We start from the raw sequence: 144,179 nt of genomic DNA on the forward strand, positions 1-144,179 counted from the left end.
TGCTACGCCTCCCTCCATGAAGGCTACAGGAGAAAACTGTAAAGTGACCCTTGGGGTCAGAGGAGAGAGAAATTGTGACTGGGAGAATCAAAGAAAACTTCTGGAAAAGGTGGCATCTGAGGTAGGCCTTGCAGGATAGATTTGCTTTGATAGGGAAAGATAGAGGAGCACTGAAGTTCTTTTGGAGATAACTTTAAAGCTGCTCAGTAGACTTTGGAATTGAATGTCTTAGTGGATGGAAGAATCCAGATCCCTGAAATGAAACAGATGTGCAGAATGAAAGGGGGATGAAGTACAAGGGGGTTCTCTGGGCTTGGCTTGAGCTGTCCACAGTGCTTGCTGTTCCCTGGTGAGGCTGTGCCTTGTCCATAAGCCCTCTGAGCCCCCAGCTGCCTCCTAGCCTGGAGTGCACAGCCCTGGGGCTGTCGTGTGAGAGGTGGGGCTGGCTTGGGGCACTCACAGGACTTGGCCTGTCCCAGCTTTGAGAGCTGCCAAGGGCTCTATCACCTGACGTGCATCGTGTCCCTGCATTTTCCCTTTGACTGAGACACCAGGGAGATGCCACCAGAGGGAGTGGAGCTTTTATCTGGGACTGTTGGATGTGAGGGTAAACTTCCCAAGGACACTTTCCTAACTGTCCTTGCATCTTGGCCCTGAAAGGCCCCAAATGGAAAATACCCAAGTGAGAATTATCTGTGATCAGGGTCTCATAGCACTCTCTTGTTCACCATCAGCTATTGACTGCGAACCTTTAACAAAGAAACACAGCAAAACAAAAACCTGTAATATCACCCTTGAAAAAATCTCCAGGGGTCAGCTTCACAAATTGAGCTGGAAGGGATTTTAAAGAACATGTTTTCTCATCACACCATATTTCACATGGGAAAACCAAGAACAGTGTCACATGGTACTTTTGAGTCAGGGAGTTCATAAAACACAGATCTCCTGGCACAGAACTCTGCCCATGTCATGAACTCTTTAGCTTTTACTGGAATTACACGAGAGGAAACATCTTGTAGTTATTTAAAGTCTGGGTTTCAGGGTCAGACCAGCTCGGGTCACATGTTGGTGCCATGGAGTTCTGGTCAAGTTCTCTTTAAGCTTTGGCTTCTTTATCCTTGAAATGGTTGGAAGTCTGGGATCTGCTCTATTGGTGTTACAACAAGATCGAATGAGATAATGCACGGAAAGCCCCTAGTGCAGTCTGTATATAGTTACTCAGTAAAGCTCACCTGGGATTGTTAATGCAGATTATTAATTTTTTTTTGAATTGTGTGCCTTATCTCTCAAGAACTATTATGCAGCCTATAGAGTTTTAGAACCATGTTTTGCAGTAAGGAGTTCGTTGTTTGCTATGACTTTGTTCTACTTCATCTTTCCTTGCCAGACCCCAGCTGCCCAGGGCCTGCCCCTGGCCCCAGCCCCCCGCTCCAGTTGGTGGCTTTGCAGATGCTGGCAGAGCTCTACTTACTTTTCTCTAGCATTTATGAACCATCCTTCTCCCAACTGACTGATTGGTCAAGGTGTTTCTCAATCTCATCCTAGCCATGCCATCCCCTGAAAAAAAAATGTCTTCAAGCTACTTCTCCACTGACAATGATGCCATTTCTTGTGGCTCAGGACTGTTACAGATGATGACTCAATATTTATATACCTTTCTGTATTTCTATGAAGTTTGAGTGGAAGGGGTGCTTTGTGGACCCCAAAAGGCATCTTGGCCAGGATACATTGGCAGACCCAGGTCCTATGTGCAGGCATCAGTGGATGGTAGTTGGGTTCAAGTTGCTCACAATTCTGGCTGCCCCAGAAGCCCCAGTTCCTGCTCAGGACATCACGTCCTGCTCTGGCTCGTCCCAAAGCTCCAGATGGCCCTAGAGAACACATGGGCTGTCTCCCTCTGGGAGCACCTATGCTTTCACTCCTTGGCCAATCTGTTCTTTCATGACTGAAGCCAAGCTTTGAATTTTAACTACAATTATAATTAGATTCCTCTAAGAGAAAGGCCTCTTGAAACAAATCAGAGTTGGGATTTGGGTCCCCAGAGTTGTGCCTTTAGTTAAATTTCCTGTGTGGGGAAGACATGGTTTGGCTGAGAAGAGGAGACAGGATTAGATCATAAGTAAAAGTGGCATTTTTAGACTCCAATTCCTGATAACACTTGCATTTTTCCAAACCATAGAAGTCTTTGTTGCTGAAAAACCAAGTAGTGATAAGGTGCTGAGGAGGGTAACTGAAGGTCCTTCTTAACTGATCAATTTACTTACTCATGCTATAATTTTGAGTGAGTATCTTTCTCTGAGCAATAGGATGAAATGTGCCCTGGCCTGTCCCACCTCTTACCCCAACTTGGAGACCATGGGTGTCTCTCCAGGATCAGCAGTATGTCCAATGTGTTCACTGAGGCCCAGGACTCCTATAAGCAGGGTTGGAGGGAGAGAAGGAGGGAAGTTACAGACAAAACCCGAGAATAGGCAAAGAGAAAGTCCTGGTAGAGTTTACATCAAAGTCCCCAGTAAGATGGGCACTTTGAAGTCTAGAGTCCATACTTCTGATGGAGATGGAAGATCATCACTCCTTCTTGGGCCCTGGCCCTGCCTTTCACAGCTCCGTAAGAGACAGATGAAGAACTCTTCCTGACAGCGAGGTCTCCTGGCATCTTTCTGGAGCGTCATAGTATTCTAGTTCCTGTCCAGGGCAAGATGGAGCCTCCCTGAAGTCCCTGGGACACCACCAGGCCCTAACCTGGCCAGACTGCGTGTCTCCTGTCCTTCTGGATTTCCTGTTTGAGTGGTCCTCCCCATAACTCTCTATCTTTTCCCTTTTCTGTCCATAACCCTCTTCACTGACTCTCTGTTTCTCCCTTCATCTTTGATCTCTTTCTTTATTCTTCCCTCTCCTCCTGACCTTCATTACTTCCTTTTCTCCCTCACATGTCTTCCTTTAACATTTCTTTCTGGACTTCCCCTGTTCTTTCTCTTTCTTCCCATTTCTCCCTCTTTTTCTTTTTCATCCTCCTTCTCAGAATATCTCTTCTCTTCCTATCTAACCAATCTTCTCTTTGCTACTTTATCTCTTAGACTCTACGTTTCTGTCCCGTCTCTATGTATCTCTCTCTTTTCCTTCACTTTCCTAACTTTCTTTCTCTTTCCTTTTCTTGAAAACACCTTTACTATGAAATGTAAACATATGTTCAAAGAAGCCTAAACCATTAAGGTAAAGCTTAGTAAATAGTTATGAATTGGGCACCAGTGTAACTCCTACGAAGGCAAAACCAAAAACAAACAGATTATTACCTGGACCAGTAGCCACCAGTGTGGCCTCTCTGACCATGGGCTCCTGTCCTCGGAGTCTTACTTTTGTGACTATCATTGCCTTGATTTTCTTTACAACTGGACCGCCCATGTATGCTTTGTAAACAGTATAGTTTAGTTTTGCCTAGTTTTGAATGTTAAGTACGTGGAATCACACCATATATATTTTTCTGTGTCTTATACCTTTCACAAAGTATCATGTTTACAAGATTCATCCGTGTTCTGTTGTATTTCTTTCATTTTATTTAAAGTTTTTTTTTTCAAATTTATTCATGTGAGAGAGAGAAAGAGAGAGATAGAGAGAGTGAAAGAGAGCATGAGCTGGGGGGGGGGGATGGGTAGAAGGAGAAGCAGGCTCCCCACTGAGCAGGAAACCTAATGCGGGACTCCATCCCGGGACCCTGGGATCATGAGCTGAGCCGAAGACAGATGCTTAACCAACTGAGCCACTCAGGTGCCCAAGTTAATTAGTTTTCACTGCTGCCTAGCACTCATCTTATGCACGTGCTGACATTAATCCTATCTGTTGAACAACAAATTGTAGTTGTCAGAACACCTGTTTCGCCTTTAAAACTAAGAGCTGGATTTGCTGCCCCCTAGTGTCTTACTGTCACCATAACAACATCTTCAGTGGTATCTTTTCTTACTCTTTGTAATTGAAACAAAGGGCTCCAAAAAGCAGCTAGGGTTTCATCAGACCAGCTGCTCAAATTACACCTGGGGGGTGGGGAGACCACACGTCTCAGCTGCAAAGAGCTCTAAGGAGGGAGAAGTTTTTTTTTTTTTTTGTTATTGTTTTGTGATGTTTGTTTGTTTGTTTTTTAAAATATTTTATTTATTTATTTGACCGAGAGAGAGAGAGAGAGAGAGAGAGAGAGAGAGAGAGATCACAAGCAGGCAGAGGCAGGCAGAGAAGAGTGGAGGAAGCCAACTCCCTGCTGAGCAGAGAGCCTGATGGGGGGCCTGATCCCAGGACCCTGAGATCATGACCCGAACTGAAGGCAGAGGCTTAAACCACTGAGCCACCCAGGTGCCCCCCATCCTCTTTTTTTACCTGCACCAATGTGAGCTCTGACTTAAGGTTTGGGTCACGAGGACAGAAAGGAATTTGGTATGGATAGGTTTGTTAAGATAGGGTTGGAGGGGGTTTCAGAAGGCCCCAAAGAATGTTTTTTTGAAAGAATATCTTTTACAGTATTATTATTCAGACATCAAGTCCTCCTTGGAAAACAGGCTGGGGAAGTTGATTTCAATGGGTATTTTGTTCTTTTATTTATTCGATGTTTGCTGGGTCCCAGATTATTCTAGGCACTAGATTACAAAAAAGAAACAAATCCCATAAACAAATGATGAAATAACTATTGTAATATGCTGCCATTTAGGGAGAAGTACTAAAAAGAAGACGAGTGAATGGGAAATGGCTGTTGGCCGGGTGGGCCCATGGAAAGCCACTCGAAGCCAGTGACAGGCAAAGATGGGCATGAAGTACTAGAGCAAGCTCTGGGAAGGTCCAGTGGAAGAGCACAGGTAAAGGAAAGAGCAAGGGCGGTAGTGTTGGGGTGGGGAAGAGTTCAGTGTGTTTGAAGCACAGCGAGGAGGTCGGTATGATGAGAGCAGAGGAGAAAGATGGGAGATGGAGAGATAGGTAGGACAGGGTAGGTGTGATGAGAAAATAGGACTCTCCTCTGAGATGGATGGAAATCCAATGGAGAGTTTGAGTGATAGGATCTAACTTATATTTTGAAATGATCACTCTGGCTACTGGACCGAAAAACTGATGCTAAGGGGACAAAATAGAAGTAAGGTGGTAAAACAGAAAACTATTGCAAAAATTCCAGCCAGAAATGGAATAGCTTTGGACTGGGTGAAATGGAGAAGATTGTGAGAAGTGGTCATATTCAGGCTGTATTCTGATGACAGACCCCCCAGGGGATGTGGATGTGGAATGAAGGAAATAGGAGTCCAGGAGGAGTCCTGGTTTGGGCTTAGCTTGTAGCAGAGGGGTGGGGGTCAGAATAGTCAGGGGAGGGGCCCATCTCCAGGTCTGCTGGGAACATGAACTTTGAAATGTTTATCATACATCCAAGTGGGCGTGTCCAGTGGATAGTGGTACCTAAGTCTTGAAGTGAGATTGGGGTCGGAGGTATCTATGTGAGAGTCATCCTGGAAGAAATGGAACTGAACGAGAGATTGCACAAAGAGTGAGAGTAGAAGAGAAGGCTGAGGCCCAGGCTCTGGGACACTCATTGTTTAGACAGCTGGAAGAGGAGGTGGGGCCAGCAATGGAAACAGCAGAAATGGCCAGTGTGGTGGAAGGGAAGTGGGTTCAGCATCTCAGAAAACTATTTTTAAAACTAGTTAAAGGGGCGGCTGGGTGGCACAGTCAGTTAAGTATCCGACTCTTGGTTTCCGGCTCAGGTTGTCATCTCAGGATTGTGAGACTGAACTCACTGAGCTCCAAGCTCAGTGTGGAGTCTCTTGACATTCTCTCCTTCCTCTGCTCCTCTCACTAGTGCTCGCTTATGCATGCTGGTTCACTTTCTCAAATAAAGAAATCCTTAAAAAAAAAAAAGTTAAAGAAGGAAAGTGAATAAACTACCAAAAAATGCTATCAAGAAGCCAAGTAAAATGAGAATCGAGAATTCACCACGGGCTTCTCCAGATGACCTCGGCAAGAATGATCTTAGGGGTAATGCAATGGAAACTTGGTTGGGAAAGACAGCATTAAGAATGGGGAGGGGAGATGTAGAAATTGTGAGTAAAAATAATTAAAAAGTTTTCAAGAAATGCAATCCATGCTTATGGGAATTTGAGCTTACTAAAGATTAATTAATATTTTAGGGGGCTTCTGTGCTTTTGAATTTATATCTGCCAAGTGCTAAGGGTAGGTCCCCCCCCAAAATGTTTTAAAAATGCTTCTGTGGTTTGCTGAGAGGAAATCACTGAAAAGTTTTAAAGAAATCTGTTTTGCATCAAATGGGTAAAAGTTAAGTACAAACACAAAGCCCCCAAGATCATGCGCCATTAGAAGATGGAGTACTAACCAGTATCAACCAGAGTGCTGGCTTGGCTCAGAAGAGTATACCAATGGTTGCGATTTTGAGCACGATCTCCTTTTTAAAATACAAGTTTAATAACCTCACAAATTTGTTTCATCTTTTTACTCTTAATTTCTCTTTGACCACATTGTCTTGCCTATTGGATGTAACTTTTTTTGTTTCATTATTGAATTATTATTCCTAGAATCTGCTTTAATATGTTTTGGAATAAGGCTTAGCTGGCCAGTGTAGTTATTGAAATGTTTATAGATTTTCATCCAAATGGCCTTCAGAGGGGCGCCTGGTTCAGTCATTTATGTGTCACAGAAACCTCCTGAGTAATGTTTGACCAAATATTTAGATAGTTAGTTAACCATGAGGGGAAGTTAACTGTCACTTAAATAATTAACAAAAAATTAACTGTCACATTAAATAGATGCCGTTTTCTTTTTAGGTGTTGAAGTTGAGGATGACCAAACCGCATTTAGTTGATGCAAGGTTGTAACAGACAAGTGGCATCTGGAAATAATGAAGACTTTTTGCCCAATTCCCTGAATAAATACAACAGACTAGGGATTTCTAAGTGTGTAGCTCAATTATACATGTGTGGCTGTGTCTAAAATCTGATCAGAGTGAGGATGATCTGGGATCTCATGCAGGCACTGTGGCAGAGACTGCTCATTATCCCCTGGTAGTCTGTCTTCTGGTATACACTGTCCGGAGCCCTCAGGCAACTCTAGAGGATGGGAATGTTCTGGATGGATTCTATGGTGGAAGATATAGCAAAGTACTAAGCCCTCAGGGGCCGCAGCCTATCCATCCCAGCAGAATGTCCATGACAGGTGGATTCAGGACTGATAAGGGAAAAAGTGGACAAGGTAGGTGACATCATTGGGTCCAACTTAGGGGGTTGGAGTAGCTTTGTGCTACTCTTCTCCCTGGCCTTTTTCCTACTCCCTCTGGGAGCATCCCTGATTCGGATCCATGGGGAATACTGGTGAGGCTTTTTCATAGCTTGGGAGTTGGCAGAATATAGGATGTCCTTCAGCCCCTTCTTCTGCCTTGTACAGCCTTTCTCCCCCTCCTGACTCTTACTGCTTCTCGTGCCCTCTCTTTCCAGAACCGTCTTGGTTTCAGGCAGGGTGTTGTGTTTAGAGTCGGGGGGAACAGGGTCTGACTCCCAATTCTGCCTTGGAGTGGCTCTGTGACATTGGCTGGTCCCTTTACCTATTGGGACGCCAGTTTCCTCATCTAAGGAAACATCGAAGGAGTCAAAGGCATGGTGTGGGCATGGAGGTCATATTCAAGAAGTGAAGTGCTTGGATCTGGCTGCCTTCTCCAGCATCATCCTGACATAAACATATCATTGTTCCCACATTGTGCTGTAATTTTGAATGAAAACCATTGCTTTCTCTGCTGCAGTCTTTTTAGGCACAGCATGCTTCTCCAGATTTTTTCACCGTGGACTTTCGTTATACTCCTACTTCAGCCACCCTGAAGGGTGACTGTTTCTTCCCCCTGTCACTCAGGGTCCTTTGTAACTTTTAGATGTACCACTCAGCTTCTAATTCAGATCAGGCGATTCCAAACTTACCACCCAAGTTCTGTGAAAATGTGTCCATTTTGATTTGAATTCTGTAGTGACAGGGAGGATCTTAATTTTATTTTTAAAGAGAGACGATCTGGCTGGACAAGTTACTTGAGGTAAGGAGCATGTCCTACCTGCTTCAAACGGAGCTGAGTTTGGAAACCACTGTAACATTGCACGGAGCAGCTGAGCCCTTGTCCGGGGGGGTCCCTGATCAGGCAGTCCTCGCATATTCATTCAGAGGACATGCAGAGGACCAGGACAGGCTCTGCAAGGACTTCCTGGTGGGGAAGCACCCCTGGGTCCAGAGCATTTCTGAGCAAACGGAGGGGAAGGAGCAGGTACGTCTACAAGGCTTCTACACTGCCTGAGTACACTGTCTACACTGCCTGAGCTGTAAGTGTTTCTGAGGGGCAGAATCTCACAGAACTAAGAGAGAGCTCGATGGTGAGGTGCAGACCCGGGAGGTCAGTCACGGCCCCAGGGAAGCCTTCCTGGATTTGTTTTGAATGTGTTGTTGAGGACGATGCTTTTCAGGGCACCTCTCAGTGGCTCTCTAATGAAGACCCATAGGAGAGGTTTTGCTTAGGACTCGGCATGGGGAATGGTGCGGTACCTGAAAGTCTTGTTTGTTTTTGCTCTATAGACGTTGAGAACCTTCTCGCTACTCCTCTTTCCTTTTCCACGCTGGTGGCCACCAGCCCTGTGGCCACTCTGGGAACATGTGTGTAAGAGCACATGGGATTCATCTGTGCACAAACTCTAGTTCTAGATCCATCTGACTGAGTCTTTCTCTTATTTACTCTCTCCTTCTGTTTTCACTGATTTATTATGTTTACTATGAAATGGCTAATGTACTTAAAAGTGGAGAGAACAGTACAATAAGCCTCCATGTATCTATACCCCAGACTAAAGTTATCAAGATATTGCTACATTTGCTCATTGATTCCTTTTATTTTATTTATTTCTTGTTGTTGTTCATGGCTGGGGGATTTTGAAGCAAGTCCTAAATATCATGCTGTTTCACCCTTATATACTTCAGAGTGTGTCTCTAAAAAACTGGACAAGTTCTCCTTTTTTATTTATTGAGTTTTTAATTTTAATTCCAGTATAGTTAACATACAGTGTTATGTTAATATGAGGTATCTAGTGATTCAACAATCTAGTATTTCAACAGTTCTACACATTGCTCAGTGCTCATCATGAGCAGTGTACTCTTTAATCCCCATCACCTGTTTCACCCATCCCCCACCTACCTCCCCGTCTGGCTGGGCAAGCTCTTAAAAATCGACAATGATATTACCACACCTAAAAAAATTATTGATCATTCCTCAGAATTAGCTAAGTCAGTCTGTAATCAAAATTTCCATGTTATATTAAATATGTGTTTTTAGGGGCACCTGGGTGGCTCAGTCAGTTAAGCATCCGACTCTTGATTTTGGCTCAGGTCGTGATCTCAGCGTCCTGGGATCGAGTCCTGTGTCAAGCTCTGCACTGGTTGTGGAACTTGCTTAAGATTGTCTCTCTCCCCCTACCCTCTTCCCCTGACCCCGCTCACATGCTCACTCTCTCAAAAACCTAAAAATAAAAATAAGAAAATAAATAAATATGACTTTTTATAGTTTATTTGAGTCATCCAGTATCCAAAGAAGATCCACATATCACATTTGGTTGCAGATCTTAATTCTCTTTTAATTTACAATAGTCCCCACTCCTCTTATTTTTCCTTTGCCATTTATTTGTTTGGAAAAGAGAAGTGTGTCTCGTTTTTCATATTTTCAAATTTTCCACATTTTGGATTTTGCTGATAGTGTCCTTGTGGTGCTGTTTGAGATATGCCCTCTTACCCTGCATTTCTTCCTCTAAACTGTCTGGAAGCATGATCAGATTCAGGTTTAATTTTTTTGATGTAAGTATTTTACAGTTAGTGTTGTACAATTCCTATAGCATGACACCTGGATGCCCATAATCTCTTATTGCCTTTCTTTTCATGATTCATCCATTCTGTTCCTTCCTTCTTCGATAGGCAAGAACTTTCTTTGGTCATTTTTTATTTATCGTTGCAATTTTCACTACATGCAAATATTTATCTCTCATCCTTAGATCAAAGGCAGCAATCTCTATATGCAGTCTGCCCTTGTTTTTTTTTCTTTTTCTTTCCTGTTTTTAAAGTTAAGAGTATTTCCTGGAGATTACTGTGCTGCAGTTTATGAGATAATCCTTCCTTTGTTCAACATCCTCCATTGGGCAATGCTCCATTTTTTATTCATCTAGTATCTTACAAATAGGGATTTATGTTGTTTTCAACAAGCTACAAATGACATTGCAATACATAGTTTTTGTGTACTTCATTTTCAATTTTTGCCAGTATACTGAAGACATAGATTTCTAAACATGGATCTGTTGGGTCAAAGGGAAACGCATGTATTCTTTTGTCACATATTTTTGGCTATTTAAAAATACAGAATATAGGGGCGCCTGGGTGGCTCAGTGGGTTGGGCCGCTGCCTTCGGCTCAGTCATGATCTCAGGGTCCTGGGATCGAGCCCCGCATCGGGCTCTCTGCTCAGCAGGGAGCCTGCTTCCTCCTCTCTCTGCCTGCCTCTCTGCCTGCTTGTGATCTCTCTGTCAAATAAATAAATAAACTCTTTAAAAAAAAAAAGAAAAAAAAAGAAAAAGAAAAAGAAAAATACAGAATATATTGTTATATTTTGTGCATCTCTGAAAGCTACTTTAAACTCTTTCTAGACAGGGCATAAATTAATTTTTATTTTCATTATTTTAATAATGCTTTATAGAGCACTGAAAAAAATAAATTTATATATATATATATATATACATATATATATATATTTATAGACATATGACCCTGTTGTGAAAATTAATATTTTTTAAAAGATTTTATTTGTTTATTTGAGAGAGAGAGAAAGAGTGCATGAGTGGGGAGAGAGGCAGAGGAAGAGGGAGAAGGAGACTCTTCACTGAGCAGACCCTGGGTTCGTGACCTGAGCCAAAGGCAGACACTTAACCAATTGATTCACCCAGGAACTCCATGAAAGTTAATATTAATCAGGGGTTATCCATATATTTCTCTCTTGTCCCACGAAAGAGAACATCATCCTCGCCTCTCCCCCATGCTTTTCCCACCCTTTACACCCTGACCTTGTCACTGCCAGATCAGTTTCTAGCCTTTTGTAAGAATGGGTCAAGAAGGATTTTAGAGCAGAGACAAGCCTCCTAGAGAGAAAATGAGAGGGATGGGAGGTGAGCAAAATGAGGCCACAGTGTCTGGGGGTGGGCAATACGGTGGGAAGTAGAGGTAGCAGGTGAGGGGTGGCAAGTGCTAGAGGACATGGGAAGGGAAGTAGGGGGAAGGAACAGAAATGTGAGGAATGTGCTATAGCTTGTGGCTTTGATCACTTTTGTCCTCTTTGGGAAAACCAAGTGAATAAAATCTTCTCTAATTACTTATTTGGCTCGTGCAGTGTGCATCTGGAACCTAATGCCCTGTAAAGATGGACCCATGTGGACCATAGCATTGAGTCTTTGTGATACAAATACCTAAGGCATTTTCAGATAATACTGGATTGAGATTCAAGCTGGCTGTCAGTATGAAATCTGTTACTTGAATTAATATATGTGTACCAACTTCTGTAGAAATGGAAGCCCATCCACATACCCACCATGCAGGGATATCTTTTCCTGATTATAAGTAGACCTAAAGACAAGGCTGAGTCATGAGATGTCTACTTACATCCTAATGCTTGAATCAGGTCTTCTAGAATGAAACTGTACGAATCACTGGCAACATTTCCAAAAAAGAAGAAAAAACAGCAACAGAAGATAAAGCCTGACCCTACACACTGCAAATGCATTAGCTGTACGGAAGAGGCTGGGTTGTCAAAGCATTGGCGGCTGGGGCTGCCTTAGAAGGAGAAACTGAGGTCAGCTACCCAAGATCAGAGCACAGGGAGCCACTACGTCTGCCCCGCCCAGGACTCTTTGAGAGGGTTGCAGCCTTCTGGGCTTGGTCCCTGATGGCCTTGAGGGCCAACTGGAAACCCATTCCCCGAGGACAGTGCTTTGTAATCTTTTCCTCAGTCTGCCTCCCTCTGAATTCAGGATTCTTTCTCCCAGAGAGGATGTAGACTTTCATTTGTAGCAGTTTGGGGGAAGTCGCAGACCTGTTGCCACTTGTCTGCCTTCCTCTGGGAACTTGGGTCGAGTCTGCTTTCTCTCTGCCCAAAGCTAAGATCCGGATTATTGTGCTGATATTGGCATTTATCCCGAAGACAGTTCTCCCTTTTTCTACCTACCACTGGTTTCAGTTCAAGGTTTTAAAAGCAAATGTAAAGCTTCCATATGCAGTGGACCTGTGAGCATCACGGGTTTGAACTGTGTGGGTCCACTTATGCACAGATTTTTTTTTTCTAATAAATACACTACAGTCCTGTAAATGTATTTTCTCTTCATTATGGTTTTCTTCATAACATTTTCTTTTTTCCTCCTTACTTTGTTGTCAGGATACTGGATACATGTCACATACCAAATATGTGTTGAGTGTTCATGTTATTGGTAAGCCTTCCGATCAATAGTAGGCTGTTAGTAGTTAAGTTTTAGTGGAGTCAAAAGTTATATGAGGGGGCGCCTGGGTGGCTCAGTGGGTTGGAGACTCTGTCTTTGGCTCGGGTCGTGATCCCAGGGCCCTGGGATCAAGCCCCGCGTGGGGCTCTCTGCTCTGCAGGGAGCCTGCTTCCCCTTCTCTCTCTGCCTGCCTCTCTGCCTACTTGTGATCTCTCTCTGTCAAATAAACAAAATCTAAAAAAAAAAAAAAGTTATATGAGTTATATGTGTCCTGGAACACTGAAAAACTAAAATTAAATAAAAAAAAATTAAAACCACACACGCACACAAAGTTATATATGGATTTTTGACTATGCAGGCATCTATACCTGTAACCCCTGCACCGTTCAAGGGTCTACTGTGTTAATCTCATTCACCCTCACCAGTAGCCTGGAAGATAGGAGCCATTATTCCTCTCATCCCAACCCCAAATCAGTCAAATGAGAAAACAAGGCTTTGGAGGATACAAACTGCTCCAAAGTTACACTCCTCTTAAGTGGTGGGGCCTTGATTTCAACCTTGTCTTGGATTCCAAAGGGCATGCTCTTAACCACTGTGATCCCTGTGCGTCCTACCTAGAATGGACTGTGGCCCTGACCTTCTGATGGCCACTCTGCTGTTTCTCATTTCAATCTACCCTGCATGCTGCCAGCCAAAGGCCCCGTGTCAAATATGGCTGTCTATGATAGCATCAGTCTACCCATCCCTGATGTCCCACCTCCCTACTGCCTACCAGAATGTGCCAAAACATATGAAGGACACAACTGTCACAGCACTGGGAATTAAGGGAGATGATGCACACCATTTGCCAATGTCTGGGAAATTTACCATCACGTGAGATGTGGAGGGGCTTAAAATGACAAACTTTTCACTTCCACCAGTGAAACTACCTCAAAGTGAGTCATAATGCCAGAGGGCAGATTTGACACTCCTCTACCCAATTCCTCTCTCCAGGCCATGCAAACTTCCCATCTCTAAGTCACCACGTCCACCGCCATGGCAGTTTCCTAGGTGGGAGTAAAATAAAAGAAGAGTCTGTGCTAATTTCTTCCGGTACAAGATATAAAATCAGCCAGACAGAAAAATCAGAGCCTGGAGGCAGTGCTCTTGAGGGCTCGGTTTCCTGAGACAGCTCTGTCCTGCTCCTCTCTCCTACCCCTTGCCTTAGTTGTGCAACAGAAATAAAGGGTGGGGAGAATTAGTAAGTCAACAGGTTTGGGGAGTGAGAGGGTACTTAGGAAAGCCAGCAAGGGATGGGGTTCTGTGTGGTTTGGGAGAAAGAAAAAGAAAGAAAAAGGTTTTAGAGGAATAGCTGTTATTAAGTGGGAAGTGGATGGTGGCAAAGAAGTTTTGGATACTCTGTTTCATGTTACAAAATGTAATTCTCCATCTGGCTCCTCTTAGAAAGATGTCAATAAAAATGTAAAGTAAGTTCCAATGCCTTTTTCAACTGTGCTTCTTTTTACTGCGGCTCTGTTTAATGAATGATTGTAAGGTAGTCCAAATGCATCTTGTCTTCACAAGGAGGCCATGGAAAAAGTGAAGGATTCCTTCTTAGTCTGGGTGAGTCACTCCTGATGCATGTCTGCAGGATCATCTCCTCCATCCAGGGTGTGAGCTGAATGAGGGAAATCCAGGCCACCTGTCTACTGGAAAACATTGAACCTTCATGGATTTCTGTCAAATTTGAGCAAATAGGAAAATAAATCAAATTAAGGCAAAGGAAAATATAAGCCCAGTCCTAATGGATCTATAAAAACAAGCCACAAAAAATGACATTCTATAATATTCTATATTCTATATAATATTCTAAAGATATAAAATGAGCACAAATTTAGAAGAAGTTACAATAGCAATCAAAAGCCTGTTTTAGAAGAATCTGCTTTTTTCCTTTTCTCTCCAGCTCTTTCTTTCTTCTCGTGGCTCCTTGCCTCTCTCCTCAGGCCTTCACTATTCTACACACTCTCTCTCCTCTTTCTTCCCCTCCGATTGCCCTCCCTCCCTTTACATCTTACTCTCCCTATTTCCCCTTATCCTTTTCTGTTTAGGTAGCTCCTGCTGAGGGTGACATGATGGACATCTTTAAATCTTCCTCTTGTTCTCCATCCCGTGTCATGGAGGGACTGTTGGGGTCTGAAGTTCCAGATCCTATTAGTCTTGGGGCCTTTTTGGGTGGGGGGAAGCTCTTCCTGCAGCTCCTTTCCTTGCAGCATTTGACTTCATGTCTTACATCAGATTCCCTTGGATCTGTGTTTACTTGTTGAGGCTTGTTAAAGAAGGCGAGATGCACCAGGTGTGGGGCAGCAGTGACCCTGCGTAGAGTCTAAAGGTGCCTCAGATTGAGTTTCCTGGAAACAGGCTCAGAGAGAGAGAGTTGCATGCAGAGTTTACTGGGAAGTGCTCTTGGGAGTTATATCTATAGGGAGGCGAGGAAGGCAGGTTTGGATAGACAAGATACTGTCCTACCATATGATTGCAAATGAGGTTCAGCTGATCCTAAAGGGAGCTCAGGAACTGAGATAGCCTTTCAGAGTTGTCCCAAATCAGGCAAGGGGGCAGGACTTTGGATCCTTGAATCAGCCTGTCATTTGCCTTGGGGAGTCAACTGTGAAGGGCAATTCCCAGTGAACCATTAACATTTTTAATATTCCCAGCTGAGCAATGGGAGCATCAATAGAAAGCCGAGAATCTGAGGTGGGAATTTGGAATCATATCTGGGGATGGACATAATATGGGTGTTTTAGGAGCACCAGGGTGGCTCAGTCGGTTAAGTGTCTGACTCTTGATCTCAGCCCAGATCTTAGTCTCTTGAGTTCAAACCCCACACTGGGCTCTACACTTGGTGTGGTGCCTACTTAAAAAAAAAAAAATGGGTGTGTTAGAACCATTCACCCAATACACTCCATTCTCTAGGCACAGTGATGAATGAGACAGAGGGTCAGACATGGATTTGTTCTTCATGCAAGGTACAAAGTAATAATGACCAAAATAATGAGGGATCAAGAAAAAGATTGAGAAGGGAGACATCCTCAGAGGAAGATTTGGGAAGTCTCTCCCGGGGTGGGAGGAGGAGGGGTAGCTTAGAATTGAGTCTGGAAGAAACACCAGATTTGATAGGTAAATGTGAGGTATAGGATGGCAAGAAGGTAGACAGAGGGAGTCATTTTGAAGTACAGTTCGCCCTTGAACAATATTGGGGTTAAGGGTGCTGATCCCCTTGCCCAGTCAAAATTCATGTATAACTTTGACTCTCCCAAAACTTAATTACTAATAAACTACTGTTGACCAAAAGCATTACTGATAACATAGTCAATTAACACATATTTTGTATAAGTATTATATACTATTTCTTATAATAAACTAGAGAAAATGTTTTAATAAAATCATAAGGAAGGAAGAATACATTTATAGTATATTTTAACTTACCAAAAAAATTTGTGGGGTGCCTGGGTGGCTCATTCACTTAAGGGCCCAACTCTTGATTCTGGCTCAAGTTATGCTCTCAGGGTCCTGAGATGGAGCCCTGCATCAGGCTTGGCACTCATTGGGGAGTCTCCTCAGGATTCTCTTTCTCCTTCTCCCTCTGCCCCACCTTCCCCTCCCACTCAGTGTGCATGTGTGTGCTCTCTCTCCCTCAAATAAATAAAACTGTAAAAAAAATCTGCATGTAAATGGACCCATGCAGTTCGAATCCATGTTGACAAAAGTCAACTGCACTTTAGAGTCTGTGCTGGTCTTCAAGCCCCGGATTATTGTGCATAAAGAAGTGCTGCTTTCTCAAAGTAAGTATCTCTTAAAGACTTGGGATAAAGCATAGAAGGGATAGAATGGAGTGGAAAGGAACTCGAGGGGCCTTTCCCCAGAAATGTTTTCATGAATTAATCCTCAAAGATGGCAGAAAGCTACAGGTATGGAGGTGTTCCTTGGAGACCCCCTAACTTCAGCATCCTGTATTTAATGGAATTTTAGTCATGATGCCATTTCTGAGGCTTGAGCCTTGAGATGAGGTTGGGAAAGGTCCAAGGATTGTAATAGCTGCTGCCTTGAAGTGTCCAAACAGTGCCATGAAGTGGGTCGGTGGGCTGGGGTGGGGAGGTGGGGGTGTGTAGCACCGAGTTAATGTGGATCCAGAAGGCAAACCGAAGGTCACTGTGTGGATGAAACAGGAAACAGATGGCTCACCTCATAGAAACCATGAGTTTAATGAAAGACATTGCTTTGTCAAAATCAAGCAGGTCAGGAAGTAGTCAGTGACTGTAGGAGAAGGAATTTAAGCAGAAGCTGTAAATGCAGGCAAGGCTGGGGGAAGATTCTTTCTTTGGGATTCACAGGTGATCTGGATGATCTTCAAAGCCTATTTCAACTCTGAGATGATATAATAATGATGAACATTTATTCAACATTTACTATTACATGACTTAGTGGTTAAGAGAGCAGGCACTGCCATCAGACTGCCCAGGTTCAAATCCCTCCTTTACCACCAGCTGGCCAAGTGACCCCGGGCAAGTTGCTGAACCTTTTCAAGGTCTATTTGACTCACCCATAAAAAGCAGCAAAACAAAAGCCAACTTTATAAGGTTGGTGTGAGGATAAAATGTAAACCCTTAGGAAGGTGCTCTCTTGGCCTATTGTAGGGGCTCAGCAAATGCCAACAATCCTTTCAAATGCTGTGGTACAGAAATGTGGGTGGCTATAGAGAACCTAGGGATTCCCTGCCTGGGCTCCAGTAGAGGGAAGTAAGCATACGAAGCTGGGTAAGATGGTGCCCTATCAAGACAGGATAAAGTCATTTCCCCTGGAAGAGGCATCAGGAACAAAGGAAGAAGTGGGATTCCAGAGTCTATTCTGGGAGAAGAGAGGAAGCCTCAGTCAGGTGGGTTGAGAAGAGGTAAGGTGGTAGGAACTATGCTTGGTGACTTAGATTGAGACCAGATCATGCGGGACTTTGAGTGCCATGCTAAGCAATTAACGCAGTGGGGTGGCCTTAAAGTATGAAAGCAGAGGTGGGTTTCCACATTTATGCCTCTTTCTTTTGTCGGCCCTGCTGAGTTTACTTGGAGCCAGAAAAAACTTGAAAGACACATTGCCAGCAAAGATATAACCTAGAGCTGCCCGGATTCAGGGTGGTTATTTTATAGCTCTGGTCATTTAAAAAATTTGAGAAGGATTCTAGATAATTATCATTCCTTATTTATTTATTCAGAAAATCTTTAGTAAGGAAAAATTATAGGCATTGCAATTCCCCCTTCATTGGGAAAACAGAGACTTGCTCCTTGAATATGTTTCTGAGGCTCCAGGGGGTTATTATATCTTTACCATAGATATAGGTGTATCCATAATTGTGAGACTATTAGGGCAGAGAGGAAACTTACTGACATGTGTACAATTCTACCAACTTTAGGAACACAGAAATGTGAGACCAGAATGGCCGAGTCGCATAGCAAGTCGGTGAAAGAATGCAGACCTAACATTTCTCTTTCTTGTTCTACACAGTTCTTGCTAACACTATATAACGCCTTTCTACCAGGTGTGAAAGCTGTGTCCCTTCTGGTGGGGCTTGTCAGGCCTCTTGAGCAAGGGCATTGCTCCTGGAAACTAAGAAATCCGGAGTGGCTTCTGCCGCTGGTGTCCCAGACAGCCTGGAGGCAGAGAGACCTCACACCTGCCTTGCAGGGAGACCTCCCAGTGAGGTCACTTGATAAAGATAAGTTGGAATGTCATAGGGTTGTTTGTCTTGGTAGAAATATTATTTTATTAGAGAAAACATTCCGCTATACAGAAGCGTATATCACTCTGGCCTCTGCATAGCAAGCTCAAGTTCTAAATTAAACTTAAATTGTGCCAATGGGGATTGCATCAGCTGGTTACACACACACACACACACACACACACACACACACACACACAACTCTGGTGATTCTTACCTTCTGTGCTCTTGTTTTTCATCATAATGTTTATTGTAGCAACAACTGCAAAATACTAATAAAGAATTCATTCCTGGTATTGGGTGATATGTTTTGGCTCCAGGGCAAGGTTTATATGCTATTTTCAGCTCCACATGCTTTCTGAGATAGCTCCCAACACACCTCGGAGGCTGGTTAAGCCCATTGACTTCTCCAGGCATCAGTTGCCTTAATTCAGAGGCAAGAATACTGACTTGAAGGATAAAGTTTAATAAGCTTAAAAATCCTTTCCGGTGTTAACATTCAGGGGCTCTGATTTAATTTCTACCCTTCTTTCAGTCCAGTACAAAACTAGCACAGTGAGACCTCCCCAGAGCCCTTCAGCAGTGCAGCGGCCCCGAAGGAGACAAACCCTGACTTGGCTCTACCCACAGTGAGTATAAAACTCACTGGAACCATAAATGGCTATAGTCACAGGGGACTTCAGTGTTGCCATGGACTCCATTGAACAAATGGACAAACTGAGGCCAAGAGAAGTGACTTTTCCAAGGAAACAAAGCCAGCCAGGAGCAGAGCTGGGTTACACATTTCTATCTCCCTACTTCCAGTTCATCGCTCTTTCCATGGAACCTGGTGCCTGTCATCCAACGATCACAACTTCACAGGAATTGTGCACCCTCAGATGGCTCTGTGCACTATATTTTCTTTGGTATGATTTCAAGATGAATTTCTCTTTCAGCCTCAAAATATTTACACTGGGGATCAGGGGTCTGTGGGCACCTGCAGAGTGGCTCCTTCAATAGTAATAGGGAGATTTGCAAGTCAAATACACCTCACTCCTCTTCTGGAGTTGCGGCCTCAGGAGGGCCCAGGGAACCATTTACTGGAAGGATATGAATTCCAATTCTCGGAGTCTGGAATGGCTACATTGAGTGATGAAAGGGTAGAAAGACACATTTATTTAGGAAATATCTTGTTCTAGATTCCATGCTGGGCAAAGCTGATGAAAGCTGGGGCTTTGGTGATCTTCATATGGGCTCAAATCCCAGTTCCACTAATTATTAGCTGTTGAATTTTGTTATCTAACTGCTCTGCTTTAGCTTACATATCTGCAAAATGGAGCTGGGGCTGCTGTTACCTACCTATAGAGGTTGTTATTAGGATAAAATAAATTAATATGTATAATTAAAATAATAATAATCATACAATTACAATAATGCATAATTAATACACAATTAATATGTATAATTGTATATATAATATGTATACTATTATATATTATAATAATTACTATGTATAAAGCACTTCGGATACTGCCTGATACATAGTAAATGCTATATGGCAATTGCTGCTTCTATGCACGTTAAAAATATATTCACATAAAATACTAACAATGTTTTGCCAAAATGAAATGATACACATTAGATATATAGGAATAGCTACCCATGAGAATATGAGAGGATTACAAAAACAAATAAACAAGAACAAAAACCCAAGCAAGTGATTTCAGAGCCCTTGCTTTTAATCACTATAGATACTGCTTCCTTATCATCCCATTGTCAAGATGAATAAACTGAGGCTAAAATAAAGTAAAATGAAGGCACCAAGCATTCATGCAGAAGCAGGAGTACTTGGAAGATCATCTCTGGTAACAGATGGGAAATTTAGGCTTGCTTTTTTGTCTGTAAACTTCAGGATCAGCAGGCTGCCCACAAGTCAGTGTTTGAAAAGCTCACTCGGGTTCTTCTAGCTGCAGCAAGCTTCTGCAGGGACAGGGTCAAGAGATGTGGTTTCCTAGAATTCAGGGGGCATCGTCTCTGACACCTCGAGTGCGGGACCATGAGCTTCATCATGGTCCTATACAAATAGGTAGCAACAGTGAAATTATAAAAGACTGAAAACAAATCTTAGTACCTCAACATAGAGGATTAGCTAAATGTATTATGCCCAACCAGATTACAGAATATGGGCAGGCTGTAAAATGGAATAATATTAATTTCTTAGAAATATATTCATGATATATTATTGTTTAGAAGACAAATCACAGTGGGGTATGTATGTATGTGTATGTATATGTATTATATATGTATATATATGTGTGTATATACATATACACACATGTAGAGATAACTGGCAGTCAGGGTGTGTATATCATAATATTAACAGTGAACATGGTACTAGGAAGAGTAATACTTTTGCTTTATTTTATCTGTATTGTCCAGTTTTTCTAAATATGACTTCTTCTTTTTTTTTTTTTTTTAAAGATTTTATTTATTCATTTGACAGACAGAGATCACAAGTAGGCAAAGAGGCAGGCAGAGAGAGAGGAAGGGAAGCAGGCTGGGATCATGACCTGAGCCGAAGGCAGAGGCTTTAACCCACTGAGCCAGCCAGGTGCCTCTCTAAATATGACTTCTTTTTGAAGATTTTATTTACTTATTTGAGAGTGTAGAGAGAGGTAGCAAGAGAGAGCATGAGTGAGGGGAGGGGCAGAAGGAGAGGGAGAAGCAGGCTCTCCATTGAGCAGGGAGTCTGATGCAGGGCTCCATCCCAGGACTCTGGGATCATGACCTGAGCCCAGGGTGGACACTTGATTCACTGAGCCACCCAGGATCTCCAAACCTATATGACTTTCATAAAGGAAAAATAATTTATTAAAAAGTAGAAGAACAGGCACCTAGAATAAAGTCTGTTTTCCCCATGGATACTGGCCTCCTCTTCTATAATCATGTTGAAAATCATCGTTTCTGCTCCTGCCAGGCTGATGCAATGGCTCCCTTCTTTGTGCACAGGTGGTGCTCCCGTACAAGGCTGTCAAAGATATACATTCTGGGCTACAGATCCCATTGCATTATTGGGTACCTACCTCCTTACAACCACCTGGCATAGAGCCTGGTACATGGGTATATTTGAAGTGGATGATTTATTGAATTATTGTGGGCTCAGTAGCTTGGAATCAGATATGAGCTCTGCTACCCACTCACTCTGGGTTGGGCCAGACTCCTGACAGGGTCTGGCAATCCAACCTGACTAATCACTGGGGGGAGGGAAACTGAGGCAGGAGGCAGCTACCTGGGTTTGCAGAGGGAAAGGTTTAGCTGAGTTCACAAACATCCCTACCCCAAGCTGTCAAGGTGCGTGGGTGAGCAGGAGCCATGCTCCCAGGGGTGGGACATGCCCATGCCCCTTCTGGGATGTTGCTCCCTTCCACTGTGTTGTGAGGATCCCTCCACCTAGGAGCTTGTTCTTCAAAGGGTGCTGGGCCCAAAGTGGGCACAGTCAAGGACTCCCACCCCACCAGCCTGATTACAGGCTCTTTACTTGGAGGAAGGGAAACAGGCCCCACCCACCTCCTTTCCCATCCCTCTGGATTTGTCACCGTTCTGCACTCTTAACACCTGCCAATAAAGACTGTCTACACTAAAAAAATAAAAAACAAAACAAAAAAACAAAAAAATCAACAGGGACGCCTGGGTGGCTCAGTTGATGTATAAGCTAGATGAGTCCCAATCTCCTGATCCGTATAGTGACAATAATAGTCATGGGTCAAGAGACTTCCCGTAGGTTTTGTAAATGGCTTGGTGCCAGTCACAAATGGTGGGAGTGAAGAAAGTTTATAATTATTGCTGCATCTATTAACAGGTCCACATCTTCCCATCCCATGTCTCTTTGGCTCCCTAAGGCATCATGGTTACCATAGCAACCAGATGCTGATGATGCCTCCAGGGGCAGCAAGGTGAAGCCCAGCCAGCTCCCAGGTCCTCCCTCTGTGCGCCCTTCACAGGCCAGAGTGAGATGGTCTGAAGCTCCCTCAGCCTTTTCTCAAGCCCCCCACCTGTCTCAGGTCTCTTAGCCACAAACCCTGCCTTCACAGTCTCAGTGAAGGGCCCCGAAACACCGCTTTGGAGACGCCCTCCTCCCCACGCTCTGTCTCTTGGCGCCCTGCCTGGTTGCTGTGGAAACAGGTTCCACTGCGGACAAAGGAGGGAGCTGGGTCCTGCTTCCTCCTCGTCCTGTAGATGAGGATTTTTAGACCGTGGAGACTGCGCTGCCCTGCCCTGCACCTGCCTTCTCTCTCTGTGTTCTCGCTCAAGTGGAGCTTGCCCTCCCTCCCCACTGACGAGACCATGTGTAAAAGCGTGACCACAGGTGAATGGAAGAAGGTCTTCTATGAGAAGATGGAGGAGGCCAAGCCGGCCGACAGCTGGGACCTCATCATAGATCCCAACCTCAAGCACAACGTACTAGCCCCGGGCTGGAAGCAGTACTTGGAATTGCATGCCTCGGGCAGGTGAGTAGCCCAGTAAGTAGGTGCCCTGCCGGCAGCCCTGGGGCATCTTCTGAGAACAGACTGATAGGGAGGACCCAGGTACTTAGGATCAGTCTCACTGTTGGCCTGTGTAGACTGGGAAGCAGAGAAAGAGTCTCTACCTGGGAGGTGGGACCCCGGAGTTTGATTCCAGCTCTTCCACTGAACTCCTGTGTAACTTGCCCTCTCTGAATCGTAGTTTCAAAGAGGTGGGATATACTTATTAGCTGTAAACTCTGACATTTTACATCTTTTCAGATTTTAATAATGTAAAATGGTTGAAAACCAAGAAAAAGAGGCTCAAGGTCTCTAGGGATCGAGTTCTATGCTCTGGTCCTGGGACAGTTCGATTTCAATCTTTTTAATTCAGCCTGACTCAATATAAAATACTGAACACATGAAGTGGGCTAGAAACTGGCTCTACTATTAGCTCCACCACCCTTGAGTGATTCAGTTTCCTTCTTGGACCTCACCTTCCCCGTTTGCAAAAGGAGGGCTTAGTCTGGATCCTTGCCTTGCGGAGCATGGACCTGTAGCTTCAGCATCACCTAGAACTTGTGAAAGATGCAGAATCTCCAGGCCCATTCTAGACCTATTGAATCATTTCAACAAGGTCTCTCAGTGATTTGGGATGTACAATAATATCTGAGATGACTTTCCAGCACTCTTGTCCATGGGTCTGTTATGTAAAGACTTCCTTTGGGGACAGAAGATGGGGAGGCTCTGTGGTGCAGTGTGGGGGTCAGAAGCAAGGCCTTCCTTCCTTCCCTGGTACTGTGCATTCAAGTCAATTCAACATCTATTGGACACCAGTTTTGTGCTGGGTACTGGCTCTGAACTCTAGCTGTGTGTATGTGGATCATTTTCTAATTCTTTATGCCTGAGAGTGAAACAAAAGGTTAATCAGGTGACTTTGAAGATTCCTCCAGTTCTGACATTTTCCAATCCTAGTTTTATAGTCCAATCTCTGAGAGAGAAAATAGTCCCCAAAGGATGGAAGTAAAAGAGAAGACAATGAGAATATGAGACTCCTAACCTCTTGGAGGTTACCTGTCTTAGAGGGGTACCAAGAGCTGGACATTGCTGGCGGGGCCCAGGAGCTTCTTGGAGACCTGGAAGGTTTGTAGCATCTCCAACCTTGGTCAGTGACCTGTGATCACCAGCTGGCCTCAGTCACCTCGATCTGGGCTGAGACCGTCTCCAATTCTAGGCCTTGGGATGCATTAACCCAGGCACTGATTTGGAGTCTGAGAAGTAGTGATAGTGTCATTTTTCTCCTGATTCGGGTCTATCCTATTCACAGTCAGTATTAACAGGTAGAATGTGAGGTAGATTGCGCCTTTCCCAAATGTTCAGGTCATCCTGGCTAGGAGACTTCAAGGAGGTCTGAGCAGGAAGGACAAACCCCGTGCCCCGCGAACATTTTGCAGGTGAGGAAATATGCCCAGAGCCGAAGCCCCAATGGCAGGGCCTGAAGGCATTGGATTGGAGGAAGCTGAGGCCTGTGCAGAGCACAGGTGAGCAGGATGCCAGGTGCATCTTGACGAACCCGCTCTGGTCCTAAGGGCACCCTCGAAGGGACAGACTGGACGCCCCGGGAAAGCTAATGACGCCTGTAAACACACTGCCTTCTGGGGTCTGTTTCCACCATTTGGACTCTGTCCTCTCCTCTCACCTCAACCCCCCTCCCTGCAGGTTCCACTGCTCCTGGTGCTGGCATACCTGGCAGTCGCCCCACGTGGTCATCCTCTTCCACATGTACCTGGACCGCGCCCAGCGGGCGGGCTCAGTGCGCATGCGCGTCTTCAAGCAGCTGTGCTACGAGTGCGGAACCGCGCGGCTGGACGAGTCGAGCATGCTGGAGGAGAACATCGAGAGCCTGGTGGACAACCTCATCACCAGCCTGCGCGAGCAGTGCTACGGAGAGCGCGGCGGCCAGTACCGCATCCACGTGGCCAGCCGCCAGGACAACCGGCGGCACCGCGGCGAGTTCTGCGAGGCCTGCCAGGAGGGCATCGTGCACTGGAAGCCCAGCGAGAAGCTGCTGGAGGAGGAGGCGACCACCTACACCTTCTCCCGGGCGCCCAGCTCCACCAAGCCGCAGGCCGAGGAGGGTTCTGGCTGCAACTTCTGCTCCATCCCCTGGTGCTTGTTTTGGGCCACAGTTTTGCTGCTGATCATTTACCTGCAGTTCTCCTTCCGCAGCTCTGTCTGATTCCCCCATGGGCTCAGGGGCCCAAGGCCTGTGGGGGCCAGCCTGCTGGAGGGAGGGGCAAAGAGCGACCTGGGCTGGGAGTGGGGTTAAATTCTAGTGCTGGTGCCGCCGCTGACTCCATGGGGACCCTGGACAAATCGCTCGTCTTTGCCATCTATAAACGTAAGGTTTGGCCTGGATCGTTGGTTTTTCAAAGTGAAACCCAAGGCCCCAAAGTTCTGCATAGGTCCCCCAGGGACTTTTGGATTTGGAAGTTAGGCTGAGGGAGTAGATTTCCCATCCTGGTCAAACTGCTCATTCCCAGCTCCTATTTCCTCCTCTTGCCTTAATCAGAACAGATCTGTCTTGGAGTTTCGTTTAAGAGTTGTGGATGAAAATAGGTTTAACTGCTTTAAAAGAAAAAAAAAAAAAGCTTGAAAATGACAGGACTTGGTGATCTCAAAAGGCCTTTCTGTAGTGATGAGCTCGTTCTTGCTTTTCTGTTAATACCCTACTCTTCCCCCTTATTAGCTCCGACATCTGGGGCTGCGACATTAAATTAGCCTGTACCTAGTGTAGAAGCCTCATGAACAGCTCTGCCTCCATGCACACAGCAGAGGTTCCTTTTGAAGAAAGACAGGTGGGCACTAGGCTGTCCCTTTGCTGCCGGGTACCCAGGGTCCCTTGCTTCTGCTCCCCAGATCCCCCAGCTTCCCTCCACTCAGGGTGGATTCTGAGGCCTACCTGGGGCCGAGTCCCATAGAACTAGGCTTCCCACCTAATGTATATCAACTGACAGAGAACTTAGGGGGAGGTTTAGAAGGGAGAGTTATGTTAAATGCACAAAATCTCTACAAAGCCAATATACGACTCTCTGTTATAATGACGAATCTGCAGAGTTCAGGGACCCAGCCTGCCTGATTCTTAGCAGTTCTGATGGTCACAACGCAGGGGCAGGGGCCTGGCTTCCTGGGCTCCTTGCTGAAACCCTACTTGAGAGGCTTTCCCACATTGGCCATGCATCAGTCTTCTCACCAACCATCAGCTGTCCTCCTAGAACCACAGGGATGGGGTGTCGTTAGCAAGAGAGAGAGCATTAAAGATGGGAAGTGCTTTGCCCATAGAGAAGTGCATAGATATGTGGGAGAAACTTACATCACTTTCAAATGGCATGCGGTCTGGTTCGGGGTAGGAGGAAAGACTTTTTGATAGTAGGAGTATGGGTTGGGCATGGGGGGAAAGCAGAAGGCAGGAGGAGGGATACCACCTTGCACTTTCAAGGATCCTCATTCACCTCACCTCTGTTAATAACTTGACTTCTCCCACTTCCCTCCTCCTCCCTTTTTGACTCCTCCCCTTTTTAATGGAAAACTACCACCATCTGTAGTGGTGGAGGGGGGAGGGTCACATATACAAAGATGCGATACTTTAATAAAGACAGGATACCTTCAGTCAGGTTTAACAGTCATTAATGTGTGCTTGAGATTCACCACAGTGTCCCTGAAACACGTAATGGCCTGTTGGATTCCCCCTCCCATCTCCACTCCCCATCTCCCCTTTCTGGGGATCCCCCCATAAGGCTTTATCTAGCTCCAGTTTCAAGGTCGGGGCCGATCATGTCCATGCCCAGGAAGGATGCGGGCAGCTCTGGGTCAGTCATCTAGGGGACTCAGCCTGAGGCCAGTCTTACCTTTGCCCTTGTGAAATTCTAGTACCTGGCTGGTGATTCATTCAGTGGTCATCCCTTTATCTATCTCTTTATCCATATGTCCTGAACAACACCTTCTGTCTGGCAAGCCCTGATTTGGGTGCTGGGATCCAGTGGGCACTAAGTGGGCAGGCTCTGTCTCTCAGAGATCTTTGCTTATTGTAGAAATTCTCAGCCCTGGCTGAGATTTGGAAATGCTGGGGAGCTTTTGAAGAAATATCAGTGCCTACCTCTACCTCAGACCAAGAGAATCAGAATTTCTGGCATGAATTCTGGCAGAATTCATGGCAGAATTCTGGCAGAATTTCTGAGCATTTGAATTAGAATAAGACTTCTGGGTGACCCACCTGTGCTGCCTGGTCTAATCTTTCTCACTGAGGAACAGGCTTCCTTCTGCACCTAGTCTAACTGTAATGAGCCTGGAGGTCATCCTTGATGACCTGCCTTGGATTCTCTAGGGCTAGGACTCTGCTTCCCTCCTACTCCCTACTCCCTGTCCCGGGGACTCGACTCTCCCTCGGAACTCCCAGTTCCTTTTTGTTCCCCTGCTACAGTGGCTTTGTCCTGCTCTGAGAATCTCCATTATTGAGCTCTGTCACCCTTGCCAGATGCTTATCAAATTTTGATATAATTCTTTCCTATGGCTGTACTGCTCCCTGAAATGTGGCTTCAGTGTGTAAGTGACTTATCTTGTGTCCCTTTGCCAGCTAGTGGCAGAGCAAGGAGTCTGACCCTCACCTAGTTCTAGCTCAGACCTCTTTCTTAAAGCATGAAGCCTCTTCTTCTGCTGTAAGAAGGTGTCTACAATCTACGGAGGCCTCCTCTGTCTCCCGTATTTTTCTTATTCTTGCTGCAGCTGGGGTGGCTGTAGGTTTGCTCACTGTTCTGACCTTCATCTCAGCAGACATCTCTGGGACAGTTCTTCCTTTGCCCATATTGCCCCATGCCCCAAGATGAACTTGTTAGATGTGCTGTAGGCATTATAAGGAAACTTCTCGGAGACATTTTAGGATCCTAGCCCTCTCCCACTGGAGCTTTTGAGTGCAAGATATCTTGCTGTGCAAACCAGGAGCAGACCTACAGGCCCTGACTTGTGGTTCCAGAAGCTGAAATCCTCTGTGCGGGGTCAGTAGACATGCAGCCTTGATCACTTCCCTCAGACTCATTGGGACAGGGCCAGCCCCATGGGAAAATAATTCTTGGGGGTCAGGACAATTTTCTACATAGTGATCCATAGATCAGCAGAGCTACAAGACAGATTCCATCTAGGGCCTTTATGTCACAGGTAAGGAACAGAGGCCTAGAGAGAGTAAGAAACTTGACCAGCATTACATAGCACAGAGTAAAGGAAGGTGATGTAATTCAGGGTTAAGAAACCCCTGAGTCCTGGTTCTTATGAGCTCTATGGCCTTAGGCAAATTACTTAAACTCCTTGAGCCCCATTTTCCTTCTCATCAAAATGGGAATAATACTTGTGACTTATTGGGCTATGGTAAGAAACAAATGACGCACTGTTGGTAACATTGCCTGATAGAGAGCCTATGGCTGTCCTCTTCCTTATTCCCCTTTCCCTTTCAGCTGGGAGCCTCTCCTTTGAGTCCTGAGGGGCTCTTTTTCTCTGTGCTGCAGCTCTGTTGGTAAATATTTTAGGAGGAAAAAAAAAAAAAGATCGAGGGGGAAGGTAAGGGTTAAGTTCCCAGCCCATGGCTGAGACCTGGTTTGTGTTAATTTAATATGTGTAGAGTCATTTCTTTTCTTCCCCTCAAATTTATTTCAAAGCAGTGACTTAATTTTTCCAGTGGCATGGTAGCCGGCCACTCATCATTCTTCAAAGATAGCTATATAAAAATCACCCCAGGGTCACCTGGGTGGCTCAGTGGGTTAAGCCTCTGCCTTCGGCTCAGGTCATGATCTCAGGGTCCTGGATCAAACACTGCATCGGGTTCTCTGCTCAGGAGGGAGCCTGCTCCCACCCCGCCCTGCCTCTCTGCCTACTTGTGATCTCTCTCTCCCTCTGTCAAATAAATAAATAAAATCTTTTAAAAAATAAGTAAAAAATAAAAAATAAATAAAAATCACCCCAAACAGAAATACCAGTGATTTCTGGGTTCCATTTCCACTGGCTGAAATACCCCAGAAGGAATTCAGCTGGATTCCAAGTCCCATTCTGGTTCCCTATAGGACTCCCCACTAAGGAAATTCCTCTGGAATCATTTTTGGCCCTGTGTGGATACTGTCACATGCGTCAGGGAAATGAAATCTCCCTGCTGTGTGACTATCTTCTGACGAAGCTTGTGAGGGTGGGTGGGGGTGGGGGTTGTGCCTGGCATCTGAGCAACGTGGGTCCCAGCTCTGGGTTAGAGGTTATCCGGGCATCTTGGCAGCTGACATCGGGTGACTTCTCTTTTTCCTCTCCTGGGTCTCTGTTTCCTCATTTGTAAAGTAAAGAGTGACAACTGGGATTGGGTCTGGGTGTATTTTGAAGGTAGCTGAGAGGATTTGCTGATGTCTTAGACATGGGGTCTGAGAGAAAGAGGAGTCAAAGAGGGCCAAAGGTTTTTGGCCTGGGCAACCGGGAGAATAGAGCTACCACTTGCAGAGATGAGGAAGGCTGCGTGAGGAATAGATCTGGGGGCGATGTCACGAGCTGGGTTTTGGACGTGTGAAGGTCGAGATGCATCATAGACATTCTGTTAGATGACTTAATGCGAGGAATTAAATGTGAGAAATGTAAGGTGGCAGGGGAGTGTTCACGACTGCAGTTCAGAGGAAAGGCCCAAGCTAGAGATAAAATTGGAACGATCAGCATTGAGGTGTTATTAGATGACATGAGATTAGCTGAGGGGACTCAGGGAGTGAGGGTAGATAGAAAAGAGGCCATGGACTGAGCCTGGGGTTCTCCACATAGACCGGTGGAAAAGAAGGAGCAGCCCCCCAGGGGCTGTGGAAGCTGAGGCACAGAGAACATGACGTGTTTATGTTTCCAGAGCTGTGGAGCAGCAGAGCTTGGCCTGGAAGCTGGGTCTCCGGAGTCAGGGTTCAGAGCTCTTTCCGTGGCCCAAAGCACCTTCCCTGTCGTGGTGCCGGCTTACTCCCTGGCTGGAGTCCTGCCCCTCCCTCGTCCAGGAAATGTCACTTCATCAAGTCTGAGCAGGACGTGGATTTTTGTTTCTGTTTTTCTCAGTGTGTTTGAAGTATTTCATAATTTTAAAATGAGCTAAAATTAAAAGGCTTTGTGGGAGGCCTAGACCGCCAGTATGGATTTGGGCATTGGACACACAGACTCAGACCAAAGGGAGATGTTGTCGGAGTTGTTTAAACGAAGAATTCTGTTGTCTTGGATCCCGTTGACAGGCCTGGGCCATGAGTGAGCATTTCAATAGGCATGCATAAAATAAGCCAAGATAGTGTCAGGAAATGGGCAAAATGGAATAATGTCACAGGATAAACAGCTCTAGGGGAGAGGAAGATCTTCTCTTTCAAAATAGGTCAGCATCTTGGGCCTGGACCACATCTACTCTGTGCCTCCCAGATTCCCAGGGCTTGGTCTGTCTGCTTCTGGCCTATGGTAAGGAATGGGGTCTTAACCTGTAAATTTGCAGAGACTTCCCCTGGGACTAGCAGATGTTGGTGGGGTTATGTTTCCCCACCCATGCCGATCTGTTCATTCACCATGCTTCCCCTAGGTACCATCCGGGCTTGACATACCTTCCCTTGTCATAAAACTGTCTTGTCCTAATAGCCCATTCCTCAGAGGGGACTCCTTTGGAGTCTTTGTGATCTGCTTAGGTGTGGAAAGGGTCTGGGCTCTTTTTCCTGTCATCAGAAGCACATTGCTGGGAATTGAGCCTGGGTTTCTGCATCCAAATTTTTCTTAACTTTGTCAAAAAAAAAAAAAAAAAAAGCCAACATATACCAGATGCTGGAGACGGTTGCAGAAGCCCTTTGCAACCATGTTTGTGTCCTTCCCTCAAATTCAGGGAACTCCGGGGTTTCCTTTCTGGAGATAAGCATGGATGCCTGCAGCTCACAGAAAGATCAGGGGCCTGGAAAACCATTACCACCCTTGGGTTTGGGACTGTGCCCTGTTTCCTCTCTGCTTATCTGCTAATTCACCTCAAAGTGTTAACAGAAGCTAGGAGTCTCTTAACAGTGTCTCCTTGAGGCTCAGCCCTAGATTTCCAGGGCACTGAAAAGCAGATTTCTGCCCTCCCCACAGGCTTGCCCTCTTTCAGGGACAGCCGGTTTCTTGCCTGATGTCTGGAAGGCATGTTGACTCCCTTACCTTCACTGTCTTTTCCCGCAGTTTCTTTTCTGTGTTGAGGGGTCATTTGAAAGGTCAAGTCATCACGTCTCTCCTTGGTTCAAAAAACTCAATTGTCAAGTGAGCATCTAAGGCCTGCACTTCAGATCTTCCTGATGTTCTCTTTTCTCCCAATTTATCTGGCTCTCCAGGGACACAAGTCACTCAGTTTTCCCCAAACACCCACTGCTCTTTCATATCCTTGTTTTTGCATATGCTGTTTCCCTATGCCTAGAATGCTTTCCCCTTCTTCAGTTTACGATTGCAAAGTAAAAAAGATTATCCAAGAAAACACTCATGCAGAAACGTTGTAGTGATGCTTTTGTGGCCAAGAGTCACAGAAAGTTCTGGATTGTGTGCTAGAGGAGCAGGGTGCCTACCTCACCTCTGCTTCCCACCAGCTGTGTGGCCTAAGTCAAAGATCCAAGCTGGGGAAATAGAGGTTCCCAAAATTCTGCAGGGGTCACATATGGGCAGGATCACCTAGAAGTGTGATTCTCAAACTGGATGCACATTAGAGTTACCTGGGTAACTACTAATCCCACCTGTCAATGCTCAGGACTTACTTCACACTGGTTCCACCTGAATCTCTGAGGGAGGGGGACCCAGACTCTGGTATTTCTGGTGCCTCCTGCATGCAGCCTCCTTTGAGAACCACTGGTGTCAAACCAGTGGAGTAAGAGCTGGGACCCCAGAGTCCAAGAGAACTGGTTTCAAATCAGTGTCCCCATCTCCTGACAGAGAACTTGGGTCACATTTTTAAAATATAAACTTTTAATTTTCAAATAGTTTTATATTCACAGAAAATTTGTAAAGATGGTACAGAAAGTTCTCATAAAGCTTTCCCCAGTTTCCCCTATTATTAACATCTTACATTAGTGTGGTTCAATTGTCATAATTAATAAACCAGTGTCAAAGCATTCTTCTTCTTAAGATTTTATTTATTTATTTGACAGAGAGGAAGAACACACACAGGGGGAAGGGCAGAAGGAGAACCAGGCTCCCCTCTAAGCAAGGAGCCCTATGTGGGGCTCAATCCCCGGACCCTGAGATCATGACCTCTACCAAAGGCAGACACTCAACTGACTGAGCCACCCAGGTGTCCTGTCAATACATTCTTCTTAACAGAAGTCCATCATTATTTAGATTGCTTTCATTTTCACTTAAGATCCCTTCTCTGTTCTAGAGTGCCATCTAGGATCCCATGTCCCATTTAGTTGTCAAGTCTCCTTAGGCTCCATTTTAGTTCCCTAGAGCTGCCAGGACAAAGCATCCCAAGCTGGATGGCTCAAAACAACAGAAATCTAGTCTTTCATGGTTCTGGAAGCTAGAGGTCTGAACTCAAAGCACTGGCAGGGCCATGCTCCCTCTGAAACCTGGCAGGGGCGGAGGGCTGGGTGGGCGGGGTGGGCAGGGGGGATCCTTCCTGGACTATTCCCAGTGTGTGAGGTTGCTGGCAACACTTGGCCTTCCTTGGCTTAGTTGTAGGGCTTCCACCTGCCTCTGTCCTCACAAGGTGTTCTCCTTCCTGAGTCTGTGTCTCTGATTCTCATGTGCTCTTCTAGAAGGTCACCCGTCATATTGGGTGAACGGCCCACCATAATCCAGTATGACCTTGTCTTAACTAGTTATATCTGCAAGGACCCTATTTCCAAATAAGGTCACATTTGGAGGTCCTGAGGATGGGAACTTAACATCTTTCTCAAGGATACAATTCAGCCCATTATAGGTTTCTCTTGTGGGACAGCTTCTCCTACTTTTCTTAGCTTTGGTGACCTTAATAATTCTGAGGAGTATTGGTCAAGTATTTTGTAGACTATTCCTCAAATGGGGTTTTTCTGATGGTTTCTCCTGATTAGGCTAAGGTTACAATATGAAGGGAGGAAGAACACAGAGTTAGTGATATCTCCAGTATTGCATATCAAGGTCACATACTACAACATGACTTATCACTGTTGATACTAACTGTGACCACCTGGCTGGGGTAGTGTTTTTGTTAGGTTTCTCCACTCTAATGTTATTCTGTCACCCACTCCCCAATTTCCATACCATATACTTTGGAAGAAAGTCACCATTCGAAGCCCACCCTTAAGGGAGGGAGAGTCATGCTCCATCTCCTTTAGAGCAAATTATTTACGTGAATCATTTAGCATTCTCCATGGGAGATATATCTATTCTTCCCCATTTACTTATTTATTCAATAACTTACTCATATAAGTATGTACTCAAGAATATTCATTTTATACTTTGGGTTAATAATCCAATACTGTTTTCTTTTGTTGTGCTCAAATTGGCGTTGGCCATCGGAGCTCTTTCAGTTGGCTCCTTGTGTCCCTTTGGCATACCCCCATCACGGTGTGTGACTACCTTACTTTCTGGAACAAGATATTGCAGGCTCATCTTGTATATTTTCCACCCTACTCCTAGAATCAGTCATTTCTTTAATGTTCCTTTTATTGGAGAATGGTGTTAAAAACCAAAATCTGAACACAAGTTGTGCTTGTTGCTACTGGGATGTTACTGTTTTTTGGTTAGGCCACATTTTTAACCTCACTGTGTTCAATTTTCTCACCCTTAAATGGCAAGAATAATAGTACTCTGTAAGGAGAGATTAGAGAATTATATCAGAGTTTAGTGTGGTCTCAGACAGTAAATGTTCAGAAATGTTAGTGATTATTTCTCATAGAATTTTTTATATTTGAGCTACATTTAGTTTCCAAAGTTTTTTTTTGTCTGCTAATTCATCTGTTTCTACAAATCTCAGACAGAGGTAGGGCAAAGATTTTCCTGCCAGCTAATAGACAGAGAAATTAAGTGAACAACAGGGTCAACCTACTCTGCACTAGAACCTAAGTCTCTTGATTTCAAGGCCTGTTCTAGACCTAGATTTGCTATCATCTCTGTCACATGATTGGTATAGATTTCCCTTCCCTGATCTTACCTACCTTTGCTTGAAGGGCTACTTGTTGGTGGTGCTTCTTTGATTCCTACCGTCAGGGGACAAGATTAATTCATAGTAAAAGAAAAGTACATACTACACTCCAGAACAGGAGACCATAGACATAGTACCATATTTTCTGAACCAAACAATTAAACATATGATAAAAAAAAAGGAAACAAACATTTTGTTTTGATTTGTTTTGTTTTCTATTCTGGGTGTGGAGGAGAAATGGAATTTGGATGCTGAAAGATTAGCATCCTGGTATATTTGGTAATTGATAGGAACAACAGGACAAGGTATTTAATCAGAAGTGACCCCCCCAAACCTGACATGCTACAGTATTGACAGTACAATCTTCCCCTCATCTCTCTTCATGGTACAGTGATACTAATCAGATGCAGAGAATTGTTGATAAGTGAAAACACAACTTACCAGAATCATCAGTACATGAAAAATATAGAAGCCAAATGGAATGCTTTGGCTCAATGCAGATGTTTATTGGAACACATGTGTAGTTACTCATAAGAACAAGAGCTTCCATTGCTAATGAAATTGGCATGATCATTAGTGCTACCAACAGCATTCATGGACGGAATCACAGCTTGATATACAAGCTATATTTTAGGGAGGTGGATTTTTGCTGTCTAAGAGGTAGCACATTTTGAAGTTGGAATGGCTGCATTTGGAGGTAAGGAGTTTCTCATCTCTAGAGAAGATGGTCCTAATAGACATTCCAAGCCTCTGCTTCTATGGCTCTGTGAGAAGTTTGGGTTTCTTGAACCTTCACAGCAGTGCAGGGGCTGATGTAGCTAATAAATGCTTCCTGATCAAAGGTAAGCTGAAGCTCCACAGCCCATTTAGACATTTCCTCAGAATAAGGATAAAATTGTACACGGGGGAAATAACAAAAGGACCTGGGTACAACCAGAAGTCTGGATTTGTATATAATTCTTCAGGCTATTCAAGTCCCACAGTTGCCTGACCTTTAGGAGAAAGGCTATTTCAGACGTTGGTTCTGACCCCCGAATCAGAACAATGGCCCAGTAAATGTCATTTTTGTGAGAGCAGCTATCGTAATCTCAGGAAAGCCCGAGTGGATGTTTACTCGTGTGCTCCTTCCACCTGGAAGGCCTCCCTCTCTCTTGCCTGTGGAAATGGTCTCAAGGGTCAGAGCTAACATCATCTCTTCTCGGATGCCTTCCTGAAGTCCCTGTCCCAATGCCTCCATACCAGCGTGGCCATTCTTTTGCTGCCATGCTGCTCCCAAGGATAGCATTTAGCAGGGCTCATTCTTTTCATGGTAATCACCTGCACATGTGTCAGTCTTTCCTGTAGGAGCTCCTACATTTTGGTGTTCTCCATAGCAGTCAGCACAGCCTAGCTGATGGGGCCACCCAGGCAGTGCTGTGAAATGGGACAGTATGGGGTTTTGGAATGTCTTAGAACAACTCTAAAACTTTGCATTGTGATTCTTTGGTGTCTGAGACAAAGCTTCATCTTTCTTGACATGTATCTGATGAAGTTGGGTACCCATTGTCATCTTCCCTCTACAGTGCAGACAGCAGGGCACCAAGAGGTAAAGTGACTTGCTCATGGAACCAGAAGCAGCCTGTGAATTGCTGTCCCTGAGCATTCAGCCTAGGGCTTAGTGTCCATGAGTTCTCACCCCTCATTATCTTCTTCCAGCAAGAGATCCTGAATGACTCCACCAACTGCAGTGCCGCTAAGAATTGAAATCGCCCATGAAGATCAATTTTGATAGAACAGAAGACAGGAACTTGGAGCTTTTGATTCCTTGAAGGGCTTAAATCTCAGAGCTCTGGAAGGGATGAGGTCTCTGAAAGCTTCCTGAGAGAGGAGGTGGCTCTTGGAGGGGAGAGGCATTCTGCCTGGTAAACACTTATAACCTTGCAAGGCCAGGGCATGCATCGTGAGGGACAGAGGTGAGCAGTGGAATGGCTTCTTGGGGTCTGTTGTGGATATAAGGAGGAAGAGTGCAGGGGCCTGCGTCTAGCGCAGCAGGGCTGACCTTGTGCAGCTCAGGTTCCCAGGAAGGGAATGAACAGTTGTGCCTAGGAATAAGGAGTTTCCCTTGACTAGCACTTTGCTGGGCTATGTTCTTGGGAACGGGCACATGGCAGATGGGGTGGGGGTGGGGAGGGCATTATAGCAGATGCAGTATTGGGTCTGCATCAAAACCCTATTGAACCATAAGTTAATTTTTGCCTTTCGTTATTTCGGCTTTAAGTCATCTTATCAAGGAAAAATGTCTTCATTAGATCCTAGGCTGTCAAAGCTGGGAATGTCCTTTCAGACGAGGAGAAGGGGCTTCCATAGAGTCACACAAGAGCTGGGGGCTGAGCTAGTTCTAGAACCTGGCATCTGATTTCCCAGTCCACTGCTCTTGGTCGCTCCCTCATCCCCATCCTGCTTCTCTCAGGCACTCTCATGGCTTGGTGTCCAGCTCTCACATTCATAAATGCATGGCTATTGGACATGCTCTAGGACTAAGAATCTTGTCTCTTTCGCCTTTTTATGGGGGGCAGGGATCGGGACTGATAAAAGTGCATAGTAGCAAAGAAACATTTGGGGGCAGATGAAGGAGATGGTCAAGGTTGAGGGGAAAGTTGCATACTGATCAGCCCTAAAGAGCCAGTGGGATTTGTAAGAGAGCTTCATCTACCTGGTAAGCACAATGACCTCTTGCTAAGTCATGTTTACTGAGCACTTAGGTTATGTCTGCACTGTGCTAAGTGCTATGTAATTATTAATTAATTTTATCCTCATCAGACACTTATGAGGTAGGTAAGGTATGCCATTTCCATAATATCGAAGAAATAACGGATTCAGAGATAAAGTCACCTGCCCAGTGATGCAAAGCTGTGAGCGATAGTGTCTGGATTCAGCCTTGTGTTCTGATCACTCAGCTAGCTACTCAGCCTTTAGAAAGTGTGGAAAGCAGGCTGAGATGCCCCCTTTAGGAGCCCCTAAAGGGTGGGCTGAGGGGGTGAGGGGGAGGTGAGGGGGAGGGGCATCCTGTATCAGAGAATTATCCTGTGCTGCTGACTGACCACGGACAGGTGGTGTCAGGGATGAGGAACGGAATTCAATTCATCATCCTGGTGACTCTCTGGATCCAGTCCTTATTGTAGTAGATGTAGGAATATACTCCGTAGCGGTCCTTCTTTCCACAGTCGTCGCCCCAGGACACTGTTCCCACCAGATACCACTGTCCTCTCTCCTTATCCAGAGTCACCATGGGGCCTCCAGAGTCACCTGCACAGGCGTCCTTTCCCCCTAGATGAAAAGGAGATGCATGTTAAAGGGCTCCCCTACCTAGCCCCTTATCCAAAGGAGCCTCCTTTTCCCTACATCTGACTTGTAGTTCAGAAAATTGGACGCGAGGGGGCGCAATAGACCATGTGACTCAAACCTGGGCTGCGAGCGGTTCTGTCCCGCCCCTTCAGAGCTCAGAGATTTCAGAAAGTGAGGGCTGGTTCTGGACTCTTCTTTCCTAGGGGAAAACTTGGGCTTGGAGAAGGGAATGGCGGGAATTTTTTGGCGCTCCTTTCTCTGACACAGTGGAATCCCCCAGTGGATTTCTTCCTCTTTTGACCATACTCTTTCCTGTCCTCGGACTCCTCCATACAGTCACCCCTCTTCCATGGCTGGTGGTGCCCTGTTGTACGCCTTCTCTTGACTTACCTTCCTTCTCCCCAGCACAGATCATGTCCCTGGTCACTTTCTTCTTCAGAGGGGCATAGGCCTCCTGACATGTACGGTGGTCCACAATCGGGATTTCGATCTGGAACAGAAGGCCATGGTTGGTCCCTACCCCTTGGCTGAGGAGTCCCTCCTGCTCTGACACACCTAGAGCTGGCTCCTCTCTGTCCCCTTCCAGAATGAGCCTGGGTCTGCCTTAGACCTGGTCCCAGAAACTACCCTCTGGTGCAAGTAAAGGAACACTAAAGAGTCGGGAGATCCATGTTCTGCTACTGTCTCAGTCATGAACTTCCTGTGTGACCTTGAGCAGGTCTTTTGCCCTCTCTGGGACTCGGTTTTCTCATTTGTAGAATGGAAATAATATTTGCCTAGCGCATTCATTATTCCGAATATGAAAATGTATACACAACCTATGGTCTACTTTCCCCCCACCCCTATAATTATTGGATGTGGAACCTGAGACACAGAGTGCAATCCTGACCTGTGAGACCTCTGAGACGGCTTCCTTATCTGAAGAATGGAAGTCACCATATTTGACATACTCATCACATGGAATGGTACAGAGGAGATGAATGAGCAGATGCTTTGTAAACTACAAGCACTGTATAAATGTTCAGTACCATGGGGGTTACTGCCGCTCACCTTACAGCAGGTATTTACGTACTTTCTCCCCCACTACAGTATGATATATATATATATATTTACCTGAAGCAATAAACTGATACATAAAAGTAAAGTACTGTGATTAGTATTGCCCTTGGGGCTTTGGGGTAGATATTGGAGCAGAAGTCTGTGACAACATGAGGAAACACATGAGTCTCATTTACCCAAACCGAGAACAGCGTGGTTCACATGCCCCAAGATTATAGCTCCTGTTGACCCTCACCATTTAGGTCTCTCCTGGACCACAGCCTTCCCAGAGAGGTGGAGAGAGAATGTCAGGGCAGGGTGGTCATAAGCCCATATCCTCAGCGAACCACCAAGTGCCTGACTCACCTCTACTCACCGTTCAAGCATTGTTCAAGAGTTACTTCCTTTGGGAAGCACTTTTGGACCCCAAAGGCGAGGTTGGATTTCCCGTTATACATGCTGGAGCTTCCCGCACTCCTTCCTCATCACATTTATCATGTCGATGACTACTTTTTGTCCCTCTCACTTGACTATCAGCACAAGGAAGCTGGGGACTGGATGTGTTCTCTCCCACTCCTCTGCCCCGTCAGCATTCCTAGTAGCTAGCACAATGTCTGGTGCATGGGAGGCATCAAGTAAATGCCTGGGAATTAATGAAAGAAGGGATGAGTGGTTGTTGCAAATCCGAAAATTTAAACTATGTTACAATATCCTATGTTGAAGGATGCAGAAATTAGCTGTGGCAGTTATAAAACCCAGTCATGTCAGAATCAGGCAGGTCTTGGGGGGACATCTAGCATTGCCCCTAACTTTGCAGTTTGAGATACTACTAATGGTCTAGAGAGGCAAATGACTTGTTTCGGATCACCCAGCAAGTTGGTAGGAGCCAGTACTTGGAGCCAGAGCTCTCTCTTCCAGGGCACTATTCTTTTTTTTTTTTTCTAATTTTCACAACTTTTAATTACTACAATCTCTTTCATATAAAGCATTTATATCGAGTCTATAATCCCATCCAAATAATTCACCCTGTCTGCCAGTTAGCTACACCCTGTCCCTTGTGTGTAGTATTATCATCTTGTAGTGTCAAATACTGACTGAAATAAATGCGTGATGGAGAGTACTTGGGTGTAACCATGATGGTTATGAAGAGTTTTCTCTGAGGGGATTTTAATAAGATTGGACCGGGCACAAAAATGAAACATGTCATTTACAGAAACGCTCAGAAAGGAAAAAATAAGTACATATATTTAACAAAATATATATTTGTGCAAATAATACTTTGCCAGGGCACTATTCTTTTATGAAATGATATAAATGTGAACTTCTAAATGCAGCCATCAAGTTCATTATTCAAGGACTGCAGCTGTCAAGAGGCCAATCTTTAGCTCATTCTTGGTTACTCCGGTATGTGAATCCTTATGGTATACCGAGAGGTCATCTTTTGGGGTGTCTAAGCCCGCTCTTTTCTGGAAGAATTTCCATTACCTGAGCTTTTAATATGCTACAGAAACATTGAACAATATTTAGAGATTAGAGCCCTATGTAGAACAAACAGACCAAGGTCGTCAGGATTCAAAGTCCCGGTGAACTTTGGAGGTGAGTCTGGGCCCCTGGTGTCTCTCTCTCACCCACCCCTTGCCCAAGACTCTGAATCCTTGAGGGGCAACAAGGAGCAGGAGGGTCCAATGAGGGGCAGAGACATCACTCTCTATAGGACATAAGTTGAACTTCACCTCCATCAGGGTCTCTGGGAACCTTTGCAAGAACTGCTTTCCCCAGCCACTGACGATGACCACGTCCCCTGGAGGAAAGAAGACATGGTGAGAGAGGAGTGGCTGTCTGTGGGGTTTTCAGACAGCTGCCTCTTACAGCCCCATCATTCTCTGCCTGTGAAGGAAGGGCTGAATTTGTCCCATCAGAGAAAGGGAATGTGGTGGGGAGGAGGACTGCTGGTCTGGAGCTTACCTGAAACAAAGGTTTGGACTTTGATTTCTAGGAGTCATTAGCTGGTTGATTGGTTGTTCATTCCTTCCCATTCCCAGCCAGCACAGAACCTAGGCTCCACAGAGGCGGTCATCTCAGCTACCTGTTCACAGCTGTATCCCCATGCCTACTGTAGCACTAGCATGTAGTAGGTGCTCAATCAATGCTTGTGAGCAATGTAAGAGTTCAGCCTAGTCCACATTGTGCTGCGCTGCCTTTGGCAAGCCCCCACCCTCCCCTCCCCTGCTGAGCCCCAGCTTCCGCATCCATAAAACATAAAAAAAGGAAGAGGCTGGTCTTGGGATTCTCTGAAACCTCTCCCAACTCTGATGTCCTAGAAGTCTGTGAAGTTGACAGATGTTGGGACAGGTGGAAAAGCGTTGAGCGCTGACAGAACAATCATTTCTTCATTTGAAAAGGAGTAGAGCTTGGGGGGGGGGTTATGTGGGACAACCTGGCTTCCAGCCCCAGCTATGCTTTTTCCAAGCTGTGTTTTGGGTAAGTCACTTCACAGTGCTAGGACTCAGTCTTCTCATCTGGAAAATGGGACTACACTCCCTACCCCCCACAAGGTTTTTATAAGTAGTAAATACATTAATGAAAGTGTAGCCACTACCACTACATGGTAGGCACATGGCATTGGATAAATCAGACTCATACCTGTGCCTTTCTTGTTGGCTCAGTTCTATTCAGCCGGTTTTTGTCGCTTGGCTATGACACAGCAGCACTGAATTTAGAACAAGATGAAGAGGAAGCCGATATGTTTGAGTGTATTATTTCACTTCAGTATCACAGCCACCCTATGGGGTGTTATCCTCAGCACAGGGGTAAGGGGCTTGAGGTTCGGACCCTTCCTCGAGGTTACCCGATTGGGAACTGCTAGGACAGCGTTTTGAACCTGTAGAGGTGATCAAGCTATCGTCCCTCAGCTCCAGACTTACTCTTTACTCTGTTAGGTGGATGCTGCAGATGAGACTCTGGAGTGACAATTCTGCTTTGTCAAAGAGGGAGGTGACCCCCAAAATAGGGGGCGCTTCCTGGAAGGCTTGTGGTTCCTGTCTGCACTAGCCCCAGGACCTGGTCCCCGCTATTCCCCCAGTACATCAGCACCGGGCTTTGCCACGGGCTTCTGAGTCCCTTTTCCAAGCTTCTAGATTCTGGGACTCCATCCTCTCCCCTTTGTTCTGCAGCCTGAGGAGGGGTGGTTTTTTCCTGCTGGTACTACCTGCATTACGATAGCATCCCCCTTACCGCCCTAGTCCTCCAATGCCTTGGATTAAATTCTCCCTCTTGCAATGACTTGTCTGGTTTTGGTTTTCTCTTCTGGACCCTACGATCCAGTCCTTCAAGAACTGATCAAGCCTGCCTGTGTGCTACATGCTGCCTTGGATCTACTTCTGACTTAGCTGTTCAAGGGGAGGCTGCCGAGGGATCCCTCAGAGCCTCACCATGCTGGGGACCTGCCTGAGGAGGCAACTGCTACTCTGCAGGGGTGGGGTCAGGGGTGGGGCAGAGTACCTTCCTCCGGGGGGCCCTCTGGCAGACATATGGGCATCACAAAGTCGCTCAGCACTGGGCTCTCCAGCAGCTCCACCAAAGCCACGTCATTCTCGAATGTGCTGGGGTTGTACAGGGGATGGAGGAAGATGCGTTTGACCCCGAGATGCTGCTCGTTCTCATCCGACTGGCGCCTCCAGTGCTTGCCTGAGCAAGAGAAGGCACACGACGCATGTTCTCAGTCCCCTCTTGTACCAGCTGGACTGTTTTCAGCCTTAACCCTTTTGCTGCCCCTCATTCCCAGGCGTCCCACCCTACCTGCCCTTCCCCAAGTATTCACATGGGCTCCCACTTCTGTTTGTCTTCTTGAGCTGATCCCATTGCCTTAGAACACTCATTCTGATGCTTACTGCCACATGTTCAAACCATATCATCAACCTCAGTGCCTGGGTCACGTGTTCCCTCCTCCGGGAAGCCTCCCTGATTCTCCAGTTAGATTCGTTAGTTACAAGTCTTTTTCTTGTGAATTCCCATGGCGACTTCTCTCTTCCTCTCCTAAAGGACTTACTGCTTCCTATCTTATACTAGAGTTCTCTGTGCTCATATTTTATTCCTTTATTAGGTTGTAAGTTCCTTGAGGGTAGGGACTAGGTCTTAATTATATTATGTTCTTACATCCTGGAATAGTGTCTGTAGGCAAATACGTGCTGAACCAAACTGAATCAGCTAAGAAAGAGAAGTTAAGCTTGGATTGTCTGGGTTATGACTTCCTAGAAACCATGGATTCCTAGAGGCCTAAAGCGTCTTTAAAATGATCTAGACTGGCCTCTTTACTTCGCTATTATAAAAATGGAGGCCTCGACTTTAGTGACTTGCTCGTGGTCTTGCCACCTGAAAATCATAGCCTTGGGCTTGGACTCGGGTCCCTGGACTCCAATTCTAGCTTATTCTTCACTCCAGGTATCCTGCCCTGATAAGTAAGTGAATGGACACACCTTATGCCCAGAACCACTGTTGGCTTCAGGAGTTAGCCTGTCCCTCACTCACCCATGATGATTTTGAAGTCAGAAGGTCTGAGCAGGTCTGAGTCTTGTAGGGCTAGGTAATCTGGATCGAGTGACTGGTGGAGGCAATGAGCTGCAGTCACGACCCAGCTGGTGCCTGAGAACAGAATTGTATATGCATATACTGTGCACTGCCCCATCCTGCCCCGCCTCCACCATTGCTTCAGACCACTTCAGAACTCTTTTCCATTGGGTTTCAGAGCCGTAAATCAGACACTCGTATAACCCTAATCTGAAGATGAGGAGTTAAATCTGTGATTTCATCTGCCTATTCTAATCAAGAGGCCAAGACTGAACATCTTAAACTGGGTTTTAGGGCTGCCTTAAACCCATGGGCTTGGTGAGCACCAGACACCCCAAGGTGAGTCCACAGAAGACCCTGGGCTTACTGGCCAAACTCAGGCCTTGTGGCCCCTGGACCAACAGCACCAGCCTCATCTGGGAACTTCTTAGAGATGCAGACTCTCAGGTGGACCTAGATCTATTAAAATAGAATCTGCATTCAGTAGTAAAATCTGGGGATTTTAATAAGACCCGCAGGTAATTCCTATTCACATTAAAGTTGGAGAAACACTGATCTATCGTGGAGCTGTCCTCACCTGACTCCACTGTTGGGGAGGTGAGTGAGTGAAAGGTGAACCTGAGTCTGGGGGCTGTCTAGGTAGATGTGGATCCATCTGGGCCTTCTTCCTCTGGTGAGATCAGACCAGGAACTGGCCAGGGACTCTAGGTTGCTATCAGTTTTTCCTATGTCAGAATTGGAATGGACCTTTTATCATCAGGACCAAACTATGGCAGGAAGAGCCATCAGCCATCTCTTTCCTACCCTTGCTCCCACTCCCACCCATATTCGCTCCATAGCAAAATCCTGACGATCCTATTTCCTAATGCTTTTGAATCTGTCTTATTGCCATTTCTTGTCTCCTGTTCTTACTCTGAGGCTAATGACTTCTCTCCCCACGATTGCCACAGCCACCTCACTGAAATCCTGGCTTTAGGATTTACTCTCCTTTCAATCCGTATTGTCCCTGGAGAGAACATCCTTATAAATCTGCAGTAGCCTTCAGGATAGATCTAAATTCCTAAGTATGGCCTTCAGGGCCTTTGTAAATCTCCCTTCCCTGGCTTCTCCAGGGTGAATTTCCTGGTTCTCCCTAGTCCGAGAGCCATGGTACAACTTGACTTTGAGCTTCATCTGAGTGCATTGTAATCAGTGTTTGAGGGTCTGACTCCTTGACTTAGTCCTTCCCAGTGCCTGAGACTCACCAGGACTTCATAGGTGTTTGTTGACTGAAGAAGCAAGCTAGAATAGGAATACATATCTCCTAGCTCCACTTAAGGGCTCTTTCCACGACACTGTCTTTCTGGGTCTCACTATGAGTGTGGACTAGTGATTCCTAATCCAGAAATATTGGTCAGTCTCCAGGAAGAGGGTTGGGTTCTTTCACTTTCACCCTTCCCCCTAATCCTGGGTCCCCCACACTTCCCACATCTTCTTACCTAGAAGGGAGCCGCCACAGAAGGGTTGCTCATTTGGGTATGACAGCATGGCAATCCAGGGGGTGCTGCCTTTCTGGGCTGGGCGTCCATTGAAGATCCTGGCTATCAGCTTCCGGGAAAACTTGGGGACCCCACACACTGCAGCCAAAGGAAGGAGGGACAGATCACACTCTGGGCTTCATCTTACTCTTTGCCAGAGCTACCAGCTCAACACCCTCTGTTTTTATGTATTTGAGCAAGGAGCCTGATGCAGGACTCAATCCCAGGACCCTGGGGACATGACCTAAGCTGAAGGCAGACACTTAACTACAGACGCTTAACCGACTGAGCCACCTAGGCATCCCTCATCACCCTCTCTTAGGAACATATGTTATTTTTGTTTTCCTAGAATTCATTGCTCTTTTAAGTAACAGTGCCTCAGTTTTCCTCTGGGGTCCATTCTCCTTCCATTCTTAGTCCATATGTCTTGAGTTGAAATGATCTTACCTCTGATTCTAGAGGTAGGAAGGTGACTGACCTGATGAATTAAATCATCTCATGCTTTGGGGACGATTGCTCAGAGATGGGACTGTAACTCTGGCCAGCCCAATGAAAGTCTGCCTTGGGAATTTTGCTAACCATATTAAAAAGGAGAAGGCCCTTCCTGTTGAGGTTCTTAGGCTGCTGTCTATAAGCCAAGATTTGCCTATGATTACTTCATTGAGAGTCTTCTGAGAATGATGCTACTAATGGAAAAAAGTGGGTCTAGAAGATGAAGAGTAAAGCAAGAGGGAGATTGTATCCTGATATTTGCATTCCTTGATCTAACCATAACTGATGCCTCGTGATATGGACATTTTAGCTTTGTGAGCCTATAATTCTCTCTCTCTCTCCCTCCTTCCCACCTTCCTTCCTGTAAGCTGTTTGCATTGGATTTCTTTCTCATGAATGAAAGAATCCTGACTAATAAAGAATTTTCATGCTCTACCCACAGGGATCTCTTCCCAAAGAAGCCCTTCCTCAGGGCCTTGGGGGTTGAAGACCCCTCTAAGAGTCTTCCTGCTCCATATTGTTTCCACTGACTTGGATTTACAGACATAGATATACAACATCTTATGGCTAAACAGCCCTCTGAGACCATCTAGTCCATTCCTCTCATTGCAGAGCTAAGAAAACTGAGGCCCTAAGAAAGGAATTAACTTGCCAAAAGTTACTCTGTGAATTAGTGACAAGACTCATTCTAGGTCTTCTGAATTCTGAGCCTTTCCTACCCTGGCCAGCACCACTAACTTTTACCTATGTGACTTCCCAGAGCACTCATTCCCTGAGCCTGATCCAGGTCACCATCTGCCTTCTTTGTAGTTGTCACCAAGCTCCTGATAGGGCTGGGATGCATCTTCAGCATCTCCCAGTAGTTTCATTCTACATGTCCTTGGCCACTGCCCCAGCTAATATCCTGTCCCCATTCCCAGCAAAATCTCAGAATTCACTGGGTGGGAACTCCCCCAAGCATTCTTTCTCCATCTGTCCCCTCTGTAAACTTTTTTTCTCTTCAAAAGTAATTCTGGACTTTGGATCTCCTCACTTCCACACTATTGGGACCTGGCTTGGGGGATTCTCATCCCTCTGGCATCTTGAATCTCTCCTTTGCCTATGCCTCCAAAACATGGCCAAGTCTTCTTACCCTAAAACCATACTTCTGATTTCCTGGCTTCTCATTTGTTCCATAGTCTCTCCCTCTCCTCCTTTCCATAGCCAAGCTTCTAGAAAGAGGAGTTGACACTCAGTCTCTACATCCTTCCCTCTCCTTTGGAGGTGGATTTGGAAGAAGAAAGTGCCAGGCTCTGCACACTCTTGGGAATAAAGACATTTAACTGGACATTTAATAGATCCACAATCATAGATGGAGGTAGAATGGCTCTGGGTCCATACATGGGACTTCAACAGTGCTCTTTACATGTGTAGGAAGATACTGTTTGAAATTGCCTCTCATGTAGTCCTCATTTCCAGGATTCCCCTTGCCCTCTGTCTCCCTATTATTAAAGGTGGAGCACCCATTGTTTTAGGTGAGGCTGGCTACAACTTTGAGTTTTGAAGGAGCAAAGCAGAAACCAAAGTTGGAAGTGCAAATTTTCATTTGAAGAGTCAGGGATTGTGGTAAAAGATTTGTAGGTTTCAAGGAGCCAAAACCCAGAGGACTAAGCATACCATCATAAGGTTTTTACTCTAAGTCACAGAGAAAGGAAGATGTGAGGATAGTTTCCTGCCTTGGGAGAGAGATAAACCTAGCAGAAGTCTGGACACGGTGGGGGTGGGGGGAGGAGGGAGGGTGGGAGGAGAAAGAGAGAGAGAAGAAAGAAGGAGAAGGAGGGAGAGGAGGAGAAAAGGGAGGAGGAGAGGGAGAAGAAAGACGGAGGAGGAGGGGGAAGAGAAGGAAGAGGGTGAGGAGGATGGGGGGAAGAAAGAAGGAGGCAGAGGGGGAGGAGGAGGACAAGGAGGAGGAAGGGGAAAATGAGAAGAAGGAGGGAGAGCTGGAGACTTTAAACACAGCAGAGGGCCTGCTTCCTGAATCCTTTCAGTGTTGACAGTAGAGGCTGGATCCTTGTCCATTGGGAATGTCCTGCCTGTCCTCTAGAATGTCCTGTGGCATTGGCACTCTCGACTACTTTAACCCTCCACATGCTCCCTTCTTGGCTTCTGAAGCACTTCTCTTCCTGTGTTTCTGACCACTTTTTGGTCTCTTTCTTGAAGTTTCTCTTTTCTCCATGCCTTCCATTCTGGGGTCCCCTTGATCAGACCTTGGCCTGTTCTTCTGCACACTTGCGGTAGTTAATACCAGTCTCCTCCTGTCCCACCCTACTGCCTATCCTATAGCCTGATGGACTTCAGATTCATATCTCTGACCTGCTATGTCCTCTGAGTGGTTCCTTTCTTGCTATTCCTTCCTTACATCTCCAGCTGGGTTGCTCATGACCTTCTCCTCTCTGACATTCCAGATGCTTGTTAACACCCACATAGACCACATCTTGGTTGCCTCCATTTCCTTCAGCCCCCATGTTCAGTCAGTCCCTAAGCTGGTAAAACATCACTAGAAGAAGCAACGAGTAATCTGTTTCCTCCACACTATGTCACAGAGGGCTTTCCATGTAACCCATGGTACCTCAGTGTTTCAAATATGCCACAACATAAATATAAACATAAATATCTAGAAGAAAGGGAAAATCTGAAAGACAGTAGAACCCAAGACAGATAATCCTTAAGACCAGCTACATGTAAAATGTCAAGCACAATTTAGGATTCTTCTAGTTAACAGTGTAAAAAACATGATGTTTTCATTATGATACAAACCCAAAACAAAGGCAACCATGAGTGAATCCAAGGAGAAGCCTCACTAACAGGTTAGCTGTGCACCTGCCTCCCCATCCTCACATCTGCACCATTTCATAGGATTCCTATACACCAAGCCCCATTGAACGCACTACTTGGATGTTTTAAACTCCTGCACCCATATCTGCACCAGCTTAGCCTTGGTCTGGTGGGTTTTCACTGTCTCTTTCCAGAGTGCTTTCCACCACTTCCCTGTGATGCCCACCCTCAGGTCTGCCTATTCAGAGTTCCCTGCAGATGAGACCTTGCAATTTCTAACAAGCACTCCAGGTGATTCTGATATACTCCCACTAGGAGAATCACTGGTTACAGGACAGAGTGCAAACATAGTATGGCTTTTAAGATGCCTTCCACTCTCCCTGATTCCTCACTGCTCCTGCTCTACTCATGCAGGTTTCCCTGCTTGATCTTCATCCACTCGGGCCCTTCTCTACTGTCTCCTGCATTCTTTGCAGCATCTCCACAAAGCTCTCCAGATCCCCTTCAGTGATGCTCCCCCACCTTTAAGTGCCTAGAGAGCTGCAATCTCTAGTCCTCTTATGACACTTGATGGCTTTCACCCTTGTGAGACTTACATGCATGGGACCCTGTCTAGCATGCTAGTTTGGGCTCTTTGAAGTCAAAGGCTTAAACAGCAGGCACTTGAGTGAAGGCATGTATAGTTTAGAGGGACACATTCCAAAACTGACCCCATTCCTCATCACCCCTTCTTGGATGATGTCCAGATGACTAAAGTTGTACCTTTTCTGTAATGAGAGGGATAGGAGCTTAACGAGGGGCCAGTCTCTCTTCAAAAAGCCAAATAAACAAGCATGAACAATCATCAATACAAATGGCTAATAGACACATGAAAAAATGCTCATCATCATTGGCCATTCAAATCAAAATTCAAATCAAAACCACATTGAGATACCACCTTACACCAGTTGGAATGGCCAAAATTAACAAGACAGCAAGACAGGAAACAACAAGTGTTGGAGAGGATGTAGAGAAAAGGGAACCCTCTTACACTGTTGGTAGGAATGCAAGTTGGCGCAGCCACTTTGGAAAACAATGTGGAGATTCTTTAAGAAATTAAAAATAGAGCTACTCTGTGACCCTGCAATTGCACTACTGGGTATTTACCCCAAAGATACAGATGTAGTAAAAAGAAGGGCCATATGTACCCCAGTGTTCATAGCAGCAATGGCTACAATCACCAAACTGTGGAAAGAGCCAAGATGCCCTTCAACAGACGAATGGATAAAGAAGATATGATTCACATATGCAATGGTATATTATGCCTCCATCAGAAAGGATGAATACCCAACTTTTGTATCAATATGGATGGGTCTGGAAGAGATTATACTTAGTGAAATAAGTCAAGCAGAGGGAGTCAATTATCATATGGTTTTGCTTATTTGTGGAGCATAAGGAATAACACGGAGGACACAGGGGGATGGAGAGGAGAAGGGAGTTGGGGGAAATTGGAGGGGGAGACAAGCCATGAGAGACTGTGGACTCTGAGAAACAAACTGAGGGTTTTGGAGGGGAGGAGGTGGGGGGGATGGGTGAGCCTGGTGGTGGGTATTAAGGAGGGCATGTATTGCATGGAACACTGGGTGTGGTGCATAAACAATGAATCTTGGAACACTGAAAAAATAAAATTAAATTAAAAAAACAAACAATCATCAAACCCCGGAATGAAGGCTGTTGATTATCCACAGAGAGTTTATTTCCACTTCAGACCCCTGATAGGAGAAACAGAGTGCAGAGAAGCTTATGATATAAAATATACAAAATATAGCACCCTCTACATGTACTGTTCATAGACATAGGAGTGTGCTTTCATGAACCAATTGGAAAAATTGACACTTCACAATTGTTCTCTTGGAATCCCTCTCAGGACTTCTCTGGCTGCCTCTCTCTGATGGAGAATACCCCAGAAGAGCAAATTCTGGAGAGGAGGACCTTGTGAGGCTCAGAGGAGAGGCTGCTGGCAATCAGAAGACTGAAAGCTAGAGTTAGAAGGACCCTGAGGGGGATCTAATGTCTTCCTTTTACAGATGGGGAAACTGAGGCCCACAAAGGGAAAGTGATTTGTGAGAGGTTAGACAGCCAGTTAGGGGCAGAGCTGAGGCTAGAACTCAGCACTCTTGGCTGTCCTTTCATGGGCAAGTCTCATCTTCCCTTGTCTGGCTCCTGGAAACCCAAGGAGTGGATCTTTCTGAATGTCCATGCCAGGTGGGTTCTCTGAAGAGCTCAGACTGCAGGCACACTGGGCAGTCTGGTGGGATCAGGTTACTCCTAATGTCCTGAGCTCACTCTTTGTTCCATTTTCCTGCCCAGAAGCACAGCGGGGCATGTTTGTCTTCTCTTTATCTAGACAATCCAGTTGAGTCTCTGTGCCTGGGGCTGGGGCTCAGGTGGCCTTTTCAGATGATACACATCAGAGCTGGAAGTTTGCTTCATGCTTGTCTGGAGTGGCAGGTGTAGACACCTGTGTTGTCAGCTGGTATTGGAGAGTGATTTATGAGTCTAAATGATGTGTTCAGAATTGGCGATAGGAAGTTATCAGAGATGGGGAACCTCCCACTGATAGTCTCTTGCCCCTAGTCACCACAAACTTTTCCAGCTTTCTCTTTGTCCTTTAATAGAGAGAGTTCCTTTAATAGAGAACACAGGGATAAGGCTTGGACTATAAGAAGCTTTGGGGAGAAAAATCCAAGGAACAAAAGTACTCCAAGACATCACACTAGGAGACGGGGCCTTGGAGGTCTCATCCCTATCTCCTGAAGCCCAAGCACTTTTCCCCTAGAAGGGACTAGACTTGTCTGTGCCGAGGGCCGATTTAGGAAAATATATGGACTCAGCATTCATCTCAACATAAGGTAAGATTTTCTAATAGTCAAGTCTGAGCTCAGGCACACCAACAGTGGGACCGGAATGTTTGGTAGGTGAGTAGGAGTGCATAAAGCCACTGGGTCAAGACCTCCTGAGAGGAGTGCTGGGATTGGCCAGAGGGCTAGTTCCCTCATTGTGTTGCGGGGAGAGTGAGGCCTACGAGGGGAATGGGCTTGCTCAGGGCCATGGACCCAGGCGTCTTGTGTGAAGCCTTTTCAGAGCCCCAGGGGCTGTCTTGGGAGGATGGGGACAGCGTGTTCCATTCCATTTGGTCTGCTGAGTAACTTGGAGTGTGCCATCGAAAGTGCGTGTACAGCCTCTCTTGGGCTGGGTGCAGGCAGGCAGGCCCTGAGGATGTCAGTCAGCTCACCGTTCCACCTGTAGCTCCCCCAGACCTTGTGGGGAGCCCATCTGCTCCCACACCCAGTCCACATAGTTGGAGACCTTTGTGTAGACCCCATAGACCTGCTTGCTGCCACATTCTTCGGGGCCCCCCCAGGACACCAGGCCTTGAGCCACCCAGCGCTGGCTCAAGTCATCCAGAATGACAAAGGCCCCACCACTGTCTCCAAGGCACGTGTCCTTGCCACCCTCATAGTAGCCAGCACAGAACATGTTCTCTGTGACGCTATAGTTCCCCGACCGCGACTCGTAGCTGGTTTTGCACTCTGCATATGGCACCACGGGTAACTTGACGTACTGTAGGACATCTGACAAGGTCCGCGTGCCACTGCTGATGATCTCATCCACTGTCACATTAGGATTGGAGATACCCCAGCCTGCTACCAAGCCCAGCATGTGGGGTTCTGGGCCTTCAGGCTCAGGACTTGGCAGGCAGATGGGCATGACATGGGGTCCCAGGGGCACAGGTTCCTGCAGCTGCACCAGAGCTATGTCGTGGTTGTAGTTCTGGATATTGAAGTCTGGGTGGAGCACCACTTGGGCTGCAGAGCTGTTGACAGCCCCCGATTTGTCCCGCACATCATGCAGGCCCAAGAAGACAGTGACATGCTCCTTGGAGACTGGTATCACTGTGTTGTCCCTTCGCTGGGAGCGCAGCACGTGGGCTGCCGTGAGGATCCAGGACTCAGAGAGCAGGGCCCCACTCCCAAACCACTTGTCGTTTGGCACCCTCGAGGTGTCCTCCACCACTATCAGGGCCTGCCATGGAAAGAGGCCAGGCTCAGCATTCCTGCCCCCGATGATTCTCTTGACCAGGTTTGGCAGAGAGCGGGAGGGCTGACCACACACTGTAAAGAAAAGGAGGAAATGGGGACAAGAGACAGAGACTGGTCAGATCAGCCATGTGCAAAGAGCCACCAGAAGAAATTCACATCTCATCCACTGTAGATTATGCCACAATGGGACCCTATTCTACATCACAGGGCCATGGTGGCCCCAGGGATCTCTGCATGGGTGTGACCTTTGCCTAAGTCTTTCTAGTTGGCCTGTGTTTGGACTGGCCCTTCTGTAGCCAGTGCCATCTATGGATCAGACAATTGTATGCATGGGCCTCCACCATCCTGAACCATTTCCAGCTAAGTGTGCTTTGGCCTGGATGATCTCATATTCCAGAAGTGGCCCATGCTGTATGGATACTTAGAAAACTTCTGGAAACCATAGGTCATGGGCTTTGAGAGAGAGAAGGAAACTAAAAGACTGTCTGGCAGGTCACAGCAAACACTGGACTGGGAGCCAAGATAACTAGGGCCTTGACCTGGCTTTTCTTTCTTATGTCCTGTGCAACCTTAGATAAGTAGATTCGTCTGCTGGACTTAAATTTTTGATCTGCTAAATGAGGAAGTTGGTCAGTATGAGCTCTGTGGCTTTCAAATTCCAAATTCCCTCAATTTTTATTTCATGTTCCCTGGTCACTCCCATTTTATAGGCGAGTAAAACTCTCCAGATATTAAACAATTAGCCCAAGGTCACATGGCTATGAAGTTAACAGGGACATTAGCAGAGGGCTATATCTTGTCCCATCTATATATAGGACAATGTCTTGTCCTATATCCCACAGTGCCTTATTACACATAAAAATCATGGTCATGGGCTCTGCAACTTTTTCTTCTTCAGCCTAAAGGACTCAAGCTGTGAATGCATGCCCAGCGTACCCAGGGTTAGGGAGAGGTGGCATAATCTACAAGCAATGATGCATAGGCCCTACTCTGGGCCTCCCATCATTGCACCCAGGAACCCTGTAGTACCTTCAGGGGAAGAAGAAAGGTCTGATCAAACTTCGTTCCACTGAGTTGTACCCCGAGCATGCACATGCACCACCAGCCTCCTGCAGCCAAATGCCTTTGGCCCATGAACAGGGGGTCTTCAGCACCACTCCTCCGCTGGCTAAGAACAAGCTCACATGAGCCTTCCCAGCAGGGTTATTAGGTCTGAGAGGTAAGCCTGGCATGAGTGTTGGCTTCTTCCTGCTTGTAAATGGCCAGGCTACACTCTTTGGTCCTGGATACTTTCAAAGATCCTTCAAAGGCCAAGGAACATTTGAATTTTCTTGGGAACTTTGGGATGTCAGGCTTTCAGCAACCTAATGCTTTTCAGATGTTCTTCTTCCTGAAGCCAAAGGCTTCTTCCATGATCCTTAGGCACCCTGTCATTCACACCAGGCCAGATGTGAGCTGACCTTTGTTAACTTTCTGTTGCCTCATCTTTCAGAGTGGAAGGCCAGGCTCTTGGCTACAAGCTGCAGCCTATGAGGTGACATCTCAAGGCGATCTGTGATTGGCCCTACACAATAGCTCATTTAGTGCTGAAACACCCTCAACTGGTGAAGGCCAGGATTGTGGCTGAGTCCATGCTTACAACAAAGCCAGCACTGAGCAGTGCCTTTCTCCAGTGTCAGAGCTGCAGAAGCTTGGAGAACCACTAATTTACAGATGTAGAAATCGAGGTTCAGAGAAGGCAAGTGACATACTCAAAGTCATTAGTGACAGAGCCAGAAGAAGAGCCCGTTTCTTGTAACTCTTGAATCATTTTCTCCACTAAAGTCTGTTTTTCTTCTTGATATGCTTTTGTACTTTCAAGAGTTTGAATGATGCAACAAGCCTTGTGAGAGCTCACTGAAATGAGGCCATTCTTTTGGCTGCTATCATTCTCCATCCAGTCTTTCCTGGAATAAAGGAATCTTCTTGAAAAACTAGAGCTGGGCTCTAGAGCCCTGGAGGTACTGAGGGAGGGCCCTTAAAACAAAACTGTGTTATTTTAGAATCCTGGGTCCATGAGGATATCATGAAACACAATCAGAGTCAAGAATGGCTCAGCGTTGCTTGTGTTGATATCAAAGTCTTGGCTTCACCTTCCAGCTCTGCCCCTAACTCCGTGGGTAGCCTTGGACAAGTCATTGCCCCTCACTGATCCTCAGTTTTCTCGCATGTCAAATGAAGAACAAATAATATTTGCTTAATAAAATTCCTTGGAAAAGTGGATATAATGATGCTAGATAAAATGGCTTTTTCCTTTCTGGCTTGTTTCTGTGTTCAATGTTGATGTTTTAAGAGGGAAGAATTTAGAAATCTCTCGCATGGTCCCATGGTGAACCATGGTTCTTCCCAACACCAGGTATTAAAAGAATTTCATGACTCCCTGTCTCCAAGATGTTTTATGTAAATATAGAGGATGATGATCATTAAGGATCATAGAATGTCATGGATCGCCTTATTCTGCTCCCTCACTTCTGAGATATGGAATCCTAGCCTCAGAGAGGTGAGACCAAAGATCACAATAAGAAAATGACAGAACCAGGACTAGGACCCAAGCCCCTGACTCCCAGCTCAATGACTCTTTCCCTTCAAGAGGTTGCAGCATGGCTGCCCGGGATGGAATCTGCCTGAAGTGCTTTTTCCTTTGGCCCACATGGTATTTTAACAAAATGGGAATTAGATTTTTCCAGTTTGCCAGAGCTCCACCATTTTCCATCCTCTCTGAGGGTTCATCAACTGTGCCCTTGGGTGTGCTCCGGGCTAAGCCTAAATGAGATGATGGGGATCAGCACAGAATGGGTGGGTTGACCTTTCCTCCACTCCACCTCCTCCAAGTTCTTTCTTCATCATAAAGCCCTCCCAAATGAAGTCTTCCTAACTAGTTCTCACCCCTCCACTCCCAGACTACCACATGGAATGAATTCTTCCTTCTCTAGAATCTCATAGCAACTGCAATGGCCAACATGGAATGCTAACATTTTCTTTGGTTCTTAAGGATAATGGTAGACAACTCCATAGTCTTTACATTTTAACATCTAAATCTGATATCTAGAAGCTTACTGAGTGGATATTGAGAGTTACTAAAATGTACCATTCAGATAATACTCCTGGTTTTCCCAATGCTCTTATTCATAAAATACAAATGTCACCCGACATTTAACTATACTGCGAAGCTCCTGCTGTTCGGCAAACATGCAGATGGGATTAGCATCGATCCCCAGTGCTGTCTGGGTTGTGTCTTTCGATTAGTTCCGTTTGATTAATTAAATCAATTCTGCTATTCTTGCTTATATTACAAGTATAAAGTTCTGTGCCATGACTGCTATTTATTTATTTTTTTGGGGGTGCAGATTATTTGTTTCACCCCACAGTGTGCATTTGAGGCTATAATTTTCTAGTAAGTTGATTTGAATATAAGTGTGCACTATGATTGCAATACAAATCACCCATACTTTTAATGCTAAAGCAAATATCTACAAAATGTCCCCCAAATCTCTATGCATGGTGATACTTTCTATTATCACAAAATTCTTTTTTTATTTTAAAGTGGGGTCAGTGGGTGAACCATGAGGTCATAGCAGTCAGTAAGACTTGAATAGGTTGCTCTTTGGAAGAACTTCTCTCTCTGTCCTATAATTATTTGTCTTATGTTGCTAATCTCTACAGCACAGTTAGTGCTTGAGGACAGGGTGCCCACTTCCCTGATTTCCCTGGTGCACAGGAGGTGCACACACAAACCTTTGCAGGGAAAGCCTGGTGGGAAGGGAGCAGAACTACAGAGAAAAGAGACAGGAAGGCTTTTGGTGTAATAGCACAGGCTGAATATAGAGGCTGGTTGGTTTGCAAAGGTGTGAGGTTGGGCTTCTCTATCTTTGGCTCTCTGAGGTATCTTTTAACAAAAAAACTAAAGCATCATGGGCCCCATCCCCACTCCATCAACAGCCAAAGAACTGTGGGTGGGAGACCTAGAGAGAGAGGACTTGAGACTCAGGTACCTGGCAGGCATGTGGGCTGGCTTCTCCCCAGTACTTCATTCATCCAGACTCCTTGGGCAGAACAGGTGTATATACCTGGGAGAGTGAAAAAAGGCAAGAGAAGAGGGAGAAAGCGTTGATTTGTAGTACATGGAAAATAGATCTGGGTTCTTAATTCTTCTATGGTGGACAATTGTAAGTCTTCCAAATGGTCTCTCTGAAGCCATTCTCTTTAAGCCAGTCCTCCCTGCAACCTGAAGGATCTTTCTAAAATGGGAATATAGGCTTTCTCTTCTGTTCAGAATTGCCAACTGCTCCCCATTGCCCTCAAAAACAAACAGCACACTCTTCAGCAGGGAGGCTAAAGCTCTGCACAATGGGATGCCTGACTGTTGGCACCCCCCCACCCCTCCCACACCTGCCTGGCCCCACCCACTAGCAGGCACTTCCTTCCCCTAAGGAACCTGCCACGCCCCCCCCCACCACCCCCGCCCGGCCCTGGTTCTCTGTGGCTTACTTGCCTTTCCTCCTTTCCCCACTTAATAATCTCTTTAAGAAACCACACTGTTGCCCACCATCTTGTCTGAGTCTTACATTAGCTCTGTGAATTGTACTGCTGTTCCCCTTTTGGAAAGTGAGGACTGGAAGCTTAGAGAAATTGGAAGAATTTTCTTAGCACCAGTCTGTGGCAGAGGCAGAACTGCAGGTCTTTGCCTGAGGGTTCCTTCTTTGTCAGGGGCTCTGGGTTTGCATGAGAGGGTGCATGAGAGGGTGCTGGGGTGCCCTGTGCCCTAACGCCTGGGACACCAGCCTATGGCAGGGAGAGGTGAGACATGCCCTCAAATGTTTCTCCTCCCAATTCTCCCCAAACTTCAGCCTGTGTTCTGGTGCTGCAGCCCCCAGTCTAGCCCTGAGACCCCAATGGTGAGAGGCGGAAGGGGGCTGGTTTAGCATGGAGGGCTCACCTGTGATATTGCGGAGCATCTGGTAGTAGGGCTGCTGGCAGGAGTATTGGATCTCAGATTTATATGTGGTAAGGTTGTTCCTGGTGGAGAAGGTAATCAGCCCATGTTTCAGCTCTGCCGGGGCTCCACAGTCTGCAACTGAGAGAAGAGAGTTACACCCCTCAATTAGCCTTTGCTCTTCTTGAGGTCATATTGTGAGGCTGACTTATATAGACGTGCAGGTTGTGCACTGCACACAGGTGTGGAGAGGAATGTTATAGTCTATGAGAATGGTGCAGGGCCTGTGCAGCCATGGGTGGCACTGCTTTTGGGGGTCTCTCTCATCCACTGTGGCAACACCGTGTGGCCAACTCACCTGGCCTGGTGTCAACTCCAGGGCAGGGGCAGGACTACTGGGATCTAAGCAGGGACCAGACTTTCTCCCACATAGCCCTTTTCTTGACTTTTAGTTCTATTGTGCAATCCTCTTAGTCTCTCCTGCCCAAACACAAAGACTCCCGCTCAGGGGAAAAATCTCTGGCTGACAGAAACAGAAGCAGCTTCAGTTCTTCCTGAAGACCAACGTGCTGAGTAAGAGCTGTTAAAGTGCTCACATTGGTGTTTGGCATACAAAACCCAAAATCAAACAGAAAGAAAGTAGCTTCTGCATGAGTACACGGCCCCACTCTTCTGGCTTTCTGTAGGCATCTTGCTTGGTCACAGAAGGCAGGAGGGGGGTTCTGGAGTAAACTCAGTTTTCATCCTTCACCTGCTTATGTTGTCCAATTGCTGGGGGCTGGATGTTGGGTCTGGCTGTAGGACCCTGCTCCTCAGAGGTGGTCTTAGGGGCATCGCCAGCCCACAGCCTGGCATGAGTCTCCCAGAAGCCAAGTCACAGGCTGAGGCCCCAATTTGTCAGGGCCCCTTAAAAGCCTTCTTTTAGGGGGTGGTTCTCATTTCTAAGGAAATCTTCAGGTCTAATAGCCGAAGAGTCACAGAAGAATCATAGAACTTTGTAGCTGCTAAGGGACCCCAAGGCAAACAATCCAGAGTATCATCTTGACTTTGCAGATGAGCCCAGAGAGGAGACTTGACTGGTCTAAGGTCACACAGTGAGTGTGACAAACAGAAAACTAGTTCTGACTTTAAACCCAGTGTTCTCTTAAGAAAACCAACTGACAGTTCTTAAGGATCTGTGTTGTACTTAAAATGGCTTAAAATCAATATTAATGGGGAAATGATGGACATTAGCTCTTAACCTCCTGGTAATTTCAGAGGACAGCATTCCAAAAAAAGAATTTCCAGTTTCCCCCCTTCTTGGGAAACAGAGAGGGCAATTTTCCCTTAAGATGCTACCCAGAAATTGTAGTTTTAAAGTTTAGAACTCTAAATTCCACATTTTGACTGAACAAAGAGTTACCTGATCTAGAGCAGAAATGACTCCAAAGCCCTCCACTCTGGTGGAGAGGGGTGAAGGCTGAGAGTAAAAGCAGGTGTCTCCTATCCACAAGGAAGGCAAAAGCCAAGAAAACTGGCTAATGTTTTGTCTTGACCTCTAATCCCCTTGGACAAATTGTTCCCTTTCATTTTGATCACCCAAAAGTGGAGACACTCTTCCACTCTGTGTGAGTGAGGGTCAGCACTAGGATCACAAGAGGCAGTAATATATATATATATTATTTAAAACCATAACACAGTTTTAAATGTATTTTCCTGCTGAGTCTCAAAGCAGATTTTTCTTCTTCTTCTTCTTCTTCTTCTTCTCCTTCTTCTTCTTCTTCTTCTTCTTCTTCTTCTTCTTCTTCTTCTTCTTCTTCTTCTTCTTCTTTTTTTAGGAAATGCCAATGAGTGGTGCCTGGATCTTGGTATTACTCTTGTCTCTCTTAACTTTGTTCTAGCAGTTCATTTTGCCTAAAGTATTCTCTGGACCTAATACCTAGTTCCAGAGGGAGCAGTTGAAGTGTTGGCCTTGGACACAGCTACCTGGTTAGGCTACTGAGAGCCTGTTACTTGGCTGGCAAGGGTGTGAAGAGATTTCCTGAATAGAGGGCCTGCTTTCCTATCACTTCAGAGAAGTAACTTCGCTGGCCCTATAGCAAGATAGAGGTGAGATGCAGTATAAGATAGAGGGTTGCTTCAGCTTGGGTGTGGTGAGTGGGGTGGTATGCTTGTACCCCCAAGTCTACCATGGCAGATGAATGGCCATGTCTCTCTGGGGCCTAGAGACGACTTCCTTTTCCTCAGGGCCTTGAGCCCAGCACAATCAAAGATGTTAAACCAGAACCCGCTTCCTCAGCTGGTCTTGCTTCTTTGCCTTAGGAAGCGTCTCATCCTCTCTCTAACACTCCCTCTAGCCCCTTCCACACCCCGGAATCACAAGGCCCTTCCTTTTCCCCTTCCCTTGGCCTCCCTTTCTCATCATTCTCTGGGATGGGATGCACCAGTCCACATTCTGTCTCTGCTGTCACCTCTGGCTGCCATTTATTTTCCTTCAGACACATCATTCTTGAGCCACTGTCCCGAGTGTGCTCTGCCACAATCTGGGACTTCCTGGAGAATGACACACCATGGGCTCCCCGTACCCTCCGGCCTCGGGGATGACCCCCTACCCCAGCGCCTCTTGGTCCCCACCCTCGGTGCCCCTGTGTTCCAGCATCACAGACCCCCAGCTGTGCTACTCTCTCGCCTGCTTTCCCTACACGGACACCCCTGGTGTCCATGCTCTGGCCACCTTGAGGCCTTGATCAAACACTGCTTCTTCTTGAAAGTCTTTTCTTAGTCTTCTAACTGGTTAGGGCTGCCTCCTCGTTTCTCCTTACAGAGGCCTCTGTTCATCTCTCTGGTGCATTTTATCTTACGCTACTCGGCATTGCCATTATAAGTGGCCCATATCAAATCTTCTGCCTCAATTAGGATTCCCTCTGTCTCACTGAGTACAGTATCTGTCACACTTTGGGGGCTTACACATACAGATTGAGCTGATGCTCATCTCTGCTGCCCACCTCCTCTCTGCTCTCAGGGGCATCCCTGCCCTAGGCTGACACCAAAAACTAGGTACCTGCCCTTGTCCACCCTTGCGGGGCTCTGCCTGCGTCAAGAACCCATTTAGTCAGCACACAGACTGAGCAGTCCCAGCATAAAGCACGGCTTCTCTGATGTGTCTGTTCTGGTTTTGTTCAGGCTGAAGCAGAGATTCCCGCCACCACCACAGAGCCCTTTATCATGTGATCAGTGATGTCCCATGGCTCAGAGGCTGAGGACTGTGTCTTTTGAAGGTGATACCTATCTTTTGAAACCTTTAATCAGGGAGTTTTCAGATATGCGAGACTTGAGCCCTAGCCCAGAGGACAGAACTTCAGATAATGCACTTTCGGGCCTGTGTTAGGTCCACATGGAATAGAAACTTTCGTGGATGAGGCTTTGTCTAGATTTCCTACGAAACCTACGCTCTAGGACTTAGTGTTAGTTTCACCTACTCATGGTTGTTAGAAAGGAGCAACAGATAAAAATAGTAAAGTCATCAAGTCACTGGCCTTCTGGCCCATTTCAGCTTCAAGTGTGGAGTGGATTAGGAACCAGGGCCCACTTTGACCTGGTCAGCCAAGGACCATGTGGTTGTATATGAAATCTTGCGTCTCTAGGACCAAAGTCATTTGTCCTTTGAAAAGAGTACTGTTCACTTGGAGGTGCTTAAAAAAACAAAAAATCCTCCTTCTCCTTTCATTATTTCCTAGCGTACTGACTGAATGACGGGTGAGCCCTCCAGGGGGAAAACTGTTCTTTACACAGCAGTTTCAGCTGCTTGACTGTATGTCTTGTTCAGCATCCACACTAATCCGCACAGGAATTGGAAATGGAGTGTTGGTGGGGTGGGGAGGGGTGCAGGAGCTCTGGGCCCCAGGGTCTCGTGAGTGGTCCATTCCTGGACGTCTGCACTTTGTGGGGTCCCGTCCTTCACTCTGTCTCTTGCTCTGACCCGAGTTCGTTCTCCTCATCCATTTCGGTTTCTGCCACCGGGGTGAAGATCAAAGAAGGATCAGGAGGTGCAGGCAAAGGAAGCAGAGAGAGGAAGAGAAAGAGAGAAAGAAGAGAAAGAGAAAAATTAGCAAGCAAAGCAGAAACAGTTCATGCAGGAAATACAGAAATCGCCCCACGAGGCTGATTAAGGATGTAGTTGAGGTACAGCTGGTGTGGGTGAGGGTTTGGGATTGTGGAATTTGTACCATTCTGAGAATTTGCACAGTCATAAGTCCTGGCTCAAAAGGATTACAGCATTCTGCCCCTGGAACGAGCTTTGTATTCATCTGGTCCAAGCCTTCATCTGGCATACGACATTAAGGGTGGAGTGGAACTTGCCTTGGGTCACCATGGCAAGCTGGAGGCAGGGTCCGGACAACCACCCATAATTCCCACTTCCTGTCCCAAGTGACTTCACTACACATGCACACTTCTTGTCTGTTCCCCATCTCTTTCCCCACAATCCTTCGGGGCTTGAAATTTCTCAGTCTTGCTCATCCTTATAACTCCCTTAGGACCTAGCACGTGCCTGGGGCAGAGAGATGCTTAGTAGGAACCTGCTCAGTGAATGAGCAGAGACGCCAGGAATGTCTGAATGGGGATTCTAAGAATCCTAATCCAGGCTATCCTGGAAGAACCAGGTCATATTCAGGAGAAAAAAAAAAAAATTCTTCTTTTCTCTAGTACAAAATGACAGGCATTCTTTAGTATACTAACATAAGTCACATAAGATGGTACCATCAAATACAGTAGTGTGTTACTCTTACCAGAACTTCCATTACATTAAAAAAGCGTGCATGCTTTATTAGGGGAAAAATTATTATTTAAGTTTTCTGCCTTCCAAAAGCATGAGTGAGAGAAAAGCCTCTGCCGAATGAGGAGGTTTGTTTGGTGTGGAGCGGTGGCGGCGGGGTAGGGGGGAGAAAGACATATTTATGGGGCTTTCATTTATTCCTGGTTGGTCCCACAGGTATGATATATACATTAACTCAACTGGTCCTTTGAATAATCAAGAATGCAGGAAACTGAGGCCAAAAGTCTGAGTGCATGGCTTGGGGATATTCAACTGGTTGAGTCTGGATTTGATCTAGAACTTCCTGACTTTAAAACTACCCTACCCTCTACACACCACATTCTCTTTTCCTTCCTCCTTCAGAATGCCCCCTTGTTTTGCCCCGCACAGTGCTTCCCACAGAACTCAGTCATAGCACTACACGTGAGCCACGTGTTGGACGAGGTGGGGGATGTGTCTTCTAGCATTTGAGTTCCTCAGTTTCTGAACCTTGTCTTTTCTATCTGAATTCCCTAGAGGCACCCAGAAAATGACTGTTGAAGCCATAAGATACCCCCCTTTCCCACATTGCGCTCTGACTCCAGCCACATCATCTTGTTAAAAAAATTTTAAAGGCAAGAATATTCTCAAACATTCTGCCTGGAATTTGCCTCAAGAGAGTTCACCCCGACAGGGTCCCACGGAGGCTGCACAAGTGGTTCTGCCTGCCTAGGGAATTTGAGCCTTTCAGAAGAAGGGACAAAAACACCACAGTATATATGCAGTCATGAAATGCGGCCGGGCGGAACCAACCCTAACACTTGACTTCTCCCCTCTCTGGCCTAAAGCCAATCCTCCCCTTTGTCCTTCTCTTCCTTCCCTTCCTATAACCACACCTCCCTTCCTTAGTCCTGCTGTAATGAGTTTTCTAAAACTTGTAAAAGTCTTTACAAGTCTTGAACTAGAACTACCTGGATAAGGGGACAGCGTGACGGCTGGTATATTTTTACAATGCTCACTAAGTGAGCAGTATTTGAAAAATGCCCCCAATATGTTCTAGAGTATTAAGGCTAGTTCAACTTTTTATTTTAATTTGAGGCGAAGGATCTTGTCCATGGTTGCAAGGTGAGTGAGGAGCAGAGCCACTGCAAGAACTCTGGGTCTCAAAAGCCAGTACAGAGCTGTGTCCCCTGCTTTACACAGACTTCCTGCACTAACCTCACAGCCTTTCCTGACAGGCCCTAAATCATGAGCTGTTCCAGAAACCTTAGTGGGTATGGCTGATGGCCACACGGAGACTGGCAAGGTCATTGAGCTCTGGGCACTGGTGCTGAAATAGTTTCCTTAATTAGCAATGGTCAGAGCTCATTTCAAACCTGGGGACAAGCTACTCCTTTAGCAAATTTGGCAACCTGTCTGTAGGCAGAGGTGAAATTAGTACTTAGGAAGTAAACTGGGACCAACAAGAAGGTTCCTTCAGAATCTTGATATCTTATTGCCCAGAGAAACAATAGCCTTTTGGTCTAGCCCTTATGTGTTTGCTGAATTCCTGCCCCCAACCTTCTTTGAGAGCACCTGTTAGGTTTTCACCTTTGTGTGGTTTCTGGTTAGAACCCACCAGTGCTGGGGAGCTCATTATCTTTATCACAGACTAATTTTGTTTTCTTACTTTTACAGGTTGGGATCCTGTTACTCCATGTCCCATCCTTCAGACACTCGATCTGGAATGTATCCATCTCCACATTATCCTAGGAAAAAACATGAAGAAGATGTGGCAAGAAGGAGGTTGTTTCCCAGTATAACCAGCTCAAATTCCAAAGCCAGTTGTCCTTGACCGAGATTTTCTAACCACGGTCCTCCAAGGGCAAGGTCGACGATAGGAAATAGAGAGATGCTGAATTCATGGTCCCCCTTCCTACTCTGGAGAGGGACAAGGACTGTGTGAAAGAAAGGGCTTGGACAACTGTCTGAAAGGGGAACACTGTACCTCTGACTCCATTCTAGAGCTGTGGCTCTCAAATATAGTAGACATCACTATCTTTTGCACAGACCACTGCACCCCCCTACCCCCTGGCCCCCAGAGTTTCTGTTTCAGTGGGCCTGGCTTGGAGAGCATGACTTGGATTTCTAATAAGTGATGTGATGCTGTGGTGGGGACCCTACGTGGAGACTCATTCCTTGAGAACCTTCCTCTAGCTTGGCTCACACCAGTCTCACCTGGGTAACATAACAAAAAACCAATCACTGACACTTACCCAGGGATTCTGCTTTAATTCATCTCAAGTGAGGGGCCTGTGAGGTCATTTCATATTATTTTTAAATCAGCCAGGTGATTCCTAGGATAGTTAGCACTATCTGTCTGCTGCCTCTAAAATCTCTCCTTCCTGTCCGGGTCTCCCCCAGTAGGCCTGATTGATGAACTTTGTTAATGTTGTCTGTCCTGATTGTAGGGATGAATGGATCTTGATTTGTTTTTGATATTCAAATCAGCCCAAGCTCTGATAGAAGACTTCTGTGCCATTTCCAGAGGTGAAAATCTGGGATGCATGCTTTGGATTTTCAAAGGACTGGAATTTCTGGAACACGTTGGAGGTTTAAGGGGAAGTTAGGGAATCCTGTGGTGGGACCATGACAAGCTCTGGAAGCCCATCGGCCTTGGGAGGCCCTGGAGCATTCCTCAGGCCTGGTGGCTCTTCCTCCCCCAGCAGGACCCTGTACCTTCAGCACTTTGTAGCCTGTGTCACAGCTGATGAGCACCTGGTCTTTGAAGGAATACGTGGTTTGTAGGGGCTCGATTTTCCCATGGACAGGAGGCTGTGGCTCTGGGCACTCATTCCCTGGTGAGAGTAATGAAAGGACAGTGGGTGAGAAAACAGGGAAAAGTCTGCAACAGGCAGCTGGCCCCTGGGGTGCAAGGTGTGGTGGAAACCCACAGAACTGGGTGCTGTGGGCCTGCACCTTCTAGGCCCTGAAGAGTTATTCTGGAAGCTTGAGCAGGTGACTTTCCAACTTGGACCTCTAGTTCCTCATCTGTAAAATGAGGTGGTTGGCCAAACGATTTTGTCATGACTCAGGGTTGAGCAGGATATTAGGTGTCACTGAGTGCAACCCTTGTCTGAGTCTGCCTTTATAACATCTTCCATAGTAGACACCAAACATCTTTTTGTATTCCTACAGTGACAGGGAACTCAATACCTAGCAAACTTTTACCTTTCTTACTAGACTCTAATCAAAGGAACAGTATTTTTCTATTCAACTAAAATCTGTCCCCTTGTAATTTGCTCTCACAGGGCAGAATTGTCCTCTTGGGCTGCTCAGGATGACTCTAATTGCTTTTTCTCCCCAAGACCATTCTTCAAAGTGTTAGAGAGACTGCGACCATATGCCTCTGAGCTTTCCCTTCCAAAGGCTACCTTGGACAGGATTCCCGGGCCTGAGTTTACCCCTGACAATTTTTCCTGGACAAACTCTCCCTAGAATTGGACACCAGTGTGATAATGCAGGAAAGATCAGGATATCAGATCTATGAGCTGGATTAGCCACACCCAGCACCCTCTTCTTCCTCAGTTTACTGCAGACCACGGGGGCAAATGGCTCTCCCAGAATTTGGGCCAGGACAAGCTGCCTTGGAGTACTGGGGAATGTTGCCTGTGGGTGCTACCAGTCTGTGGCCACAGGCGTCAAACCGCCATGATGAAACATTACGAGCTATGGGCCCACACTCACATCCCTGCCCCAGTCTTGGAGAGAGCTGAACTGGGATGGTTCTCTCCAGGCCCAATGAATCAGTGTGAAAGAGTAGAGTTTGGGAAACAAGGTGGGGTTTTGTTTGTTTGTTGTTTTTTTAAATCTGCTTATGTGATTCTGAAGTGTAGTAAGTTTGAAAGCTATGTCTAGTCTAAACCCACCATTATTGCTTCTCTTGTCCCTATTTTATGGATGGGAAACTGAGTCAGGAGAGAGAATGTACCTGGTTCCACACTCCTCTGTAGCAGAGCTGGGGGTCCTGCACAACCCCAGGGGAGTCCCAAGCCTGTACCCCTCATCTCTCAGCCACTGCCCCATGAGGGCTGAGCACAGTGACCAAGCATGACCCACAGAGAGAGAGGCCATGTTACCTGTCGCCCTGTACGAGAGCCTCCAGCCCCGGTTCTCCCCTGAGTTGTCGCTGCGGAACAGGATCTGGACGCTGTGGCTCTGGGTATTGATGGGTTCTGGGGCTCTCTCTCCACAGAAGGGCCCAAAAACATTTGGACCAGCTTTAATCTATGAGGAGCAAGATGGAGATAAAGGGTTACATCTGAGCAGTGGTAGCAGCTGCTGGGACCATCTCTATACTGCACCCTGGTTTTCTGGAAGCCTCCATATGAACACCTAGTGTGTTTTTAGTGGGCATCACCATTCACCAAAGAGTTCCATCTCCACTCTCTCATTTACAGATTACAACAATCTTGGTAGTGGATGAGGCAGGCTAATAACTCTCTTCTCAGAGATGAACATTCCAGGCTCAGAAAGGGACAGAGCCTTGTCCAGGGGCATAGGATAGAAAGGGACTCTTCTCTCACAGAATCTGCAGTCTAGTCAAGGATGGCAGGGATGGGGGAGTGGGACTAACAATAAATGACAAGCAAAATAATTACATGCGGTGGCACAAATAATAAAAAATAATCAGGATGCTATATACATATAATATAAATATATCCTATATATTTATAATTTATGTGGTAAAATTTGTGTAACCTAATTTACTATTTATATATTAGATTAAACTTTACTTATTTTTGTAATAAAACTTCAAATAGGTGATCACAGATGGCTTCTTTGGTTGGATTTAAGACATAAGGAAGAGGGGAAAATACTTTCCAGGCAGAGAAAACAGCATATGTAAAGGTTAAGATCAAAGGTGGGAAAGGGCCCAGCAAGTATTAAGAACAGAAAGGAGGCCAGAGTGGCTGAAGCAGAGGGAGTACCATAGCATGAAGTAGGAAAGGCAGGCAAACACCACATGGTGTTGAGGAATTTACATTTACTTCCAAGAACAATCCCGATTTAATCTGGCTTTTATAAAGCTCAGCCTCAATGCTGTGGAGAGCAGACAATGTAGGGCAAGGGTGGAAACAAGAAAACCAGCTGGAAGCTTTGCAACAGAGATGATGGGGTTTGGCCTGGGTGCCATCAGTGGGGAATGGAGAGAAGGAAGTAGGCACTATTAGCTGATCTGGATTTTCGGACTCCCAGGCCCAGGTTGTGTCTCTAACTCTTTTTCTTTCCTTCTCCAAGAATCAGGACTCCCAAGCCTCATCTGGTGACTTCTACAATCCTGGGAGATATCTCTATCTTATCACCCTTATTGTGGATGGGGGGAAAAGTGAAGCCCCATGAAATTAAGTGCCTGGAGAAGGCTTACAGCATAGCTCCTGGGCTACTGTGTGTGGTAGGCAGGATTCTAAGATGGTCCCCATGACCTTCACCTCTGGTATTACTTCATAATGATGTCATATAACTTGGCAAAAGGGATTCTTTTAACCAAGAAGTTAGCATTCAATCAGGGAAGATCCCTAGGCTGGATCCGATTAAGCTGGTAGATGCTATTTTAAATAATGACCTTTTGGGAAGCAAGCAGCTTGGTCCCCCATCCTGGAAAAAGATAAAGGGCCAACAATATCAATTTTCCCAATTCAGCCAAGATTTCCCAGCATCCCCAGGGCAAGCGTCCATTGTAGGCTTACCTTGATGTAGTCATAGGGGCAGGACACCTCAGGATGATCCTCAATGTCGAAAATGTCCTCAAACTGCAGGCTGACCATGAAACCCTCCTCTAGCTCTATCGTGTAGAAGCATTCTGAGCTCTTAGGATAAGGGTTGGGGAAGTCAGGGCTGGTGATCACGCCGGTCCTCTGGGTAAAGAGGTTGTCACTGCACTCCACTGTGGGAACATACCAGAGCAAAGTGGCACACCAAAACCAAGCCCACAGCAACCCCTTTCTTATCTGTTACTATATTTTTCCCACTGGTCCTGAGAGGCAATCAGGGAAGGCATCACTATCCCTATTTTATTGATGGGTAGAATTAATTTATCCAAGATCACACACCTAGTAATTTTCAGAGTCAAGGTTCAAAGGCAGTAAGTGTGAAAGCCTTCTCATCAGATTCTCTAGTATTGGTGAGGGGAAAGGAGAGGTCTGAGATGGAAAGGTTTTGAGACAGAGTGGGAGGGAGAATCAACTGGACCTTCTTTTCTTCTTCTCCCCTCAGCCCAGAACTCCATTCTCTGTTCAAAGTCTTCCTGATCCCTCATCCAACACAGGACCCTCACACATACCCTCACTCTTTGGTGTCTAATCTTGCTGTTTCTCCTCTTGCTGCTGACTACTACCTGACATTATGCAGTATATTTGCTGGTGGATTTTCTTGCCCCCACTAAATTGTAAGTTCTCTGAGCTCAGGGATTCTGCTTTGTTCCCCACTGTAGCTGCAACAAAGGACCCAATGTCCTGGGATCATGGCCATGGCTTAGCCCTGCAAAGGCCCTTTATTGGCCACCAAAACTTTCTCCTTGGGCTGAGCCATCTTAAATATGGGATGTCAATCCTTTCTAAGCCCCTATTTATTGTGCTCGTTTGCAAGTGAGAAAACTGGCTCAGAGAGGGGGCACGGTTAACCTGAAGTCCTATAGCTTTGAGCTGGAGAGCATTGTTAAGAGAATCTTGAATCCTCATCTTTTTTCATTTTCTACCCCAAGCACTCTCTGGGTGGTGACATCGCCCCCATGGGGGCTAAAATTATTTGGGGTTTTTTTGGAAGGATTACTCTTTTTATTCATAATACACCGATGGACAGAGTACATAAACACATATATAGTATTACCTGTGGTATTAAGATTTCACGGCTAGAGGAAATTAGGAAGATAATGTTTAAAAAGTCTCCTGGAGGTAGAGGAGAAACTGAAAACAAAGATTGAGAAGCTCTACTCATTCTCAGCCCTCACTGTACTTAGCATGTAGTAGATACTCAATAAACACCTCCAGAATGAAAAGCAGAGAAAATACAGCCCTCTTGAAGAAACCTCCTGTATGTGCCTGCTTTATAATGATGAGTCACATGGGTTTTGTTTTGTTTTGTTTTGTTTTGTTTTGCTTTCCCCTAGAAGCAAGGAAAGCTTTTGAAGGAGGAAGGAAAGGAAGTCTTGCTTCTAGTTTTGCTCTCCTCCAATGATCCCCCACTTGGTTTCCATGAGACCCTCCTAAAACACAGATCCTTACCCTGTAACCATCCATACTAATCTGCTGTCAATGCCCTAGACATGCCACATTCTATCAGGACTCTGAATTTTTGCAGAAGCTCTTCTCTCTGCCTGAAGCACCCTCCTTTTCCGTCGTCTTCCTTCTCTGCCAAGGGTCACCATCTCTGGGACATGTCTGCCCACTACGCAGTGTAGACTCAGGTAAGATTGTGCCGAGCCCACACTTCTTTTACAGCACTGATTACATTTCGCCATTTTCTTCTGTGGCAATGACCCCACTAGCCAGGGAGGCCCTCAGGGAAAGTGGCTGAAGCCTTCTATTTGTCCATTTCTCCATTGCTGCCCTGCCTGGACGCAACAGCTGGGTGGGCATGTTGACTAGACAGGAAGATGAAGAGAGAAGGAATGGGGCATTTTCTTGCTGTCTCTCTTTGCCTCTCTCTTCCCACATCTTTCCTTTGGACTGAGGTTCTTTTGATCACAGAGGAACTTGGGAGGCCATGGGAGTGAGGAGGAAAAGGAATTGCTGGGTGAGGCCAACTTCATGGCTCAGAGCAAGGGGACCAGGAAACCCAGGTTTTCCCATAACTTGGCCAGGCTTGTTACCTACAGTAGGAGAGCATAAATTCCTGCTGCCAAGGAAGAAAGAGGGCCTAGAGGTTAGGGCTTCTCAAATGTGGTCCTTTGGGAACCTGAACCCAGACTTCCCAGCTGGTGGGCATTTCAGCTCCTTCGTCCATGTGGTATCTGAGGCAGAGCTCTCTGGCTTCATTTCTAATTGTTCTTACTCTGTGTCTGTCCCTCCTCGGAGCCTCCCCTAATCTTATTGGAAAACATGGCACAGAATGGTGATATGTAGTGTGATCCCTGGGCCCCACCTCGGCAGGTCCTGTTGTCTGTATGGAGGAGGTAGCCAAAGCGGCAGGAGCAGTAGTAGCCGCCGATGTAGTTATGACAATAGTGGTCACAGGACAGCTCCTCGTCCTCCCGCTCAGTGCACTCGTCCACATCTGCAGGGCAATCAATCCATGTGTGAGGATGAAGACGACAGCCACCATCTACAGAGCACGTTGTATGGGCCACTCCCTGTGCAAGCTTCACATAAAGCCCAGAAGTAGCCATTGCTTCCCTTTACAAATGAGGAAACTGGAACTCAGAGCAGCACAAGGCAACCCAAGATGGCAGAGAGCCAGGTTCAAGGCCAGGCAAGCTGAGTCCTCGTGGTGCCAGTACCCTTTAATGCTTGTGGTAATAGCAAGCAGGACTGTTACCCTCTTACCATTCACATTCCACAGATGATGAAACAGAGACTTGGGGCCTTTAAAGAACTTACTCCACGTCACAGAGATGGTAAGTGGTGGAGTCAACATTCACAGCCAGGGAGGCTGGCTCCAGAGCTCACTCTTCACGTCTAGTCCATGCTGCGCCTCTCTCTCTACGTCACTTCCCTCAGCAGTGGAAATGTAAACATTAAAACGTATGTTCTTAACCCGATTTAAGGATTTAATGGTATATTATTCCCCAACAGATACAGGAATGGCCAAAAGGCACATGAAAAAATGGTTGACATCATTAGTCACCAGGGAAATATAAGTCAAAACCATAATGAGGTTCCACTACATATCCCGCCAGAATTTTAAATTTTAAAAATTGAAAAATTGACAACATCAAACCCTGATACATTGGTGAAGGAATATAAAATGGTACAAAAATCCTTTGGGAAAGGTCTGGCAATTTCTTATAAAATTAATATATAGTCCTTCCCTATGACCCAATAATACTACTCCTAGATATTTACCCAATACAGGTGAAAACATATGTCCAGAAAAAGGCTAGTACAGGAAACCTCTTTAATGAGAACCTCTGTAATGAGAGCCAAAAGAATGGATAGAGCGCAGGTGTCCATCACTGGAAGAATGGATAAACAGATTGTAGAATATTCATACAATGGAAAATTGCTCTGCCAGGAAAGGAACGAATTATCAATGTGTTGCAACATGACCAAACCTCAGAAACTTTATCCTGAGTAAAAGAATCCTCACTTCCAGAATATATTTTGTGTATGTTCATTTATATGAAATTTCAGAAGAGGCAACACTAATCTATGTTGGAAAAAAAATTGAAACAGTTGTTGCCTCTAAGGGAGATGGGAGCAGAATGTGATTGGGAAGGAATGTAAGGGAATTTTTCTGGGTTAATGGTAAAGTTCAATATCTTATCAGGGGTTTGGGTCACATACAAATAAATTTCTCAAAAATCAACAAGTGTGCTTAGGCTTGTACATTTCATTGAATAAAAATTTTACATTCGAAGAAAGAAAATTGTAGATAGGTATTGCTCTTCACCAAAATGGTTTGCATGCTAAAGTATTTAGGAAAAAGTGTACTGCTGTCTGCAATTTACTTTGAAATGCACCAAAAAAGATGGATTGGTGGATAGATAGAAGATAAATGGGTAGATATGTGATAGAGCAAATGCAGTAAGACATTAATGGCAGAATCTCCATGGTGAGTATGTATGTGTTCCTTGTGAAGAAGAGAGCTTATGGTACTTTTAGTTTTTAGAGAGAAAGGGAGACCTGGGGATGAGCCATCCACTTCTCCAACTTACCCACAGCCATGTAGTGGGCATCAAAGCCTGTGAATCGCTCCTCATTGGAGAAATCTGACCGGAAAGTGATGGACATGAAGGAGCCGGGGGAGAACACGACTTCCTGGCCAGGGGTCTGCTCTGTGTCTGTAGTCTCCTGGCCACAGAACGTTGCCAGCACCTGCTCTTCCGTTTCTACCTTTGGGGTCAAAGAGAGAGGGAACAAGATAAGTAGCTTCCCAAATTAACTTCCTTGCTGGTCTCCAGGAGAAAAGAGGGAGAGCCTTCCCATGAGTACACCAGGCAGGCTGAGAAACCCAGAGAAAGCGGATGCAAGATTCTGGGACTTGAGGAATCACGAAGTATGGGTTAAGTCTATGTGCCCGTTTAGTCGGTGCTTCATTCACTTGTATAAGTCCATCAGAAGTAGCTTGACATCTGTCATTCCTAGAGAGAGCAAAATGGCTTATTTATTGAAAATAACTCAATATTTAGAATTCAGAAAGAGTTAGATAACCTCACGGGTAGATTCCATATGCAACAGAAACTGACCACATTTCCAAAGAAGAGAGACGAACTGCAGGTCAGTCACTGAGCATTCAGTGGGTGCCTGCCTGTGAGCAAAGCATGGGAGCTGTGCATGCGGAGACAGGGTTTAGACGGACAGAAACACACACAGAGGGCTATTATACAGTGCGACAAGGGCTTCAGCGGGAACACAAGCACTGGGAACGCGCACTTCGGAAGGAGATGAAAGATCCCATCAGAATGGAAACTGCAGGAGAGCGGACACTGTTTGCAGATGCGTTTTCAGTGCCTGGAGGTGGAGGTGGAGGGAGACCTGGCGCATAGCAGTTACCCAACAAATGTTTGTTGTCAAGAACTAAAATTGGAGGGCTGTTCTGAGAACAATGAGAAGCCAGCGAGTCTGTGGGGATTATAGAAGGAGAAGTACGTTGCAGGATAGGTTGAAATGAGATTATGACTGAGCTGCTTATGCTCTCTCTCAGATAAATAAATAAATCTTAAAAAAAAAAAAAAAGATAACCGAGCTTGAATACCATAATAACGCTGTGTGACTCTTCCTTCTGTGAGTAAAGGAAAGACACGAAAATGTCTGAAAAGGGAAATTGAGTAAATAGAACTATATTTAATAGGTGGTCTTCATAATTCAGGAATGACTGGAATCTTCTCTGAAATGGTTGTGTTTGTGTTAAGACTCAGAGGCAAAAATGACCTATTTGCTGAAAGAATTCCCTACTTTGGAAGAGCCGGAGGCCCTGTGTAAATTCAGAGACCCAAGTACAGATCCTGAACTGGTTGCATAAGCTGACATTGTGTGAGTTTGGTTTGGGAAGCACGATATGGTAGCTGGTTGGTATATGTGTTTGACTATGTATGCATACTTGGTCTACCTACCACTGTATCATTTACACTAACTGGCTTCTTTAGAGGTTGTGTTTGTGTTTGTAACCTCTAGATTAACATTTTAGCCAAGATGCATGAGAAAATCTCTTAGCTAGAATGATTCTGCTGCCTTTCAAAGTCATTAAAGGAAAGTTCTCAAAGGCTCTGCCTATCTCTAGTAGCTTCTAATGCATTCATTTTTTTGTTCATTAGCTTAGTATGTCAGAAGTATCTTGACATTTGACACTTCTGTTTTGAAACTAATGATTTATTTATTTAAGATAAGTGGGAGTTTTAAAGAAAAACAATTTGCCTTGGCAACAAAGCACAAGGACAATTAATCACTAACTTTGGGAACTGAAATGTAAACAGAAGATGAGATCATGGCTTTGCTGTTTATTTCTCTTCTCTGTAGATACTGGCCAAACTCAACCAGCCTTATTACTGTAGACTGTACCTATCTGCACACAGTCACTTCTTTGACCACCATGGCTGGTTTATTATTTTGGTTATCTGAGTTTTCCAGATAGCTGAAGTTTTACCTGACTATAATTAATTTATTATTATTATTATTATTATTTGATGTAATGCTTTTTAAAGTGCTTTATTTTTTCAAAAAATTATTTATTTATTTGAGAGAGAGAGTGAGCAAGAGAGGAGAGAATACGAGAGGGGGGAAGCAGCAGAGGGAGAGGGAGAAGCAGACTCTCCACTGCACAAATGCCAGATGTGGGACTTGAACCCAGGACCCCGGGATCATGACCTGAGTTGAAGGCAGGTGCTTAACCAACTGAGCCACCCAGGCCCCCCTTTCAAAGTGCTTTATACAAATCCCTGCTTTCTTAGGTGAAACATGCTAACCCTTTTTGGTGATCCAGGGACATTATTATGAATGTCAACCACCTTGGGGATATTGTGTTGTGTCATGTTACCTGCCCTGCATGGAACAACCCCAGACCATAATGCCTTTGCAATTCTTCTGTCTCCCTTATGGAGTGTTTTATTTTGTGTCTTTTTTTTTAATCAGTTTGTTAACTGAAATGTGTTGTAAAATAGAAATTAGTTAAGCTGCTCTTATTAGAACTTAATAAAAATAAGACTAAGTAGGTTTAGAGTGAAGGCTTAAAATAGGCATGAAGGGGAGACCACTGTCTTGGTGACTTCTATTTTGGAGTAGTATAAGGTAGATAGACCTGGCAGTTGGAGGTCCTGGGCCTGTTCCTGACTACCATAAACTGTTCCATGACCACCTGCCATCTAGTTCTCAGCTATCCACCTGGTAGAGCAGGGGTTTGAACTAGCTGAGCTATATATCCTCTTCCAATCTGATGTACTGGTATTCTAACAAGTCATCATGCCTGTACATTCAATAGGCCAACTAGAAGATGGTGAGCAGGAGTTTCAACACACTGATTGCTTTCTTTTGAAGAACTCGATGAACTTGAAATTCTTCATGATCTAGAACCATGTAATACCAAGCCAGCTACTTAATGAATAGTGATGCCTTGAGCATTAACACTTCCAGACTCGACAGCTTCCTTTCTGTATTTTGATATCCCCAAAGTTTCTGTAGAGTGGACACTTTCCATGTAGCTACTCTCTGTAGTACCAACCAGAGGTAACATGGATCAGGGGAGACCTAATGAAGATCTGTGATAATAAACTCTCTTGTAACTTGCAGGATAAAGGACATTTTCATGATGGCAGATAAACAGTCATCACATGCAGAGACACACTATTGCAGAGAACAGGTAAGCATGTTCTGGCTGAGGCCTATGGAAAATCTGAGCCATCTCTACCTGTAGGAGCAGGGAAGAAAAGGCTCTGGAAGCTTAGGAATTCAGCCTGCAGCTCAGAATAGAGTCTTAGAATATCAGAGCTGGGAAAGAGGGATCTTTAAAAGTTATTTCAACCCCCCTCCAGAGGAAACTGAGGTCTAAAGACGGCCAGTGACTTGCTCAGGAGTAGAGAGATAACCACAAGCATTTCCTGACATCAGTTTTGCTGTTGGAACTCTTCTGACCCTGAAGAAAGGAACCCACCAACCCAGAGAGTACATGACAAAAGACATAGGCACTTTGCCAAAACAACTTTTCTGGCTCAAGGGCCTCTTCAAACTTTATCTTGGGTGCATGGACTGTCTCCCAGAGAGGATGTGGCTCAGTGGCAGCTCCTACCCAGACAGGGGTGGGGGGGGGGCACTGACCTTGGTTAATATTTGTAGCCCCTGTTATGAATTATAAAATTCTACAGAAATCATTTACCTCAATTACAAGCAGAAGATTGAACCCTTGCTTCTGTTTGGACTGTCCCATTTCTAGGGTCATCATATTAACATGATGGAGAAAAGTACCTTATCAAATGAAGACATGAAATTCATAATAGAGAACCATCGGGCTGGGGATCACAGACTCTTCATTTTTCTATTTCTTATTATGGCAACCATATCCTTTCAGGCTATTGTCATTTAGGGTGCCAACACATGGATGCATGTCCTCAATTTGTGTTCTTTCAACTCAATTCAAAAAGTATTTATATACCAAATTCCGTCTGGACTATAGTGTGGAGGATGCCAAAAATTATTTATCTGTTGCATGAGCTTAAAGAGCAAGTCCCCTGCCTTGAGGAAAGTGAAATTTAGTAGGAGAATAATATAAATGCTCAAGTGGGTATGTGTTAGGGAATTGTCAGGTCATAGTTATTGCAGTGAAAGATAGGAAGCCCCAGGGGGTCAAAGAAGGAAAAAAAATGACATTGAGCTGAAGGAAATCATAAAACATTTAGGAAGAAGAGAATATTTTCGAGCTGAGGCCTAAAAGATGAATAGGATTCAAGGAGATGGAAATAGTAGGTGGAGGGCAGGCAGTAGCTCTCATGCTGAGGGAATAGTGAAATCCCAGAGGTTGTCAGGGTCTCAACTGTCCCTTCCTCCCCACTACCACCTGCCATAGGAAAGGGGTTCTGTTGAGGACAGGGAGCTGGGAAGAGAGATCTAAGGAGAAGAAGCCAGAGTCTGTTTTCTATGAATTTTCACCTGTATAAACCGCACAAACCTTGGCAAAACTAAGGCAGGGCAGCAGACACGTTGGCCCAATTTCTGTGGGAGGATAGCTGCGGCTGCTCTCCACATGTCTGTAAAGTCATTTCATCAGAGTTGAACAGATACACTGACAGCTATCTACCAGTCCTTGGAGCAATGCATGGAGAAGGTAGCTCAGGAATGATGGTTCTCATTTTATTTTACCTTTGTATTTTATTTTTTGAAAGATTTTATTTATTTGACAGAGAGAGAGAGCGAGCCAGAGAGAGTACAAATGGGGATAGGGATAGAGGGAGAAGCAATCTCCCCACTGAGCAGGAAGCCCAATGTGGGGCTCCATCCCAGGACCCTGGGACCATGACCTGAGCTGAAAGCAGACGCTTAACCGATTGAGCCACCCAGGTGCCCCTGTTCTCATTTTATAATGGGAAGCCTTGAAAGTCACATGATTTAAACGAATCAGGCCAGGTCATTATCTACAGAGTAGTGACTTCAGGCCAATAACTGCAGCATCCTAATTCCCTAACCAATAACCTCCTTCTCCTTCAAGGCTTGAGGCAAACAAACAAAGGCTGTACTACAGACCCAGAAACCTCAAGGCTTTGCTTGTCAGTGTCCCCAGGCTATATCCTGGAGCTTCTCTGACATCTTCTCTGGGCCTTTGAAGAACTTCTCAGAATTAATGTAGTCAGATAGTCATGGAGTGTCTTGGATTGTGCTGCTGTCAATTTAGTTAATCTGGAAACTACATTCCCCAGAATCTCCTTTCCTGTATAGTTCTGGAGTAGAGTTGGCCAAAGGAGACACTTACATGAGTTAGGACACAATGGTCCTTACTGTCTGAAGGTTGTTTTGTGATCACACACAGAGATGGACAGATGTAGATGTGCCCGATAGGTTCCAGCTTGTCCTCACTCTCCTCCACTCTGCATCCATCACTGCTGGAAACTGCTGCTCTGATGACCAGCAGTGACCTAGACCTATCACCAGATGCTTGTACATGGACCCACTGAGGTAGGAGCTGCTCAAAACCAACAACTGCTCACAGAACCCTCCCCGATGGCCCCCCTTCACAGGCCCACTTTGGCTCCTTAGATGGTCTTGAATTCTCACATTCCCCAGCAGATGCCAACATCTCCCCCCATGCCAGGGCTTCAGGAGCTGATTAGTGACTATGGTCCTCCAACAACCCAGCCCCACCCTTCACTGCCACAGCGCCTCCTCTAGTCACGTGATTTCTGATACCCAAAATAACCATTACCTCACATTGTTCACAGATGCTCTGCTTTTCCTCACGGAACTCTGGCTGGTACAGTTACTGGAATCAGAAGTCCGGTACTATTGTAACAAACAATTAGGACCCGTGGCTTGGGTTTTGGATTGGCAGGAAGTAGAGGCTGAAAAAGCAGGGACAAACTGCTACAGGAAGCTTGCAAAGGCGACCTGAGTCATGTTAGTGTTCAAATGTTTGACACAACTTGCACGTGGCAACATAGAAGGTAGAAAAATCGTACACACTAAGCTTGTGGCTCTGCTTAGGAGATCTCTAGGCAATGTTGAAAGTGTCAGTATGTGTTTCTAGCTGTATATGACAAGGTACTTCAGGAAGAAGTAGGTCTTAAGTGTGCAAGCCTTGTGACTTGCTTTGACAAAAGGCATGTGGCATGTGGAGATGGGGTGCTGCTTCCAAGGGGCCCTGTAGCCTTTCAGGCATCAGGGGGCCTTGTAGCCCTTTCCCATGTGGAATATAGCCCTGGGGCCTCCATGTGAGGAAGCCCTGCCAGGCCTACTGGAGAAGCGAAGGTCACATAGGGCAGAGATGAATCATCCCAATTGAGGTCTCTAGACCAACCAGCTGACAGCTACCACCAACCGCCAGATAGGTGAGTGAGGCCATCTTGGACCTTCCAGCTTCAGTCAAGCCTCTACTGGAATGGCCTCTCGCAAATCCAGCCAAAGGACCATCCTGCTAAGCCTAGCCCAAACTTCTGACCAGAGGACCTGAGCAAATAAATGGATGTTGTTTCAGCTACCGAGTTCTAGAGTGGTTTGTCACACAACAATAGATATGCTATGGGGTGAGGAAACAATTTGCGACAAAGGGAAAGACTGAGATTCTGAACGGACACTTGGAGAATTTCAATCTCGTGGGTTCTTCAGGCCTTGAGAGTTACTTAGTCTAACTTCTTTTCTACCACACCCTTATCAAAAAACCATGCAACCTTTTCATGATTGATTGCAAAGATGAGACCCTCACTAACTTCTAAGATGGATCAGGCTGTTTGAATTATCCTTGACTTGGAAAATTCTCTCTTGGCTCCCTATCTAGGAAAATAACTTAGGGGAAGACATTCCAAGTGTGGGAAAAATTTTCGTGAACAAAGATATGTAGAGCAGTCATGTATAATGATAGAAATTCAGAAACAATGTAAATATTCCATTTTGGGGAGGGGGAACAGTTAAATTCACCTCGATTTAGTAAATATTAGGCAGCCATTATTTATCACATTACTGGAGAATTTACAAAGATCTGGAAGCTTTATTAGTAGGTTATATTAAGCAAAAAAGGAAAAAAAAAGCCATATACATGGTGAAGTCACAACTATGTAGAAGGTATGCTTTGAAAATAAAAAGAAGAAGAATTGAAGCAAACTGTTAGTTGAACTAACAGTTTGAACTAACAGTTGAATGGCTAGTTGAACTACAGATCTTTCTTTTTTCTCTGTTTTTATATTTTAAAAGTATTTTAAAAAGAAACCTGGACCCACAACCACTTCCCTCTAGCTTCTGTCAATGATTAGTTTAGGTCAACAAACAGGGAGCACATAGGAGGGACAACTAACCCAGCTTGGAAGCTCAGCGCCGGTTTGTGGGCCCTCTGTCTCTCATATCCACCAGAGTCTCTGGTATGGGACTCCTCTTCACTCTGTCACTACCTAACATTTCTTCTAGCCCCTGGGTCCCAACAGAGCTGAAAAAGACATGACGATCTCTGCTTTATTTCCACAAAATTATACGATGAAAAATGAAATTCTGATAAAACAATCAAGAAATTCAGAATAACTAACATTCACATACAGCAATGCATGGAAAAGAGGGCCTCCTGTCAGGAAACGGTCTTTGTGATCATGAAGTCCAAGGAGGGGGTCAGTGGGTGGGGTGAAAATGAATGGGTGAAGAGAGACAGAAGAGTCCCTTAGTGTGGAGTTCATGAAGAGTTTGTAGGAAAGAAGAGGAAGGAGAAAGAACGAGAGAGAGAGAGAAAGAGATGGAGGTGGGAGGGATTGGGCATTTAAGACTTTGCGGTAAGAACATCTCTGCTCTGTTTTGGTTTCTCAAGAGAGTGAGTTGAATTATGAATTGCTTTGAATTTTTAAAGTTTTCTGTTTACTGAAAACCCCTTACTGAGACTGGATCATGAGAGACTTCATCGTATTATGAGTCATGCATGAGTCTTCACCAATTGTTAGACGCTGGGAAAATCACTGAAACTCTCTATGTTGTAGGTTGAAATTGTGTCCCCCTTCTCTGAAGGATATAGTCCAGGCTTAACCCCTGGAGTTGACTCCATCTTATCTGGAAATAGGGCCTTGCAGATGTAATCGAGGTAAGATGACATCATGCTGGCTGGACCATTAGGGGGACCCTAATCCAGTGACTGGTGTCCTTATGAGAGGGACATTTGTTCACAGGGATACATGCAAAGCCAAGTGTAGGGAGAGGCAGAGATTGAAGACATGCATACACACTGGGGAGTGCTAAAAATTGTAAACAACCACCAGAAAGCTAGAAGGGGCAAGGAAGGGTTCTTCCCTAGAGCCGTCCGAGCCTTCAGGGCACAGCCCTGCTGACACTTTGAAATGAGACTTCAGCCTCCAGCATTGTGACCAAATACATTCCTGTTATAAGGCGCCTCATTTTTGGTACTATGTGATGGCAGCCCTAGGACATGGATACACTCTGGATGTAGGTTTTCTCATCTGTGACACAGGGACAGCAATAGTGTTAATATCACAGGACTGTTGTGAACACAACATGAGCTAATACTTGTGAAACTTAGAAGGGCCCCTGGGATCTAGACAGCACTCAGTACCTCAGTGAGAAGAGCACGACGGCTGAGATCTGGTCATCAAGCTGACCCCCTGCTAGGTGGGCAAGGATAATTCCCCAGTGTGAAGAAGAACGAGAGACTGGAACTGTCCCCGGATCCCCTCTGGTTTCCGGGTTCCACTCCTTCATTCCTAATCTCACTGAAGTCATCAGCATAGACTTCCTGTCCTATGAGGACCCGAGAGTCCAGGCTGATGGTGGAAAGGGAACTCGAGAGCTGTCACAGTCTGGCCACTGCATTTGGGAGGTGGCATTTGTCTTGGGTTCCTTTGGCCCTCTGAGGAGCCTCTTCGCAATCCTGGGAGGTGGGGGACACCTGATACTGATTTCACAGAGGAATGGGAGGGATCTCTAAAATCTTCTATCCCACAAGAGAATTTAAGTTCCAGGAATCTCCTCACTTCCCTGTATTTCAAAAGATTGCTCTAGATGTGGGAATTTATTTAGGCCAGTGATTCATTCATAGCCCTGGGCCCAGGACTTACGACTCACAAGGGAGTGCTATGTGCTCTGGGGGTCACCCTCCTGCTAAGTCTGTCATCTCCAGGGACTGGCCCAGGGCTCCACAGCCCAATCTTGCTAGGTTACTGACTTGCCCAGATTTCAGTTAAAGATTATGAGAAGGAGCAAATTAAAGATACTGGATTCCAAATGAGAGGCTGGGATGAGGGGAAAAAGGAGATGTGTGTGTGCATGTGCATGTTGTATACTGCATTCCAGAAGCTCTTGAAAGCCATAGAAGTAAAAATAGCACAGATGGTGGGTCTAAGACTCAAGATGACCTCATGTGAGAGGGGCTGGAGGTTGATGCTTCGATTTGGGCCAAGTCATTTTGCTGTAAGGCTACTAATAATAACAGTAATCCTAGCAGTAGTCATCTCCCTCCTCTGTGTGGAACTTTCCAGCAGACAGGTATGTTCACCTTCTTTATTACATTTGCTTCTGATGGTAGTCTTGCAATGAATGCATTTCAGGGAGACATTGTGATTCTGGGCCCAGACAGGTGACATGAGTTCCCAAGGAAACACAGCCTAGGAGTGGCAGACCTGAGACAAAATCCTGATGGTCCGACTTCTAGCCCTGGCCCAGTAACTGGAATCAGAGAACCATAGAAGTTCAGAGATAGAAAGGATATGAAAGGCTAAGAAGGCTAACAAGGCTCTTTTCTGTCCTAGATGGGCTAAGTGAGACTCAGTGAAGTGAAGTGATTGGCTCAAAGTCACAAGGCACGGTTAATGGCAGAACCAGCTCAGGGCCCAGGTGTATGATAGTCCCAGTACAGTGGTCTTATTTACGTGTTAATTAGAGTAAAAAGCTCCTAACAGAGCTGGGATGAGGGCCTAAGAAGGTATTGTGTCCATGCAAATGCTGGACACCATTAACAGTGTGGGGCCTGAGCCATGGGGCCGGCAGGTCCTTGGAGTCCAAGACTCCCACTGCTCCCGGGAAGGACGGCCCTTTTGCAGGGAGGGGTCTGGACAGAAAAGGGGATGGTCTCCAGGCAGCAGGAGCAAGGGGAGAAAAAGAGGGCTGACAGGGAGGGGTCTCTGAGAGCCTGGGAAGCGGGCGTCCCGCAGGTGGGAAACTGGCAGTGCCCACCGTCCCAGGGGAGCGAGACTGAGAGGGGGTGGGCAGGAGAGTCTGGGAATGGGCCGGGCAGGAGGGCCAGGAAGGATTCACTCTCCCTGGCTTGTGAAAGACTCCCCACCCCGTGCCTTCTGGGACTTCGGAGCCAAGCTCATTCACATGCAAATCCCCTCAGGGACTAAGAGGCTGGGCCTCAGACTGTTGAGCGCTGGAGAACAGTCCAAAGACAAGAAAACACAGCCGTGTTGTGTTCTTTGGCAGCTGAGGCAGCCTGGCTCAAGGTATGTCACAGTCGGGTCGGGCTGAAAGCAGTGATTGAGTAAGAGCTGAGGGCAGTGAGAGGACCTGCCCCAGGCCAGTGTTGCCAGGCAGAGTTCCCAGGAATGTGCGAGCTGGCGCGTTCCTCTGCCACACCGCCACCAAGGACCCTGTTCGGCCCCAGCCCAAATGAACATCCTCAGATCTTCACGTGGAAACCCTCACAGAGCGCCGGAATAAGGACCAGATGACCTGGTGTCTGGTTCCCGCTCTGCCCCTCATAGCTCATGGGTCACTTGTCACTCGGACCTCTGCAGACAGTAGTATGCTGACACTGGCTCGTCCCAGTTTATAAGCACAAACTGTCAACTTCTGCTGTTAAACACAGCCATCATTCAAAAATTAGGGTTCATAAAGTTGCAATTCATTAAATTGCACTAAAGACAAAATATACAAAACTCATCCCCTCCTATTTTTAGCGTTTGGCTATTATCTCTGGCTCGAGGTAATGACCGTCTAGCATGTCTGAATGGTGATGGGGTGTGTTACTGTGCACCCTATCTCCTCCCCAGGCCAGAGCCAATTGTTAGTCATTTGTAAGCCCACCACCATCTTTGGGCCTCTGTGGGGCACAGTATATAATATTGTCCTCTGAGAGTCAAGAGGTCATGGAACATGGCCTGGAAAGAGCTTGTAAAGTCTGTCATTCATTGCCTGTCGTGACTGAGCAGGGGTCTTATCTCCCACCCCCAGTGGTGATCTGGTCTTCCTTTCCTGCTCCCTATCTGCACTGCACTTCTCGTCCTTGTCCCCCCCTGCTCCAGTCACACTGCCTGCGCTTCACACTTGCTGCTCTTCACACACACCAGCCACTTGCCCACCTTGGGGCCTTTGCACTGGCTGTTCCCTCTGGTTGGAAGGGTTTTCCCCAGAAAGCCACGGGGCTAACTTCCTCAACTTCTTCAAGTCTTTGCTCAAATGTCACCCTGTCAATGAGGACTACCCTAACCAACATATTTAAATCAAAGCCTTCACCTCTCCTCACACAGTCCCTCTTTACTCTGCTCTTTTGAATTTCTTTGGCTACCACCTTACTTCTCACTGTTTACGTTCTCTGTGGATTGTGTTTAGTATTTATTATGTTTCCCTCAGTGCAACATAAACATATAAGAAGGAATTTTTGTATGTTTTAATTACTGCTGTACTCTAAGCTCCAGTAAATAGTAGGCATCCAATAAATGCTAAATAAATGAATAAACCAATACCTCCCATTCTCTACCTTTTCCCTTACGAGCACACCAAAGGAAATTCAAGCTCTGGTTTTTACTGAGGTCAATCAGAGAGCAGCCTGTGTCCACATAAGCATGAAGATTTGCACACCAGGTGCACTGGGACCCCGGGGCTGGTGACCCCAGTGGTCAGCCAAACAAGCTGTCTCTATCTAAAAAACAAACAAACAAACAAACAAACAAAAACAAAAACCAACCAACCAACCAACCAAACAAACAAAAAAACAAACTCCCACTTCACACTCATCTGAGCTCACCCGTGTCTTCTGCCCCAGTGCTGGGACCTTCCTTCTGTTTTCCATCACCCAGAGCCTGTGCTGTTTGCACTTCCTGCCTAAAATGAGCTTTGGTCACACTTTTCTGAAGCTCATTTCCACTTCCTCATTTCCATGAGCCTAGAATCAGAACCCACTATCTCAGGAGGGGAAGAATCCCCCTAGGGACTACATCCAAAATTCATGAGAAACATCTTTCCTTTTCTCGTTTCCTTCAGGGGCAAAGGCCGCCTGTCTACCCCCAGAGAATTAGCAGAGCTGCTGCAGTCCTTGGGGTCAGCCACAGCCTGAAGGTCGAGGGCATGTTCTGAGTAAACACAGAGCACTGCGCAGAAGTTAGGAGCTTGGGGGTCAGGGGAGTCAATCTTGGAGCAGGGCCCTGGGATGGACTTATCTCTCAATAACAGAGCAGGAAACAGACTGACCCAATGAGGCCTGGGGAAGGGAGCACTGGGTGGGGAGTTATAGGCCATCAGAACTGGAAGGGCTTGGAGAGGCCAGCAAGTCTACTTTCCTCCCTGGGCAGTTGGGGAAACTGAGGCCCAGAGCTGGGAGTTCATTTGTCCAGCATCTTAGCAGGAATAGCAACCATTTTCTAGACCTGAGCCCCTTCCTTATGCTCCATGCCCGGAGACATAGGCCTTTTCCTGTTCTGCTGCAAGACTGTGCTCCCTACCCTGAGCTCCCAGGGCCAACGGGCTGATAGAATGAGCTGGAGCTTACTGTTAGGGCTTGAGTGCCACCAACAGATAAATCAAGCACTCTCAACTCTCACAGTGCACTCTCCATTTCTTGTTATTTTTGTAAAATATATTTCCTCTCAAAGTGAGGATAAAAGAGAGAGTTCTTTAACAAAGTGTAGACAACATAAGGACCCTGAAGGACCCTCTGTTTTATAAATTCTACTAAATTACCCTGATAGGCAGTGTTGACTTAGGAATAATACATAGCCAGGAAACAGATCAAGATCTCTTCCAGGACAAACCTGTTCTAACAGAGAAGGACTAAGTGAAGAGCTAAAATTACGACTTGGGAGTAAGCAGACCAGGGCTTGAGAACTGTGGAGACTAGACAAATCCACTCAGGTTCTCTATGCTGCTTCCCTTTCCTTTCTTTTCCTTTCCTTCTCTTTCCTTTCCTTTCCTTACTTTCCTTTTCTTTTCAATAAGCTCCATGCCTTATGCAGGACTTGAACTCACCAACTTGAGATCAAGATCTGAGCTGAGATGGAGAGTCGGTTGCTTAACTGACTGAGCCACCCGGGCCGCCCCTGTGCTGTTTCTTTTGCTGTAAATGAAATGTAATCATCCCCACTCCTCCTATTCTATGAGAATCAAGTGTGGCAATAAATTAGAAATGTTATTAATGTTTGTTATTACAAGGTAAACACACAGGGGAAATAACCTCTTGCATCTGATCGGTCCTTTCAAAGTATTTTTCCATAAATTGCCTGAAAACAGTGAGTGACATGAGCAAGGGCCAGTTAGTGGTACACTCAGAGCAGATGAAAAAGACGGTGTTCACTGAGCAAGCAGCTATTTTGTCACTCACACCACTGCCATCACTACCGCTCCAACAGTATTGCTGAGGGAATTACATATGTGCTGGACATATGTCATGAAAACATTTGTCTCATTAGTCCACGGGATAGGCATTATTATTATTATCCTCATTTTATTTTTTTTAAAGATTTTATTTATTTGACAGACAGAGACCATAAGTAGGCAGAGAGGCAGGCAGAGAGAGAGGGAGAGGGAATCAGGCTCCCTGTTGAGCTGAGAACCCGATGCGGGACTCAATCCCAGGACCATGACCCCAGGATCATGACCCGAGCTGAAGGCAGCGGTGTAACCCACTGAGCCACCCAGGTGCCCCTTATCCTCATTTTATAGTAAGAGGTAGAGGCAGGACCTACCCCAGGTCTGACTAGCTCTAAAGCTTGATCTGGGAACCATTGGGCAAGCTTGCCTCTTGCAGTAGGAATTCCACTTACAGCCAGAATTTCATTTAAATCCTCCCACAGGGGCACCTGGGGGGCTCAGTCAGTTAAGCGTCTGCCTTTGGCTCAGATCGTGATCCCTGGGTTCTGGGATCGAACCCCAAGTTGGGCTTCCTGCTCAGCGGGAAGTCTGCTTCTCCATCTGCCTGCCACTTCCCCTGCTTGTGCTCTCTCTTTCTGTGTCAAATAAATAAATAAATAAATAAATAAATAAATAGAATCTTTTTAAAAAATCAAATAAATCCTCATGACCTGTGAGGAAAATACGATTTCATTATGAGCTTCTTCTTCCTCTTCTTTTTTTTTTTTTTTTTTTTGTACTAATGACAAAGCCGATGCTTAGAGAGATAGAGAAGCTTAGGGAATTGCACTGTGAACTCCTATTTACCCTTCAAGATTTATCTCAAACATCCAAAGCCTTTCCTGAACACAGGAATGACTAACTCCCCACCCTTTGTGTTACTTTACACAGCTTTAATTATTAATTAGGTATTTGTCTCGTGACACACTATGAAATCATAAATTTCTTGAGGGCAGGTACTGTCTCACTCATGTTCGTGGGCCCTGTCTTTAGTGCAGTGTCCAGCTTCTAGTAGGTTCTCACTGGGATTCTTGGGCTTCATTCCATAGACAGCAGGGAGCCACTGAAGGATTTGAGAGTGTTGAAATCAGAGAAATGCTTTAAGAAGATCTCTCTGGACACGTGCCTCTAGAGGGTGGACTGGATGGGGACGGATGGACAGCTGGTAGACATTTAGGAGAGGATTGCAATAGACTAGGCGAGAGCACTAAGAATTGGAACAAAGGCGCGAACATTGGGAAGAATGGAGGAAATGTTGAGTGGGTCAAGGACAGAGGCCTGACAGGAGAAAGTGGTGTGACTTCACATGAGCAGCTAACAGATGCCAGTGGAGCTGTGTGTACTCAGTGAGAAGAAGAGAGAATAAAAGCCAAATGCAGGTTCTTATTATCTCTTTATCCATTGAGCAGACATTGTGAAGTGAACTTGACGAGAGGGTCTGTGTGGCTATGGGACTCCCTCGGTGGTTCTGCCTCCTCAGTAGGTCTTTCTGTGACTGTTGCTCTGGGGTCCCTTTCTAGTCACAAGTCACCACCTCATGGGATGCTCGACCAAAGGAAATAATTTGTTATATTCCTAGGGAAAAATGCCCTTCCAGGTGTACCAAAAGAGTGCTCTATTATATGGAAGAGATTGTCTAAGTTTGACTATAGGCACTGTTTGCCTTACATTATACTTATTTACATTTACATTATGTTAAAAAACCTAAGCCCCCACATAATGGGACTTCACTGTCCTTTAATTTTTTTTTTTTTTTTAAAGAAGAAAAGACTGCAAGTCTTGAGATATAAACTCTGGTCCCAGTGTGGCCTTGGTCAATGAACTATCCTTCCCTAGGCTTCGGTCGTGATGGTGATTTCTGAGGTCTTAGATGCACAGAATATCAGGGCTAAGGTGTCTTTGGAGACTGGCGGTTTCAACTTCCTATATTTGAGAGAGGAGGAAGCAGAGTCATCTCCAGAAATATTCACCCACCCAAAGCTCATTAGTGGAGAATGACCCCAAGAAGCCAGCCCTTCTGACTCCCCAGCCAGCGCCCTTGCTCTGCCCCTCGCCTGCAGCCTTCACCGACTGTGACTCATATGCCTCATCTATGCATGCAGGAATCCACACGTTGCAGCCACATTCCCAGGAAGCAGATGCTGTTGTGCAGATGTGCACACACCTCGAAGACTGATGACTGCGGGAAATCAGGCCGAAGAGGAATTTTCATAAAATGACAGCATCCGGACCTCAGCTCCAGGGTCCTGCTCTTCCTCAAGCTACTGTAGTACTGAGTCAGCTGTTCCATCATTGTCACCCCGATGGGCCAGAAAGGGACCCTGTGAGCTGGAGGGTGCTTTAAATCTACTCCTTCGCCTGCCAGGGGAGCTCAGCTACAGAGTGGAAAAGCATCAAAATAGGGGCTACTATCCCATCAAATGGAAATCAGTGATATTTAAAGTTGCTTGGGAAAGGACAGTGGTGGTACGGTGTGTTTACACATTTCTTTGAATGACGTGTCACTAAGGCAACCCCAGCAGACGGTAGGCTCTTACTGGAAAGCTTATGGGCCACAGAACTCAGAGAAGTGGAAGCTGTAACATATTATTGCCGGTTTCTGGCATTATCCTCACTAGGCTAATGAGGGTTTGGTGGGGTCATCTGGACAGTTCTGGCAGGAGGAGGAGGAGGATTAGAGTCCAGGAATTTAAGGGACTTAAGGGATCATCTCATGTCACCCCCTCATGGAACAGATGAGAAAACGGAATTTTGGAGAGGGATATCGACTACTCTGGGAATGACATGGCATGTGGCTGCTTTCTTCCTGCTCTCAGTCACAGCCAGGAGAGGCACATATTCTGGGGGGAAAAGGAGAGGGGGCCAGTAGAAAAAGGGAACGGGTTTCAACTGCATGTGGAAGGCTTCTGGGATCAGGGGTTCCGAGGCCAGAGTACTAGTCTTGTGCCTGAATTCTGAGCTCCAGCCTCTGCTTCTGTGCAGAGGGGACTAAAGCAATACCCAGGACGTAAATCCTCTAAGGTAGGACCTTCAGGGTGAAGGAGGAGGACCAGTGAGCCAAATGAGCCTCAGAGCCGCCTTCGACCTGCTAGCCGCTCTTCTGTTTCTTACATCGGGCCTAGGAGAGGATTTGTTTGAAGGAAACTGGGAGAAAGTGTTTGGAAAACTATGCTCTCAATAGCTATGAATTAGGTGAATCTCCAGAGAGTCACCGCACCGTGGCATTCTGTGAGCTCGTGACTCCGGGAGAGGAGCTCCGCCGGGTGCTTGCGGACAGGAGCACAGTGTCCGTCTCTACCTGAGCACCCGTGGTCAGCCAATCAAGGGGGCTGTGTCCCGAGTAGGGAGTCCTGCTCAGGCCCCATGGCCACTGGAACCTCTGCAGGGAGGCTGATGTAGATGATGGGATGGCATTCTGGAAGGGAGTCAGCACAAGCAGAAAGATACACCTTGCCCTCCCTGCCCAATACGCTAATCCCTTTTCCTAAAGGAATTGGGAGAAGGTGTCTGAAAGCCTAGATGCTCTCCCTTCAGGGAGCAGACTGCTTCTTTGCTATGCCCAGGGGTCATGATCTTATTTTCAGTAGAGAGAGTACTCTAAGATTTTTTTTCATTCAGGAGTTAGTGGCAGATGGGGGACTAGCTCAGGCATTTCCTGAATCCCGGGCAAGAATCCAGGACCTTGCTACCCGTCCAGGGGACCTACCTCCATCTGCCTGGACTTTCAGGAAGGTATCTCACTGTTCCTGATGAAACCCATCAATCAGTTTCCAAAATATCCTCCAGCCACAAAGGTCAAGTTTTGCATAGAATGTTTGCCAGGGTCCTTAATTCAGTGTCAGAAGAGGTCTTCTTATTCTATCATGGCCCTTGAAGAGTACCTGTTGTTTGTTGTTGTTGTTTTTCCATTACAAAATGCAGCTGATGTCAGCAACTTAATCTGCCTTGCCAGGAAGTTCAGTTTGTTAGGGACAAAGGAGTGAGTTAAATCCTCTGTTGTGTGTTTATTATCTCTACAAGGGAGTCTTAACAAGGTCAAGCTGGGCAGCTGTCTGAACAAGAGGAGAACTTGTGAGAAATGATTGCTTAGTGTATATGAATTGAAAGTCAATTCCTCAGGTGGATGAAGGGAGGGCGGATAATGAAAGTAAGTTACTGTTACAGCTCAAGAAAAAAAAAATCTGTAATGTCCATAGTCTTAAGATCTTAGCTACTTGTAAAAGCAAATGTTTCACTAAAAAAATCCTCAATGGTTGACATGTTAGAAAATAGAGAAGAAAGCAGTTAGAAAGTTTACATCTAGCCTTGTTTAAATCTTGGAACCTACTGTCCTATTAAGCCAAGTTTGGTCATTTTCCTCTGGTTAAGTACACTTTCTAATCCAAATATTTGAGAATGCCCCAGTTTTATGACCAGCATTAGTTGGGGGAATGGGCTGGAGGAGTCTGTTAACCTAATGGCCCCTACCCATAATGCATCTTTTCCTGGAGTCTGCCTCTGGCAGAGGCTGGATTATATTCTGGAAGACATAACTAACATGTCAGAAATTTCACTTTATGATGATTGACACATAGAGTCTCAGTGAATCCTCCTTGTGGGAACCTTGTGACTCTGAGAAGTCAGCTCCATTTTTAATGAATTCCTGAGAACTCTTAGTCAGTCTAGATGGCCACCCACAGCATTTCCTAAAGCAACCAGCTCCCTTCTCCTCATTCTGTATCTTTCAGTCTCTTGGTGTCCTTACTCTTTTCCATATTACGCAATGGCTACTTTTCTAGGTTCATCTCTCTTTGTAAGGGACCAGATCTTTTGTATCTTTAAATTCTCATAGTCCCCAGCCCAGGACATTCACAGAAGGCAGCATCCCACTGAGCGGTGGTTCTCAGATTAGGAGATTCTGTCCCTCTGAGGACATGGGCAACTTCTAGAGACATACTTGGTTGTCACAACTAGAGGGAGAGTGATATTGGTATCTAGTGAAGGGAAGGCAAGGATATTGCTAAAAATCCTATAATTCTCCAAACAACTTTCCTCAAGAAGGAATTACCTGGCTCAAAATATCAAGAGTGCTGAAGTTAAGAAACTGTCAGAGGGCACCAATTCGGGAAAGTTTTTAGTCACAGGAACCTTGTTGTAAATGAGATATTTGATGCAGACCCAACATATAAAATAAGCAATACCCGACACTTAAAAAGAGTTCAAGCAGGGTGGGGGTTCATAGTCCCACTTACTGTCCCCCTCTTCCCAACAATAGACTTACAAGCCCCTGCAGTACCCTGGGGGCTCAGCGGAGAGCAACTTGAGAGCAGTTTGGTGTAGCCAGAAAAGCATGGGATTGCAAGTCAGCAGACATGGGTTTGGAAATGGACCCACCGCTTGCTAGCTGTAGCTTCACCTTCTTGGGTTTGTTCCTTTGTCTATGAAGGATGACAGTAGTAGTACCTGTCTTACAGGATTGTTTCAAAGAGTGAATGAGATTACAAGAATAAAAGTACATTGTAAATTCACTACTTTGTCGTTGATCGAACATTCTGGTTAATACAAGGTTAACTCTTGTTGAATTACCGACTACAGAGAACAGAGACCACATTAACACTAAAAATATATAAAATCTACTCTAGAGTGGTTTAATGAGAACTTTTCCAGAAAGCCACAGAGAGATTAGAAAGTAGATTCTTAGGCCTCCACCTCTCTTTGAGCCAGACACAGCCATAGTAAACTTGATCTTTCACAAGTACTCCAACCTCTCTCAGCCCCCCTTTCAAAGACAGCTTCCCGTCCATGGCATTGTTTGTGGCTTCTCTCTAAATTCCAGGGAATATTGCGTCAATGTTCTAATCATTTCCTGCTCCTTTTCCACGTGGTTTTTACATCTACCTCTGATGGTCCCCCCCCCCAACCTTGCCCACACCCTTTGCAGAGAAAATCCAAACTCCTTAGCATCACATTCAAGACCCTTCAGAATCTCACCCCAATCCAACCTTCTGATTTCACCTGCTACTGTGTACTCCTGCATACCCAGCCCTTCCCCAGCACTTGATCATTACTTACGAAAGTGGCAATTCTTTCTAATTTGTCTGGTTTGGACATAATTATGGCTGTGCTTCAGTCTAGTTATGCTTACTCTGGGGTCTCTGCTCTTTTCTTTACTGGAAACATTAAGGACTTTGGGAACAGAAAGAAAAAGGGGAGGGTATATTTGTCTGAGTTATACATTGCCAGCCACAATTTTTCTTCTGGTCCTTTCTAGGTCTACCACTCAGCCTGCACCTAGCATACCCCAACCTTCATTCATCAGGTTGTAACTTTGTGTTTCTTCCTCACTGGACTGCTACCCTGGGAGGGTAAGCACAGTATCTAATTCATCTAGGTTTCTCTAACTCCCAGCAGATTCTCCAGTAGAGAACCTGGTTCAGTTAGGGTACATCAAGGGTCTCACCTTCACATAGTCATATTCACAAAGGTAGGAGGATTCCAAGTTGAAGTGCATGAAGTAAAGCTTGATCCGAAATCCCTCTGGGACAGTGATATTCCAAGTCACCTCTGAATCACTTGGATAGGAGTCTGGATAGCCAGGTGACTGAATCTGGCCAAACATATTGTTAAGCTCCACGGTATGGGCTGAAGCTTTCAAGAAGGAGAAGCACAGAGCATGACAGAGAAGGAGCCACCTGAAAGACATGAATGGATCTACTTACATTCATGGACACAGGTCCTCACCCCTTAACTAAGCAGCTAGGAGACCAAGCTGTTGGCACATCTCTGCCACTGGCCTGCTGTTCTTACTTTTCTCCACCTGGAGCCTTGCTTATCCAGTTTATTCTACAGGTAGATGATGACTCCATGAATTCTACAGTTTCTTCCAATTGTGTTCTTCTGAAGATTTAATAAGTATTCAAGTCTCCTAGATAATCCCCTATTTGGGACTCTGACACATATTATTTTACTGTAGAGAATGTAAATTTCATAATTAGGTAAAAGTCGATATCCTTTCTTCAACTTGGGCTTCATTTAAGAATCACAAACACTTGGTTCAGTTTTATAAAAAGTAAATAATAGTGACATGGTAATGCTGGGATGAGACTTATACTCAATGATGAGATCTTGCATTCCTTAAACAGATATAACAAAATCAGTCAAGGTATGCAAAGTTTTGAACTAAGAAAGAATAAGCAAAACAAGTTTTTTTTTTTCCCCTCTTGGTAAGTATTCTTATAAAAGGATCAGAAACCTACAATTTATTTCCAGCTTTAGGCATCAGAGATAACGGACTGTTAAAAGAATTGCATAAGCAAGGCACAAGGAAAACTCAATAAAACTTAACGGAACACACCCAAAGTGGCGCAATAATGATTCAGATGTCCAAGGCTAGTCAGAACCCTCATGATCAACATGCACCACATCGGGCATCTTATAGATTGCTCCCCCTGCAAGACCCAATGACCTTGAACTCAAATACCCCAAACCTGGCACATAAACTTCTTCCCTAAGTCCTATGTATTCTGTTTCCTATGTTTTGGAAATCCACTTGTTTCTCTCCAGTCAATGAATTTAAATGTTCTTAACTGGCCTATTGCTAGTGTATCCTAAGTAATCTTTCTTGTCCCCCACTTTACATCACTCAGCACTTTTCTGCCAAAGTTTATTTTCTGAAGCACACATGTGACCCTTCTGCTTCACTGTGCCTGCAGGATTAAGCATCTACTCCCAGGATGGCAGGTGAGCCCTTTTTGATCTAGCGTTGATCTGCCTGTCCAGCCTCATCTCAGGGCCAGCTATGCTCTGGCATGTCATTCTGAAAGTATGCCATGCCTGTCCTGCCTTGGTCCCCTTGCACATGCCCTACCCATTCTTCATCTGCTTGCCTTATTTATCCTCCACCATCCAGCTTAAGTCTTCCTACGTGATAAGTAACCTTTACACCTCCAGATTCCACAGCTCCCTGAATGTGCTTCTATTCTGCTTATCTCACACTGCGCTGCTTTAGACACAGCCCCTGAAGTTAGATGTATTTGGGTTCAAATCCACATTCTTCTACTTACTGGTTGTGAAATATTGGATAATAGTTTCTCTGAGGGCCAGTTTCCTTGTATGTCTAGAGGATATGATAATTTGTAATTATAGGACTCACATGAGCATTAGAGATGATGTATATAAAGGATCTAGCATATAGCCTGGTATATAATAGATGATGAATGAATAAAATGAATAGATGAATGAATGTATGAAAGAAAGTCCTAAGTCCATGCTGGAAAATTATACTAGCATTCTTTGATTACAGTGGCTCCCCCGTATCCACCATTTTCTTTTCCATGGTTTCAGTTACTCATGGTCAGCCTTGGTCCAGAAGCAAAATGGTCCCCCTTCTGACATGTTGTCCAAAGGTCAGTAATAGCCTAATGATACGTCACAGTGCTTATGTCATTCCCCTCACTTCATCTCATCACATAGGCATTTTATCATCTCAGTATCATCAGAAGAAGGGTGAGTGCAGTACAATTAAGATATTTTGGAAGACAAAATCAGTGCACAGAAATCAGTTGCATTCCTATTCACTAACAGTGAGACAGAAGAAAGAGAAATTAAGGAGTCAATCCCATTTACAATTGCACCTAAAAACGTAAGATACGTAGGAATAAATCTAACCAAAGAGGGAAAGAATCTGTACTCAGAAAACTATAGAGCATTCATGAAAAAAATTGAGGGAGGCACAAAGAAATGGAAAAACGTTCCATGATCATGGGTTGGAAGAACAAATATTGTTAAAATGTCTACGCAACCTAAAGCAATCTACATATTCAAAGCAATCCCTACCAGAATAACATCAACTTTTTTCACAGAACTGGAACAAATAATCCGAGAATGCATATGGAACCAGAAAAGACACCGAATAGCCAAAGGAATTTTGAAAAAGAAAAACAAAGCTGGCGGCATCACAATTCCAGACTTCAGTCTCTATTACAAAGCTGTACTCATCAAGACAGTCTGGTACTGGCACAGAAACAGACACATAGATCAATGGAGCAGAATAGAGAACCCAGAAACAGATGCTCAAATGTATGGTCAACCAATCTTCGACAAAGCAGGAAAGAATATCCAGTGGAAAAAAGATAGTCTTTTCAACAACTGGTGTTGGGAAAATTGGACAGCCATATGCAGAAGAATGAAACTGGGCCATTTCCTTATACCATACACAAAAATAGACTCAAAATGGATGAAAGACCTAAATGTGAGACAGGAATCCATCAAAATCCTTGAGGAGAACACAGGCAGCAACCTCTTTGACCTCAGCCGCAGTAACTTCTTCCTAGAAACATTGCCAAAGGCAAGGGAAGCAAGGGCAAAATGAATTATTAGAACTTCATCAAGATCAAAAGTTTTTGCACAGCAAAGGAAACAGTCAACAAAACCAAAAGACAACTGACAGAATGGGAGAAGATATTTATTTTTTTGTTGTTGCTTTTTCGTTTTTTAAAGATTTTATTTATTTATTTGATAGAGAGAGAGAGATCACAAGTAGGCAGAGAGGCAGGCAGAGAGAAAGGGGGAAGCAGGCTCCCTGCTGAGCAGAGAGCCCGATGCAGGGCTGGATCCCAGGACCCTGAGATCCTGACCTGAGCTGAAGGCAGCGGCTTAATCCACTGAGCCACCCAGGTGCCCTGGGAGAAGATATTTGTAAGTGACTTATCAGATAAAGGGCTAGTATCCAAAATCTATAAAGAACTTGTCAAACTCAACACCTAAAGAACAAATAATCTAATCAAGAAATGGGCAGAAGACATGAACAGACGTTTCTCCAAAGAAGACATAAATGGCCAACAGACACATGAAAAAATGCTCATCATCATTCGGCATCAGGGAAATCAAAACCACAATAAGATACCACCTCACACTGGTCAGAACAGATAAAAGTAACAAGTCAGGAAAGGACAGAAGTTGGCGAGGATTTGTAAAAGGGGGAACTATCTTACGGTGTTGGTGGGAGTGCACGCTGGTGCAGCCATGCCGGAAAACAGTATGGAGTTTCTTCAAAAAGTTGAAAATAGAGATACCATATGACCCAGCGATTGCTGGTCAGGTATTTACCCTAAAGAAACAAATGTAGGTTCTGAAGAGGCACGTACACCCCAATGTTTATAGCAGCAATGTCCACAATAGCCAAACTACAGAAAGAGCCCAGCTGTCCATGGACGGATGAATGGATAAAGAAGATGTGGTCTATACATACAATGGAATATTACCCAGCCGTCGAAAGTGAAATCTTGCCATTTGCAATGACGTGGATGGAACTAGAGGTTATTATGTTAAGCGAAATAAGCCAGTCGGAGAAAGACAATTATCATATGGTCTCACTGATATATGGAATTTAAGAAACAAAACAGAGGATCATAAGAGAAGAGAGGAAAAAATAAAATAAGGTGAAACCAGAGAGAGAGGGAGACAAACCATAAGAGACTCTTAATCACAGGGAACAAACTGAGGGTTGCTGGAGAGAAGGGGATGGAAGGATGGGGTAACTGGGTGATGGACTTTAAGGAAGGCATGTGATGTAATGAGCCCTGGGTATTATAGAAGACTGATGAGTCACAGGTCTGTACCTCTGAAACCAATAATATATTACATGTTAATTAATTGAATTTAAATTTAAAAATGTTAAAAAAAGATATTTTTGAAACCGACCCCATTCACATAATTTTATTGCAGTATATTGTTATCATTGTTCTATTTTATTATTAGTTACTATTGTTAATCTCTTACTGCACCTAATTAATAAATTAAACTTGACCATAGGTATGTGTGTATGTATAGGAAATACATAGGGTTCCCTGCTATCTGTGGTTTCAGGGGTCCTCTTAGGAACCTAGCCTCCCTGGATGAACAGGGACTACTGTAATGGCTACACTTTGTTAATCGGAAAGTTGTTTCTCCCTAACTCTCCTTCCCCAGCACAGAGATACATATATGTGTATATATGCACATACATGAATTTTTGAACATGTAACCCATCAGGATAACTATAAATGTAGATTATCTAGCTGTCTCATATGGTATTTACATGAAAGGTAAAGAGGTAAGTGCAAAAAGGCCTAGAAGGATATCACCAGTGTATTAACAGTGGCTATCTCTGAAGTGGGAATATGAATATCTTTTTTTTTTATTATTATTTATTTATTTATTTATTTATTTGACAGAGAGAAATCACAAGTAGGCAGAGAGGCAGGCAGAGAGAGAGGAGGAGGCAGGCTCCCTGCTGAGCAGAAAGCCCGATGCGGGGCTCGAACCCAGGACCTGGGATCATGACCTGAGCCGAAGGCAGCGGCTTAACCCACTGAGCCACCCAGGCGCCCCGGGAATATGAATATCTTAACTTTAATTGTTGTGTATATGCAATGTGCATTTGTCAAGAAGGAACTTGTACTGTTTTTTCAATAAAAAGGAAATAATACAGTCATTTAATTTTTTTCCACTATACCTGCAATAGGAACCTGTGAGATTTCGACTGAGGAAACAAAATGTTTTAATCCAATTGCCAGGGCCAATATTTTTTTAAAAACCAATCTTGGAGGGAGGGCCTCCAAGACAGAGAGAAGGGAAGCCATAGGTTAAGCTCTCCTGTGAACTCCCAGGAAAGCAGAATCTAGAAACCCCGTCTTTCAGGGGCAGGCAGCCCCAATTTCAAGTAAGGAAAGGAACAAATATTGCCAGGTCTGGGAGTTCTGGTTCAGTTCTGCCTGGGGAGGGGAGAGCCCTAGCCTTGGGTCAAAAGAGCTAGTTTCAAGTCCAGCCTTTGACTTTATTTACCTGACCCATCTTGGGGAAGCCACATAAGGTCTCAGTGTCCTCATCCGGTAAGCAGTGAAAATAATTACTCGCTACACGGCTGCTATCAGAGTAAAGGTGGATTGGAAAGTCCTTTGTTAACAACCCAGCCCTCAGCAAACATTAGTTATAATTATCCCATCATGCTGCTTCCCGAAAAGCAGAGGTTAGGAAAGAACTTTGGCTCCCAAGCTGGGCTTCACTGCAATAGTGACACCCAGATTATGCAAAGCTGAAAGGTCAACTTTCTCCGTGCCTACTTTTTCCAGACCACATGGAGGAGACTCCGAGCCTCCTAATGCTGGTCTTGTCAGGCGCTGGATGCCCTTAGCAACCTCATTCAGTCCCAAAGGCCCACATGTGGTAGGTAATGGGCCAGTGTGGGAACAAGCTTTCTGTTCTATTTTGCTTGCATCGCCAAACAGTTTCAAACATATGAAACAAATATCTTCTTGCACATAATGGGCTCGAGCCTATGCCTGCTTGCTTTAGGAGCTGCCAATCGAAGAATATAAGTGGCAGCTTTTGTTTAAACCCTCTGGATGTTTCTTGTTTCCTATACAGCAGGCACGGGCTGTGGAATTCCGGACACCTTCTACCTATTCTCGAGCTAATCAAAAAGTTTAGCTATTTGCTTGACATGTCAAACAATCCCTAAAGCTGGGATTGGATAGGCCCTCTGCAGGAGCAAGCTATGTGGAGTGCACAAAATGCCCCCTTGTGTCAATGATTGTGGAAGAAGTAGCACTTTGTATCCTCTTCTTTCCCTCCCCTCCCTTCCCTCCCTCCCTCCCTCCAACCTACACGACACCAAGACTGTTTGTGAGTAGGAGAGTCGAAAGCGACTGTGTAGATCCCTTGGACAATGCCCTTATTTGACAGATGATGAAAAGGATATCCCAAGTAGTGACATGTCATGCCCAACACCATATGGTGAATTAGCTTCAACAGAAGAAGGGAGTAACAAAAGCTAACAGAGGAAGCTGCTGGGTCCATGCCCATATCATGTCTAGGAATTTGGCCAAAGCAATTAATCCTGTGAAAAATAATTAAAAAACTCATGGGTTTATGTAGAAATTAAAAAAAAAAGATACTAATAACAAAGCCCCTCTCCAACAAATTCTAGTTTAATTGGTCTGGAGTGAGGTCTGGTCATTGGCACTTGTGAAAGCATCACAGATGATCCTAATGTATGGCTAGAATCGGGAGCTATTGGTATAGGATTATACACTTGGTTGAGAGTCTGGTGGAATGTGTGTAGTAGAAAAAAATCCTGGACTCGGAGTCTGAAGACTCAAGTTTGAGTCAGAGCCTTTTCAAGATCATCTGCGTGGCTTTGGACAAGTTGCTTAACTGCTTTTATCCCCACTTCTCTGTAAATCCTTACTTCATCTAAAATCTACGGGCCAGAAAAGAGAGGCCTTTAAAAGTACTTTGCAAACTCTGACGTGTTGTGTCCCTATGAGGCAAGTCTCTTTCGAGACTTCTAGTGGAGCATTTCTCCACTGACCGGTTTGCTAGTGGATTGAATTCTATTCAGCTAATATTTATTGAAACCCTAATAGGAAACAGGCATTATGCTAGGTACTGGACATACTAAGGTGAACGAGAGACAGATCCTCTACTTAAGGAGCAGTCAGTCGATAGGGATTTGAACAGTGAACTATTTTGAAGACAAAGAGAGATGTAGCTCCCAAGAACAGGGATAGCACAAAGGAGAGGATGCTCATTCTGGGGGTGCTGGCCAGGGAAGAGGAGATGATGTTTGAGCTGTGGCTTGAAAAATCGGATCCTTGAGGTGGAAAATAAGGTGTGCGTGGTGGGGGGAGCTGTTGTGTGTTAAGGAGTGAATGAACAGAAAGACACAGGGCTGTTCATCAGCCTGTACATTGGTATGGCTGGGCCCTGGGGTGGTGGGATAAGATTCTGCTCTCCACAGATCAGTTGAACTGTCACTCCATGTAGATGGGCATAAATCCTATCTCTTTCAGGAGAAAGGAAAATGAAGTTAGATGGCAGGCTTAATGTTACAACGGATTTTTAAAAAACAGATCAAATTAACCTTAGAGAACTGATCATTTTTCTGAACCACAGGTGATCTGAGCTCAAAGAGTTAACACAGTCTGAAGCCCCCCATTGGCCCCAGACCCAGAAAAGTTGCTAGGTGACTTTGCAGAAGAGAAACAAATAGAAGCCTTTTTCCAACTGAGAAGAAAATCAATGAGAAAAGAGGTGCTGAGTCTTAACACGTCAGCAGGGTGTTTTTCTTTTACCTTCTTCTTCTTCTTCTTCTTCTTCTTTTTTTTTTTTTTTTGGTATTTTTAACACCATTAACACTTAAAAATAGTAAAAATAATTATAGTGGTTGCGTTTTGAGACTTGCAGAGGAAAACGTAGAAGGAATGCCTGGTAAGGAGGATCAAGTAACTCTAAATAAGGGCTGAGGAATAGGAAATGTTGAAGAGTTTAAAAACAATTAGAATTTAAAGTCCTGGATTTAGAATGCCAAAGGCTTTTTTTTTTTTTTTTTTTTTTAAATTTGTGGTATCCCTTTAAGAGCCATTTGGTACAATTCATAGCCTGATTCATGTCACCAGCTGCCTCTGATTTCAGTGAGAAATGCAGAAATTTATAGGGAACTGTAAAATGGGGACAGGTTTTTCATTTTCTAAATTGAGGTTTTAACTGGCAAACTTCTGAAGGTTTGAGAAACCGCAGAGCTGAGCTGTGGGAAGCTGGTTTCTTTTCCGGTCCGAACAAATAAACACACAAACACATACCTAACTCACAAAGTGTTGGAAGAGATAAACCAATGCTCTTTGCAGGGAAGGAAAACAAAAAATCAGCCTTGAGGGCAACAGGAGGAAAGTCACATTTGCCAGCAGACAGCACCCAAGACTGGCAGAGGGAGAAACTGAGCCCTGGCAGCGTGGGGCAGGATTGGCACAAAGTCTCCCATTTGGAGCTGCCTGTCTCCGCAGTCCCAGGGCAGCACCCAGCCCACATCCCCCTTCTCAAAGCCCCAGGGATTGATGAGAAGCCCCTGCCACACCCACAGGACAGGCAGGTGAGGGAGTCTGACTGGAGACAAGGTCAAACCTTCCTAGGCTACTTGACACCCGGTTCCTGAAAGGGTCCCCCCTCCCATGTCCACTCCTGCCCTGGCACTTACCTCATTTTCCTGCCTGGGGTGCTCCTGGCTGCCTGGCTTCGGTCCCCTCGGCCTGACTTTCCTGGGAGCTTGTCCCCCGGTGTGGTGTCAGCGATGCCTTATCTTTGTTCTGAGGTCCCTGTGTGTCTCTGGAATTGGCTGGCATTCTTCATTCAGGTCACGCCTTCCCCTGCCTGCAACAGATCCCCTCTCCCCCTCTCTCCCTCTGCCTCTTCCTCTCTCTCTCTCCCTCCCTCCCTCCCTCTTCTCTCTCCTCTTTCCCTCTCTCTCCCTCCTCTCTCTCCCTCTCTCTCTCCTCTGACTTGCTCTTACACACACTCATAGGAACCTGACAGAACAGAATCTGTCTTCTTCCTGAAAAGATCTGCTCCTCCAGTTCATTCCTTTATCTTGTGTGGCTGGCTCCAGGTCTTGAGAGAAAACTGAGAGGCTCAAAAAGGTGTTTGTATCTGTGTGTGTGTGTGTGTGTGTGTGAGCATGTGTGTGAGAGAGAACATGTTTGTGTGAGTCTGTGAATGTGTGTGTGACTCTATATGAGTAAATGTGTGAATGGGTATGAGTGAGTTTGTGTGAATGTGAGTGAATGTATCTGAGTGTGTGTGTGTTAGTGTGTATTAGTGAATGTGTGAGTAAATGTGTGTGACTGTATGGAGTGTGTATGTGTGTGTGAGGGTGGAGAGGGACAAAGTCTAATTTCTCTTTAGTCTCCCTTGCCAGATGGCTATAGTTTCCTGCTCTTCCTCAGGACACTGGCAAAAAGACACCAGTGAAGCAGAGACAACCAGCTAAGAAGGCAATTCTGACATCTACACTAGGAAAGGAAAAAAGGTCCAAATCCCAAAGCCGCAGTCAGCCTGCAAACAGTGACAGATTTTCCTGTGAACAGAGCCGTTGGCCAGGAATGTGAGGGAGCCCCCAAGTCCTGCAGTTGGCTAGTGGTTCTTCTCCACTTAAAAGCAATATTTGTTCTGTTTACCATCACGGGGCACACAACAAATCCAGCCCAGTGAGGGTCCATCACAGCAGGAGTGCCCGCACCCCCTGGGTAGAGAAAGACCCGGGATTGTATACACATCTGCACCCTGAGATTGTGGAGAAATGCAGCGCCAGATCTAAGCTGAGCTGAATAAGAAGACAATTCCTCCCCCCACAACAATGACAATTAAATCTCAACAGGGAGAAGGATGTCTGGGTGTGAAAAGTAGATTTTACGGAGAACCTTTTCTGTGTAGGCACAGCACTAAGCGTATGCACCATCTTAAGCGCTCCTACAAACTTGTAAGGGTCACACTATTGTACTCACTTTACAAACGAGGAAACTGAGGCTCAGAGAGTTTCTACAACTTGCCAAGATTATCCAGCTCTTTTTTTTTTTTTTTTACGACGAGTAGTTAACATTTATTGAACCCTAGGTTTCAGGGACTATTCTAGAAATGTGTTAATTCCCTTTAATCATCTTTATATCTTGCATAGTTGGGTAATGGGATCATCCCCATTTTACAGATAAGGAAACTGCCCAGAGAGGTTAAGTAATGTACCCAAGTTCACACAGTTAGAAAGCGGTAGGGGATCCTATCCACTATGTCGTACTGCTTCTCCCTGAAATAGCTTAGTGCATTTGGTATTTCAAATACAACATCCATGGAGAAACTCAACTTGAAATATTCTGAGAAGAGCCTAAAACTCAGAGTCAGAGTTTAGCTGTAATCTTTCCTTTCTGTCCAAGCCAACTGTGCACTCTGGGTCCGACTCTTAGCACCTCTAAGCCTGCTTCGCATCTGGGAAATGAGGGCTGCTGTGAGGCTTCAAGGAGATTATGCCTTTGGAAGTGCAGTATTAGCTGTCCCCCAGTGCCCCGAGAGTGCCACCCCGTCCCCCAGCCTAACCAGGGTAGCAAACGCATGTACTCTCCACCCTCTGGTACTGTTGCTTTGGCACATTTCGGGGAACACAGGTTGGAATCTCACTGGAATTCTCCCTGCTCCATTTTCTCTCCAGTTTCTCTATTTTAACACTTCTGAATGTCAGTCTCGCCAGTCCTGGCATTAGTAAAAGCCTGTGGTCGATAATGTGGGTACAAATATATGAGATGAGAGAATATGTTTGAACTTGGGCACTGTTTTAGCAAAATGTTGCTTTCTGTTTCAGCCAGAGTAAAATAAAAAAATAAAAAAAAGAAAAAAGGAAAAAAAAAACCCTTAAAAGTCTCAGTAAGAAGCCTCATAGGCTCATCAGACATCAAATAACTCTCACAAAACAACATTTTAATGATTTAAGTGTACATGAATCAGAAACACATGGACTACATTTCTCTTGGAATGCCCAAGGGTTTCAAAACTGAAGGAGGAAGAGCTTGGCTCAAAGCACAGTGCACTGTGCGGAGGGCTCTGCCAGTTACAGACATTCCCTCTATTCAGGAGGGAGCAGACCTGGCCCTCTCCTAATTTAGGGCATATACAGGAATATGTCATTTGTTCTGGGCACAGAGGGAAGAGCTCAGGAGGGAAAGCCATCAGCTTCTCCTTGTAAAGTGTCATAGAGCAATCGAGCTTCCCAGAATAATTTCCTGGCCATATTTTCTCAAGGCTGCCAATGTTCAATGGGAAGCATTTGAAATACGTTCTAAGCCAAAGTTCTGCCAATAGACAGCAGATCTGATATGTGCTTCCCTGGGAGTTAGCCAGGGCTCAGATGGAATCTGCATGAAAACAGGAACTATATGGCTCAGTGAATGATCTGGGTGAGATTCAGGGCAGTTTCCCATTGGACTAGAAGACATTGGTGATATTGTCCTGACCTTTTGAAAAAGACCTTCTGAAGTCGCATTGCTAGATCACGGGGAGTAGGAGGAATGCAAGGGACATAGTCTGGGAGTAGGCTCAGTGTCAGTAGGCTACCTTGTATGGGACCTTGGGAAAGTCATCTACTTTCTGGGTTGGAGGGAGGGAGAAGGGGGCATCGACCTGCTCAGCTGTACAATGGGGGGATTGGACCCTGTTGAGATGACGGAGCACATACAAATGTGGGTGCGAGAACTGGGGAACTGCTATTGTCTGGAAGGCAGTCCTGTGGGGTGCTCGCATGACCTGTGCAAAGAGTGGAGTGCAGAGCATTTCTCTCACCTTTATCCTTGCTCTATCTCTGATCATAGCAGCATGATGTGGCTCAGGAGTCAATCATAGGCATTCCGAAAAATAACTTTTAAGAAGATTGAACTATTTTTTTTAAAGTTTGATGGAAAGTTTAAAATATGCCCACAAAGAACTAACAGTATGTCACTTAGAATCATAAAATGCAGAATGACAGATGTGGGTTCAACACCCCCAGCTTATAGTCCAGGACAGGGGTCACGAATATAGTACTAAGAGAGTGCATGCTACAGCATTCCTACCACTAGAACTGGGCTTGGTTTACATGTTCTACCGAAGTATTTATTATATGCAATTCCTGAGCTGAGACTCTCTGGAATCCCATGAATGTGTTAGGAAATGTAAAGTATCTGGGCGATGGGATTTTGTTGGCAAAGGCTGAAATCCAGGCTTCCTATAGAATATCTAAGAAACTGATAAATAGCTCCAAAGATGACACCTTAGAATTAAATTTTGGGTTCTGCAACATGTTGACTATGCTGAAAGCCATTGCTTTGGAGCCTGGGTACCCCATTATCAGAATAAATACAGGGGATTTAAAAACTACTAATCCCTAAGCTTCATCCCAGGAAATTCAAATTCAGCAAATTTGGTCTGGGGCTCCCAAATATCTAATTTAGAAGCTCTCATGGCACAATTTTGCCAGTTTGGGTGCACAGAACATAATGGAGCATCTTATAATTGATGGCATTTTAGATTTGACAAAATATCCTTAGCATGTGCCAGATACTTCCATACACATTATTACATGCAATATATATGTACAGTATATATATACACAATAGATATAGCATATACAATATATATACAATATATACTATATATATACAATAGATATAGTGTATACAGTACACATACAATATATACAATATATATATACAATATACATTCATATATTTTTACAGATGAAGACGCGGAGGTTCAGAGAGACTAGGCCAAAAAGAGGACAATCAGTGTGTAGAGCCCAGGCCTCCTGACCACCCCTTCCCCCCTCCCACCCCTGCCGCTGCCTAGCCAGGACTCTCTCCCCTCATCTGCAGGCTCATGATCCTGCCTGTGGACTTTGAACATCCATGAGCCATGCTATATTGTGTCTGCAAGATTGCAGGGAAGGAAAAATAATTTCTATTAAAAAATAAACTATTAGACTCTGTTATAGGCTGAGTTGTGTCCTTCCAAAATTCACATGTTGAAGCCTTAACCCCCAGTACCTCAAAATGTGACAATCTGGAGATAGGATCTTCGAGAGGTGATTAAGCTAAAAAGGGGCCATTAGTGTGGGCTCTGATCTGATGTAATCAGTGTCCTTATAATAAGATTAGGGCACAGACAACACAGAGGAAAAGACCATGTGAGGACACAATGAGATAGTGGCTATCTGCAAGCCAAGGAGAGATACCTCAAAAGAACACCTTGACCTTGAACTTTAAAACACCTGCCAACACCTTAATTTTGATGTGCTAGTCTCCAAAACTGTAAGAAAATATATTTCTGCTGTTTAAGCTACCCAGTCTGTGGTACTTCGCCATGGCAGCCCTAGCAAACTAACAAGCTTTCTTATACACGATTCTCGAAAAGCATGAAACACATGCCACCAGGGGTGTCAGGCTGATTTGAGGCACCACACATATGGAATTAAGAAACACTGGATCAGTTAATACTCTGTTTGGTGAATAATAAGAGAAATCTTGACTAATGCTTGAATAGAATTTATTTTCCTCACATAGCAAGAAGTGAGGAGCTACATAGGTCTGGGGCAGCTTCTTGACATTGTTTTCTTTCTTTCTGCTCTGCCAGCCTTAGGATATGGGGCTTTCATCCTCATGCTTGCCATCTCCTGGTCACAAAAAGGTATTCAAAACAGGAAAAAAAAAGGAAGAGGAAAAGGGGCCTAGGGAACTTCTTATGTCTCACAGACCAGAGCTGGGTCACATGGCCACCATTAACTGCAAAGGAGACTGGGAAGTCTGGTTCTTACTTTCACAGCTTATAGAGCAGAGCCAGGCAGCAAGGAAGACAGGGATTAGAAATGGAAATTGCATGAGTCAACTTTCAATATCTGTCACCACCATATGTCAAGAAAGTCCTGCCTTTTTCATTTCTCTTTTACTCCTGCTATTATTGAGAAGAAAATCTCAAGGTGATGCCACTATGCCATTGATACTCATTTCCTTTTTAATGAGGAAAGGCAGGTCTCAAATTCAGTCTTGTAGAGACAATATTATTCTGCTAGAATTTAACAATTTTTTATTCATTATTTTTATTTTTATGTTTAGAGTAGCAGCATGCTTTCAAAAATAAGGATTTCACTTAAAAAAAAAAAGTCCAGAGCAGATTTAAATAAAAATATGAAACAAATAATAATAATGTAGATGGTATTCATGCATACAAGAAATTATAAAGACGAGTAACTAAATGTTGGAAAACTTGTTCTAAAGGGTGGACACAGAAACAGCCCAGGGCTATGGCATAGCCCATGAGTCAGGATCCTGGGGATGGGTATCACTTTCTGCCCCACTCTCCTGGGAAGACTTGTTTCCAAGAAGAGTGTTCCATCCTGAAAATAACTGACAAAGGCCATGCATTATTATCTGTATTTAAATATATGATTAATAATATTGAGATGAGGTAATTGAGCCCTAAAGGAGAGAAATATGTTGCCCAGGAGCACATTGAAATTAGATGGTGGGCTGAGACCATGAATCAGAGTTCCCTACTCCCATGTTCTTTTCTGTTAGGTTGTAGGTCACTCTATTTGAGACTGAGTACTTTGAAAAGAAACTTGCTTGTTTTTCTGAAAGCCCCAAATGATCTTTGCCTGGCTAACACAGCTGGCTCTCCACCACACACTTTCAACGAACAAAAAGGTATGCTGAGGTGTTTTTACCTCTCTTGAAGAGCAAAGTCTTTAGGCTTCTCCGGCTGCCAGTAGGCTTATAGCTTCTAGAATCTACTTTGATCTCTGTATAAGAGAGGATCCCTCTTCCTTTTTCCCACATCTCAACCTACCCTGATTCCTACCTTCTTCCTTATTCTTCAGGACAGAGTCAAAGTTTATTAGTGGGCATTGGAAGTGAAACAACTGGCCATATACATCATCTTCTCTTGCTTTCTGCCTTATTTCATTCAGTGAAAAAAACAATTGGGAACTAGCTTTCTTTAGGGCTTCTGGCTCTCTCTTTGCTCTTCTTTGTCCATGTACGTAGGCCAAAGAGTGACAGGGGGAGGGTATTAGGATTTAAGCTCTGACAGAGGGTAGGCATGCCCTTTTTAAACTTCTGACCAAAGGAAGCCCTTTCATTGAGCCCATCTTTACTGGAGAGCCCCAGTCTGTGGCACCAGGTACTAGCCTAGCTGGTAACTCAGGGTACCTGGTCTTCTGTTTGGTTATTTCTCTTCATGGTAATCTTGGAAGAGGAGGTGTGATGTGTAAGGAATAATCCTGGGGTTCTTAAGTACTTGAGATATATATGATCTGTTTGAGTTGAATTGTGTCCTTCCCAAATTCATATGTTGATGTCCTAACCCCTAATATCTCAGAATACGGTTACACTTAAAGATAGGGCCTTTAAAAGGTAATTAAAGTTAAAAAGGTGCTTAATCTAATATGACTGGTGTCCCTATAAGAAGAGATTAGGACATAGATGACACAGACAGAGGGACAACCACCTGAGGACACAGCAACAAGGTAGCCATCTATGAGCCAAAGAGAGATAAATCAACCAAAACCTGTCCATACCACGATCTTAGACTTCTAGCCTCCAGAACTGTGAGAAAATAAATTTCTGCAGTGTAAGTGACCCAGTCTGTGGCATTTTGTTATGGCAGTCCTAGGAAACTAATACACCTTCTATCCCTCCGTTACCTTTGCTCACCTAAATCCATTTTATATCAACTGTAGTTGCTATTCACTCATATTATGTCTTCCCTTTCCCAGAGTTTCCCCAGATTCTAAGGCCACATGGACCAAGCAGATCCAACTACAGGACAGAGTTCATTAGGCCTTAAAAAGCAAATGGACAGTTGGGGTAAGACCATGGGGTGAGGGGGCGGACTCAGATCATGGACGAGTCAGGGTCCTTACTTCCCTAACTCCCTATTGTTCTTTCATGAGTGTTATTTTTACACTCTCTTTCCAAATTCCCCTGCCCTTCTATCACTCTGGCAAACTACTCATCCCTGCTGCAGCCACATCCAACTTCTTTGTCCTATCCTCTGTTCTTTTCTTTAAGAACCTAGGCATATGGTACCATCGCTTACCTTTCTCTCCCAGTTTCTCCTGATGTCCTGAGTGACACTAGGTTCTCATCCTTTGACATTCTCATCTTCAGTGCTGACTTCTTCCATTTTACCCCAGCCATCTGTGATACCCACAGATACATCCACCTCTGAAAGCTCCAGCTCATAACACCCCATTCTCTGACCACCATCCCTCATCTTTCTAGGTCTTTTGCTCCTTCAATAACCTTATAGAATCCAATAACCCCGGACTTCAATCTCATCGAGACATCCAGTCCTTTAACACCACCCCATTTTAAGTCTAACAGATCCTCTTGCATTTGCATCTTTTCTGAATCCCACAAGTCACCAGCACTCTTTTGCAGACTGTTCTTTCTCTACCTGCTTTCTCCGCTCTCTTCTTTCTTCAGAGGAATCATTCTTTATCGTTCTAGTGAATCACTGAGAATCTAATGGAAGCCAGATCTTCTGTCTGGAATACCCCCAATAAAGCCACACAGTTCACTCCCTCAGTGCCTTTGACTCTTTCTGATAGTGTCACTTTCTCAGTGAGGTTCTTCCTAACCACTCTATTCTACGACTTCTATTCTTACACTCATAATCCCCATATCCAGTTTCAGTTTTTTTCATGGCACTAATCACCAGCTGAGATACTATTTATTTTAATTATTTATTTGTTTGTTCCTCATTTCCCATCCCATTAGAATAACATAATCTCCAAGTGGACAAATAGTTTTTCATTTTTTGTTTATTGCTCTATTTCCAGTACCAGGCTAGTGTCTTTGACTTGCATATAGTAGGGGCCTAATAAACATTTGTGGAATGGGCTTTTTTCAGAGAAAAATTTAAATATGCACATATTCTTAAAACTTAGTATTAATTTCTGGGGCTTGACGGTCTTTCTAAGGCTGCGAGTTTCAGAATCTCTGTGTTAACCATTCTTCCCAAATATTTCTCAGCTCTTCACCACCACAGTTTAAATGTTGTTGTATACTGATTACTTACAGATCTATTTCTTTATCCTGCATGTCTCCCCACAGTTCCTCACTCGCTAATCAAATGTCTGTTCCCTCCTCCATCTGATGTTTCCAATGGACAGAGGGTGCTATCTTTCCATTCCCAACTTGCTCATTCTCCTGCACCAACCGTGTCCATGAACTAACAACAGCTCAGAAACTCGAGCCACATATCTGGGTGTCATTCTTGACTAATTTTTTTTTCCTTTATCCTCATATGCCATCAATCAGTAAGTTCCATTGTTTACATATAAGTATCTTTCAAATCCAACATCATGCATGGCTTCCATTCCCCACGGCCCCTGCATTATTGGAAAATTACCTCAACAACCTCCTCATTAGTTTTTCTGTCTATTGTATCCTTCTTTATACAAATACAAGTCTTATTCATTCTCTCCCTTTGCCAGACCTTTTTCTAAAGACCCTCCTTTGCTTAAAGAGTGAAATAAAAATGTCTTAAAATAGCATTCAACCCTGAAGCCTCATGTTGACATGAGGGGCCATGAGATTGAAGTAGCTTGCAGTATTGAGCCAACATGTGGAGGGCAGCTGCCTTGGAAAGTCAGCTGGGCCCACAGCACACTTGGCATGAGTGAGAAAAAACAACTGTTGTATGAAGCCACTGAGCTTTTGGCATTGTTTGTTTCTGTAGATAATCTGGCCTATCCTGACTCACAGGTTACTCTTCCCTGGGATGGCTCTTCCCCTTCTATATTCTTCTCCATGCTTAGGCATGCACACTTTAATGTCTAGAACTGCTATCAGACTAGCTGCTCATTCCAGATTCCATCATGCTCTTTCATGCCTGCATGCACTTATATGCTTGGTTCTCTTGGTCTTTTGTCCTATTCCCTTCCTCATTTGCTTGTAGAACTTCCTCTGATTTATCCTTTGAAATCTTGCTTAAATGTCACTTTCCAGGAAAATCTTCTCTGATCACCCAACAGAGAAGTAAATACTACCTTTATTTCTTATGTATGCTTTAAATTATTGCATGTCTCAAATTACTGCTGTGTCCCTCTTTCACAATAATAATTCAAGGGTCTGAACAAGGCTCTGTACCTTGGGATCAATAGTGTTTTTTGAATATATGGACAAAGGCATCGAGCGAGGTAAACACACAACTGAATTTATAATTACAAATTATGATGAGTACTATGTAGAAAGAGGACAGAATTCTATGGGAGAGATCAATAGAAGGGCCTAATTTCTACAGGGTGGTCAGCAAAGTCATGGTGATGTGACAGCTAAATAGAATGGGTGCAAGTCAGCTGATGAAGGGGTTGGTGATTCAAAATATTGGATGATATTACCTGGACTTCAAGACACATGGAAATTCCCCATTTCTGTACCCAATCCATAGAAATAATAAGAAAGACCAGAAATGAGATAAAGGAACGGCTGCACTCAGAATCAAGACAAGGAATTATCTGTGGATGAGAAAATAGGAAGGCCTGTACAAGGAGGTCTGTAAATGAGAAGTTGTAGCGGTGTGAGCTGAGGAACTCATCCCAACGGGGAACTCATCCTGTGGGAACCCATCTTGACCATGTGGGAAGCTGTGGAGCTCCCATGGGGAAGCTGGAAGCTGACAAGGCTGTACCATGAAGTCACTTGGAAAGGAATAGAAACCACCACCACAGAAAGGTTGCCAAATAAGAATCAACAAATATTTTTTAAAGATTGAATCTGGGGCACCTGGGTGGCTCAGTGGGTTAAACCCTCTGCCTTCGGCTCAGGTCGTGATCTCAGGGTCCTGGGATGGAGCCCCACATCGGGCTCTGTGCTCTGCAGGGAGCCTGCATCCCCCTCTCTCTCTGCCTGCCTCTCTGCCTACTTGTGATCTCTCTCTCTCTCTCTGTCAAATAAATGAATAAATAAATAAATAAAATCTTAAAAAAAAAGATTGTGTCTGGAAAAGGGATAATAAATTCAATAAGAGAATTTCATGTGAGGAAATAGAGTTAATGGAAACATAAGAACAGGATTTTAAAATAAGCTATCTCCAGAGAGCTAAGGATGGGTGTGTAATCTACCAAAAAAGGAGAAGAGAGAGATCTGAAATAAGAACAGACTGAAATACAGAAAGAAGCCATCGGATAACTAGTGAAATTAAAACAATAATTTTGCATTTACTAAACATAATTTTGTAAAGTATAATTATTGACTTTAAAATGCAGCCATAAGTATGATAGAATGGTCACATGTGAAGAATTAATGTTCTGAAAAATCAAGCTGAGGAATTTCCCCAGTTAAAGAGATCAGAAGTATGAAAGAGTAAAGGGAGTACAGATGCAGAAGATCCTACATGTGTCTAGTAGAATTTTCATTAAAAATGGAATAAAGAGAAAGGAAAGGAAGAAATCTTTGAGGATCTATTGGTCTCAGTTTTCCTAGAATTGAGAAAACCTATGAATTCTCAGACTGAAAATGTCTTCCAGGCCTCACATGGGATATATGCATAAAATTATATATAGATTCCTTGTAGTGAAATTTTGGCATATCAAGGATAAAGTTAAAATTTTAAAAATTATCAAAGAGAAGAAAGGAGAACTAGATTAATATCCAGATTTTCTGCCAACCATGTGGAAACAAGAGGGAAATAAATAATATATTTTTTTAAAAAAGATTTGTATTTATTTGACAGAGAGAGAGAGGTGAGCACAAGCAGAGGTAGCACCAGGCAAAGGAAGAGGAGAAGCAAGCTCCCCACTGAGCAGGGAACCCAATGTGGGACTCAGTCCCAGGACCCTGAGATCAGGACCCGAGCCAAAGGCAGCTGCTTAACCAACAGGGCCACCCAGGCCTCCCGAAATAAAAAATTTCTTAATGTGTAAAAGAAAAATACTTGTAAGCCTGTCATCCTACACTAGCCAGTGACTGGCATGTCACTCAGCTGAAATAAAGACATAACTCAGGCTCGGAAAGCTTATTACATGCAGGCCCTTTCAGAAAGAATGGAGGATGTTTGAGAAGATGGTTAGTGTTGGTGCAGTGGGGAATGGGTCCACTGACACAATGTTTGTAGAAATGGACAGTGGCTTGGCCACTGGGAGGGCAAGCCGGGGCTCTTAGTAAAATAAAAATGTGCAAATCTTAGAAACCGAGAATCTGACTTCGAGATATCTGCCATAGAGAAACACTCACATGGGTGAGGATGTTCCTGGTAGCATTGTTTGTCAAGGTGAAAAGTGATCTTCAGTCAAATAATGACTAAATGTAATAGAGTCACGCTATCGAATGTGGAGCTCCAGTGAGAGAAAATGGGAAAGATCTATGGAGAGCAACAGGGAGTTTATCTTGAAGACTTATCACTGCATGAAAAGGGAAGGTTGGAGCGTGATACATGTTAGGATACCATCCATTGAGTGAAAAAACCATAGGCTCCCCAAACAATACATATTTTGTACGTATCATAGACATTTTGTATATATTTTCCATATGTCATAGAAGTAAGTATGGAAGGAGATAGATCAAATGTAACCGGTTACTTGAGCGGAGGTTGTGTTCAAGAGAGGCTTTGTTCCTATTTATAATAATGCAGAGCCTTTAGGGACACCTGGGTGGCTCAAGTGGTTAAACACCTGCCTTTGGCTTGGGTCATGATCCCATTAGAGCCCCACATTGGGCATTGGGATCACTGCTCAGCAGGGAGTCTGCTTCTTCCTCTGCCCTCCCCCACCCCTCGTGCTCACGTGCCCTCTCTCTCTCTCTCAAATAAAAAAATACAACGTCTCAAAAAAAAAAAAAAAAGAAAGAAAGAAAGAAAAGAAAAGCCTTTAGTGCCTGGTCAGCGGTGCTTAGGCAGGGGAGTGGCAGGATCTAATTTACAGTAATAAAAAAAATCCCTCTGGGTATGGTGAGGACAGTGGATTTGGAGGAAGGGAGGCCGGGAGGCCAAGACGGGGGCTGTCCTAGTAGTTAGGACCAGGACTCATTCATCCACTTGGCATTGTGGGCTCAGAGCCTGGGTCCATGAAAATGTTTTAATAAAAAAATAATAACAAATATATAATAAACTTGGCCTGGATTATATTCAGCTTTATGCCAATGCAGTGCTAAAATGCAATTTTTATTTATTTTCTAGATGGATGAAGGGGCTCATAAAGGCAAAAGTGTCTAGAACCCATGAAAGTCATAAAGCAGCCTTGATTAGGAGAGAGAATGCTTGGATGGATCAGCATGGAGCCAAGCAGACAAAGGCAAAAAGTGTTTTGTAGCAGGAAGAGCCCGAAACTGAGGAATGACGGAGGGGAGAAAGCAAAGATAAGCCCCAGAATGCTGACTTCAGGGGGTGCTGGTGCCACTTACTGGGACAGGGAAGAGGGCAGGAAGGTCGCCAGGGCCCACAGGATCACGAGCCCTCCCTGCCAGGCCAGCTGTGGAAAAGTCTCTGCTAATCCAGGATCTTGAAAGGGTTGAGGATGACCACTAAGTCTTTACACAACAGGAAGACAAAGGATTTCTTCACAAAGACGGGCATAATCAGATAGCGTTTTAGAAAATGGGTGTTTGGTGAGCACACGGGACATGGGAGTGCACTGGTGAGAGACGGGAGGATAAACCAGAAGCTAACAGTACCTAAGGAACCAGCTCCCCCCACTGCCCCGATTCCCCTGCCATTCCCAGGCTCAGGAAAATGTCATGAAACTAAAGCAGTTTGGAAAAGAGCTGGAAAGACCTCCCAGCTAGACCCAGCCCGCGCACAGCTTGGCCCAAGCTCAGGCTCACGCGGAGCACATGGGCCTCGTGGCTGGCTGCGTTTGCCGGCCAAACCACAGGGCAAATTTAAATGTGTCGGTTGTCACAACACAGCAGACCTGAGGGACAACAGCTTTCTTAAAAGCGGGACTTGAAAAACAAAAACACCACTCCCCCAAAATAGATCTCAGGAAAGCTGGCTATCTCTCAAGCAATGGTTTTAAACTGTAGGGGCTCATAATATTTTCAGCCCCAGCCCACGTGGAGGGGGCACACAGCTCTGTGGACCTTCTGACTTGACCATATTTGACCAAGGGAAAGGGTGATTCTTCTGAAGACAAGCCAGGAGACCCTGGGAGTGGAGCACCTCATGCGTGGTGCTCCCTGGCATTGCTAGCATGGTGGGAGTATTTGGGTAAGCCATGACAGCTCTTTGGGCCTGAGTTGTTTTGGGTTTTGTCCCCATAAGTGAGAGTAATGATAACACTTTCTTTCCTTGCATACTCTTTCAAGGACATAGTTCTTCTGCTGCGGCTTTTATTTATTTATTTATTTATTTATTTAAGATTTATTTATTTATTTGAGAGAGAGAGACTGCATAGGGGTAGGGGCAGAGAAAGAGAGAGGATCTCCAGCAGACTTTCTGCTGAGTGTGGGGCCCCTCTTGGGGCTTGATCTCATGACCCTGAAATAATGACCTGAGCCAAAATCAAGAGTTGATGCTTAACCAAACGAGCCTCCCAGGTGTCCCTCAAGAACATAGTTTTTCTTAAAGTCCTTTCAAATATGAACACCTTGGAGAATCTAATGAGGGCTGTTAACCTCCAAAGGAAATCATGTTCAAATGAACATTGTTCTATACTGGGTATTTATAGGCTCAGTGATTAAAAACTCCTTGGTAATATCTTTAAACCACCTGCAAAACGACAGTCCCTTTATGGGGACTCAACCTAGAGTAATAATTGTTAGTATCCATGGAAAGTAGGGGTAGGAGGATCCTGAACGGTGTATGCAGAAAGTGGCCTTCAAGACGGGACTGAAAAATGAGCTGGATTTCAACAGCTGAAAGAAGACCAGGAGCTATAGACAGCAAAATGTGGAGTGGGAACACCAGTGATGGAGGCATTCTACACAACCAGTAAGGATACGGACTGTGTGTGGCTGGCGCTGGGTGCCAGGCGTTATATTCATTCCCTTACTCGATCTTCACAAGTTAGTTATTGTCAGCCCCATTTTAGAGATGAGGAAATGGAAAATTAGAACAGTAAATAGTGAGGCAGTAGTAGAGGTAGAAAGTTACCTTTAAAGTCTCTATTTCAATTCTTCATGTGGTTCTCTTTGATTCTAGATATGCATGAAAATTTTCCTAATAAAACATGTGGGAAGTTTTTTGCTCCTTGCAAGTTCTCTACCACAAGATGGCTTGATGGAAAGAGCATTATCACCGAATCCTTGTTAACTGTGCAACTTTGGACATGTTGCCCTCTCCTTCTGAGTTGCAGTGTTTGTTCTCATCTGCAAAAGCAGATGAGATTCACCTCATCTAGATGGGATTCATCTAGAATGATCTCCAAGCACTCTTCCAACCTTAGAGTCTGTAATTTTTTTCAAAGGAGAAATCATTCATTGTTCAATAAATAGTTGTCCTTCACATGTTTATACTCCTACTTTCTCAGTAGCTTATTTATTTATTTATTTTTAAGAGAAAGAGAGGTGAGAGAGGGGTAGAGGGAGGGGGATAGAATCCCAAGAAGACTCCGTGCTGAGCACAGAGCCTGATGCACAGCTCAATCTCACCACCCCAAGATCATAACCTGAGCCAAAATCATGAGTTGGACACTTAGCCAACTGAGCCACCCAGGTGGCCCATATTTTTATTTTTAAGGAGCTTTATTGAGGTGTAACTGACATCAATTAACTACACAAATTTAATGTGTACAATCTGATAGGCTTTGACATATGTATGTGTCTCTGAAACTATCACTAATCAAGACAATGAACATTTCCATCACCCCCAAAAGTTCCTTGTGTTCCTTTGTAATCTCTCCTTGCCCCCTCACTTTACCCCTGCTTCCTTAGTGAAAAACCGAGCTGCTTTCTGTCAGTACATATAAGTTTGCTTTTCATGCAAATGAAATTGTACATGATGTACTCATACTTGCCTGGCTTCTTTCACTCAGTGTTAATTATTTTGAGATTATTTTGAGATTCACCCACGTTGCATGTATCATTAGTTCATAAGCCATAATTTGTTTATCCAGTCATTCATTAATGGACATATGTGTTGTTTCCAGATCTCAGCTGTTAAGAATAAACCTGCTGTGTTTGTTTGGAAATATGCTTTCATTTCTCTTGGGTACATTTCTAGGAGTGGAATGGCCAGGTCATATGGAAGGTGTAAGTCCAATGCTTTAAGATCCTGACAGTTTTCCAAAGTGACCATTCTAGTTGTGCCCCATACTTGCCAAAACTTGGTAAGGTCAATTTTTCATTTTAACCATTCTCATATATTTTTAGAGGTATCTCACTGGGTTTTAATTTGCATTTCCCTAATAATGATTTTGAACATCTTTGTTATCTATATATCTATCTACTTTGGCAAAGTGTCTGTTCAAAACTTTTACTTGTTTTCTCAATCATACCATTTTTTTCTGATTATTGAGTTCTTTATATGTACTGAGCCCATGATATACATAAATACATTATTGATACATAATTTGCAAATATTTTCCCCTAGTCTGTGCCTTATTTTTTCAATATCTTAATGTCTTGCAAAAAAAGCTTTTAATTTTGATAAAGTACAATTTATAAATCTTTTTCCTTCTAGATCATGCTTTTGGTGTCATATCAAGGAAATCTTTGTTTAACCTAAGCGCTGGCACACTAAAGTACCATATACTGCGTGGCTTAAATAATACACATTTATTTTTCATAATTCTAGAGGCTGGGAAGTCCAAAATCAAGGTGGCAGCAGATTTGGTTCCTGGTGAGGGCCATCTTCCTGGCTTGTAGACTATTTTCTTGCTATGTCTGTACATGGGGGAAAGAGAAGGGAAACAAGCTTTCTGGTGTCTTTTCTTACATGGGCACTGATCCCATTAAAAGGGTCCTATGCTCATGATCTCATCCAATCCTCATTGCCTCCCAAAGGCCCCTTCTTCAAATACTATCACATTAGGGGTAGGGCTTTAACATGAATTTGGGGGTGGGGCAAAAGCATTCAGTCCATCAGTCATAATGATTTTTCCCTGTGTTTTCTTCTAGAGTTTTTAGGTCTATGAGCCCATTCAACTGACCGTTATATATGGCATGAGAAATGGATTGAAGTTAATTTTTTTTTTACATTTAGATATCCAGTTATTCAACATGTTTTCTTAAAAGGACTATTCTTTCTCCACCAATTATCTTTGCATCTTTGTCAGTTGTCCTGAATGGGTAGATCTATTTCTGCTCTCTCAATTCTGTTCCATTCCTCTATTTGTTGATCTTCATGCCAATACCACATTGTCTAAATTACTGCAGTTTTAGAAAAAGACTTGAAATCATGTAGTATTAGCTCTCTAACCTTGTTCTTTTTCAAAGCTGTTTTAGAAAGAGTTGTCGATTTCTACTAGAAAACTTGCTGGGATTTTGACTGGGATTGTGTTGTATCTATAAATGAATTTGAGGAGAACTGATATCTTAAGAGTATTGAGTATTTTGACCCATAAACACAAGATATCTTTTCATTTATACAGTTCTTTAATTTCTCACAATAGTGATTTATTGTTTTCAGTGAATAGTTCTTGTCTACCTATTGTCATATTTATCTCTATTTCATAAATTTTGATTTTATTCATTATGATTTCTGATTGCTTATTGTTGCTAATATAAAAATATAGTTCATTTTTTATATTGATCTTATATCCTGCAACCTTGCCGAATGGACATTTTAATTCTATTAGCTTTTTAGAATTTAAGATTCCTTCAGATTTTCTACATAGATGATCATATCAACAAGAGAATAGAGAGTTTTACTTCTTTTCTAATCTGGATGCCTTTTATTCCTTTTCCTTGCTTTGTTACACCGGTTGGGACCAAAAGTATAATACTGAATAGAAGTGTGAATATAAATGTCTCCCTCTTGATCTTAGGGAAGAAATACCCAGCCTTTCACCATAAAATAAGATGTTAACTGTAGGTTTTTTATAACTGCCCCTTTATCAGGTTGAGGATGTTCTCCTCTATTGCTAGTGTACTGAGAGTTTCTATTAGGAATGGGAGTTGGACTTTATCAATTGTTTTTATTTTTCATTTATTGAGATGGTCATATAATTTTTTCATTTTTAATTTATTAATAAGGTAAATTTCATTGGTTTATTTTCTTGGCTTTTCCAGAAAGTTAGTTTTGTATTCCTGAGAGAAATCCCACTGGGTCATGATTCATTATTCTTTCTTTTCATTTTGTAATTCATTAGCTAAAATTCTTTTAAAAATTTTGGCATCTATGGTTATGAGGGATATTGCTCTGAAGATTTCTTGTAACATTTTCATCTGGCTTTCTTATAATATCAGCAAAACATGGCCTTACAGTGAGTTGAAAAGTATTCCCTCTTCCTCAGTTTTCTGGAAGAGTTTATGCAGAATTGATATTATTTCTTCCTTAAGTCTTCAGTAGAACTTACCAGTAGGGTGATCAAGGCCTGGCCCCCCTTCTCCTGCCCTTCTTTTAAAATGCAAATTCAATTTATTTACTTGATATAGGGCTATTTAGATTATCTATTTCATCTTTAGTAAACTTTGGTAGTTTGTGTTTTTCAAGCCTCTATGTTGTCTATGTTGTCAAGTTTATTGCATAACATTGTTCGCAATATTCTCTTATTATGCTTTTAATTTGTGAAATCTTTAGTAATGTCACCTCTCTCATTCCTGAATTTGGTAATTTGTATTTTTACTCTTTTTGTCCTTATCAGTCTATATTGAAATTTGTCAATTTTGTTACCTTCTCAAAGAAACAACTTTTGGTTTCATTGATTATTTTCCATCATATTCTGTTTATGTTTCTTTGATTTCTTCTCTGATTTTTAGTATTTCTTTTATTCTGTCTATTTTGAGATTAATTTTGGTTTATTATTAGTACTATAAATTTCCCCCTAAGTACTGCTTTAGTAGATCCCACAAAATTATGTATGTTGTGTTTTTATTTTTGTTCATTTAACATTTTAATTTTTGAATCCTGGTTAAAGAGAAATGTGTTATTTAGTTTCAAAATATTTGGTGATTTTCTAGAAATCATTCTGTTACTGATTTCAAATTTAATTCCATTTTGGTAGTTTGTATGGCTTGAACCACTTAAATATATTGAGATTATTATAGGCTTGAAATACAGTTTATCTTGGAAAATATTCCATGATAACTTGAAAGGAAAGTATATTCTGCCATGGTTGGGTAGAGCCGCCTTTATCATTTTTTTTTAAGATTTTTAAATTTTTATTTATGACAGAGAGAGAGATCACAAGTAGGCAGAGAGACTGGCAAAAGGGGGTGGGGAGCAGGCTCCCTGCTGAGCAGAGAGCCTGATGTGGGACTCAATCCCAGGACCCTGAGATAATGACCTGAATCAAAGGCAGAGGCTTACCCCACTGAGCCCCCTAGAGCTGCCTTTAAATGTCAAATTGCCTGATCATGTTATTTAAGTGTTCTATACCCTTACCCTTAGTGATTAATCCCTTAGTGATTATCCTTAGTGATTAATTACCCTTAGTGATTACCCTTAGTGATTAATCACTAACTACAATTATCATTTTTTCTACTTCTTCTTGTAGTTACATTAATTTTTGCCTCACATATTTTAAAACTCAGTTATTAAGTATACAGCACTATAATTGTCATTGCCTCTTTGTCAATTAATTCTTTTATTTACCATTATGACTTTCTTTATTCCTGGTAATATCCTTGGCTCTGAAATCTACTTTGTCTCATATTAATATAGCCACTCCAGCTTTCTTTCTTCCATTATTTATTTACTTATTTATTTATATTTTTAAAAGTAAGCTCTACACCCAATGTGGGATTTGAACTCATGACCCCAAGATCAAGAGTCACACAATCCATACGCAGCACCAGCCAGGTACCCAAAATTGGAAGACTAAGATTGTCAGATAAATAAAAAAAGCAAGACACAATAATATGTTGCTTATAATAAACATAAAGATACAAGTAGGTTAAAAGTAAAAAGACAAAGCTATTACACAGGGAAATATATTTATATTTGGATCATTTACATTTAATGTGATTATTGACATGGTTGAGTTTATGTGTATCATATCACTGTATTCTATTTGTCTTATCTGTTCTTTGTTTTTCTTTTTCCTTTCTTTTAGATTAATTTAGATTATGTATATGGGCTGTAACTTAATTTTATCTCTTTTATTATTAGCTTATACCTGTAATTCTTTGTTTTGCTATTTTACTGGTTGGTTTAGGGTTTCACTTATCATAGGGTTTCACTTGTCATATTTTATCTTCAAGTGATACACAAATTCATGTGTAATTATAAGAAACTTATGATAATATATTTTCATTATCCTCTTTATGTCATTAGACTGCTGTTGTCAGGAATGTTCCTTATACATATGTTATAAATATCTCAGTACATTAATATTGTTATTTTGTTTTTAAAAAATAATTACATTTTAAATCAATTTAAATAATAGAAGAACCCACCCATATTTTTTTATGTACTTAACCATTTCCAGTACTCCCCATTCCTTTGTATAGGTCCCTATTTCCCTTTGGTATTATTTTCATTCTGTATGATAGAGTTCCTTTAACCTTTCTTTTAGTGTGGATCAGCTGGTGATGAATACTTTCAAAATTTGGATATCTGTAAAAGTCTTTATTTTTGCCCTTGTTTTTATTTATTTGTTTAGAATGGCTGGGGAGGAGCAGATGGAGAGGGAGAGAGAGAATACCAAGTAGACACCCCACTGAGTGCAGAGTTTGACCTGTGGTTTGATCCCATGACCCCAGGATGATGACCTGAGCCAAAACCAAGAGTTGGATGCCCAACCGACAGAGTCACCCAGGTGTCCCAATTTTACCCTTGTTTTTAAAAGATATTTTCATTGGAAATTGAAGAGTCTATATTATTTTGTGGGTGAAAAGAGGCACAATTAAAATGACAGTTCACATATATCAAGCACTTACTATATTTCACCCTCTGAGTTAAGTATTATTATTATTGTTTGTATTGGACACATTTGGAGACTGAAGCTCAGAGAAATTAGGTAAGTTGTCCAATGTCATATGCCTGTCGAGTGACATTACTCATTGTTCATTATTCATTTGACTTCGGGATCTCTAATCTTAACCACAACATTTTATTGTCTATCAAGAAAAATAGGAGACATGTGAGTACACACTCCTGGAAATGCCTCATGCTTATATTTCTGAGAAAAGATCAAGTCATTTAAGAGTCATTCCAGATTCTTTCTGGGACAATGGTCTCAACAGGAAACTCCTGGAGCCCTGTGAATCTGAATAACTCCCCAGAGACATACTTATAGAAAATATGATCAACTAAGCTCCACAACCAAGCTGGTTGGTTAAGACCAGCCCAAAGTAATTCCCAGAGCCTGGGAAATGGTCTATAAAATCAGCTGTTCAGGGGATTGGGATGGGGACTTATGAAGTGTAAAGGAACCTTTCCCACATATCCTCAGGGATGTGGCTAAACCAGTTAGTGGGATTGGGAGTGGAAGATCAGGGTTTAATCCTGCCTTTATTACTTTTTCTGGTGATGTGAATATTGAGAAATAAGCTTACTGTGGCTCAGTCTCCCCTCTATAATATGATAATAATAGTAATATGATGATAATAATAATGCCAGTCTACTCCTTTGTGTTTTCCTGAAGAATCTGGGAAATACAGAGTGAACGTACATGAAAATCCTCTAAATCATGCTCTTATTTGTCATCTGTCCCAGGAAGCCTCCCTGACTGTCCCCTGCCTCACACCTCTTCAGCTAGAAGTGTCTTCTTTGAACTTTCAGAGCCGTTGTACATACTCTCTGAAGTCATGTAGTTATATCCATCTTGTATTTCAGAATTTATTCATTTAGAGAGAGAGAGAGAGCGAGCACAAAAGGAGGGTGGGGCAAGAGAGGGAGAGAGAATCCTGAGTAGATTCCATGCCAAGCATGGAGCCTGACATAGGGCTCTATCTCATGACCCTGAGATCGTGACCGGAGCCAAAACCAAGAGCTGGACACTTAACTGACTGTGCCACCCAGGCACCCCTATGCTTTCTACTATAGAGCTAACTCCTTAAGGAAAATACTTATAAATACATTATTGTTGTATCCCCCAAGACGACTTGCTCAGTGCTTCACATATTTAGTAATATGTGAATATTATTGGAAATAATATTGGACTGGACATTTCAGAAAGACCCCATTGGACCCAAGTGAAGATGTCCACAAGAATGTCTCTGATGGGTTTATATTATTTTCATTCTCCTTGGTTTGAGGAATTAAAAGAAATTATCCACATTTATTGGTGTGTTTCACTATGCTCTGGCTCAAAGCTGGACTCCAAGTCCATTCTATAGTGTTCAGAGAAAGGTCATGAATACCCTTAACCAACCTGGTCACAGCGATAGCTCTTTCCAAGAACAAATACTGTGCACTGCAGGGGTTTCCCTGTGGATGGTAGCATATCTTCATGTTAACATCTATGCCAACTCTCACCCGAGGATATGGCAGATGCTAAAATAGCTCCACCTCATCATTCTTCTTCTGCTGTCCTAGTTCAAACCCTTACTACGTCATTGGAAAATTTGTGAACATCTTTGAATTGGCTTCCCTTTTTCCAGACTTGCAATTTCCAATTTATCCTCCACCATGCCCATCAGTGATTCTCCTTGAACACAGTTTGAGTGGTAATCTGGGTTCCTGTACCCAATTCCAAAGTGTGGAGGGGGAGGAGCTTCCCCCATGCCACCAACCAACTCAAGTCAAGTCAATTCTGACACAATCTACCTCTAATCAGTCCTTTAAGACTGCCCCTCTGTCCTCCACTTCAAATGCCAATCACAAGTCCAGGTTGTCACTTGTGCTCCTGTCTAACCAGCTATAGATTGGAGGTTCCAACAACCCCTTCCAACTCAGGGTGCCAATTTTCTAGGTTGTTACTTATAATTGTGACCAATTGGTTATAAATCAAAAGTTCCCATGACCTCCTCCTTCAGTTTGATTAATTTGCTATAGGGGCTCACAGAACTCAGAGAAACATTTTATTTACTAAGGTATCAGTTTATTATAAAATTATATAACTCAGGAACAATAGGATAGAAGAGATACATAGAACAAGATAGGGGGAAGGGAATGAAATTCTCATGACCTCTCCAAGCACACTATTTATGTATTCATAAACCTGGAAGCTAGCTTTCTTTCTTTTTCTTTCTTTCTTTTCCTTCCTCTTTCTTTCTTCTTTCTTTCTTTCTTTCTTTCTTTCTTTCTTTCTTTCTTTCTTCCCTTCTTTCCTTCTTTCAAGATTTTATTTTTATTTGAGACAGAAAGAGAGAAAGCACAAGCAGAGGGAGCAGCAGGCAGAGGGAGAAGTAAGCTCCTTGCTGAGCAAGGAGCCTGATGCAGGACTCAATCTCAGGACCCTGGGATCATGACCCGAACCAAAAGCAGACCCTTAACTGACTGAGCCACCCAGGCAACCCAACCTGGAAGGCTTCTAAACCTTATCTCTTTGAGTTCTTTATAAAGACATCTCTATATAGACATGGTTGATTAAATTTTGGCCATCGGCAGTTGATCCAACCTTAAGCCCTTCTCCCCTCCCTGAAGTCAGAGAATGGGACTAAAACTTCCAACCCTCTCAGGTGCCTGGATGGCTCAGCTGGTTGAGGTACTGAGTTGGTTTTAGCTCAGGTCATGATCTCATGGGTCAGCTCTGTACTCAGCAGGGAGTCTGCTTGAGGAATCTCTCCCTCTGCCCCTACCTGCACTCTCTCTCTCTCTCAAATAAATAAATAAATCTTTAAAAAGTTCCAACCCTCTAATCACCTACTTGGTTCCCCTGGCAACCAGCCCCCATCCTTAGATGGGATTCAAAAGTCATCTCATTAACATAACAAAAGAGACTTTTATAGTTCATCACCTGGAAAATTTCAAAGGTCTTGGGAGCTCTGTGCCAGAAATGAATACAAAGACCAAATATATATTTCTTGTTATAAATGATAATATCACGAGAGGCAGACTGACAGACCTGGCTGTGAATCTAGGCTCTGCCAGATGCTGACCGTGGAGAAGAGCCATCCTCCCTTCCCCTTCATTCCTCGCTTGCTGTGAGCATTATATGGCACGTTGCATGGACATTTCTTTGCACTGTGCCTATTACATAGTTTTAAGTTTGGGTAGTTATTACTAATTCCTATCTTTGTCACAATGAAATGCATGTGGCCTTGAATAAGTCACATTTGATCTTTGAATTTCAGCACCCCCATCTGAAAAATAAATAGATTATTTAGGATCCATTTGGCTGCAACAGTTGATAGTTCTATAAATGGATTATTAATTCAATGACATTTTTGAAAATTTAGATTTGGGGCTCTCTGGAATAACTGTATAGGTTTTCACATTCTGACGTTCTATATGTTCCCTTGAGTGCTTAGTGTTTGATGGGGAAGAATGAGTGCATCCTGGTTTCGCACCCTCTCCTAGCAGGGGTTCTGGGGCTGACTGATTGGGTAAACACATCGTCTTCAGATCTCTATGGACTGAGGATGGTGGGGGGAGTTCTAAACCCTTCTCTCAGTGGGATCTTAGGCTGTTCTGACTTCTCAGAACTTTTATATGTTACGTTAATCCTTACACAATCACCAAGCCCCTTCTAATTCTGACTATGTTAGAAGCCATCCACAGCGGATGGCTAATCCACACGTATCTGAAAACAGAGCTTGTGTGGGCAGAGGGGTTATCAGTATTGGCATGGCATGTTCTCTTCTCAGTTATTCTGTGCAAGTAGCATGGGACAAAATGAGCAGGTCTGGTCTGCATCCACACTACCTGGATGGGTGGACACTGCTCGAAGAACTTGAGCATCCCATGTACCTTGTCTGAGCCTGTTTCCTTGTGGGACAGGAGTCATCGTTCAGCCTACCCTCTGGCCCTGCTAAAAATGAGAACGACTATGGCTGTTGTTATTTTTCTGAATATTCAGTCTTGCACAGAGATACGATGAAAACATTGTATACCGCACAATAAAAAATGGAAATACACACGAAAAGCTTTTATATCAAGTTAGAATTTGGAGCAGAAATTATTTATAAAGCAGGCATAGCTACTGGGTATGTTTTGGTCTTCAATTAAATTCTTTTTAAACTCTGGCTCCATGGTTTGGAATAGCTTTGTAATTAGTAATAATGAAACATGAGTTACACTGGTGAGTAATGGTTTTACTTACAACAGGATGAAAATGTTAACCCAGCAGTGCCCAGGACCAAACCTAAGACCTCCAAGTGGTTACCATCCTGCATGTCACTGCATGTCAGAGGTTGTGGTCATTACCATTAACATTTAGTTGGGTGGTTGAGACATACACCACAACCAGCATTTCACTCTGAAGTTTTATCTGGCTCTTCTCTTTGTGCTTCAGCCCTTTTGAGAGTACTTGCCATAAATTCTTTTTTCTTTTTTTCTTTTTTATTTTTTTTTTACTGGCAGAGAAACTGGGTCTCGGAAAAATTGATTTGGCCAAATTCACACAGAGCGTAGGGACCGAAAAAACCCAGGAAGTCAAGAGGCGGCAAACCAGCAGAGACCAGGGTCTAAAGTCAGGCACCAGCTGGTGTGAGTTCTTGTGGAACCTGGGAATAGTTACTATGTGGGAAGGGTGGGGTAATGACTATTTCATGGAGATAAAATGTGTACAGTGCTTAGCTCAGGGCTGGGCACTCACTTAAATCCTCAATAAAAGTTAGATGCCTCTTTTTCTTTTTCTTCCTCTTCTTCTCCTTCCCCTTCACTGTCCACCTCCCTTGCAGCTAGAGCACACTGGTGTTGACAAACACAGCCACAGGCATCCTCCTACTTACGCAGTTCCCCAAACCACCTAGGAATGTTCCCCCTACAAACCGGTCTGGGACTGACTCAATTTCCTCTTCCCTTTCTACGTGTGTGTCCTGGGCTTTGGAGATTTTCCTCCCCTCCTGTCTTTCCCTCCTTCTGCTTTTTAAGTCAGCCCTTCAGCCTGGGTCCTGACCTTACCTGGCTCTGGAGTGAGGGATGCTGGGGGCAGTGCTTTATTTTGGGTGGAAAGGTGGGGGCGGAGGGAGGAAAAGCTGGAGCAACTCCACTTTCTAGGCTTCCGCAGGAAAGATCCCTGCTCTGATTTCCCAGAGCCCATCCCAGCTGTCACCCTTCCCTAGACCTGCATTTCTCTTTCCTTGGCTTAACTCCCTTGCTCCATCTGTTAGGGCCAACCTCTCTGCAAATGTGCTTTTTATCTGCAACATGGGGTGTGTAGCTATCCTCTGTGCTCACAAAGAACTCATGTTAGCAGGAGTATCACCTGAGAATTTGCTGGAGTCCTACATTTTCTGAACTCCTGCACCAGACCTACTGGAGGAGAACTCCAGAGAGGGAGGCTAGCCATCTGGATTTTAACAAAATCTCCCAGGTCATTTGGATGCACCCAAAGTGTGAAAACCACCGTTCTCAGGCAGCTGAGAACCCATGTGTTCCCCTTGCTTCTTGCTATGTGCAGTGAGAACATCACAGGTGTTTGTTAAAGGCTGTGTGCTTGCCACAGGGTGCGGCATGGGGATGGGAGGCGGAGGGTGGAAGAACTCAGGGTAAGTTCTACTCTGGGGGAAAGGAAGGGGCAGAGGGACAGGAATCAAATATTTTCTGAGTCTTTACTATGTGTCAGGCACTTTGCGTCTACTGCTTCCTTTTGTCTTTAATTTAACAACAAAAAAACCTAAATGTTACTTATCTGTACATAGCAGTTGCAGAATCTGAGCCACTGTGGTCAGGAAAAGATGAAGAGAGGGGTGAGACGGACATAGACCCAGGGCCGCAAACTGGACCACACATGGGGCAGGATGTTGTATAAGAAGAGCCCCGTATGGGGCACCTTCATGTTACCGGTGCGGAAACTGAGGGCCAAAGAGAAGAAAAGACCTGCCCAAGGTCACATGGAAAGACAAGGTCTAGGGATGCCTGGGCGGCTCAGCTGATTGGGTGTCTGTCTGCCTTCGGCTCAGGTCATGATCCAAGGGTCCTGGGATCGAGTTCTGCATTGGCTCCTTGCTCAGTGGGGACCCTGCTTCTCCCTCTGCCTGCCACTTTGTCTCTCTGACAAATAAACAAATAAAGTCTTAAAAAAAAAAAAAAGAAAGGCAATGTCTACTAATTCCCTGTGCTCTGCCCCTGCCCTCCATCAATAAGCAGTTTCTTGCATTTTTACAATTTGTTTTTAAACTTTTTATTTTGAAGTAATTTCAGATTGACAGAAAAGCTAGAGAAACAGTTTTGATTTTGATTACATCCCTCACTCTGTTTCCCCTAAAGGTGATACTCTACAGAGTCATAGTGTAGTTGTCAAGAACTTTTAGGTCTAATTAAACCTTTTATTTTGAGGTCACCATAGATTTACATTCAGTTCAAAGAAATAATACAGAGTTCCTGTGTATCCATCATGCAGTTTTTTCCAATGGGGATATTTTACTCAGAACTTTTAGGTTTGTTGATATGTTTTCATTTTATTTTTCAAGTTCATCCTCACTCAGGAGAAAGTGTTCAGATTTCTTCAGAGGGGCCAGAGAAGAAGGAAAATAAAAAGAAATAAGAATGATAGCAGTTTGCTCAGCAGGAAAGATGAGCATTCTGCTTCTTCTGGATCCACTGTTGCTTTTCCAAGGACCTCTCATGACTTCTAAACAAAACCCCTTGGGCTAAGGTCCTGCGGGTGCTTTTGGAAGAGAATCACATGGGCAGAAGGCAGGAAGGAAGCAGGGGCAGTGCTCCAAAAGCTTCAAAACACAGGAAGCCCACTCGCCCTTGAGAGGGACCTTGGAGGTCAGCCACCCGATTCTGCACCTGCCCCTTATGTCTCCGTCAACCTCTGCTCCAACAGTGCCCATGCTGGGAACTCGCCCTTATTCAAAAGCTTTGATACTTGGGGGTGCTGGGAAGTTCTTTCACTAGACATGACAGCAGGACAGTGTTTGCTTGTTCTGTGTGATATTCCAACCTCCCAGACACAGTGCTCAATAAATACCAGGTGCATGAGTGGCCGAATGAGTGAAACAATGAGCAGACATTCTGCCCAGTTTGCTAGGTTGGAGGCACGGTCTTCCTCTGAAGAGGGCAGTGAGGAGCTGCCTGGGATGCTGGGACCATGACGGAGCCCAAACTGCCTGGGACAGAGCCAAGCGCCTATGTCTGCTCGAGGGTAGGATCCCTGGCACTGGGTAGGCTCCCCGGATGGAGAGCTGCAGGATAAGACGTCTCTGGGGTCGGGGGAGGACTCTTTCAAGTGTTCCAAGGGACTGGTGGAGTGGCCGCCATCCTCCACGGCCCTGACTTATTACATTCCTGGTAAGTTGAGGGAAATTCAATCCATATGTTCCCAGGCTTATTTACACGATTCTCAGCAAGATGCTGCCATTGTGTAAGAGCCATTTGACGTCGATGGTGCTGCTGTCTTTTTTCCATTCTCAAAGAAAAGCCAACTCCCCGGTTCCTGGAGAAGGAGGGGCAGGAGGACAGGGAGCAGTCCTCTGGGGCTTGACCCACCCAGCAATGCAGTGGCTGGGCAGAAAGCGTTCAGTGAGCCCCCAAGGGGAGGCTGAAGAGAGAGGCAAAGACAAGTTGCTCCTTGCAGGACCCCTGCCTAGCCTGTGCCCATGGGGGCTCGGCCAGCCGGACCTCAGCACAGAGGGAGGAAGTGAGAACAGGAGGGACAACAGGAAGATGGGGACTTCCAGGAAAGGCCCTGGGTTTGCATAACTGTGGTTAAGTTACTTCCTCCCCATGGACCTCAGTTTCCCCTTCTGCAAAGTGTGTGGCTGGATTCCATTCCACAGTCTCTGTAGGTGCCAATAGCCTAGTCTAGAATGCTTTTTTGGTCTTACTGTGCGCATTATCTGGCACTGCTTAGATAAATAATTTTCAAGAAAATATTTTTACCACAATCTGTAAGAAATACATTTTACACACTAACCCTAGTATAAATAAATGAAACAGTGTTTTCACAAATCAATGCTTATCCTTCCTACAAGGATGGACATGTAGATCAACAGAACAGAAGAGTCTAGAAATAAACCTACATATTTATGATCAAAGGATAAAGATGTCAAGGCCATTCCATGGGGGAAGGTCCCACTTTATTTTATTTATTAATCTTTTAAGCTTTTATTTATTTGAGAGAGAGAGAGAGAAAGCATAAGCATGAGCTGGGGAAAGGCCAGAGGAAGAAGTAGACTCCTTGCTGAGTGCAGAGCCCGATGTGGGACTTGATCCCAGGACTCTCAAGATTTACACGAACAGAATCTCTTTGAGGCCAGAAGGTCTTGGGGATCCTTGCAAATCTCCCCAAATGGTGAGGGAGATTTGTGAGGTTTGTTTGGTGAAATCAGCACATGATTTTGAGATAGATCACAGAGAGCTGGCTTCCAATTATGGTTAAAATATCAAGGTTTGCAAATGAGTTACTTTATTTTTTTTTAATTTTTATTTTTTGAAAGATTCTGTTTATTCATTTAAGGGAGAGAGGGAGACAGAGAGCATGGGCAGGGGGAGAGGCAGTTGGAGAAGCAGGAGGAGAGGCAGGGAGAAGGGTAAATGGATAACCAGGCTTCCTGTTGAGCAGAGAGCCCAATGTGGGGCTTGATCCCAGGACCCTGGGATCATGACCTGAGCTGAAGACAGAGGCTTAACCAGGTGAGCCACCCAGGTACCCCTAATGAGTTACTTTAAAAAACATTTATGGGGGTACGTGGCTGGCTCAGTTCATTAAGCATCTGCTTGGGCCCAGGTCATGATTTCAGAGTCCTGGGATTAAGCCCCACATCCGGCTCCCTGCTCAGCAGGGAGTCTGCCTCTCTCTTCCTCTATGTGCTCTCTCTTTCTGTCTCTCAAATAAAAATAAATAAATCTTTAAAAACTTTTATAAAGTTGAGTATAGACTGACTTGTCTCAACGATCATACTACACACTCTTCCCCACGCTCACATCTTTAGAAAAGGGTGTAGTAACAGCTCATAGGTTAGAATTTTGCGAAGCCCTGAGATTGGGTTGATAACCTCAGCTAATTTGCTTTTAAAAACCTTATAATCCTTTTCAGTCAAAGAGAGAATATCATCAATTAATTTTTTAAAGTGTTGGCTGCTGTGAGGTCAAGTCACCCTCCTATGCTCACAGAAGCTAGTTTTGAACCCAGAGCAGAGTTTATGTTTGCCAGGTTAAAGCTGGGTTTTAGTTCAGTCTTAACGTCTTTCGGAATCTTAGTTCAGTTATTTAATGAACTTCACTATTTCTCTCGGATTTATATCACTTCAGATTTTGGCCAAATGAGTTGATATATTTATGCTATTTCTTTTCTTTGTACCATACTTGCATCAACCTGTGAACCAGTTTTCGAACACACCTTCCCCCCCACTGGATGAGAGGCCCTGGACCTCACTCCTGCTCCCGTTCCTCTCCAGGTCACTCCCTTTCCACCATCCCTCCTTCCTGGACCCTCTGCTGTGATCTCCCCCTGCCTCCCAGCCTCCACAGCAGAGAGAGAGAGATTCAAGTATTCCCACCACCCAAATCCTTCTCTGGAATCTATGTCCTTCACCATACTTTTTTTTTTTTCTCTTCCCCCAGCCAGGCTTCTGGAGGGAGGAAGACCCCCTGAGTGTCAGCTCTTTTCTCCAGTTGCTTCAGACCCTCTGCTGTCTGGCTCCATCCCCACTATTCCAACAGAACTGCCAGCTAGGTTGTCATTCAGGACCTCCTCATAGCCCAAAGCCAAACAACCCATTTTCTGTTCACACCTAATTTAACTTTCTTGGTGAGTTTGCTTTGGGGTAACATCCTTTCCTTCTTTTTTTTTTTTTTAAAGATTTTATTTATTTATTTGACAGACAGAGATCACAAGTAGGTATAGAGGCAGGCAGAGAGAGAGGAAGGGAAGCAGGCTCCCTGCTGAGCAGAGAGCCCGATGCGGGACTCGATCCCAGGACCCTGAGATCATGACCTGAGCCGAAGGCAGCGGCTTAACCCACTGAACCACCCAGGCGCCCCCATCCTTTCCTTCTTAAAACAATTTTCCTGTGGTCTTACAGGCACATTTCCTTATTCCTTGGTTCCTTACCACTCCTCCAATTGTTTTCCCTCGGCTGCCACCACAAGACCTCTTTTTCACAGCCCATCCCTTACGTGTCACCTTCTGTCCTTGGCCCCTCACTTCCTCTTATTCTTCTCCACGTCCTCCCCCATAGTGTGGCCCTTGACCATTTGTACCAGAAACCCCCCAAAGAGCTTAATTCTTGCTGCAAAGGCAAAGTCCTGGGACCGCAAGCCCAGACCTACTGAATCAGAATCGGAGGATCGACCCTGGGACTCTGCACTGTAAGACTCCCATCTCACTGTTGTCCTCAAAAATCCTCTGCACAAATCTCACCACTGGAAACGGAGGCAAAGCTGCCACATGCTGGTGTTAGAAGTCCTTGTGAGCTGGCCGCCGCACAGCTCCTGGGTTTGCTTTTGCCACCCACAACTCAGATACGTTCTGTACTCCAGGCACAACCTGAGTGCACCTGCTTGTTCACACCTGTTTCTGCTGCCACACGCCCTCCACCAAGGTTCACCTGAGTTAAGTCTCAGAAATTACCTTGAGCTTCACAGCCTCAACCCTGTGTCTTCTCTTTGCCCTTAGGGTGCCTGCGTGTAGGACTCCCCACATGGTATTGTGATGCATAAATGACCTGGCTGGGCCACCCCGCTAACTGGAGGTGGGAGATAGGCACCACGTCTTTCTCTCTCCAGGACCTCAAAGTATACAGGGTCCACAGCACCGAACAGGAAGACAGTGGTCTTGGTGGCAGGCGCAGCCTGCGGTCTGCTCGCCTGGATGATGGGGAACTTCTTGCACCTGTTCAGGTGTTCCAGGCTCTAGGCTGGGTCCTGGGATACAGAGCATGAACAGTCTCTACTCCCAAATATCTCTTGTTGAGTGAGAGATACAGAAAAGTCAGCAGGTCAACCTGGGTAGAGAAGGCTGTTTCAGAAGGGAAACTTAGGGGACTGTAGGGGCCCAGAGGAGGACACTCAGCTTAGACATTGGTCCCAGATGGAAAATTCCTGTCCTGGAAGAGTGAAGTGATAGGAAAACTTCACAGTGCACAGGATGGGAAAGTGCTCTGGAAGGAGAATGTGAAGGCCTAAGCTTCAAGGTCGGCTCTGCCACTGATAAGCCACCTACCACATCGCTTATGCAATCCCTGGGCCTCAACTTACATCCATGTAAAAGGAAGAGTCTGAACTGAGCTGAGTTTTGAAATCGGTGAAAAGATAAGAGACAAATAATGCCTGTACTTGTTGTAAAAGGTGCATTAATAAGCAGTGACCGCCAGATGGCACCAGAGGATCACTTTTAGCGCAAACGCTGTGCTTTGCCTCCGTGACTGAAACCTCATGGGGGTGAGCCGGGTCCCGTAGGATTTGAGGTTGCTGACACCACCAGCTGGAGGCCTGGCCTTTATGCAAGGCTCTTCTAAGACATAGGAGCAGAGATTCTCATTTAAAACACCTCACTCTGGAGGAACTAGGTGTTAGATTTAAACCCAGCTGCTTCAGTGTGAGCTGATGTCTTTTGGAGCCCGTTCCAGCATTCCCATGGGGTTTGGACCCCACACGCCGGACACATGGAGGGAGAGGTATTGCTCAGGTCCCAGTGGGACAACCTGCCCACCCCTCACTCTGTGCGTGGTGGGGGCAGGCAATGATCACAGGAAACAGCCTGTACTGCTTTGCAAAGGGCATGTCTCATCCCTGGGGCTTTAAGCAAAACTGAGCAGTTGGGAAGTTGACAAGTTTATTCTAGATCCTGATGTGGCTGGATTGAATCGGAGACCTCTGTCAGGATCCGATGAGAGCACAGACCCTCTCCTTCAGAACACTCACGATCCACATGTTATTCCAGCTGCTTCCAGACCTTTGCCTAGGGACCATTCAGGGTTCCCCTTCACCTTAAGAACTGATGTTGTGTAGTCATTCTTGATGGCCAGCTATGCACATTAGCTTCTTAATTTCTAGTAAGACTATTTCTTTCTGAGATAGTTATTTCCATCCAGAGAACGAGTAGTGGCAATGATGGGTCCCAAGTCTTAGGATGGCGGGTATCTAGAGTGTGGTCCGTGCACTGACCAGTTAGCTGGAACGCTGATGTGTTTGGATCTGGGTTTTTCATGTGAGCACTCCAGCTGCCCAGAAACTTCTTTCTGAAGCTCGGCTCCAGGGGAGGCTGAAGAGCTGCAAATGTTCCCAGCTGGGCCCTGCCTGTTGGGAATGTACCTCTGCGTGAGGAGAACCCGGAGCTCCTTACCGGCTCCTCGTCCACACCTCTGTCTTGAGCTTTCCTTGTAAAGCTTTCTCGGTGCTAGAAAACTCCAAGGGTGCCGCCTGCTTTTCTGTGCACTGTATGGCTGCTCCACACGTTCATCCTTTGGGATGCTCTGGTTCCTGAATCTAATGATCTAGAAGCATCTCAGGACAAAATAACTAGCAGTGACCTTGGGATGAGAGTCTCCATCCCGTCCTGGCTCCTCCGTTTATCAACAGCAAGACTCTAGACCTCAGATATAAAATGGGGATAATGACTTGTCTTTCTTGCTTCATAAAGTTTATTTATTTGGTAAATATGCATGGGACAACTGTTATGTGCCTCTCACTACTCCAAGCACTGTGGATACAGGGGATGAGACTGACTTCTCTGTCTCGATGAAGCAACAGTGTAGGGCAGTTTGAGAATCAAATCTGAAAATACATCTGAGTGTGTTCTGTTGATTCTAGTGCTCTGCTGCCCTACACTCTCCTACTCCTTTGGCTTGAATTGCTTTGTGGCCCATCGTGGCAGGAGACACAGACTCAGGGTCACAAATGTCACAAATACAGGAAAGTACCTCCAAACGCAGGTGATGGCCCTCAACCCCAGTCCATGGACAGTTGCAAAGGGGCCGGCCATGTCTGTACTCCTTCCTCCCTCATACTCTTTCTTCTGGTGGGACTGAGATCTCTATTATTTAGATTATTTAAATAATTAATATAATAATTATTTAATAATATATTATATATAATATTTAATAATATAATATATAATATTATATATGATAAATTAATATAATTTAAATTATTATTTAAATAAGCCACAAAGTCCCCACCATAGAGGTTTGGGCAAGGAAGGGAGATCTTGTGGAGAACGTAGGCGGGATATCCCTGCCACCCCAGCACCCCAGGGCACCCTGGCTTCCTTGTCTCTTGAGGGTTTGTCTCTGTGATCCCACTGCCCTCCCCTTTGCTGATGCTGATGTAGTTTTGGAATATAGGTGAAGTTCAGTGTGGTGGTCTGATGACCAAGAAAGAATTCTTGAGCCGTCTTTGGTGCACAATGGTGGCTTATTAAAGCATGGAGGCAGAAAGAGATGCTGCACTGGGGGTTGTGAGGGGTGGCTGATCATACAGGATGGCGTTGGGGGAGGTAAGGAAAAAGGAGGTTTCCTAAAGAACTTTGATATGCTAAAAAAGACTCACAGGATACCCAAGGCCTTGCCATGGTCAAGTTAAGTTTGTTTACCCTCTAGCAAGGCACTAACATTAAGATAGTTGGAACTTCTGGAGGAATGTTACCTTCCTCCTGTCACAAGTCTTCATCAATGGGCTGCAGGTTTAAAAGGAATTCAATTTTATTTACATTTCCTTCTGCCTCAGCCCCCCTCCATTTTATGGAGGGGATTGCTCTGTTAGGACTTCAGGAAACTGAGTTATGAATCTCTGGAAGTTAGGCTATTGATAAGAAAGATTCATCCTTGTAAATCATTAGGACATTTGTAAACTGAGGGAGACTCTGGTCTTACAGGACTGTGATCTCTACAAGTTAACTGTTTTTCCTTTAGGGCAGCCAAGAGTGCCTGAGGAATGTCATGTATATCCCATTGGGGGTGCAGTGTGGCTCCTGGGGTGTCAGTTTCTGTCTTGTCCTAAGCTTGTCTTCCTTTCCCTCATCAGTGCTGGGTGCCCAGTTTCATAGCCTCCCCGACCCTGCGATCTCACCTTTTGCTCTTTCTTTCTTTCTTTCTTTCTTTCTTTCTTTCTTTCTTTCTTTATTTCTTAGTGTCGATGATCTAGTATGGCATGGGGAAGGGATCCTGGTAAAAACCGAAAGGAAATAAAAAAGAAAATACCAAGCTATACAAAATGAGACTTGTTTGGGGTGCCTGGGTGGCTCAGTGGGTTACAGCCTCTGCCTTTGGCTCAGGTCATGGTCCCAGGGTCCTGGGATCGAGCCCCGCATTGGGCTTTCTGCTCAGCGGGGAGCCTGCTTCCCCCTCTCTCTCTTTCTCTGTCAAATAAATAAATAAATAAAATCTTTAAAACAAAACAAAACAAAATGAGACTTGTTTATAGAGAACAGGTTTTTTTTTTTTTTTAAAGATTTTATTTATTTACTTGACAGAGATCACAAGTAGGCAGAGAGGCAGGCAGAGAGAGGAGGAAGCAGGCTCCCCGCCGAGCAGAGAGCCCAATGCGGGGCTCGATGCGGGGCTCGATCCCAGGACCCTGGGACCATGACCCGAGCCGAAGGCAGAGGCTTTAACCCACTGAGCCACCTAGGTGCCCCTAGAGAACAGGGTTTTGAGCAGAAGAATTTACAGCAGGGAGCTCTGAATTCCTGCTTCAGGAGTATCTACTCCCAGCACCCACCTTCACCTGTGCAACCCCAGCTGGCCTAGCACCTTCCATGGGAATACTTTTACGGACTCTACCGCATCTTGTTTCCTGGTCACTCAGGTGTGGGGTCTATTCAAGGACAAACTCTCAATAACCTGAAACTAAGCCTTCCCTTCAGTCCAAACCCCCTTGCTAGTCCAAGTGTTTGAAATGTGTTGAGGTCACAGCTGACAGGAAGCCATCTTCTGCCTTCCTTCCCAGTATCTCTTGCATCCATCCTCTCTCCTCCACCCACCTCGGCAGAGCATTGATTTTCATGCTTCCTTGTATCTGTGCCCTCTGGTTGTGTCTCTCACGTGGAATTTCGGCTCAGCCTGGACCCTTTGGAAAACAGCGCAGTAGCAAACTCAATGCAAGCAGAAGCTTTAAAAAAAAAATGCCTGATTTCTTCCTTGGACCTTTGTCCCTGTCATGAGAGCCTGCTTGGGTTGAGCTGCTGGACAGAGGTGACGGAACTGACCAGAGAGTCCCCAGTCAACCTTCCAGCTGACCAATCACAGACATGTGCATTAGCTCAGTCAAGACTAGCCAGGTAAGTCCTGTCAGCACAACCTCTAGGTGACCTGTAGATTTTGAAAAATAGTAGATGGAAGTCTTAGGGTGACTTGTTACTCAGCAGTTCCTAGCTGATACAGCTGTTGCTCAGACCATTATCAGGCCTTTCTTAATAGAGCTTATGAAAGGTATTGGTAGTTTAATGGTAGCTCATCTCCTGGCCCCAGGCAACATTGTTCCAGGCCAGCCTCTGATGTCAGAGCGGTCCCCCCATGATATGTTGGGCTGAACCCAATTATTACGCGAAGAGGTCATGGGATCATCTTGTCCATTTCACAGATAAGGAAACTGAGGCCTAGAGATGGAAAATGACTTTCTCATGTCACAAAGATTCAGTGGCAGCTCCATCAGCCCCAAGACTGGAATCCAAATCTCTGGGCCCCTGTTTTTTTTTTTTTTTTTTTTTTTTAAGATTTTACTTATTTATTTGACAGAGAAAGACACAGCGAGAGAGGGAGCACAAGCAGGGGGAGTGGGAGAGGGAGAAGCAGGCTTCCTGCCAAGCAGAGAGCCCAATGCGGGGCTTGATGCTAGGACCCTGGGATCATGACCCGAGCTGAAGGCAGACGCTTAACGACTGAGCCACCCAGGTGCCCCTCTGGGCCCCTGTTTGAAGCTCTGTCCCTGCCCTCGAAGTCTGCTACTTGGTCAGAGTAACCCATTGCCACCTTCCACTCTACCAGGTCCACTCCCAGTAGCAAAGGTCCTTCTCTTATCACTGAGGAGCATTTGGAAAGTCTACACATCTCTCCTCAAGTGTCAAAGATGACAGGTGTGTGATGGCCCTGTTTTGGGGACACTCCTAGAAGACAAACACTTCCCTCATCACATCCCACATATCTTTTGCTTGGAGGTAGGCTCTGCTCAGTCTGGGACATCTGTCCCTAATCTTTTTAATGATTCTATACATGTGATCTGTGATATCCCCTTGCCAGATATGCATGATTCTTCCCAGGGCTACGAACATGCCCACCTTGAAACTTTAATTCCATTTCCTTTTGCTCCTTTAAGAAGGCAAATGGGACAGGGTGAGGGTGACATTGATGGCACCTTGATCTAGAAAGCAGTGAATCACTGGAAAACTTTGTAACACAGCACCTCTGAACAAGGTCATTGACATTGGGGCCACATGCAGGCTCTCTTCTGGCTGTCATTGAGCCCATTCTGGGTGTCCTGGGTGCCAGCAAGAGCCTTGCTTTTCGTGTTTTCTTCCTTGCAGTGCCCCAAGCCTTCCAGGCAAAACGATTCCAAAGACAACCAGTTCAAGGCTTCCTGTTGACCCTACTGCTTTGTGTGGTTCTAAATTCCTACAACCCTAGGTTATGTATACAAAGAATGCTAATAATAGTGGTGGGGAGCTGGGAGTCCCTGGACCCCCACATCCTCTTTTCATCTCCAAAAAGGCTTTCTTCTGGGCCAGGCTCGTCCCTGGGTGAGAGGCTGTCAGTAGACAGGCTAACACTGAGTAACCCCAGACACCCAACAAACCCAGAGGATTCTGGACCAGAGAGCAGGACACCGCAGCTCAAGTGTTGAGAAATGTAAAATATAATCCCTTCCCTCCCTCCACAACCCATTCAGTCATTTGAATACCCACTCCTCTTACTAGGTGGGCTTTCCATTCACACTGAGCTATATGTAAAGGGTCTGAGTTCATTCAGGAAAGGGGGGAAGGGGATGCCCATCACTAAAAATCACATTTTTATTGAAGAATAAAAGACTGGGGCTATTCTCTTCTGTAGAGATTACTCAGGAAACTCATTTTCCTGGGCAGAGCCAAAAGGCAGGGAATACAGGAAAGAATGGTTAGGAATTCTGAGGATGAACCCTTCTCTCCTGTTTCTGAGAAAGTTAAGGAACTTTTGTCTGCCCTGCTTTAGGGAAAACGTATGTGCAGTATGTTGTGTACAAAACAGTTGACCTAATGCAACAGTGTCTCTGCCCCTGTTCCAATTCACATATATCTCTTCAGCACACTGAGGGTGTCCCATGTGTCCTGTGGGCTGCTGCGAGGTCCCCATCCTTCCAGGCACTGGGCCCCCACACTGTACTTAAACCCTGGCTCCTTACATTCTCTTTTCAAAATGACAGCCAGGGCCATCCTGCAAAAACATAAGCCACATTAAATCAATTCCCTTGCAAACCCTTTCATCAAAACAAAACCAGATGAAAACCCATTTGTATTCTCTACAATGGCTCCAATGTCTGGACAGGCTCTACAACATCTTCCCCCTTTGCTCACCAGCATTAAGTACTATCAGCTCTTGGGCTTGGGCTTAATTCTCCTATTTCCTCTTAAAGACTGGAAAAAAAATCCTGAAAATGAGGGAACAGCAGAAATAGGCTAAGAATTCTTTGAGGTTATTAATTTTTATTTCCCACTAGCTCAATTGGGCCTGAGGTTCTCTTGAGAAGCACAGAGCAGTGATTTCAGCAGGGTAAGGCCAAGGGATCCATCCAAGGCTGGCACTAGAGAGCAATTGGAGGAAACCCAAAGAAGCCCATGCAAGTCAACTGGAAATAAATGAGGCCTGGATAAGCTTCATTACCCGGCAAGTCTCCCCCCTCCCCATCGCCCAACGTCTTCCCTTTAGGGGACACTCTGCCAGCCAAGTTCCTAGATCTGCATGCTGTGAAATCTGATCTGAAAAATGGAGGTAATATTGATGATGGTTAATAATTATTAAGCACTTACTTTGTGCCATGCACCATTCTTCTAAACCCTTTCTACCCAGCCACTCGTTTATTTACTTATTCAACAAATATTTATTAGGCATTTAATATGTATATAAATAGGCAAAACAGAAGAATAAATCCCTGCCTTCCAGAGCTTACATTCTGGTAAAGGGAGACAGGACATTTACCATAACTATAATGAACAGGTAAATTGCATTGTATATTAGGAAGTGATGGACCAAAGGAAGGAAAAGGGAGTACCTGAAGGCAGGGATGAGTTGTACATAGTTGGTCCAGGTAGGCCTTACTGAGGAAGTGACATCAGAGTGGGGATGGAGTGGTAAGGAAGGGATCTTTGTGGTTATCTGGGGACCAGTGTTCCAGGTAGAGGGAACAGCCAGTGCAAAGATTCTGCATTAAGAACAGCCTGGGAGCTCTAGAACCAAGGAGCCCCATGGCTGGAGTAGAGGCACCAGGGAGTTAAGGTGGAGTTAAGGCCAGAGATGTAAGTGTTGGCAGAAGGTTGGCAGAAGCCATGAAAGTCTTAGGGAGCTACTGTAAGGGTTTGGCTTTCTCTCTAGCCAACTGGGAGGCACTGGAGGATTTGACTTAATGTGACTTATGTTTTACAGAATTTCGCTGATTGCTGTGTTGAGAATAGAATGTAGGGTGCAACGCAGAAGGAGAGAGACTAGTGGGGTGTCTACTGCAATGATCCTAGCGAGAGATGATGATAGATCAGCAGAGGGGGTGAGAAAGGCTTAGATATATTTTAAATGTAAAGTCAATAGGACTTCTTGGATCTGTGGTTGGAAAGAGGGGAATTAAAAATGAACAGAAGTTTTCAGCCTGAGCATCTGAAGAACAGAGTTTCCCTTAGCCAAGATAGAGAATGCTAGTGAGTGGGCTTTTGGAGGAGAACAGAGGTCATTTTGGGACATGTGGTGTTTACTGGAGTGGGAAGTTGGATATGTGAGCCTGGAGTTCAGGGGAGAAAGCCGGTTGGAGGTATAAATTTAGAGGTTGTTGGCACATAGATGGTAATTAAAACCTTGAGCTTGCATGAGCTCACCCAGGGAGTGTGCATAGCTAGAGGGTGGACTGAGGACAGGGCCTTGGGGTCTCCCACATCCTGGGTCTGGGAGAAGATGGGGAACCCCCCAGAAGAAAGAGAAGGAACAGTTAGAGAAGAAGGCCAAAGCCTGGAGTGTGTCATCCCAGAAGCCAAGGAAGGGAGACTGTCAAGGAGGCGGCAAGGATCCCCTGTGTCAAATGTCACTGGTGGTGCAGACAGGCTCAAGACCCAGAAGTGGCCTTTGGGTTTAGCCATGTGGAGATCATTGATGACCTTGACAAGAACCCCCTTCTGTGGAGTAAAGGGCAGGCCAGCCTAGTTTGAGTGTGTTTAAGAGAAAATAGTAGAGGAATTGGACACAATGAATCTATCAACACGAGAATAAGCAGAGAGAGGCAAAGCAAGGCTCTAGGAGAAAAAGGGGAGTACTGTTGGAACAACGCCTTTGGATAGTCTAAACGGGGTAAGAATACAGTCACTTTAGGTCACTGAAGGGCTGGCTTTTGTCATAGATTTCTAGGGCTGCCCCATGAAGTACACAAACTGTGTGGCTTAAACAATGGAAATTTACTGCCTCACAGTCCCTGAGGCTAGAAATCAAGGTCAAGGAGTTGGCAGGGTTGGTTCCCCCTAAGGTCTGTGAAGGAGAATGTGTTCCCTACCTGGTGGTTTGCTGGAAATCTTTGTCATTTCTTGGCTTGCAGGCATATCACCCTGTCTGTGCCTTCTTGTTCAAATGGTGTTCTTCCTGTGTGCATGACTGTGAACAAATTTCCCCTTTGTATAAGGACACTAGTGGTATTGAATTAGGGGCCCACCCTACTCCAGAATGACCTCATCTTAACTAATTACATTGGCAACAACGCTATTTCTGAATCAGGGCACGTTCTGAGGTGCTGGGGGTTAAGATGTCAACATACAAATTTTTAGAGGGCACAATTCAACACATAATAGCTTTAGATAGGGGAGGGACAATATATCTTTAGTAATAGGAGAGAAGGTAGGGTACTTGTTTGAAAATGCTGGCAGGTTTGTAGATAAATTCGTGAAAGTCTGCCAAAGTGACCTTCTGATTGCTTCCATTTTTTCAGAGATGTGGAAAGCAAGGTCGTTAGCTCAGAGTGCTGGCAAAGGCAGATTGAGGAGAGGGGATATTGTGAAGTTGTTTCCAGAGGGGTGAGAGTGAAGGGTCTAAGGGAATAAGAGCACGACAGTTGGGCAGTTTGTGGGCACACCTGTGGTTCTTGGTCCTCTATCTAAAACTGGGCGGTGGGTGTGGTGTTGGTTTTTTCTCACGCTAGCTCCACTCAGCCGCATGGGGGCAGCAGGGAGTCTGGGGAGGGTTGGGGTTTACTAGAGCTATGGTTTTGCAAAGCGAGTTCTGTGTGTGTGTGATGGAGGGGCGGTTGGGGGAAGGGAGAAAGTTGTTGAGAGTAAAGCTGAGGAAGTTGTACTGATATACTGGAAGTAAAACTGGGTAAGAGGGAAGAGAGGACCCTACATGCAGATACTATGATCAATCCATTGTACAGATGAGGAAAGTGATGTATAGAGAAGTGAAGTGTTTTCGGGGGTTCAGTCAGTAGCAGAATCGGAATCCACACTCAGCGGTGCGGCTCAGAGCACATGTTCCCAGAGGCAGGACCAGAAAGGTGGGAGGAAAGAAGCAAAACAGAGGAGGCATCAGAGTAGTTTGGGGACTGTTCTTTCCACTGACTCAGCTCACAATCACTCGTAACCATAACTTCCTGATCCCTCTCACACAACATTCCATGATTCCGGTGGTTTCCTCTCTTGGGAAAAGGGTTTTTTTTTCCTTTATTCTGACAGATATTCTCTTTTATTTAGGATAGATACCTGTTTCTCTACTAACCTCCCATCCTCACTTCCTTTCTTCTCTTAAATATATATATGATGTTTCATTGTTCCCCAAGTACTTTTATATATTCATTTTCACACTTTATCCATGGCCATCCTACGATGGCAGTTATTGTTATTCCTATTTCCAAGATAAGAAAATGAGGTTTAGAATAGTAAAGAGATAAACCCAGCATCCAGTTAAGAGTAACCTGAGCTTCAAATCTAAACCTTCGATTTTTTAAAATTTCTTATTCACGTATTTTTTAAAAGTAGGCTCCATGCCCAGTGTGGAGTCCAATGCTGGGCTTGAACTCACAACCCTAAAATCTAGACCTGAGCTGAGATCAAGAGTCAGATGCTTAACTGACTGAAGTACCCAGGTGCCCCTCTAAACCTTTAATTTTAAATTCAATACTCTTTCTGTTTCCTAAGATACTTTCTTTAAAAATAGTGTTTTGCTAATTTTGAAGTAGGATGAATAGGAAAGCAGGTGTATTGCTGTTGCTGGAGAAGTTCAGGAACCTAGATTAGCAATCCTCTGGGATTCTGTAGCATATATTCAAGCAATAATTGTTGTGTCAGAGCAAACGACCCCTCACATGCTTTCCACCCTTACTGTGGGTAAGTCAGGGAACAGATGTCTATGTTACTAGAAGACAGTCTGGTTAAATGGTTTAGTTATGAAATACACAATTGTTCACATCATACATTGTATAGTAGGTGAAGTTGTCTTATTTGTTCTTGAGGTATTCTTTCTGTACCAACAAAAATGCCTCTGAAATATTTGGTAAAGATCCTCAGTAAAATTTATTCATTCAAATATTCAGTCATCCATTCATCAAATGATTATAGAGTCCTTGCTATGAATTTGGAATTGTGCTAGGTGTTGGATCCTTGCCCTAGGAGGTTCGTAATCCATCAGGTAGTACCGACCTGCAAACAAACAAAAATTCTATCAGTGAGGCGAGGGGAAAGGGACTAACTGCTAAGGAGCACAGACGTGGGGTTCACTGTCTGGGCAGGGGAAGGAGGACTTCAAGTTGGAGGTGACCTTGCAGCTTCTAGAGGAGTTTTCTAGACTGCACAGGGGAATGCTTGCACAGCCCGCACAGCTCCCTCCACTTCCCTCCCTGAGACAGGTCCTGGCATGGCATCCACACCTGTAATGACAAGACACCTGCCATGCTAATACTTTCAGACAACCGAAGAGCAGAATGATTTCTTTGGCTCTGAGCAGCCATGGAATTCAAGAGGCAGACATGCTGTGACCAACATGATTATGAGCAGGAAGGAGGGCACAAGCAGGCAGAACTGAGGGTTCCTCTGAGCTTCTTGAATGACTCCATTACTCCACCCAGGCTTGTGGTCAACCTTCAGTTCCTTTAACCAAGAGACAAACACCAAAGTCTTCCTGTTTCAGAGGGAAATACAGAGGACTGGTATGGAGGAGGCTTAGCCCATGACCTACTGCCTGATGGATGGTTGGCCCACCACTTCTTCTTCCTGAGCCATACTTCATCAATTATGCAGCTGAGATTGCTAGTTATAATCGGTTTATGAATGAATTTTTTTCTTTATATGATTTTACTGTACTTTCCATATTTTCTACAATGAGAATGTCTAAACTCACTTTAAAATGTTTATGTATTCATCAACCTTAAAAAAATGTGAAAACGAAGGAGTTGAAAATTCCTTCAAAATATGAATTTCAAGAAAGAATAGAGACAGAGAAAATAAGCAGAGAGTTATGGCCTTTGGTAACAGTAATACATTCCCTTAACAATGTTCTTTCATAGCAGCTTTTATTCAAGTGCCAAGGTTTGTGTAAAACACTTTACACTTTGCATACATCTTTTAAAATGTATCCTAGATATTTGCATGTAGAGATAGATACAACACATATCTATGTAAGTGTCTCTGTGGATGTCTGTATAGATAGTACAGATACAGATAGATATGTAGGTAGATATTGTTATATCCCCAGAATAAGGGGGAGCAATAGAATGAAGTGCTTCATGTCTTTCTGATGGTGGGTTAAGTTCTGTCTATATATCTCTCATCTGTCGCTGAACCCAGTGCTAGTACAATTCAGAAAGACATACTTACTCTTCATGTGGGCATCAGCAATGTAATTCCCCAGGTCTAGAGGGTCTCAAGACCCACTGCTAGTGTTGTCCATCATCATCTTCTCCTTTGACTGAGCCAAGCAGCAAGCTGCATGGGCCAGTGCCCTTAGAACAGGCAGTGCCTCTGTGTGCTAGAGCAGCAAGGTGGGGCAGCCCCTGTGATATCCAGGAGTCGCTGGCAGCCCCCACATCCAGCAGTCTGGCCACAGACGTGACTCATTGCCTAGAGCACATCCCACTCTCCCATCACAGGGCTAGAATCCGATTTTGATAAGGAAAAGGCATTCAGGTGGCCTTAAAAGCAATCTCTAATAGAAACTGGGCATGTTACCAAGAATTGCTGAAGATTTAAGGAAAACAAACATTGTATAAGAAAGGAACAAAACTGAACAAACAGAAAAATTAATACCCTGGGACAGAGAAAATAGAATAAATAAAAATGGAGAAAATGTAATTACAACTTACACTTACAAAACAAGAATGGAATGTTCTGGAAAAATACCAACGAGGGACCTTAGAATAGAAAAATGCTTGTTAAAGAAAAAGTCAATAAATGAGGTGTCAGAGCACATTTCTCTTTGCATTAGTGAAGAGAAAGTGAGTGTGTTGTGAGCTGTCCCTGAGCAATCCCACCAGCTCTTAGAGCAGATGGATCAAGAGATAAAACATGTAGAGAAAGTTCTGATTACTTGGAGGAAAGAGTCAGAAGTCCAATATCTCTGTGATGAAGTTCAAGATGGAGGGAATCGAGCAAATAGATGAGAGAAAATCAGAGATTTCATAGGAGAAAATAACCCAGTGCTGGAGAAAAATACATGTTTAGATTGAAAGGACACTCCAGGCTTTTGAGGAGAGTGAAAAAAAAAAAAAAAGCCAACCCTAGACACATCTTAGTGAAATTTGGGGAAGTGAAAGGGAAAAAAAACCAAACACA

General features: G+C 44.6%; 2 protein-coding genes and 1 long non-coding RNA gene across 5 annotated transcripts in view; 1 reads left to right on the top strand and 2 right to left on the bottom strand.

The window, feature by feature from the left end:
* Nucleotides 1-22,481: 22,481 nt before the first annotated feature.
* On the top strand, nt 22,482-24,986 carry RTP1 (receptor transporter protein 1). The gene is made up of 2 exons (XM_047697703.1): nt 22,482-22,753; nt 24,467-24,986. The coding sequence occupies exons 1-2, from the start codon at nt 22,482-22,484 to the stop codon at nt 24,984-24,986; spliced, it is 792 nt and encodes a 263-aa protein (XP_047553659.1).
* A 9,386-nt stretch (nt 24,987-34,372) lies between these two features.
* Nucleotides 34,373-100,076, bottom strand: MASP1 (MBL associated serine protease 1). Of its 3 annotated transcripts, XM_047732574.1 has the most exons (16): nt 99,855-100,076; nt 91,302-91,533; nt 71,338-71,515; nt 69,606-69,737; nt 67,214-67,410; nt 65,603-65,750; nt 64,203-64,321; nt 63,154-63,232; nt 56,717-56,854; nt 55,773-55,847; nt 44,315-44,452; nt 42,798-42,911; nt 41,772-41,957; nt 40,004-40,071; nt 37,623-37,722; nt 34,373-37,214 (listed from the first exon to the last, which is right to left on the bottom strand). In XM_047732574.1, exons 1-16 carry the CDS (start codon nt 99,857-99,859, stop codon nt 37,024-37,026), a joined length of 2,100 nt encoding a protein of 699 aa, XP_047588530.1. In that variant the 5' UTR covers nt 99,860-100,076; the 3' UTR covers nt 34,373-37,023. The 3 variants fall into 3 exon arrangements, 2 of the variants coding, with proteins under 2 accessions (XP_047588530.1, XP_047588521.1); XM_047732565.1 differs by lacking the exons at nt 34,373-37,214; nt 37,623-37,722; nt 40,004-40,071; ... (1 more) ...; nt 42,798-42,911; nt 44,315-44,452 and adding an exon at nt 49,371-51,813 and having other exon boundaries at nt 99,855-100,075; XR_007127984.1 differs by lacking the exons at nt 34,373-37,214; nt 37,623-37,722; nt 40,004-40,071; ... (2 more) ...; nt 44,315-44,452; nt 55,773-55,847 and adding an exon at nt 58,116-60,702 and having other exon boundaries at nt 56,788-56,854; nt 99,855-100,072.
* Nucleotides 100,077-141,920: 41,844 nt separating this feature from the next.
* LOC125092913 (uncharacterized) overlaps nt 141,921-144,179 on the bottom strand; it is a 13,225-nt gene continuing 10,966 nt past the window's right edge. Inside the window, exon 3 of the long non-coding RNA XR_007125102.1 lies at nt 141,921-142,052. This is a non-coding gene — a long non-coding RNA (uncharacterized LOC125092913). The remainder of the gene's footprint in view (nt 142,053-144,179) is intronic.

The sequence above is a fragment of the Lutra lutra genome, chromosome 1, assembly GCF_902655055.1.
Source record: "Lutra lutra chromosome 1, mLutLut1.2, whole genome shotgun sequence".
In the NCBI taxonomy this organism is placed as follows: Eukaryota; Metazoa; Chordata; class Mammalia; order Carnivora; family Mustelidae; genus Lutra; species Lutra lutra.

What these genes read in the sequence shown, in the direction of transcription:
- RTP1 (XM_047697703.1), top strand. Translation starts at nt 22,482, where the DNA reads ATGAGGATTTTTAGACCGTGGAGACTGCGCTGCCCTGCCCTGCACCTG. An exon ending in GAATTGCATGCCTCGGGCAG is followed by an intron (nt 22,754 to 24,466) that starts GTGAGTAGCCCA and finishes CCCTCCCTGCAG; the next exon opens with GTTCCACTGCTCCTGGTGCT.
- MASP1 (XM_047732565.1), bottom strand. An exon ending in AGACAACAGGACCTGCCGAG is followed by an intron (nt 67,411 to 69,605) that starts GTGGGGCCCAGG and finishes ATGTTCCCACAG; the next exon opens with TGGAGTGCAGTGACAACCTC. An exon ending in CAGGCTACAAAGTGCTGAAG is followed by an intron (nt 63,233 to 64,202) that starts GTACAGGGTCCT and finishes GTTTTTTCCTAG; the next exon opens with GATAATGTGGAGATGGATAC.